A 144,179-nucleotide genomic window follows, 5' to 3' on the forward strand; every position below is an offset into this window, starting at 1 on the left:
AAACCAATTGAAACTATGGACTCCGAGAAACAAACTGAGGGTTTTAGAGGGAAAAGGGGTGGAGGGATGGGTTAGCCTGGTGATGGGTATTAAGGAGGGCATATTTTGCATGGAACATTGGGGTTTAGATGCAATGAATCATGGAACACTACACTAAAAACTAATAATGTACAGTATGGTGACTAACAACATAATTAAAAAAAAAAAAGAAATCTAACAAGTTTGAGTACCTGGTTTCCATAGCAGATTAGAAACTTTGACAAAAAGGATTATTATAAGCAGGTACTAAATAAGAGGGTTAATATGGCTATTATATAAAGACCACACACATCTAAAGAAAGGAAAAAAATCAGAATGCAATATGAGATTTCAAAAGAGAAATATTTGGGTTATTTAGTGTAGTGACAACTGATTCTATGGCAATAGCTATAATAAAATTCAGAATAATATTTTATTTCATACTGATGAACATATTCTCAACAAAAGTTAAAAGTAAATAGCTTTTAAGGTAATAACAAAACATAGATTTTAGTCTGGAGAAAATCAATAATATCCAAAGGTTATTTATTTACTGACTTATTAAAGTTGATGGCTGAAAGTTGTAATGTTCAGTCATCCAGAAATTCTGTTCTTTACATTGATTTATCACCCAAAGATTCTAGATCACTGAATTTCTGTTTAATTATTAACTTGCCCAGTGTGAGCTTAATAAATGCCATTTATTATCAGCTAAATGACTAATGTAAAATAAACTTCCATTATATCTTGCTAGTCTAACCTCTGGGGAAGCATGTAAAATATGAGAAATTTTATTTTTAATTGTGACAGGGTTATAGGTTGCATAGATAAAGGAGAACCCAGTGACATACTTTCACCCGGTTTTTTAAAGTCTCTCAATTTCTCTTTCTACTTGTAGTCATAATGACAAGCTGCAAGTATGATACCCTGAAGAGTGAATGAGAAACTTTAAGCCCGTAGTTCACCAAAGAACATCCACTCAGACCATATAGTTGTGGGGATGAAGTTGTTAAATAATAAACCCCACAGAGGTACGTCCATGATCATGTGCAGGATGCCTGTCCCACTGTGTTTCTGGGCAGTAAAGGAGCCCTTCTAGCTCCATCTGGCAGCTACTGTCCTTGTAGGGCCACTACCCGCCATGACCTTAGGCAGCAGAGTTGAAGCAAATGGGAAGCAAGGCTCTAGCATGGCCCAACCACCCAGAGAAGTCATCTCCACCAATACATAACTGGTGGTGGACCCTCCTTTTCTCAAAGGCAGAGAAGGTTGCTCTTAAAAATCTGGCCTTAGTTCCATCCATGTTGTCGCAAATGGCAAGATTTCATTTCTTTTGATGGCTGCATAGTATTCCATTGTGAATAAAAAAAAATTTAAAAAAATCTGGCCTTAGAATTACCATTTGCAACAGCCTGTGATACAAAGCAGTAACAGCCCCAGGGTGTTTCCACACAAGACAAGAAGAGTTTATGACAGAGAGGCATGGATGGGATCCGGGAAACATAGCCAAGGTGAACAGATGCATTGAAGTATCCCTTGGTTATGGGCTGAACTGTGCCCACCATTCTTCCCCTAAAACTTGTATGTTGACATCCTGACCTCCAGGACCTCAGAATGTGGCCTTATTTGGAAATAGGCTCATTGCAGATATGATTGGTTAAGGTGAGGTCATACTGGAGTAGAGGGGCCCCTAATTCAGTGACTGGTGCCCTGATGAAAAGGGGAAGTTTGGAGCCAGAGGGAGCAGACAGAGATAATGCCATATGATGAGGTAGGCAGAGACGGGGGTGAGACACCTATAACAAGGAACACCGAAGACTGCCAGCAAACCACCAGGACCCAAGAATGAGGCATGGGCCAGATTCTCCCTCACAGCCTTGGGAGGGAGCCAACCCTGCTGACAGCTTGATCGTAGACATCTAGCCTCTACAACTGTGAGGCAATCAATGTTTGTCATTTAAGTCACCCTGTCTGTGGCAGCCCTAGCAAATGACTTCAATCATTTACCAGTTCCTTAGTAAGTGCTAAACACTAATTACTAGAATACCTCTGTATAGAATTAGTAATAATCACATTCATATAACAGATGGAAGAAGCAAAAAGAATTAGAGGAATAGGTTTGGATTAATTCTAGTTGTTTTATTTCTACATTTATATGTCTATCCATCTACCTATTCTCCCTCCATAATTCAGTTAACCACATGGAAAACTGTCTGCCAATCTTTTTTTTTTTAAGATTTTATTTATTTATTTATTTGATACAGAGAGAGAGAGAGAGAGAGAGAGGTCGCAAGTAGGCAGAGAGGCAGGCAGAGAGAGATGGGGGTCAGGAAAGCAGGCTCCCCGCTGAGCAGAGAGCCCAATATGGGGCTTGATCCCAGAACCCTGAGATCATGACCTGAGATGAAGGCAGAGGCTTAACCCACCGAGCCACCCAGGTGCCCCCTGTCCACCGATCTTGTCCCACATAGAGGCGTGAGTCCTTCTCAACTTCCTCTCCCTGCTGCTGTGCATCTAAGCCTGTTAGAGGTAACTGTGCTTCAGATTCTGCTGACCAAGGGGCCAGACCAATTAAATAGTGCCTCTCACCAAGTGGTGCTTCAACAACACTCCTGTTGGGTGTGCCACAGGTCACATCCAGGAAATTAAACTATCTTTTGTGCAACTACTGTGTACAGGGCTCAAGGTGAGGCACTTGGGGGCAAGACATACATTAATAATTAACTATTAAGCTGAACATTAACAAGAATACAGAGGTCATTTTTGCAGCTTTTTATTAATAATACCCTGGACAGAAAAAAATACTGTGGATTGTAGAGATAAATCACAGGACTTCTTTGGGGCACCTGGGTGGCTCAGTGGGTTAAAGCCTCTGCCTTCAGCTCAGGTCATGATCCCAGGGTCCTGGGATAGAGCCCCACATCGGGCTCTCTGCTCAGCAGGGAGCCCGCTTCCTCCTCTCTCTCTCTCTGCCTGCCTCTCTGCCTACTTGTGATCTCTGTCAAATAAATAAAATCTTAAAAAAAATCACAGGACTTCTTTGAATTTATGATCGGTTTTATGCTTCCAAGGTCTAAAAAAGCCTAATTATAGCATTTCCCTCCTCTTTATGAAGAGGTACATTCTCTAAGGATCCCTACTTCCTGGACATTTGCCAAGTGAAGCCCTGTCACCTAGAAACATAATTACCAAAAAGTCATAGATAATTTATTATTGTATGATTATAGTAAATCATTTTGCATATACCTCTTCCATTTTATTTATTTATTTTTTAAGATTTTATTTATTTATTTGACAGAGAGAAAGATCACAAGTAGGCAGAGAGACAGGCAGAGAGAAGGGGAAGCAGGCTCCCCACTGAGCAGAGAGCCCGATGTGGAGCTCGATCCCAGGACCCTGAGATCACGACCCGAGCCGAAGGCAGAGGCTTAACCCACTGAGCCACCCAGGAGCCCCATACCTTTTCCATTTTAAAAGGCAACTTTCTCCTAACCTCTAAGGTGTGTACTACTTACCTTCATGTGAAAAAATATGTAGTTAGGAATAATTTTATCTTGAAATATTCAATACATTTTTTCTACTTATTTGCATCTTTTTTTTTTCAGTGACTTTATGGAAGATGTTTTATGAAATGCTTTGAATCCCCACATCCCCTCTCCTGCGTTCTAGAAGCACATAGGTAATAAAAGCTTCCCGCATAGGCTAATTGGAACTTACTGGATAAAAAGGGACTTAATCTCTGCTCCAGGATGACCCTCTGAAGAGAGGCTTTTTAAACAGCATCATTTAACCACAATCAGAAGTAGTTTCCTGACTTATACACCAGTGAAACTACTTCGGAAAACAATTTGCTTTATTGATGGAATGGGAAGAAATGCCAAATAGCAATCACAGAATCAGTGAGCAAACATTATTAAGCTTGTGATGGAAAGAACATTATTTAATCTGAATCCTTTCATTAGAATCCAGTATTTTGTTATAAATGGGTTACCATAGAATGTTTTCAAATTAACGTGAACCTCTTATTTAGATGTATCTAGAATTAGCTTCTATATATTGAAATCATGACTTGTGACTCCTGTACTTAAAATTCTGCATTTCCTTAACAGGATCAGTCTAGTTTAGTATATATCTATGAAGCATATTTTAAATGAACATGGAGTGGCTCATATAAACACAGTGACCACTCTGGCTTTAGAGAAAGGTAGAGAACCATTTGGAGACATCTGAAACCATGAAAATGAGTAACTCCAATTGGTACATAATAACTAGAATCTTAAAAATCTGCCCCAATCCACTCTCTTCCTATAAAAGGTGTATATACAACTGAACACCAAAAGACCCCCAAACAATCCAATTAAAAATTGGGCAGAAAATGTGAATAGACACTTTCCAAAGATGACATCCAGATGGCCAATAGACATGTGAAAAGATGCTCAACATCACCAACCATCAGAGAAATGCAAACAAAAACCAGAATGAGATATCATCTCAACTGGCCAGAATGGCTAACATAAGAAAGATAAGAAATAACAAATGTTGAAGAGGCTGTGGAGAAAAAGAAACCCTCATCCACTATTGGTGGAAGTGTACATTGGTGCAACCACTGTGGAAAACAGTACGGAAGTTCCTCCAAAAATTAAAAATAGAAATGCCACATGGTCCAGTAATTTCACTACTGGGTATTTACCCAAAGAAAACAAAAACACTAATTCCAAAATATATACACACCTCTATGTTTACTGCAGCATTATTTATAATAGCCAAGATATGGAAGCAACCTAAGTGTCCATCCATTGATAGATGAATGGATAAAGATATTATATATATATTATATATATATATAATATATATATATATATATACATGTATATAAGCCTGTTAGAGGTACACACACACACATACACACACACACACACACACACACACACACATATATATATATATATATACACACACACACACACACACACACACACACACAATGGAGTGTTACTCAGCCCTAAAATGAACGAACTCTTGCCATTTGTGAAAATATGGATGGATCTAAAGGGTATGATGCTAAGTGAAATAAGTCAGAGAAAGACAAATACCATATGATTTCATTTACATGTGTAATCTAAAACAAATGAACAAACAAAAAAAATCCCAAACAGACTTAAGTACAGAAAACAAACAGGAGGTTGCCAGATGGGAGCTGGGGGGATGGGTGAAGCAGTTGAAGGGTATTATGAGGTACAAACTTCTAGTTACAAAATAAATGAGTTACAGGTATTAAAATACAGCATGAAGAATATAATCAATAATACTGTAACAAGGTTCAATGGTGACAGATGGTGACTACATTTACCATGGTGAGCACTGAGTAATGCACAGAATTTTCAAATCAATAAGTCATATACCCAAAATGAATATTTTATTTTATTTTTTAAAAGATTCTCTTATTTGACAGAGAGAGACACAGCAAGAGAGGAAACACAAGCAGGGGGAGTAGGGGAGGGAGAAGCAGGGTTCCCACAGAGCAGGGAGCCAGATGTAGAACTCAATCCCAGGACCCTGGGATCATGACCCAAGCGGAAGGCAAATGCTTAGCCACTGAGCCACCCAGGCGCCCCCCAAAACTAATATTTTTTAAAAAGCATATGTTCTCTCCTCTTTTGAAAAGCCTTCTCTTGCTGTTCTTTAATCTATACATGTCTTAATTCTTTCCAGAAACATTGATTTCTCAATTAGCATGGATTCAAAGTCAAATGCTCATAGTAGCCAGGAAATCATACACTGGGGAGAGGTGGTGAGCAAGTTAAAGCAATGTGGCAAGTGACAGTAAGTGTTGGGAGCAACAGGGAGAAGAGGCAACTGTAGTGAATGGAGATTCTCTAAAGCTGCCTTTGGCTCTCTGGGTCATTCCAAGCAGGAATGTGGGCTCAGGTGAATATCCTAATTTTAATGTCAGATTTTTAACACACTTGTGGAAGTTGAACAAAACACTTCTGTGTTTTCCACAATGAGATTATTTCTTGCCCTCAAGGATGTTAAAATCATTGAATAAAGTGTGATAACAGAGGTAGACATGATTCTGTGGAAAAAGATTCTTCATCTATTCTGAACAGGCTCGGAGGGCAGTGGGGGATGGGTGGAGGTAGCTTGGTAAAAGAATGCTTCTGGAGGATGATCAGCCTTATCTTGAATGATGACTGGGGGTGGCCGGATGTGAAAGCAGGCATAGAGACACTCTAGGTAGAGGACAGAATAGAAGCCACACAGTTGTGTGAACCAGAGCAGGGAAAAAGCTGCTGAGGTTCTTGTTGCCTGGGGTATAGGTGAGGTGGTGAGAGAAGGAAGCTGTGGGTGAAATTTATGGAATTTGAGTTGAGCTGAAAGATTTAAATATTTCCATTCTAGGTCATTTATTTTTTATTTAAGGTCAAAACAATGATTCTTTAATTTTGGAATTTCATGGACCAGTAATTTGGGACATGTATTTTAAAAAATTAATATTGAAGATAAACTTGATTTATCATAATTATGGTATAACACATCTCTATAGTTTTATCAAGTTTTAAATTGACATAAACCTCACATTTGATTAAAATATGATTAAAAATCATAAACATTATTAACATCTGTGTAAAACTGTCACCTCATTAAAGATAATTAATATCTTCCACAAAAGTGTCCTCATGTGCCTTTGTAATTACTTCTTACTCCACCCTGCCCCACCCTTGTTCACAGTCAACCATTGATCCGTCTCCTATTAATATAGATTAGTTTGTGCTTAATAGAGTATTATATCAATGGAACCATATATGTACCTTTTATCGTCTGGCTTCTAGCATTATTTTGAGATTTGTCAATGATGTCAAAGCATCAAATAGTTCCCAAATCAAGAATATATGAAAGTTTCAGCCTTTAAAAATTTTATCAGTTCTCATGGATGTAGTGGCATATTACTGTGGATTTACTTAGCCTTTGACTAATGACTAATGATGTTGAAGAGCTTTTCACGTGCTTATATGCCGTCCATATATCTTCTTTGGTGGGATAGAACCATTTGCGGTCATAGACCCTTTCAAGCCAAAACCACTTTGTAAGAAAAGAAAGATTCTTTGGCCACAAACTGATTCTGAGTCTAACAACTATAAGCTTAAGATACAGTTAATGGATGAAACTTCAAAGTGGAGCACTGTGACTCTTTGGCACTGATGTATGTTTAAATTATGTGTTGTGATTGATTTTGCACATGCTGTTTTAAAGAATTTGTGTTATTTTTACATGGATTGTTCCAGACCTTAATTGTCTGGTCTCCTTTTGTTATTGTTGGGTAGCCCTTCCCTAAAACCTGGTCCTACCCTTGGAGGCCTGGCACTGCCAGTAGGAGGCAGGGCAGTGGCCTGGCAGGTCTACAGAAAGGCCACTTTCTGTCTAGAGAAAGGTGGGCCACTCACCACAATGGCAGGAGGCGACAGGACACACGGCCAGCTCATGCTGTCACTGCCCCTGCCAGGAACCTCTATTGGAATTCTGTCCTTCTCCTAGCCAGGTAAAAATAACCAGACCCTCTGAGAACCTATAGTTGTTGGGGAAATCTGCTTCCCTATTCTACCACTATTCTTTCCTCTCAATGCATGAAACAGGCTTAACATCCATTTCTTCCTTTCTCCCTATGGATTCTTCCCCTTCCTATAATTGAGTCTTGGGAGGCTAGAAGCCAAATGAAAGCTTGCCTATCATTTTATACATAAATTGTATCTGTGTAAATTGTATCTCTGTATGGTCATTTGACACACCGCCTGGGGAAAATGAACATGCTGTATTTTAAAATTAGTCTTTCATCAAACCCCTGGTCAGTCAACTAATAGCTTTAGTTTTTAAAAATTTTTCTATGATGGTTTTATACTAGGTAGTACCTTACTCCTCCCAGCTCTAAACTCTCCATATTTGTAAACATCAATTTACGGAGGCATTAAATGTGTCACTCTTCACAAGGCTTAGCTGTTAGTTCTTTCTTCCTCTTCTCCCTTCCTATGTAACAAAAACATCTGGCACAGAAGTTAAACAATATTAGGAGTGTTGATTGATTTTTTTTTTTAATTTGTCAAGACATGATCTGTAATGTATGTTCTTAGATGTTTAATTTTCTCAGGAAATTTCAGTTGGCACTGCCATACTACCACTGTTACATATAGATTATTACATTACTCATATTTTGAATTACTCACATTTACTATTTCCTGTCTTGTCATGTAAAGAAAATTTGCTGTGAGGAGGGACAGAGTACTTCGAAGTCAACTGGATGGCAATATTCATTAGAATTGGTGAACATGTTTTTCTTCTAAAATAAAAAGTAAGAATCACTGTAATTACTGGAAGAGAGCTATCATGTTGGCAGAGATCAACTGTACCATAAATATTCTAATATTTTAAAAACTATTATTTTTTTATCGAAGTTGTACATGTTTTAAACAATCAAATAGCTCTATAACACTTAACAAAAAACTGCACAGGCCACCACCACTTTCAACCCCACAAAGGCAATAATTTTCCACTTTTTATCTAATTATTTTTTTAATCTAATTTTTAAAATCTAATTAATAATTTTGTTATTTATCTCCATATCACAACATAATATGCTTCTGGATTGTGCATATCTTGATTTTTCACTTTTCATCCTTTATTGACTGTTGAAAATGGAAAATGAGGCACAAGCTCTTTTTCAGTTTTTCACAATACCCCACACACTTCCTAAAACTTTAGTTTGTCATAATTCTACCGTAATATCACTGTAAATGCTCTTGAAAGATGCATTTTAAAAGGATACAGTGATTCATTCTCCTTTTCTGTATATTTTATTTTCACTAGAATTAATTGTGCACATTTATTTGCTAACTCTTCTATATATTTATTACTTATTTAACTTCCAACTCTCCTTCAGTTATATACATCTCTCAGCATGTCCAAATGTTTTAGATATTCCAGCGATTTTGTCTTATTGAGCTCATCTCTCTCAGAGCTTTCAGACTTGCTTCAGTCTGGAATGGTTTTTTCTTAGTTCCCTGGCTCAGGGTCATGGCAAGCTCTCCTCTCACCAGCCTCCTGGTGACTACTCTACTCTCCCCTCCCCTTCCCTCCCCTCCCATCCCGTCATCAATCTCCTTTCCTGGATTCCACATCTTCTTTTGCTCTCTACTCCCTTGGTATGATGTGGCGCATTCTCTTTTAGCTTCTTTTAATTTTTTTTTTTTAAGATTTTATTTATTTATCAGAGGGAGAGAGAGCAAGCACAGGCAGACAGAATGGCAGGCAGAGGCAGAGGGAGAAGCAGGCTCCCCACCGAGCAAGACCCCGATGTGGGACTCGATCCCAGGACGCTGGGATCATGACCTGAGCCGAAGGCAGCTGCTTAACCAACTGAGCCACCCAGGCGTCCCTAGCTTCTTTTAATTTTTAAAAAAAATTTTAAAAGATTTTACCTATTTACTTACTTGACAGAGCCCGCGCGAGAGAAATCATAAGTAGGTAGAGAGGCAGCGGGGAGTGGGGGGAGCAAGTTCCCTGCCGAGCAAAGATCCCGATGTAGGGCTCGATCCCAGGACCCTCAGAGGCTTAAAACCCACTGAGCCACCCAGGTGCCCCTCTTTCAGCTTCTTTTAGAAAGCATAGGAGATAACATGTTCAGCTTGCTATTTATTCCACCTGAACACTTAATCAGGGTTTAAAATTTCAGTTTGGAGGTTAACTTTTAAAAAAAATTTGAAAACATGAATTATCTCCAGTCTTCCAGTGTGGCTATTAAGTCTTTTCTCATTCTTTAAAATCTTTTTTCTTTTTTATAAAACCCTTTTTCTTTTCTCTTTGAAAGCTGTAATTTTTTCTGCAGTTTTGCCCCACTTTCATATACTGTGCAGAGCACTTTGTAGTTCCTTCTATCAACAAACTCCAAATTCTCTGTTCTTAGAAATTTTCTTCTATTTCTGTAACTATTTTCCTCCCTGCCCCCCAATCCTAGTTCAATTTTCTTTTTTTCTTTTTTCTAGAAGTCCAAATATCTGAATGTGCTCTAGTTATCTTATTTTCTTGCTATTTTTCATCTGTTTCTCTGATGGCTGACTTCCTATAAATTTTCTTCATCTTATTTTCTAAACTTTCTATTGAATTTTTAAAAATTTCTGAAATGATCTATTACATATTATCCCAGAAATTTTTCTCTCTGAATATTCATGCTTCATGGACATGGTATCTTCCCTTCTTTTATGATATTTATCTTAGTTTTCTTCTTTTTAAAATCCTTTCTCCCCTCTATCTTATCTCTATGCCACACTTACTTGTTTCTATTTGTTCACTTTGGCTTCTAACTTTTTTGTGATTGGAATATTCCATTTTGCATAATGTCTTCAAGGTTCACCCCTGTTATAGCATGTGTCAGGATTCTTCTGCTTTTTAAAGTGGAATAACATTTCATTGCATGCACATGTCACACTTTGTTTATGCATTCATCTGTCGACGGAACCTAGATTGCTTCCACCTTTTGGCTATTATGAATACTGCTGCTGTGAACATGAACATGGGTATACAATACAATCCTTAATGTTGCCTTTGTTCAGACCCTTTCTCAAAGATCTCCAAATTTCTTCCCTTTGGTGTTTCATCAAAATTTTCTTTCTTCTTTGTTCTCTTCTCACAATTTCTCTGTAGCCCTTTACTGAACTTACAGGCTCAAGAAGGATAGTAAAGCCATGAAGGCTCAGTAGGCAGCACAGTATAGCTAAGCCTCAGAGGGACTTGTCTTCAGAGTAACCCAGGCCTCTGACATTAAGGGATCTGGACCATTTAGATAAATTAATACAGTTAATTAATATGGTTAATTATTAATTAATTAATTAATTAATTGGTTAATTAATACAGTTTCGGCTATGGTGATATAGTTTTATATGGCCTATCTTAGAAACTTAACCACAATTTGTATTTAATTTTTTGTATGAATGTACTGAATAAACATTTGGGATATAATTTGTATTGATCTGTATATTATGGCTACAACTTGTAACTGATTTGTAACCTAGTGGTTACTTGTAGAAACAAAATATTTTAGAAATAGTTTTAGCTATATAGAAACAAAATAATATGGATGTGCATAGAATTGAATGCTACCTAAAAGACTACATGCAATTCAAATCCATAAACATTTTAAAATAAGTACATTTTAGGCACTGAATGTAATGAGAGTAGCTACCTATTAATACATGTTTTAAATATTCTGCCATGCTCTATTCAATTAAACTATACGCTCACTAATTCACGTGAGCATGATCACGTGAAGCCCCGTGCTGGAGAGATCTAGACTTAAAGCAATTACATAGCCTACCAAATCACACAGATGGTCTGTATGGTCCATACAGATGTCATACATTGATGTCTGTATGGTCCAACTCATACGTTGGTGCTCTTAATGCTATGGTACAGAAACAGAATGCACGAAAAAGGCAGGACAATTCTAGGTGAAAAAGGAAGGGAAGTCTTGGCATTATAAGATGGACAGGGAACCCTCTCATAAAGTTTTTTTTTTTTTAATTTTAACCTTTGATTACATTAACTAATATTTAAAAAATAACATCTTTCAAAAAGAATCTTAAAATTCTCTATGTGTGTTAGACTCACCACAGTAGAAGTTAGTGGGGTGCATTTTCCAAGGACAACAGAAGACCTTCCTGGTCTGTTTCATATATAATACATCATCCCACAGCTAATAATCATGACAATATGGCCTCTACACAGGAGTAGCATAATATATGAATATGAAAGACCAATGAAATCACAAAATATTTAATTCAGGTTTTGTAAAGATCTTTAATCTTTAAAGCATACACCTATTTCTATCATCATGATATTCTTAAATTCCATGTCCTAAAAAGATAGTTTTAAGTTCTGCCAAAAAAAAAAAAAAACCCTTTTATATTCAATACTCCCAAATAGAACCCATTGTGTGACTGCATGTCTAGATGAGGTGCCTCTCTAAAATTCAATAGAATTGTAACTGAGAAAAACTTAGATTGAGATTTCTGTAAAGTTCACCTGAGATCAAGAAGGTCTTAGAAAATAATCTTTCTAATGGGCTTCATTTCAGGAACTCATTTACCGATTCCCTTGTTACTGGTGCCACTCCCTGAAGAACACAGTGTGAAAGTAATCTGAATCCAAGGAAGAAGGGGGAATGCTCTTGGAAAGCTAATGGGTTTTAAAAGCCTCATGATCTTCATCTCTGAGTACCCTGACGGGCAGCATTAAGCATCTGAAGATGGAAAGTGTTCCATGAGAGCACATTTTTAACATTATTAAGCTTCTCACAGCAAATTGGGGTTTCTTATTCAGAAAAGTGCTGAAGAAAACCTCAACCTTGTTGAGTAGTAATAATGAAGGAATCTGGGACAGCAACCGTAATTGCTGTCAGTAATAATTAGTTTCAAGTGTAAAATTTAGTGATCATCAGTTCCATACAACCCCTGGTGCTCATCACAAGTGCTCTCCTGAATGCCCATCACCTATTTAACCCTTCCACCCCTCCCCCCTCCACCTCTCCTCCGGTAATCATCAATTTGTTCTCTATAGTTAAGAGTCTGTTTCTTAGATTCCTTCTTACTAAAACACTGATTGTCAGAATTCTCTTTGGGAAAGAAGTCATAATAATCAATCTCTATTATTAAAGCTTAAAAGCTTTATGGACTTAACCTTCTACAAAATAGTAAATTGTAAGTAAAATTATAAAGCCAGAAAGTACTTAACCTAGTTGAAATTCGTTATGATACAGGCTTTGGTATGAAATCGTTATTTCTAAGTTTAAATGGATGTGTAGCATAATGAGAAAGATATATTTGGGTTTCTGTCCCTGGTCTCTAATAGAGCTCCCAAAATTCTTATAAATTCCTGAGTGATAGGGACGATAAGAACATCTTTTATTCTAATATTTGGTCTTTCTCCTGATTCCTGACCTAGGCTCTTAATTCCTCTGGAATTTCCTGGGAGAGATCAAAATATCTTTTGTTTCAATGGGGCGACTTTTATAGCCTCCTAAGAAGCTATAGGATAGGAACTAATCACCAGGCAGACCGAGACAGTGTTTCAGTAGTACAAAAGTAGACAAAGTGAACAGAAGGACTAAATAAACATGCCAGAAATAAACCTACCTGTATCTAGATACATACATCATGACAAAATGACCTAGAAGTACAACAGACAAAGACAGCTTTTTAATAATGGTGCTGGATTAATAAGATGTTCATATGAGAGACAAGTGTACTTTGACTCCCACCTCAAACCACATATAAAAATCAATTCTATATAAATTGGAGATCAATTCTGTATAAGTTGTAGACCTCTATGTGACAGATAAAATATCAAAGCTTTTGGAAAGATAAGATATTTCATGACTTGGAGTAGGCAGATTATTTAAAATAATACACAAAGAGGCAAAAGATTTGTATTAACTGATGAGAAACCAGAGTATTGCCATTTGCAACAATGTGGATGGAACTAGAGAGTATTACACTAAGCAAAATAATCAGAGAAAGACAATTATAATATGATCTCCCTCATTTGAGGAATTTGAGAAACAAGGCAGAGGATCATAGCGGAAGGGAGAGAAAAATGAAACAAGACAAAACCAAAGAGGAAGACAAACCTTAAGAGACTCCTGGTCTAAGGAAACAAACTGAGGATTGCTGGAGGGGAAGGAGGGGTAAGGGATGGAGTGGTAGGGTAGTGGACATTGGGGTGGGCATGTGGTATGGTTAGTGCTATGAATTATGTAAGACTGATGAACTACAGACCTGTACCCTTGAAACAAACAATATATTATATGTTAATTTAAAAAATAATACACAAAAAGGACTGAAAGATAAAAGATAAAAAAGCACTAAAGATAAAAGGAAAAATTGGGAAAGTTGACTATGTTAAAATCAAGACGTCTGAATACCAGAAGATACCACTGAAAGAGTCTAAGACCAATTCACAGAGTGGGAGAAGATACCTTCTTACATACATCTTAAAGAGGACTTTTTTCTAGGATATATTAAGAACTCTTACCAATCAGTAAGAAAAACACATATGTCCCAAAGATACTGAAAAAATACTTCAACATATACATCACAAAAGTGGATATTCAAATAGCTAGCGAACCTATAATAAAATGTTCAGTGTCATTATTATCAGGGAATTATACATTTAAACCACGTGATACCACAATACTGCCAGAGATAAAAAATGAAAAAGACGGAAAATATTTGGTGTTGGCAAAGATGTGGATAAGCTGGGTCACTTACCCAACACAAGTATGAAAAGAAATTGGTATAACTGCTTTGGAAAATGGGCATCTATGACAACCCAACAGACTCATACCCTAAGACTCAATAATTCTACATATACACTCAATAAAAACACCAGGAACATACATTTGCCAAAGGACATGAAAGAGAATTTTCACAGGGACACTATTTTTAAAAGCAAAGTTCTGAACATTTTAAATGCCAAATAGAATGGATCAGTAAATAGTGATATAGTGACACACTGGAATGTATGCAACAATGAAAATGAATGATTTACAGCCACATGAAACAATTTCAAAATATCTCAACCTAATATTGAGTGAGAAACCAAGCCATGAAAGAGTGTTTAATTTACATAAATTACATAATCGGACAAAGATAATGATGGTTAAAGTAGAATTATGGTGGTTAAAGTAGAATTATTACTGTCTGAGGTCCTAGTAATATTTTGTTTCTCTTCCTAGGTGCCAGTTACAAAGGTTCAATCTGTGCAATATTCCCTGAACATTATGTATATACACACAAACACACACACATTTAAACTCTATGTTTAAAATGTTCCTCTTTCCTATGGATCTCTATGCTAGAGTTTCCTAGTTTTCTTAATGTTTCTTAATGTTTTTTATACATTCTATTTTTGGAATGATGCATATGAATATATTTGACACAACTGCTTTTTAAAAATTAACATTTGAATGTAAAATTGTAAGAAGGTTCATAAAAATTCAAGTGGCAGAAAATGGAAATTTAGTTTTCTGTAGCAAATTATAGCTTTGTGGATTCAAGTGACACAGTAATACACTGCCATGTTTATCACTGTGGTTTGGATATTTATACAAAGGAATTACAATGATTCTTGAGTACAGGATGTTTAAAGCAATGATACCTTTTATGATGGTAGAAGGAATTTATATTATCTTGACCTAATTTTACTCAACATACCTTGATGTTAGGAGCCTGAGTCACCACTGACTAAGCCCTTGAAATACAATGGTGCTTTCCTAGTAATTTTTCAATTAATTGAAAATTAATTAATTAATTAATTGAAAAATTAATTTTCAATTAATAAACTTTTATGGTAAAAAAGCAGAGGAGTACACTGGCAAAGCTATCAATACTGATTTTGCCCTCACTGTAATTGGCTTCAGCAACAGAACATAAAACTAGCAATAGAACATGGAGAAAACTCCTGCTAGTTTATTTTGTCCCCCCCCCCTTTTTTTTAAGATTTTATTTATTTGTTTGAGAGAGAGAACACAAGTGGGGAGGGAGCTCAGAGAGAGAAGCAGACTTCCCACTGAGCAGGGAGGCTGATGTGGGGGCTCCATCCCAGGATCCTGGAATCCAAGGATCATGACCTGAGCCAAAGGCAGACCCTTAACCAACTGAGCCACCCAGGTGCCCCTAGTTTATTTTGTTCTTGAAAATACGAATAATGGGGTGCCTGGGTGGCTATATTGGTTAAGCATCTGCTTTTGGCTTAAGTCATGATCCCAGAGTCCTGGAACTGAGCCCGGCATGGGGCTCTCTTCTCAGTGAGGAGCCTGCTTCTTTCCCTCTATCTGCCTCTCTGCCTACTTACGCCGTTAAATAAATAAATAAAATCTTTAAAATAAAAAAAAAAGAAAATATGGGTAATAAGTCCTCCTTCCCACAATAAAATATAAAGCCAAAATTTGGGGGGCTAATCTCTGCTTGGTTTTGATTGGTTTCTTCTTCTTTGAGCACCCAAGAGACATCTCCCAAATTTGTGCCACATTTAATAAAGGGAAAAAAGTAATGATAAAGACTTTTTGTTGTTGCTGTTTTGTTCTCAGAATTAGTTACTAATAATTTTTCTGTGTCACCATTGGCATTTCAACGAGAAATTGGGAGAAGCTTTGTATAATTATATGCATTTGAAGGAATGTTTTTAAATACAAGTAAAAGAAAGTCTTTATTGTTTTATTAATAAAAAGTACAAAGAAATAGGTTTCCAGGATTGGTTCTGTAGCTCCATGATTGTGCTGCAGATGTAGAATCTGTTCGTTTTTCCTGTATCACCATTATGTGCCATCTTTCACTCAGGTAGTTTGCCTCATGCAAACATTGAATCCTTACATGACAATGTCCAAAGCTGAAGGGAGGTAAGTAGGAAGAAAAGGGCTTTTCATCCTATGGTTCTCTCCTTTAATCAAGGAGAAAAATTATTCTCACATGGCCACTGCTCCCTAGCCAACCTTCTTACGTCTCAAGTTCAGGGGCGATTACCATAATCAGTTTAGAACAATTATGGCTTAGTCCCTGAAACTCATTGAGCAAAACTCTCAGTATTTTCAAAGAAAAAAGTACAATGGACATCAAGTAGGCAAGGAATATCATCCATTCTAGGCTGTTTGCCATACACTTCTGTGAACAAAAGTCTTCACCTGAGTTTTCCAACATCTCATTCTCTTATGAGATGCCAAATGCAGGCTTTATATGCTGAATATACGTCATTAGAAATCAATATCAAAAGCAAGAAATAAAATAATTTATTTCTTAATATTCTTACTGCACAAACCCAATAGCTATATATATTTTAATAATAGGCTCACAAGTCAGGTCACACTGGAAGGAAAACTGACTCTAGCTAAATGAGTAAATTGGATTGAAGATAATATTTGAACAGATATTTTCAATCCTACAATAACACCACCAAGAGCCAGTAGAAAGAAATGCTAGTAGTGAATGCAATTCATCACCACCACGCAAAAATTATCACAAGCATAGGAACCTCTGATATTTCACCTTTTTACAGCAGATAACCAAGTTATTTCCATGAAATCAAAATAAAAGAACACTGGGAAATGTATCCAAGAACCCCAACAGATATCACAAAGTCCACTGGAGGAAAAATCAACAAATGAAGATGGAGATTATATAGTGGTTACTATTCCAGAACAAACACATCTGAGTTTATCTTCTCCCAAAATATTTATTTTACTTGTTAAGACAGTTTTCCTGATGTTTAAAATTTTTCATATGCCTAAACACCCTTGTGGATAGGCAACCACACTGTAAAGCTATGATGTGGCAACTTTACAGAAAGTCAGGCAACGTTTGGCAATATAAACACATGATGTAACAGAAGATGAACATCTGTGCAGAAGGAAAATTAGCTGTTCAAACGGCATCAAAGTCAGTGGTGTGCAGTGCACCCTTTGTATCTCTGGTTGGCCAACTGGGCCAGTATCTTGTGGGAACATGCTCTATGAGGAGAACAGATTTTCACTGTTTGAACAGATGGATGGAATTGCATCAGATTATTTCCCTGAATGGGATTAGAATCCTTATTAAAGGATGCTCACTCAAGAGAAAAAAAATATTACTCTGGAAGCACAGAGTGCAGGAGGAAAAAGCAGAAGGAAGACAGCACTGGGAAGCAACAGGAGGATGATAAGAAAAGACAGAGAATGATCTCCTTCTTGTGGAGATTCTTGGATGGTTTTAGGGGCTCCTCCTGAGACCAAGCTATGACTTTGTACCACATTCTGTCCTCTAACCCCGTGGAACCACTTGCAGAGGCAATGCATCATACCCACATGGTGGGGTGCAGGTGGCATTCCCGAGGACATCAGTCTTGGCTCTCCTCTCTCTTTATTCTAGATATGGCCCCAAAAGTTTTTGGTTCCACTTGCATAGTCTTTCTTCTTTCCCCACCTGTTTTCGTCCTGCTCAGTTGCCCTGGGAGGTGATTCTTGTCAGCTCCTTTAAGGCTTGGGAATGGGTGTGGACAAAAGACCCCAGCAGAACACTGAAGGACAGCAGGAGAGAGAAGTCAAGTTGTTCTTTTCTGCTTCCTCCCTCTTTCAATGCTATCTCTCTGGCAGTGGCCTTGTTCCTGCCAGCAGGTCCTCCTCTAGCACTCTGGGTCCCAGTGGGCTCTGGAAGCCCTAGTTCTTCTTCTCCTTCTGCCTTAGTAGCCCATCATGCTTCCCAGAGCATTCTTGGTAACTAGTGGAAGCCTCACCAGCCATTGTTGGTTCTCTCCATCCTAACCCACCTCTGTAAGAAGGCCTTTTATTTCTCTACATTTGAATCATCTGGAGTAATTCTGCTTCCATTTAGGACCTTGACCACACAGCTGCTGTCTCCTAAAATTGGGAAATCACCTCTTGAAAAATCAGACTTGACAATACCAGGCCCATATTTTCACATCAAACCAATTATTTAGACAGAAAACAAAACAAAACAAAACAAAACAATTTGACCTTTTAAATCAGTGCTTCCCAGGCTTTAGTGTGCCTGAGTATCATTTGGGACTCTTGTTAAAATGAGTATCTGGCTATAGTAGCTCTGGGGTTGGGCCTGGGATTCTGTATTTCTAACAAGATTTCAGGTAACGTCAATGTTGACAGTCAGTCCATGAACCACATTTTTGAGTTGCAGGACTTTAGACAGGATGTAGTTACCCACATTTGCCACTTTCATTTATGTTACTTTCATAGTACTTTAATTTCCTCCACCAATCCTCACTCATTGATGATACTGGTCTGGCTTATAATCTTTGCTCTCGATTCATTTTCGTTAATTTTCTTACTCTGATGATCTCAATTGTCTTTGAGTTCAGACGTCTCCCTTGATCTTCTGATGAGTGATACCACCCACCACCCAGAAATGGAGTAACCCCAGAAAAAAAAATCCCCTTTCCTCTACCCACATTTAACTGCTTAGAATTTTTGCTGTTTCTTTCTCCCATAAATCTTATCCATCCACTAGCATGTCTATTTGAATTTTTACTGCCCCCAACCAGACTCTTATTATTATCTGCCTGGTAGGACCTCTTAGCGTGCCCCCCTGTCTTTAGGTTTTGTGCCTTCAACCTATTCTTCAGACAGCACCAGACTGATTTTTCTTATCTCTTTTTTTTTTCTTTTAAGATTTTATTTATTTATTTATTTGACAGACAGAGATCACAAGTAGGCAGAGATGCAGGCAGGAGGGGTGGGGGGAGCTGGCTCCCCGCTGAGCAGAGCCCCCAATGTGGGGCTCGATCCCAGGACCCTGGGATCATGACCTGAGCCGAAGGCAGAGGCTTAACCCACTGGCCACCCAGGTGCCCCCAGACTGATTTTTCTAAAAAGCAATCTGAGTGTTGTCTCACTTTTTTTTTCCCCCCTTTGGTGTTTCATACAATCTATAGCATAAGAAAGCCTTAGCAATCCTGTTTCCAGCTTCTGATGCAGCCCCCCACCTATTAATTTTATGTTCTGAGAACATTGAAAAACTTACAGGAGACTTCCAGTCCCTCAAGCTTTGTCCATGCTGTTTCTTCTCCCTGAAATGCCTTTGCCACCACTTCTTGCAAACACATCTATGGGTTTTTGCTCCCAGGAGAAGGCCTTCAGGCCAGAAACCATGTCTCGTCTTCTTTTCCTTTCCCTTTCCCTTTCCCTTTCCGTTCTTTCTTATGTCCAGCATCTAGTCCAGAGTGTCTTCAGTAAATGTTAATAAATGTATCATTTAAAATGGTAGATTAATGTTTGACAATGTATTATAATATTCTATTTCAATTTATACACTAAGATTTATTTTAAATGTGGTTAGATATAAAACAAAACTGTTACTTCTCTTGATGTTCTCAATAGTAGGGAAGCAATTTTTAAAGAATGAGGTTTATAATCTTCACCCTGGTTGTCCATTTGGCCTTTATTAGAGATTAGTTATCTTCCTTGGATCTGCGCTTGGAATCTCCTGATGAGGGTGACAGATGATAGATCCAATGTAGACCCTAATCTGTATTAATTTTGTATCTTACTGAGGAAGTAAGCAATGGTAATTTGTTTCTTTTTCTTTAACCACAACACAGGAAATTTATATCTGGAAGGATTTCCTCTTGGGCAGGCAATCTGCCTGGAAATACTTATTGAGCACAGTCCAGATGAATCAGACTATTGGGTCTCAGTGTTTACAGATAAAAATAACTTACATTTATAGAGCAATAGAGGGGGTATTTGAGACTTGCTGCTGCATAGAGATCATTAAATGTTAGAACTGACAACCAAAGATGCTACAGAATCCCTATCCGTGGCAGTTCTTAAAAGCCACATACACTGACTTAGGAAAGTCACTCCACCATTCCATTCCATGCCCTACTTGCCTTATTTGTAAAATGGACAAAATAAAAGACCTACTTCATAAGTTGTCATGAGAATTCACTGAGGTAATAAATGGGAAGCACTTAAACGAGATAATAAGTATAAACTTGCCTCACTGTGTTCATTAATAAATGTTACTATCAATTTAGTAAACAGTGTGTAGTAATGACTGTGAGTATCTTGGTGACTTTGGAATAAAGAATCAGAAAACATTATTTCCCTTTTATTACAATGGTTCAATTAAAAACTTAGTCTTTAGTCATTGCCCCAAAGGCTCATCTTATTCCCAAGAACCTCAATAAAGCACCTTTGACTTTAGTAAAGTCCAAGATTAAATGTTTTTCCACCTGAAAGTTCCATAAATGCTGTGTCTTATATTGTATTCCTAATGTATTCTCCTGTCACTGATCATCAGCATAATAAATAAGCATTTTGTAATGGTGCTCATAAAACCCAGATGATTATGCTGCACTTTACAGTTTAATCAACATTTTCTCATGCACTAATTTGCTTGTAACAACCCCAGGGAGGCTTGTTGTACTATTTCCATTTTGTGCATAAGAGATGAGAAAATCAGAGAAATTACAAGACCAACCTAAGGTCATGAAATTACCAGATTGCAAGTTGGGACTCAAACATTGGTCCTTTTACTTCACATTTCATGTCATTGCACAAACTTGTGTCTCTTGGCCTGGAGAAGACTGGTTTAGCAGACCATTTGCGGAATCTTCTGTGAGTAGATGGTACTTTGGGTGTGGGTTTGCTAATTTCCTACTGGGATGACAGACCAACATTTGCAGTGGTCCTCTGTATTAGTCCATAGCTGTTTTACATTCTACTATGGAATTATTGAATTTATTTATCCCTGAAGAGTGAGAAAAATAAAACTAAACATAACCAAATGTAAAAGGTAGTTTTTATTTATTTGTTTTTGTAAGAACTCATCATATTATAAGTTTAAAATAAATGCAGGTCATTCACCACTTAAGTTTTTGAGCTTCTCATAGAATATATAGAGAAAAAGTTGCTCCATTTCAGTTTTTATAAGTATGCGATTATATAAACAAATGTATTTTACAGGCCAATTTCCATGTCACTTTTATTTCTTTGAGATTTTGTTATTCTAGATAATGCAGTATTGCATTTTGTTTTTTGTTTTAAGATTTTATTTATTTATTTGACACAGAGAGAGAGAGAGAGATCACAAGTAGGTAGAGAGGCAGGCAGAGAGAGAGAGGGGGAAGCAGGTTCTCTGCAGAGCAGAAAGCCCAATGTGGGGCTCAATCCCAGGACCCTAAGATCATGACCTGAGCCGAAGGCAGAGGTTTTACCTACTGAGCCATCCAGGTGCCCCTGCATTTTCAGTCTTGAGAGATTTTCCATTCTACCAATTACAGTTTTGCTAATTTTTACAAGCTATTTTTTATCCTTCAGAGATCTGGAATTACATTGAAATGTCTGTTATTAAAATGTTTATCTTTTATAATAATAACTAAAGCATATCATTGGGTATAAGGATTTGAAAAAAATAATTTTTGATTCTTCATACCTTGAAATTTTGTTGTTATAAATTCCAGAAGTCATCATTCTTGCTAATAGCATGATCTTATATCATTTTTATACTGAACTTTAAAAAAGATTATTGTAAATTACAATACTTAGCATGATGTTTTAGTAATAATAATATGCATTATCATCATCAAATTTCCCAACAATTTAGGCAGAGATGGAAGTCTTCCATATGGAGACATGCCAGCATTGGAACTCCAGTAATTCTGTATAGAAATAATCTTTTTTATATTCAAAACATAATCATTAATTTTAAAATTCGCCCAATATCATTGTGATAAACATCATAGCCCCTTCCTATCTATAACTGAATCACTTAAACACTAAACTAAGCTGTACCATTTTTTATCCTAACAAATGTGATATTATTTCCAATGCTATTTAAGTGCTTAGTATTAATAAATTTAAATGCTCATACTGCTGTTAGCAAGATCACCGGTGATACTCTGGTTTCCACATTGAAAAACTACCTTTTGGTTCTCATTTTTTTACCAACTGAAGGTTTTACCATATTAAATATTTCTAACATTTTGAAATATCTCATCTCATGGCCTTCTGGATGGCAGGATTTTTTTCTCCCTCTTCTCTGAACACCTCTCACTTTTCCCTTCCTCCCCTCTCCATCTCAAGGAAACCAGAAACCCTGCAGCCATTCTACATTCTACTTTCACTCATCTCACCTTCAGATTGTCCTCCGATGTCTGTAATGTCTATGTCCTAGACATCTAATAAATCCTGCCTCCTCTTTGTTTCCATTGTCATGATTCAGGACTGGACTTCTTCCTTCTCAACTTTATGACCACTATGCCTTCCTTATTGATTTTAGTGACTCTACTCTTACCCTGCTTACTTCATTCCCACAATATTGTTAGAGAGACATGCGAAATATAGAGTTTTATACCCTACAAAGTGGACTACCATATTACAAAACCCATCCATGTCCCTTCATGCTCTGTTTTCCTCCTATTCTTTCACAGGAACCCATGTTCTTGAAACACCTTAATTTTACCATCTTCTCTCACTCCTATGATTTGCACATGGCTCCTTCTTCTACACAATGACCTTGCTCACATACCTCTTCCTTCACCACTCCAGTTTAGCTCCTACTCATCAAATCAGATGGGCTTTTTCTCCTTCACAGAGCCATCTTGAACAACCTCCCACACAAGCTGCAGTCCCAGAGCACGTGCAGAAGGGACTATCAAGAAACACGCTCCTCCTCTTCCTCCTCAGCACCACCTTTCCCAGCCTTCTTTGCTGTTATTACGGTCATGTCACCACAAAGGACCTGGCCCAAAATGCTTCCCCTGGAGTTAATACATGCTTTTTTGTCTTTCATGGCTGGGTACAAATAAACAAGGCATCATGGGAAGCCCTGAGAGGAAGATGGCAGAGTCACTATATGGGCATATCCTTGGTTTCTGAACTATCACTTGAACAAAATTTCTGGCTGATTAGGAATACTTATTTTGGACTCTGTATGATTAAAGTACCAACTTTTATTACCACAATTAGTTTATGCTAATACACTCTGTACACTCTAGCAAAAATGTCTACTTTCTTGTCGAATCAAGCTGGCAGCTCTCTGGGAGATCCCAATACACTAACTATTATAGTGCCTACTCAATCAGTGTTTCTAAATAATAATTAAAAGAGTGAATTAAAAATGTTTTAGGGAAAGAAAACAGAGAATACATCAGATGGGACATCTTTTTTTTATTTTTTGTTTTATTTATTTATTTATTTATTTTAAAATATTTTATTTATTTATTTGACAGAGAGAGAGAGAGATTGCAAGTAGGCAGAGAGGCAGGCAGAGAGAGAGAGAGAGAGGAGGAAGCAGGCTCCCTGCTGAGCAGAGAGCCAGATGCGGGACTTGATCCCAGGACCCTGAGATCATGACCTGAGCCGAAGGCAGCGGCTTACCCCACTGAGCCACCCAGGTGCCCGGGACATCTTTTTTTTTTTTAAGATTTTATTTATTTATTTATTTGTCTGAAAGAGAGAGAGAGAGAGGGCAAGTGCAGGCAGAGGGAGAAACAGGTTACCCACTGAGCAAGAAGCCTGATGAGGGACTCAAGTCCAGGACACTGGGATCATGACTGGGGACAAAGACAGATGCTCAACTGACTGAGCCACCCTGGCATCCCCAGATATTTAATCAAGTTGTCATAGCTGATGTGAAAAGTTAAGTTAATTTTTAAATATTACAGCTTTCATAAGGTAACTTGATAGTTAACCACTTTAGCAATACATTTTTCTTTAAATCATATCCATGATAGACACAGATATATGTTTTTGGCATGAGGCATCTATCATATTTTATTTTAGATAATTCTCCTTGGATAGGCCAGTTTTATCCCCAATATACTGATATATAGTATATTTTAACAAATGATAATGCTATGGTCCTTTATTTACTTTTATTAGTAATCTTTTATTCAGTAGAAAGATGATAATTAGTTCCAAAAAAGCCAGATAATTCTCCTAAGCCTGCCATTGTTAATTATTTTGATTTCTGGTACTGCATTATAAAGGGATCATGGCAGGTGAGATAAACCTGCAAGCAATAATTATATTAGGTGATTTTTTTTCAGTTGCCAATAATCAAATTTTAAAGCTGGCATTATGCAATCTTAGTGTTTACCCATCTTTTATGTAAGATAGTCTAATAAAAAGGTATAATATTGACTCTTAGAATGAACCACTCCTTGTATAATCATATGGAACTATAAAAGTAGATGTAACATATTGACTCTGTCAGGAAAAGAACAGTTCTCTACTTGGACATTTATACTTGTGTAACATCAGAAACAGGATGTCAATTTTTATGAATGAAGGTAAGCATAATTTTTATTACCTTGTAACTTTCACTTTTTAAAAAAGATTTTATTTATTTATTCGACAGACAGAGATCACAAGTAGGCAGAGAAGCAGGCATAGAGAGAGGGAGGGAGAAGCAGGCTTCCCGTTGAGCTGAGAGCCGGATGCGGGGCTCGATCCCAGGACACTGAGATTGTGACCTGAGCTGAAGGCAGAGGCTTAACCCACTGAGCCACCCAGGCACCCCAGTAACTTTTCATATTTTTAAAGGATAATGCATAGATTTAGATGTTAGAAAAGTTTTCTCATATAAGAAATTAGTATAATTTAATACTAATTATATAGCTGAAATGCCATTTTGGGTTTCAACTGAAAAGAATGCAGGCTCTCATTTTACATTTGACATTATTTAGTTTTAACCTGACCTCCTTACCATAATGCATTGGATAAAATAAAAACTTTATTTTACAACTAATTCAATTCAAATTGTTTAAGCTATTGTCCAGAATTCGCTATAAAACTTAAGAATTGGGATCCTAAAAAGTTTTTCTCTTCACAGACTGAGATAAGTTAATATATCCTTGAAACAGTAAACAGTATCTCTAAATACCAAAGACAGATTTTGAACTACAGACATTTATTAGTATGAGCTACTTAGGACAAATTTGATAAAGTGTTTTCATATTTTAAATACTTTAAAATGTTTTAAAATTTAAATAATTTAAAATATCCTTGGACTAAAATCATTCCATATGTAATAAATTTGTTAAGGTAAATAACAGAGGAGCTAAAGAGAAAAGAGCTTTCTTTTGTATTCTCACTGACCCAGTCTAAAATGATCTATGTATAAATTAGTTTAGTATCTATCAAGTAAAGTTGTATCCTACATGCCTTTTATAATCAGTAGGAAGTTTCAATTATACTTTCAAATCCTATAAAGGAGTTCTATTATGAGGAATCTGCCATTATCTCTCATTCACTGGCAGATAGCATGGCAACTTTTAAAATTTTGTCTGTTGCTTCTGGTTAAATAGTTAGACATAAAAATTTACAATGTCAAGATTAATCCCATCATAAAATTTTGCCTATCACTTTAGGTTAAACAGAACAAAAATTCACAACATAAAGACTAATTCTATCATCTGATTAAGTTATATAATAAAAGTTTATAGGAATACGAATCAATTTATTATACCTAGCTTTATTCTAAATTTCAAAATATTATTTAGTATGACATAATTAACTTTTAGGAAGGTTTTCCTTGTCTAGAAAGAAGGCCAACTTAATTAGCTTTCTAAATATCTCACATTTTAAATAATTTTATCAGGTTTGCATTTTTATTAATTTTTCTAATAATTTCCCTAGACTATGGTTGCTAACAGCCCTGAGAATGGTGCTGGTTTGGATCATCTACGTACAGCAATTAGTCCTCTGGGTAGTAAACAGAGCAGAATTTCCTTCAGGTTTCTCTGTAACAAAGTACACTGAGTTGCTCTGACTCCCTGGCAGAAAAGAGCATTTCGTAAGTGCCCACAGTAGCGTGTGTGTATGTGTATGTGTAATTTATCTCACTATTTATCAAGATGAAGCAGAATTTTCCATGTGAGACTCAACGGTCACAAGACTAATGACTCACCCTGTGAATAGGAGAATCTCATGAACATTAGTTTCTTCCCTTCCTCCCTGACCCAATCCTTTTCTCATGTAATTTCAATGTTCAAGACATGCTATATGAAAAATTTCTCCTTTCCATACAATTTGGCAGGAACGAGGTAGAATTTTTGAAAGTTACATAACAAATAAGAAAAAGCAATTAAATTAAGATAGTTAATGTGATAGTTATGTGTCTGAGTATACATATTTATTTTCCTTTCCATCTGAAAACCTATGAAATGTCAAAAAATTTAATAAAGAGTAAATACAAACAAAGGTAGGAAAACAAAAAAGCAAGCAATGCCACCTACCATCTAGAAATGTTAAAAAGAATTCTGGGAAGATGGAAGGTGAGTGGGATCACATCTACAGAGATATAAATAAAGGAAAACACAAGCATAGGCAAAAGTATACTGTGATGGAAAAAATGACAGGGAGCCAGGAGCCAAAGGATAAAAGAGGTAGGCTTTAATCATTCCTCAGAACAGTTGTTAATGGATGAGAAATGGTCAGAGTAAGGCTAGTCAATACCTCTCTCCTCTCCAATTTGTAGTAAGCAGTAGACAGCAATGGTGTTTGCCCATGGCCTAAAGTGGAGTGTGGGCAGTGGGGGCCTGGAAGCAGAGCAATGTTCCAGAGAGGACAGGAACTGCTCAACTCAGAAGGGAAGCTGATGCACACTGCATGATCTTCCAACAGCCTATCTGGCCTCTCCCACACAATCCCCAGAGACTGAGCTTGAACAGTAAAGTCAAGTGCATAGAGATACCAAACACAGAAATGAACTAACAGCAATTACTGAGCATGTGAAGGAAATGACCACTACTATAAAGAGGAAAGGCGATCAGGACTTTAAAACAACCATGTGAGCATATACTGCATTTAAGGATACTCAAGCAGAAATTTTGAAATAAAAATTTCTTCGTGAAATTAAAAAAAAAATACTTGAATGATAAACCTAACTGGAGAGAAAAACAGTGAATTGGAAGATCAAGTTGAAGAATTTTCCCATGATACAGTGTAAAAAGAAAAATAAGTTATATGTATATGCTTATACATACACACACACACACAGACACCCATATATATGTATGGGTATGCATTCTTACGTATAAATGAGTGACAAGAAGCTTAAGATGCAAGGAAAGATGGATCAGGAAATGTTAATATGTAACCAGAAAAATCAAACAGAGAGAAGGTATATAAACATCCACACAACCAGCTGGAAACAGACACTTAGCATCAATTCCTCCTTCTTCTGCCAGTGTACTCCAAGTGATCTCAGGGTGATAGAAATGATCGTTCCCCCATTCTCAGTCCATGCAATTCAGGCAAAGTTGATATCAAGTATGACATTGGCAAAGAGCATGTAACTCAGATCTGAATAATCAGATCACTCTTTTTCTGGCTGTGGCGATTAAGATATTGAATTTATAACCCAATTAGAGCCAGTGGTACATCATGAAATTTTGTAGAGCTGGTAGAAAATTCAGTGATCACACCCATAGATGTACACTTGAACAATTTCAGCCAGGTGCTGCTGTAGGTGAAACTTCAAAGAAGTGGAGACATTTCTTTCTTTCTTTCTTTCTTTCTTTCTTTCTTTCTTTCTTTCTTTTAGGATTTTATTTATTTTTTTTTTGGACAGAGAGCACAAGCAGGGGAAGCAGCAAACGGAGGGAGAGGGAGAACAATGTGGGGCTCAATCCCAGGATTCTGGGATCATGACCTGAGTTGAAGGCAGCCACTTAATGGACTGAGCCACCCAGGTTCCCCAAATGGAGAAATTTCTTGCTCTTGATATAAAAAAGTAGAAACAGGTTTTTTATTTTTAAGATTTTATTGATTTATTCGAGAGGGAGAAGGACAGAGGGAAAAGGAGAAGCAGAATTCCCACTGAAGAGGAAGCCCGACTTAGAGCTTGATCCCAGGACCCCGGGATCATGACCTGAGCCAAAGGCAGACATGTAACTGAGTCACACAGGTTTCCCAAGAAACAGCTTCAATGACATGGGGTCCTGGATCCATCTGGGTACTAAGCTAGTTCTGCCACAGGCCTTTTTAGTTTTGGAGCCAATTAATTCTAGTTTGGGTTAAGCCAGTTCTGGTTGTGTTTTTCTATTATTTGCCATGAAAAGATGCCTAACTTATGTAGAAATAAATAATGACACTAAACAAAATAGAAGAAAATTTCCCAGAACCCTAGAAAGATAATCACTAGATTAGAAGAGACCACAGAGTACAAAACAAGACAAACAACAGAAAATCCCCACTGAGTTACAGGATGGTGAAATTTCAGAACACCAAGAATATAATAAAAGTCCTAAAGTTTTCAGAGAAATAAATAAAATAAGTACCAAGAAATGAATGAAATATAGCTTGACATTAGACACTGTAACTGCAAATATTGGAAGGTAAAAGTAAACAAGAAAGTCTTAAAATTTCTGAGGGAAAATGACTTTGAAAGAGTTTTGTACACTATCTACTAGGAAGGCAAAATAAGGAGAGTTTTGTAAGGTAAGTCGCAAGGAGCGAGGCATCTTACCACCAACATACTTTTCCTGGAAGAATTATTTATATATAGAATCTAAAAAAATTAATATGAATTCAAGAAATAGAATTACAAAGATTGTGAGAAACAATGCAATTTGCGATTGTCTGAATATTTTATAAAGTTTAATTTCTTAAAAATCAGAAATTAGAATACTGGATGTATTAATAGGGACGGAAGAGAAACTCAGAGAGGAGAGAAATGCAAGCATGGTAAGCTTAGACAATCATTAACTTTTGAGGTCAGCAAAAATCTTAAGTCATTTAAGTAACAACAATATGATATGATATTTTGATGACTTCTCATCAGAAACAATGGAGGACAGAATAACATTTGAGTTGCTCAAAAAAAAAAAAAAAAAAAAAAAAAAAAAAAAAAACAACAACAACACAAAAACCAAACCAAAACAAAAGAAAACAAAAAACTCCCAAAAAACCCTGTTAAGCAGAAGTTCTCCATCCAGCAAAAGTATGCCTTAACATATTTTTCAAACAGAACTGCCTTACAAAAAATTCCAAAGAAAGCCCTCCAGATTGAAAAGAGAGAACACCAGAAAGTAAGTCAGATCTACAGGAAGAAATGAGTAGTGGATATGGTAAATATAGCACCGTATTTTAGAGTGCATAACATTAAGAAAATAAATTTAAAAACTTACAAATAAATGAGAATTGTTTTCCAAAAAAATTGTTGGACACAAAAGAAGGCATTAAAGAACAGATGGCAGAAAATGATATAAGATATAGAAAACAAATATCAAAATAGAAGTATCATAGCAACAATTACATTAAATGTCAATGACTAAACATTAATTAAAAAGCAGAGACTATCAAGCTGGATAAAATAGCAACATCTAACGCTATGCTATTTACAGGAAACACACTTTAAAAATACAAATAGGTTAAAAGTAAAAGGATAGGAAAAGATTTACCAAAGAAACAATAAATATAGGATATGTGGAATAGCTATCTCAGACAAAATTGACTTCAACTGGAAATATTACTAAAGACAAAAAAAATCTCATAATGATAAAGAAAAATGCAATAGAAACCCAACAATTACAAATATGCATACATTTAAGAACAGAGAATCCCCAAAATGAAGTAAATCTTGAACAGAATGAAGAGACTAGATAATTTAACAGTTATAACGAAATGTTAACACTCCTTGCTCAGTAGTTGATAGAAGAATAGACAGAAAGTTACTAAGAATACAAAAGGCTTGAATAGCACTATTAACCAACTGGACCTAATAACATATTGAGAAACTTGACCAAACCACAGCATAATACACTTTCTTTTCAAGTAACAATCTCCAGGATAGACCACATGCCAGCCATAAAAACATGTTTCAACAAGTCTACATTTGAATGTAGACAGACTAAAATCATACAAAGTATGTTCCCTGACCACAACCAGATTGGATTAGAATTCAACAACTGAAAGAAATTTGGGGAAACCCCACATATATAGAAATTAAACAATACACTTCTAAAAAACAACTTGTGAATAAAAAAAGAAGCCATAAATGAAAACAACAGCAAATCAGAGTTTATGGGATGTCACTAATACAATGTTTAGAAAGTATCTTATAGCTTTAAACACTTACACTAGAGTGATGAAAGATCTAAAATCAATAACCTAGCTTTAAACACTTACACTAGAGTGATGAAAGATCTAAAATCAATAACCTACATATCAAGGAAGTAGAGAAAGAAGAACAAATCAAACCCAAAGTAATTAGAAAGAAAAATCAAAGAAGAAAAAAAAAACAAACAAGGAAACCTAAAGTAGATTTTAGAGAAAAACCAGTAACATTAAAAACTGGATCTTTGCAAAGATCAAGAAATTTGATAAGCAATAGCTTATAATAACTAATAAGCTAAAAAAGAGAGATGACACAAATTATCAAAATCAGGAATGAAAGAGCCGGCATATTGCAAATCCTATAAGAATTAAAAGGATTATAAGGGAATTTTATGAATAAACTCATACCAAAAATAGATGACTTAGATGAACAGATATATTTCTTGAAAGATACAAATTACCAAAATCTACTCAAGCAAATTATAAATTCAGAAAAGACCTATAAAAGAAAAGGCAATTGGCAATTAAAAATATTTCCAGAAAGAAAACAAAGAGCCCAGACAACCCAATTCACCAGGCTGCACTGGTGACTTGTATCAGAAATTTTAGAAAGAAATAATACCAATATTATATGTTCTACTTCAGGAAATAGAAGGGGACATTTCTTAGCTCTATCAGTGAGGCCACTATTACACTGACACCAAAGTCATACAGAGACATTACACAAAAGAAAAGCCACAGACCAATATTCTTCATGAATATAAACACCAAAATCCTTGATATTAACAAATTGAATTCAGCAACATATAAAAGGCTAAATATTATAAAATCAATTAATGTAAAATAATAGAATAAATGAGAAAAAGCACACAATCACCTCAACTGTAGAGAAAGCATCAGATAAAATTAATGCCTCCTCATGATTAAAAACTCTTAACAAAGTCATTATAGAAGTTATGTCCCTCAACATGATAATAGGCAATTATGAAAATTCTAATATTAGCATCATACTCCAAAAGACTGAGAAAGAGGCAAGATGTCAGCTCTTTTCAACTGACTGTCTGTTCAACAATGTCCTGGAGCTTCTAACTAGTGCATTATGGAGGGGAAAAAAAAGTTAAAGATGTAGAATTGGGAAAGAAAGAAGCAAACTGTCCTTATAGTGAAAGGCACAATCTTATTAGTTCATAAGAAATCCAGGAAAAAAAAAACTATTAAAGTTAATGAGCAAGATTAACAAGGTTGTAGAATATACAAGAAATATAAAAATTCAAATTTTATTTTTATACTTTAAAACAGATAGTCGGAAAGTGAAATTAAGAAAATAATTCTGTTCAAAATATCTTAAAACTAATAAAATTCTTAGGAATACATTTAACAACAACAACAAAGTGTATGGCCTGTCCATGGAAAATTGTAAAACGCTGCTTAGAAATCAAGAAGTATCTATATGATGGAGAAAATGCCACATTTCTGGATTAGGAGATTTGATATTGTTAAGATGGCACATCTGCCAAATTGCTCTATAGACTAAATGTCAATTCATCAAATCCCAGCAAGCTTTTCCAAGGAAATTGACAAACTGATTCTAAAATTTATAGTGCAAAGAACTTAGAAGAGCCAAACCAATTTGGAAAAAGAAGAAGTTTGGAGGATTTATACTTACTGTTTTCAAAATTTGCCATCAAGTGCAAAATCAAGATTGTGATATTGACTTACTTAGGCACAGCCTTATCAATCAATGGAATAGAGTATGAAGTCTAGGAACAAACCCAAATATTTATGGTCATTTGATATTTTTTTAAATTTATTTTTTATTTTCAGCATAACAGTATTCATTATTTTTGCACCACACCCAGTGCTCCATGCAATCCATGCCCTCTATAATACTCACCACCTGGTACCCCGACCTCCCACCCCCCGCCCCTTCAAAACCCTCAGATTGGTCATTTGATTTTTGACTATGGTCCCAAGGCAATTCTATGAAGAAAACACAAGCTCTATTTAACAAATGGTAACAACTGAATATCCATATGCAATAAAAATGAACTTATACCTCTCCTCTACCTCATACCCTAGATAAAAATTAACTCAAAATGAATCTAAAAGAATAGAATAATAAGCCTTTTTAACGTGAACTTAAGCAAAAATTGCTATACACGACACTCAAAGCACAATCCATAAAAATAATAAATTAGACATTTTTCAAAATTAAAAGTTTTACCTTTCACAAGACACCATTAAGGGGCATGTGGGTGGCTCAGTCATTAAGCATCTGCCTTCAGCTCAGGTCATGATCGCAGGGTCCTAGGATCGAGCCCCACATGGGGCTCCTTGCTCAGCAGGAAGCCTGCTTCTCCCTCTTCCACTCCTCCTGCTTGTGTTCTCTCTGTCAAATGAATAAATAAAATCTTAAACAACAACAACAACAAAAGACACGATTAAGAAAATAAAAAGAGATTCCAGACTCTGCAAAAATATTTGTGAAACATTTATCTGATACAAGACCTGTATCCAGAATAAATAACTCCTACAACCTAATATTAAGAAGACGACTCGACTTAAAAAAGACAAAATAATTTAGTAAGCATTTTGTTAAGATGTATGAATGGCTAATAAATGAAAAACGTGGACAATATCATTAGCCATTAGGGAAATGCCAATTAAAACCAAAATGAGATACAACTATATACACAATAGAATGATTATAATCAAAAAGATTGTTGACACCAAGTTTTGTGAGGATACGGAGAAACTTGGAAGCCTCATACAGTGTTGGTGGGCATGTAAAACGACCCAGACACGTTGGAAAATGGTTCAGCAGTTTCAACAAAGCCAAGCACATACTTATTATATAATCAAACAGTTTGCTACTAGGTATGCACCCAAGAGAAATGAAGACAGGTGTCCATGGAAAGACTTGTATGAAAAATTTCATAGCAGCATTACTTTTGATAAACTAAAAATTAGAAATAATCCAAATGCCCATCACCTGGTAAACAGGAATAACCTTAATATATCCTTCTAGGGAATTCTAAGGAATTCTATTCTATGGGTGGTACAGATGGCAACCTGCAAAATCTATTGATAGCTTTGGGGGGGGCCTTCCATAGTCCCCAAATAACATCATGCCACATTACCTGCCCATACGTTCAGCCCAGCGTAGCCCCTAGGTCAAGAAGTCCACAAACCTCTATTTATTTAGCACAGGATCTACGCCAGGTCCTGGAACCATGAGGGTCTTGTGACACATACTGGAGATTGCCATGTGATTAGGACAACCCACAGCCTTGAAAAAGCGCACAGATTGTCCAAACAAGAAGCTGATAAAGTTTTGGCCTGTGCAAAGTATAGTCACTTTTTGAAAGAAATTTTTTCCTTTCTAATCTTGTAGCCTAAACATAACTGCTACAGTTTCAAAGGCTCCAGTGTATGAACAGAGAGAAAAGCAGCCTGGTCAGCGGAGAGGAAAACACCTTCCTCTCCACAACTTAGACACAGGCTGTCGATTAATAGATGTAGGGCAGGCCCGTGAAGATAAGCTTTTCACAAACAAAGTTGAGGGTATACAAGCCCAGAGCAGTCAATGTGATTTACCTTTACCCTAACAGTCATTTTTTTTAGCCATTCTGAAACACCAGATCGTGAGATTAGTATTGCCATCCACAGGAGATGGGACCTGTGTTTCAAAGGGACCTGATCTAGTTACTCAAATCGGTGCCAGGGTTTAATCTCTCTCCCTATTCTCCTGGAAAGAGAAGTGTTCATAAAAATCTTGTTTCCGACTCAAAGAGTCTAAAACGCAACGGGCACCCAAACTCAGAAGCGTTGGGGGAGGGGAGGGAGGGAGGGAATCCTAAAAGAGAAAAATCTTCCAAGGGACTCGGTTATCCTCTCATTCCCCACTTCCATCCTCCGCCATCCTCCGCCATCCTCCACCCCCACCCCCGCGCCCCACTCCAGTGGGGCGGTTCTTACTGCTTTTATTATAAAAGATTCCAGGTTCCTTGGATCCACCCAGACCTGACACCTTGAGTCTAAGTGAGCGCAGCCGGGACAGGCAAGTCGCGCGTGCTCTGGGCGCGAAGCGGCGAGCGGGGGACAGTCTCGGGGCGGCCACGAGGTCTGTGCCCCTGCCTCCTCCCCGTGCCCCTCCTCTTTCCTGCACTGCTAGCACCCCGGGACGCGGAAAGCCCTTCCAGAAGTTCTCTCCGCCGGGGGGAGAGCGAGGCGCCGGCAGCTCTCCGCGCTCCCTCGCCGCGGGTGCCCGCGCACGTGGGGAGCAGCTGGCGCAGGTGGCGCCGGGGTGCGGTCGATGAGGCGCAGCCTGAGGAAGATGCTGAGTCCTGGGAAGCAGGAGGAGCCCCAGGGCGCAGTCTACCAGGGTGTGGAGAACGACATGGACGACTCCAAGGACTCGCTTAAGGTACGCCGGGCGATGGGCGGGCGGGGGCGGCAGTGCTTAACTCTGCGCTCCTGCATTCGGGGTTTCCCAGCCGGCAACCCCGCGACGGGAGGACGCCGGGCACTGGGGACCTTCTGAGAATGGGGGCGGGGGGCGAAGGGCCGCGTTTGCGAGGCGCCCCGGGAGCGTCTGCTGGGTCCAGTTTGCCTGCCGCTTTGCTCAACCTGCCCTTACCCCGGCGCGGGCACCTGCAGTCTGGGGAGACTTACCCCCAAGTACGGGGAATGGCGGGACTGGCGGGCTCCTCCGGGGAGTGGGGGCGTCAGGAAGGACTGTAGAAGAAGAGGCCTCTTGACGTGGGATGGGTGGTCTTCTGGAGGCGCTCAGGGCTGGGATGGGCTGGGTCGCTTGCATGGTTCCCGGGACACCCTGGCGTCCGTCCCAAGAGGCAGCACTAGCTGCAGACGGCCGGGTCGGGGGACCAAGGCTGTTGAGGGCTCAGCAAACCCGCCCCTGGCTTTCCGCCCGTTGTCAGCAGGAGGAATGATCTTTTTTGTTTGTTTGTTTGTTTGTTTGTTTTGTTTTGTTTTGTTTAACGTTAATATTACGAGTCTTTTCGACCCCACCCCCTACCTCAAATCCATTTCCTGAATTGGAACCGTGTTATCAGTGCCTCCAGTATTTTCCAGAGCGCGGGGGAGGAGGAGTTTGAACAAATACATACACGTGACACGAAATTATATTTTAGAGTACTTTAAAATTCACTTACAGATGTACCTCACTGTGTTTTTGGAGCTTTATAGTATTCCCTTACGTGAATGTATCATGATTTACTTCACTAGTTCACCATGAGTGAACTCTCAGGTTGTGTTTATTTTGTTGTGTTTTGCTATCACACATGTGCTTGTGTAGTGAGTGTGGATATAGCTTATTCTGTTAGTATATTAGTGAATATGCATGCATATCAAAGTCTTAGCAGAACTAAGATGTGTGTGCAGCTTTAATTTTGATAGAAATCACCAGCTTGACCTCTAAATAGGTTGCACAGATTGTTACTGAGACAAGTGCGTGTAGTGAATCACATAAACTGACAAACCAGCCTTCCCCTATTTGCACATCCAGATCAAACACTTTTTTTCTTCCCTCCTCCTTAATATAAACATATTAACTAGGGTCTTTTGGCTTAATCCAAAGGATTGAGGTTCTGAGTTCCAGGGCTAGGATAGTGTTTTTGGAATTAATATTACAGACTGGAAGAAAATTGTACATTTCACAAATCTCAGAAATACTTCACTTACCAACGTGGTTTTGTTTTCAAGAGATATTTGCCAAAGGATTTCTACAGCACAGAGTCTCAAACTTCATATTTTTGTTTGTAGTTCATGTAGTTTTATTGCCTAAGTCAAGTAGAGCCATTTATGTGACTTAAGGCTTTTAGAGGCTACAATAGAGCTTGTAGTTTGAAGGGTTTATGTATTTTATTAACTAAAGTAATTCCAGATCATTCTGTAGGAATGTCAGCGGTGAGACTAATTACAAATCGGTACCTATAATACTGTAGAGAGTTCTGACTCTAAAGGTTTTCTGATTAAAAAGATGTGGTGTATAGTATTTTCTCCAGCATCTCCACACCATCTCAGGAATACTTAAAAAAAATCAAAGGATGGAAGAAACCTTACAAGATAAGAAATGTGGACAGAGAACCATCTGATTGAGGCCTTTACCTTTTTCCATGACACTCTAAGCATTTGACCCTTCATTTGTCAAAATCTTTCACCTGCTTCCCTCTTTTTTACCCCATTACTGCTTGTATTTCATTAAAGCAACCTAGAACAAATGCATTTAATACCTCTGTGTTTTTTTTTTAAGATTTTTATCTATCCATTTGACAGATCAGAAGTAGGCAGAGAGGCAGACACAGAGAGAGAGATGCCTCTGCTTTAAAGTGCTTAGAATTAGTTTCTTTAAAAGTGATTATGTTCTGTATCTAGTCATGTAGTTTGGAATCCAAAAGAATCTGAAGTAACCCTGTGACAAAAAACAAAACAAAAAAATAAAACTATATTGAGTGAATATAAAATAATTTTGTCTAAATGACATTCCCGAATTACTTTCAGAACTTTAAAAAGTCTCTTCAAAACCCAACTTAACATATGCTGTACTAAATCCAGACTGTTTAGCACATCTGATGAGCTTATATAAAGTACTTAGATGCTCTTTTGTCATTTTGAATTCAGCAGTACCTTATGAGCGTCTGAGCCTAGTATTTGTCCTCTAGAGCATGTAATTGGGTTTGTGTTGACAGCACGTCACTGATCAGACCTGTAGACTGTTCTCTCCAGCCCTGCAGGGTGGGCAGTGTAATCCCTTTATTACTGGGAGAACATCAAATTCAAGTGTTAAAATACTAACAAATGTAATTAGACACTTTCTTTGGTAGAGTGAGACATTGAGAAACAGTGTATTTCTGAAAGAACCTCATTTTTAATTTTATTACTGAATCTGTTTAAGTTTAGAAATGGTTCCATGCTCCTTGTTCTATCATTCATTCACCAAAATTATGGGTTGTTACATAGAGTTTTGTAGTTGAAAAGTGATACATGTGTATTTAAAAGACTATCATATTTTAGTATATGTGCTGCCGAAGCGAGCACTAAAAGACTATCATAGAAAAATGATTTCTTCGATACTATTCTGTGATAACAGAGCAAAAACCAAAGTTCAAACTTTTAAGGGATTTCGTTTTATTTATTTCAACCTGGCATTTGTTGAATGAATCCTTTGAGTTGTTGAGTAAATCATAATATGCTCCATCTTTATTAACTATATTAAAAAACATTAAGTAGTTTAACAATTTTATCTCAATGCATGTCAAACATGACCAGTCACAGCCAAAGGTAGAATTAAAGCAAGTATCTGGATTATTTGTTTGGAGGATGTTGCTGCATTTTCAGGAAGTAGTTATTTTATGGTGGTTTCTATGAAAAGCTACTGTCTTGTAAAATGTTTGGTTTTCATTTCACTTGATGAAATATTTGATAAGAAATACCTTCAGAAAAAAGTCAGATTATTACTTGGTCTCATATTTGCAAAGCTGGGAGGAACATTGAGAAATAATTTTAGCCTATATATTAGTATAGCATTGGAATGAGGTTCCATTAATTTTTCCCACTGATTTTTAAAAAGGTAGTCTGGGGAAATTCTGAGGTGTATACGGGTCCATATGACACCACCTGCTGCTCTGTAAGAGCTCTGGATCTGCCTTATTTCTCTCCTTCCTTCACTTTCTTTTTCTGGAAAACCTATTTACATATATAAACTACCATGCAAAATAAGTATCCACATGTGTAGAGCACATTTAGCATAGACAGTCTGAGGAATGAACTAGAGAATGTTTCTCAAACTTTTTTGGGTGTGTCTTAGAACACCTTTAAACTTAAAATTGATGATTCCAAAAAATGCTTGTTTATGAGGTTAAAGCTACCAATAGTTACCATATTAGAAATTAAAGTGGAGAAAACACTTAAGACATGGGAATCCATGGCACGCATTCTAGTAACTGTCAGTGCTATAATGTCACCATACCTTCTGTGGCCTGTCTCTCACTGCGCAGTCATGAGAGACAGAAAGAAAGGCTAGGCTAGAGAATGGCATCCTGTAGCTCTCCCGAAAGCCTCAAGGAGGAGGGAGAATTTAGGAGGGCATTTAGAAGGTGGATTGGAAAGGAAAGAGAACAGGGCACACTTCATTCAGGTGGACAGACTGGTATAGTTTGAGCTAAGCACAACATGGACACGGTGCAGCATGGTGCTAGAAGAGACTGGCTTCTGGAGTAGAGCACTTGTGTGCAGTTCAGGGACATGTCAGAGTTTGGCGACAGCCTCAGTTTTGGCCCACACTCTGCAATTTGGCTTTGGCTTTGGCAATCAAATATGAAAATACCTTATTCAGTGCCATTTCTGGTGTCTTCTGGCTGGTGTGTTATCAGTGATACCATCATATCTAAACACTATAAAAATGTTAGCAATAGAATATGGCATGTTGTTCGTATTTGTTAATACCTAAACACTTTCAAATATAAGGAATTCTAGAAGCAACTTAGACTAACACTCTTGTCAGTCAGTTGAAGTGTAATTAATAAACATGATTATATTTAATTATTTTGAAAATTCCTTTTTTTTCTTTCTAAAGATTTTATTCATTTGAGAAGGTGCGAGAAAGCACAAGAGTTGGGCGAGCAGAGAGTGCAATGCGAGACTCGATCCCTGGACCCTGGAATCATGACCTGAGCCAAAGGCAGATGCTTAATTGACTGAGCCACCCAGGTGCCCCAAATTTGAAAATTCTTAATTTTTTGTATAAAACAGATAGTAAGAATTTTCAAGTAGGGAAGTAGAATATGGAACTAGACTGTCAGTTAATACAGATATTATAAAAGGATACATTACTTAATTTTTGAAAAAAACAACATACTTTTGATCTAAAGTATTCATGAAAATTTAAATAATGCAAGGCAAGGTAATAGAAGTAAGTTCATCACATTAAGGTTTTAATAAACTTTTCTTTGCTATAGTAACATTAATAACATCAAATGAAATTATTTTTAAAGATTTACTTAATTTTTAGTAAATTTATTCTGTTTAGGCCATGAGGTTTTCTAGAAAAAGTTCGGCTTGGGAATTTTTCATATCTTGTGAGAATGAGTCAAAAGCGGAATATCAACATTGTCACCACAAAATTTCATAAGGAAGAGATACAGTGTCATTTATGATAAATTATCCTCAGTCCAGTCACGATAAAGAATATAAAAAGCAAGAGGAAGAAAAAAGAGTATTAGAGAAAAATAAGGTATTCAAAAAAAGCTCTCACTTTTCCCCTGACATCAGTGGAAATGAGCATATGTTTGGAGTTACACTTTCACAGGCCAGTGACAACAGCCAACTATGCCAAAAACTTACTGAACTTGCTCTCCAAGATCTGTTCTTATGGTTCAAAATATTTCAGTCTATCACACACTTCGTTCTTTTTTCTTTCCTTTTTTTTTTTTAACTATTAGCCAAATCTCTTTTTTTAAAATTAACATATAAGGTATTATTTGACTCAGGGGTACAGGTCTGTGAAACATCAGTCTTACACAATTCACAGTGCTCACCATAGCACATACCCTCCCCAATGTCCATATCCTAGCCACCCCATCCCCCCATCCCCCTCCCCTCCAGCAACCCTCAGTTTGTTTCCTGAGATTAAGAGTCTCTTATGGTTTGTCTCCCTCTCTGGTTTCATCTTTTTTCATTTTCCCCTCCCTTCCCCTATGGTCCTCTGTCTTATTTCTCAAATTCCTCATATCAGTGAGATCATATGATAGTTGTCTTTCTCTGATTGACTTATTTTGCTTAGCATAACAACCTCAAGTTCCATCCACATGGCAAATGGGAAGATTTTGAGGGTTTTTTTTTTAATGGAGATAGATAGATATACAGATATATATAGATATATAGATATATATCACATCTTCTTTATCCATTCATCTGTTGATGGACATCTAGGCTCCTTCCATAGTTTGGCTGTTGTGGACATGCTTCTAAACATTGGCATACACGTGTCCCTTCGGATCACTACATTTGTATCTTTAGTGTAAATACCCATTAGTAGGATTGCTGGGTCATAGGGTAGCTCTATTTTCAACTTTTTGAGGAACCTCCATGCTGTTTTACAGAGTGGCTGCACCAGCTTGCATTCCCACCAACAGTGTAGGAGGGTTCCCCTTTCTCCGCATCCTCGCCAGCATCTGTCATTTCTTGACTTGTTAACTTTAGCCATTCTGACTGGTGTGAGGTGGTATCTCACTGTGGTTTTGATTTGTATTTCCCTGATGCCGAGTGATGTAGAGCACTTTTTCATGTGTCTTTGGCCGTTTAGATGTCTTCTTTGCAGAAATATTTGTTTATTTCTTCTCCCCATTTCTTGACTGGATTATTTGTTCTTTGGGTGTTGAGTTTGATAAGTTCTTTATAGATTTGGATACTAGCCCTTTATCTGCTATGTTGTTTGCAAATATCTTCTCCCATTCTCTTGGTTGTCTTTTGGTTTTGGTGACTGTTTCCTTTGCTGTGCAAAAGCTTTTGATCTTGATGAAGTCCCAATAATTCATTTTTGCCCTTCTTTCCCTTGCCTTTGGTGATGTTCCAGAAGAAGTTGCTGTGGCTGAGGTCGAAGAGGTTGCTGCCTGTTTTCTCTTCAAGGATTTTGATGGATTCCTTTCTCACATTGAGGTCTTTCATCCATTTTGAGTCTATTTCCATGTGTGGTGTAAGGAAATGGTCCAGTTTCATTCTTCTGCATGTGGCTGTCCAATTTTCCCAACACCATTTGTTGAAGAGACTGTCTTTTTTCCGTTGGACATTCCTTCCTGCTTTGTCAAAGATTAGACCATAGAATTGAGGGTCTATTCTGGGCTCCCTATTTTGTTCCATTGATCTGTGTGTCTGTTTTTGTGCCAGTACCATACTGTCTTGATGATGACAGCTTTGTAATAGAGCTTGAAGTCTGGAATTGAGATGCCGCCAAATTTGATTTTTTATTTTTAACATTCCTCTGGCTATTTGGGGTCTTTTCTGGTTCCATATAAATTTTAGGGTTATTTGTTCCATTTCTTTGAAAGAACTGGACAGTATTTTGATAGGGATTGCATTAAATGTATAGATTGTTTTAGGTAGCATAGACATTTTCACAATATTTGTTATTCCAATCCATGAGCATGGAACATTTTTCCATTTCTTTGTGTCTTCCTCAATTTCTTTCATGAGTACTTTATAGTTTTTTGAATACAGATTCTTTGTGTCTTTGGTTAGATTTATTCCTAGGTATCTTATGGTTTTGAGTGTAATTGTAAATGGGATCGACTCCTTAATTTCTCTTTCTTCTGTCTTGTTGTTGATATATAGAAATGCAACTGATTTCTGAGCATTGATTTTATATCCTGACACATTACTGAATTCCTGTATGAGTTCTAGCAGATTTGGAGTGGAGTCTTTTGGGTTTTCCACATGAAGTAACATATCATCTGCAAAGAGTGATAGTTTGGCTTCTTTGCCAATTTGGATGTCTTTTATTTCTTTTTGTTGTCTGATTGCTGAGGCTAGGACTTCTAGTACTATGTTGAATAGAGTGGTGAAAGTGGGTATCCCTGCCGTGTTCCTGATCTTAACAGAAAAGCTCTCACTTTTTCCCCATTGAGAATGATATTGGCTATCATACAGCTCATTCTATGATGATGGTTTTTTACCTCAACTTCAGTTTCTCTTGTATGTTGGTTTTTCCATCATTGACCAATCAGCCAAAATACATATTCCATGCATCTCCTGTTCAAGTTGTGACTTTGCCATTTACTGAGTCCCTTTGGGTAAATTGTGCAACCTCTCCATGTCCTCGAGTATAGCCCTACGTAAGTCCACAGTATAGCTAGGATTTCCAATGTGCAGAGAACAATGTGGTTGGACTGACTTGGCCTGGTGCAGGATCCCACTAATCAAAAGAGGAGGAATAATGTAATCCCAGGGCGTGAGTGGATAGCCATCTAGACTACTAACCAAGTAAGTTACATAACACTGTTTTGGTATAAATCTAGCTCTGCTACTTAAGGAAACATTGGATGGGAATTAACTGTCAGCAGGAAGGTCAAAGATGAGACAATAATTTAGATTCCTGGACTTAATCCTTGTATCATGAAAATATTTTTATTTAACAAAAATCCAACATGCTCTGATATAAGTACATATTCATCTGAAAAAATTTCTCTATGTTTCTGGGCACCTGGGTGTCTCAGTTGGCTAAACTCCTGCCTTTGGCTCAGGTCATGATCTCAGGGTCCTGGGTTCAAGTCCCCCGCTGAGCAGGGAGTCTGTTTCTCTCTCTCCCTCTGCTCCTCACCCCCTGCTCATTCTCTTTCTCAAAGAAATTCTTAAAAATTTTTCTCTATATTTTCACTATACTTGCTATTTTTTAGATCACATCCCTTATAATTACTTCAATAAAAGTTTTCTCAAGGCCTTTATTTCTACAGCATATACAAGTTTATGATCATTTATTTAATGCATTTATTAATGTTCAAGCATCTACTTGTACCTTCTATATATCTGTACTCATTTTGTGTTCTTCAAAAAATATTTACTTTATCATAAGCATGATGAATAATTTTGGGTGATAGTAACCTTTTAACAAACAGATTGTAGTGAGGTGCCTGGGCAGATCACTGGTTTAAGCATCTGACTCTTGATTTTAGCTCAGGTCCTGATCTCAGGATTGTGAGATTGAGCCCTGCATGGCCTCCACCTTCAGCAGATTCTCTCCCTCCTTCTCCCTCTGCCCCTCCTCCCTTAAAAAATTAACTTGTATTAATACGTTTTATGTATGCTTGTTGGAGGTAACAATTTTTTATATACTTCCAGGTGGTTTTTGAAGGAAGTACATGTAGACTTAAAAACCTTCTGAAGAAACGAAAGAAATTAAGCAAATATGATGATATGAATGCATCCCCTTTGCACCATGCTGCAGCAGAAGGTCATGTGGAGCTGATGGAGATGATCATCAATGACTCCTCTTTTGAAGGTCACGGGATGTTACAATGAGTGCTGTATAAGTCCATCATCCCATTAGATTCATTGGGAAGAGTGGTATGAAGTAATTTTGAAGGGCAGATGAGTTCCAGATTATAAAGGGCTTGAATATCTCACTCAGGAGTGTGGTTTTCCCTTAGAGCTAGTTTCCACTGAAATAATGCAAAGGGTGATGCAGGGATCTGGCACATTGCATACCATGCAGAGATTTTCTTTATACACATTTGTTGTGTTCTTTACTATTTTAATTGAGGTCATTCTGCACTTAAATTGCATATCATTGAATAAAATCAAGGCTCTAAGAAGACGGAACATCCTCTCCTATCCAGCCTCATGCACACACAACCTTGTTTGATAAACTCAACTGTAATCCCATAAGGAAGGGAGATGCTACAGATTTAAGCCATGAGATACTGTGATAAGACCTTTGTTACTTGAGCTGATTCCATCAATATTGTGGAAGATGGATTGGAGGAGGAAGCACAAATGAAAAGCTATTTTAGTAGCAAAGAGAAGATGAGAGTCCATGAGGGTTTTGAGATTGCAATAGGGAGAAAGGGAAAGAAGCAAGAGCTGTTTTGCATGTAGAATGGACAAGGCTTGATAAGAGATTGAGTGTGAGGAGTAAGTAGCAAGCAGTTGAACCAACTTTGAGTTTCCTAATTTAGGAGATTAGCTAATAGTAAAGCTATCCAGAAAAGAAGGCATATAAAAAGAAGAGAAGAATAGTGAGAGTGAGATGTGAAGAATAATGAATTTGGTTTGGTCATACTAAGTCTGAAAGGTCCAGAGGACATCTACTATTGGAAATATCCAGTAGACTAGAACTCTAGAAGGAAGGGGGCTGCCCCCACAAGGCCTTTGTTCATAAAAAGTATCAGAGGCTATGGAATTGCATGGAAGTCCTTTAGGAGACCGTGAAATTGACGGCAAAGGTAGCTTAAGGTTAGAGCACTGTCATTAAGGATCAGATGGCAGAGGAAAAGCTAGCAAGAGGATCTTTGAAAAGGGTGGTGGAATAGGGATGGATGGTACAGAAGCCCAGGGAAGAGTTCTCAGATGTGTAATAAGAGCAATTGCACCCAAGAACTAAAATAGGAAGAAGAACACAATAACCCATGGGCAAAAGGGTCTCAATGACCTTTATAAAAATGGTTTCTGAAAACTGATAGAGATAAAGGTCAAATTCATTAGTTAGTTAGTAAATGGGATTTTATCATTGTAGGCCCCTGTTTAAGTTTGGTGCTGAATGAAAATCTTGAAAGGAGTGATTTAATCAGACAGATTGGTCCAAAGATGTAGATGAGTATGAGAGAGTAGGAGTATATGCATGTGTGTGTGTGTGTATGTGTGTATGGGTGTGTTGCTGAGAATGAGGTATTGGATGAATGAAAGGAGAGAGGAAAGATAAATTTTTAAAAGGAGAAACATGGGCATTGTCGCTGCAGTGTGGTTGCACATGGTCCCAAATCATTTTCATGATTGAGTACTTTCCCATCTCCTCAGACATAATAATATCCTGCCACTAATTAAAAAGGCTGATAAAGCAGACAGACATGTCTATTTTAGAATAGATATAAGATACTGTTGTATAAAAGGTCTTACTCTTATGTTGAGCTCACAAGGTAAGTAGTGTAATATGTTGCATTGTAGCGGAATTGTAAGTGGAAACCACATGTGACATTAGGGGCACAAACTCTAGTTCTAGCTTTATGGTTTATTAGTGGTGTGTCTTTTTTCTCATTAACACTTTTTTGAACCATTGCTATGGGCCATTCTACTAGAATCATTGAGGACATGATTTGATATTATCCCCCCTCAAACATTTTAAACTTCCTCTTTCCTCCCTCTCCCCCACCCTTTCCTACCAAATTTGACTATAATAACACTGAGGTTCAAAGAGTAAGGCAGTTTACAGAACTCCATACTGGTTGGGTAACATTGGCAAGATTTTGAACCTCTGGTCTCATCTTTTTTATCTTTCTGAAAAAAATGGCCATGGTTCCTTGTGGGGTATTGGAGGTTGAATGTGGTAAAGGTTATATGGAACTTCGTTGTGTTTCTGACATATAGTTACTACTTTTATATAAACTCAATATTTTATAACTCTTCTCAAATTAATACTTAAGATAAAAACATATAGCAACAGGAGAATCTGTTTCTTGAGGATGCTGTAGACGGACATCTGACTCATTTGACAGTGCTGGTGCTGTACTTCAGCATATCCCTATTAGGTGTCAGTCAGATGTTTCCTGAGAACTGAAGCTATATTGTATTGTTTTTATAGAGAAGGTGAAGCCTGTGTCAGCAGTACTTGGCTTTCAAGTCATGCAATAGGTGTTGAATATAGTCCAAGCAAAATCTAACTGTTATTTCGGTGTATTTTTCTAGTGCTGAATGTCATGGATGATTATGGAAATACCCCTCTGCATTGGGCTGCAGAAAAAAACCAGGTTGAAAGTGTCAAGTTTCTTCTTAGCAAAGGAGCTAACCCAAACCTCCGGAACAGCAGCATGATGGCGCCCCTTCACATAGCTGTGCAGAACTTGCACAACGAGGTGATGAAGGTAAGGCTGCTACCCACACCCCATCATAGCATGAGCCAGGACCCCAGTCTGGTGGTCTCTGCCTGAGCCAGAGTGGTCAACATAGCCAACCAGGATGAAGGAAATATGGTGATGAGAACATTGGTTTTGCTTTTGACCAATTGGTGATGATCTTGTCTTTATCAAAGCATTCTTATGTATCAGCATTTTTATTTTTTAAAGATTTTATTTATTTACTTGACAGTGAGAGATCACAAGTAGGTAGAGAGGCAGGCAGAGAGGGGTGGAAGCAGGCTCCCTGCTGAGTGGAGAGCCTGATGCGGGGCTTGATCCCACAACCCCGAGATCATGACCTGAGCCGAAGGCAGAGGATTAACCTGTTGGGTCCATGGTCAGAGGAGCAAGACTGATACAAAGCGAAGGTCAATCAAAGCTTTATTTAGCGCCAAGCATCGAGAATCAAACTGACCCGCCAGGGCCGTTTCTTGCAAAGAGGCGACCCCTCCCAGCTTCCCAGATTAACTTTTATAGAGTAAAGGCCATGTAGTTAAGCCTGGCCACACACAGGTGGCCAATTGAATTACAATTCACCCTATAGTAGTTATTTGAACTAGCCTATCACTCTGGTCAGAATTGACACCCAAAAAAAGGCAGGGCCCACATTCTTGGGTGGTTAGGGAGGTTCTCTCCTGATTGGATGTCTCCACCTGGCATGGCTCATCCTTGTATTCTGGGCTCTGTTACCTCTCCCTGACCTGATACGTTCTGGTATATGGGCTCTGTTATCAGGGGCTGGTCAGTCAGATTTTACTGGTTTCCCAGACTTGTTTCTAAGTAAGTTCCTCTGTGGGGGCAGGATCAATCTAAGTTTACTGCATAAACAACAAAATGGCTCACTCTGGCTAAGCAGGCCCTTACAAACCCACTGAGCCACAAAGGCGCCCCTGTATCGGCATTTTTATTTTTTTTATTTTTATTTATTTTTTTTTTAAAGATTTTATTTATTTATTTGACAGAGAGATTACAAGTAGGCAGAGAGGCAGGCAGAGAGAGAGAGGAGGAAGCAGGCTTCCTGCTGAGCAGAGAGCCCGATGCGGGACTCGATCCCAGGACCCTGAGATCATGACCTGAGCCAAGGCAGCAGCTTAACCCACTGAGCCACCTAGGCGCCCTGTATCGGCATTTTTAAAAAAAAGTTTTATATGTTTCAACTTTTTAATCCTCATTCAAAGAAACAGAACTGTGTACCAAGACTATTATTATCCCTATATCAGAGCTGAGGGAACTGAGGCACAGAGAGAATGAAATAATTTGCCTAATGTCATATAACTGGTTGAAAGTAAAAATAAGGAATTTTGTTCTCATTTTTGTGAGTTCATGCTTTGCTATTTTTTTTTCCCTGACTGATTAAATGATAAAAAGGAAGACAGTGATGAATGCCTCAGGAAGACAGAAAACATAATTGCGACTATTTTTGTTACAGCAGACAACATGCCTTGGTGGATGGCATGATTTGGCAGAAGACATAATGACACTTTTGGGGGGATTTCTTACTTTTTCCAAGACCTCAGAGTGAGTGAGTTTTGTCAAATAAAGAAAATGCTGGGAAATGCCAAAAGGGTAAGGTTTAGCCCAAGGCTTTTAAACTGCATCGCAGAGTCTCACAGACACACCAGAAGACACATGTGGTTACTGACTTAAAGAGCCATGAAATTTACGAAGGGATCATGTTTTGCATATTCATTTCTAAGAGAGGCAATTTGGAACTTATAATAAGTTTTTCTGAGTAATTATATTGCAAATAATGACTTGGCTATGAGGCTAAGCCACCTATCTTAATTAGTTCTAGTTACTGTAACAAAATACCATGGACAGTGGGCCTAAGCAGAAACATTTCTTTTTCACAGTTCTGGAGGCTGGGGAGTCCAAAATCAAGGCACTAGCCAGTTTGGTGTCTGCTGGGGGCCTTCTTAAGGCTTGTCTTTCACAGATGGCTGTCGTCTCCCTGTGTCCTTATAAAGCAGAAGGGCCGAGAGAGCGTACGGGGTTTCTTTTATAAGGGCACAACTGTCATTCTTAATCACCTTTTGAAGGCCCCACCGCCCAATACTATCACATTGGGGATTAAGTTTTTACATAAATATCAGGTCCATCCCACCATCCCCAAACCGACTTTGTGTATAAATCACCCCCCAAATCCCAGGGGTGTTCTTGCGCTCCATGCTCCCTGTAGCCCAGAACACCTTCCTTTCCGCCCCCTGGGTCCTTGGTACCTTGAAGCTGAGCATAGAGGGTGTGAGAGGAGCCTGCTTTCTGCTTTCTCACTGTAAGGTGTGTATAGCTCTATCACAGTACTTGGCACATGGTATTGTAATCAAAGTTCATGTGCTCCGGGAAACAAATGGAGGGTTTTAGAGGGGAGGGTGGGATGGGGTAGCCAGCTGATGGGTATTAAGGAGGGCATGTGTTGTGATGAGCACTGGGTGTTATCTGCAACTAATGAATCGTTGAACACTACATCAAAAACTGAGGTTGCACTATATGCTGGATAACTGAACATAATAAAAAAATGAAAAAAATATTAAAATCAAAAGACTTAAAAAAAAAGTTCATGTGGTTTCTCTGGCTCTGGCTGGTTAACCTTGAAGAAGGGACTATGTGCAACTAATCTAAATATCTCTAGTCCTCATCAGGATGGCTCTTGAATAAGTAAATGAATGAATGAGTGAATGGGCATTTTTGCCTGAAGGAGAAGGAATGAGTTTAAGTTTCAGCCCCTAGGAAGATGGTTCAGAACAGCCCTTTGATGAGGTTACTGAAAAGGCCTTTGGCAAGGGTCTATTTGTTTTTAAATGTCTGCATTGTTTGTGAGCCAGATGCTTTATTCTATGCCTTCTGCACTGGACCCCCTAGTGACTGTGGGGACCTCTCTCTACCTAAAGAAGCCACATATTTCCTCAAGGAACTCTTGTGTTTCCTCTGAAGGCTCTCTTCAGATACAAACGCCCACTGACTTAATTAACCTTGACTCTGAAAGTGTGATTTGGGAATTCAAAGGCAGGTAACAGTGGAAGGGCTATCTTTAATTAGGAATCAGAAACCTTAAGACTGGCAAATACAGAAAGATACCACATAGAAATAGAAAAGAAAGTTTAGAAATAAGTCCTTAGCTGGTTTATAAACTAGTAGGTGGGGGGGGGGGTGGTTGGGGTATAACAAAGAATTTCCTAGTGACACCAGAACAAGAAAAAAAAAAAAGAAAGAAAGAAAGAAAAAAAGCAGGATTATAAAAGAAGTGAAAATAGTTGTCTCTCCTGTGCTTGATTTTACCAGCCATAACTTCATCTAAAAATATTTCCAAAACCTCTACTTCACCAGAGATGATAAAAGTGGAAGGAGGAGGAATTTGGGGTTATTTCTCGTGTGCTTGTAAGCTCTTTTAGGGCTGCCTCTCCCACTTACACCCATGGGTCCAGCCTGTACCCCACCAGCCTTTGCTGAATGTGGAATGCTTCTCCATTGTCTGTTTGGCCAACCTCCCCCAAACCTTCTACCCCTCCTATATGCTTGTAAAGTAAAAAACTTCAGTGTCCCCTCAAGTTCTTGTGCAGCTATCAGCTGTGTTTCCTGGGACACAGTGGCCTAGAGGTTAGTGGGTGGGCTCATTTCTCAATAGCCTCTAAGCTTTACTACTCAGGGCTTACCCCTTCAGCATCCAGTGGTTGACCCTCCGGTGAGGCTTCCTGGATTTCTATCAAAGGGACCTCTGGAGGCCACACCTACAAATGGTCCAGGCTTGCCTGCTAATGTTTGTGTGAATCTGAAGTGGGCACAGTTCAGTTGCTCTCTCTGGGATCTCTGCCACATACAATTTTACACAGCTTTAGGAAAAATTGTGCTTATGGTAGTAAGCAAAAGCACCCTCCTAAGTGCTGTAACTCTGTGATCTCTAATTCTAAGAGGACAAAGAGAGAAAAATCTCTTACAGACTCAGTAGGAATGCAGAGTTTGCTGAGAACAGAATGTGAAAGTGCCTGACGTTGGAAATGAACTTGTGCTCTCACTTTCTTTCACCCATCAATAATCTCCATTGTGTTCTTACATACTAAAATCTCCATTTAATTTTGTTTTATGACCAGAGCTAATTAGTAAGCCTAATTCATTTACTTACCTATCTGGGCTTTTTTTTTTTTTTTTCATTTTATTTTATTTCTTTGCAGTGTTCCAGCATTCATTGTTTATGCACCACACCCAGTGTTCCATGCAATATGTTCCCTTTATAATACCCACCACCAGGTTCACCCAACCCCCCACCCCCTCCCCTCCAAAACCCTCAGTTTGTTTCTCAGAGTCCATAGTCTCTCATGGTTTGTTTCCCCTATCAGGGCATATTCTATTAACAAGGGGCTCTGTGCACTTTTTTCTTTTTTTTTAAGTCAAGGTTTTTAGGAAATAGCTTGTTTAATAAATTCTTAAGAAATTTAATTGTAAGTACATATCATAGTTTTATCATAGTTTTGCTCTAAGAGAAAAGGCCTCTAGTAGGCTAATTCAAAAATTCTTTCTTGGGGGACACATTTATAGGAGCTAATTATTAGATTTGATATAAAATGAAGACTGGTTAGATTCTTTTTATTAATTTAAAGATTTTATTTATTTATTTGACAGAGAGACAGCAAGAGAGGGAACACAACAGAGGGTGAGTGGGAGAGGGAGAAGCAGGCTTCCCACTGAACAGGGAGCCCGATATGGGGCTTGGTCCCAGGACTCTGGGACCATGACCTGAGCTAAAGGCAGACATTTAATGACTGAGCCACCCAGGTACCCAAGATCTATAGATTCTTGGCCCATAATCAGCTGGAAGCCACCAGCTGAAGGGATGTCATGGGCATGCTATGAAGGCACATATAGGAGTTGTGTCTTTTCACAGTGTCAGCTTTATTCAGTCATAAAGCCAAGTTAATCACAATTATAAAGCAGGTTCAGGACCCCAAACTCCATGACAGTTTGCCATGTGATTAAACTTGGCTTCTTAGGTGGCACACAGAGCAGGACAGAAGACAAGCCAAACAACAAACAAGATAACAGAGGGGGCAGGACATGAAGGAACCAAATGCAAAGTCAGTCTATGGGTGCCCAGTTGAGAAAGGTCTGGTCAGGGTCTGCTCTCAGCCCTCACTGCTTCAGATCAATCATACAGAGCCTTCTGAGGCAGCTGCTTGTTTTAATCGATCAGACACAGAGGGGTCACATCTGAAGAGTCTGCCCGTTTGCTGTCCAAATCTTCTCTTTTCTAAAAAGATTGAATTGGTCCTGGGTCCTTGCAGACCTCCACTGGTTGCTTGTTATCAGTTCGGGGGTGTCAGCTAGCCGATGCTGGTCCCGGCGAGATCTCCTAACTGCAGTACCTTAACTGCTTGCATCACTGTTTGACAGGAGAGACTGCGTTGTGTTCTCTACAAGGGAACAGTTCTTAAGTTAAATTCCATCAGAAAAACTGCTTAACCATTTTATCAGGAACGGTAAGTTATTACATCACAGAAAAAGTTTCTATTCTGGACTAAGTCTGAATTAATTGAGGTAAGCCATATCAGTGTTACATGAACTCTCTTTTTTCTGCTAAAGAGAATGGAGTTTTTTTTTTTTTAAAGATTTTTTTATTTATTTGACAGAGGGAAATCACAAGTAGACAGAGAGGCAGGCAGAGAGAGAAAGAGAGAGAGGGAAGCAGGCTCCCTGCTGAGCAGAAAGCCCGATGCGGGACTCGAGCCCAGGACCCTGAGATCATGACCTGAGCTGAAGGCAGCAGCTTAACCCACTGAGCCACCCAGGCGCCCCAAGAGAATGGAGTTTTTAACTGACATTTCCCAGAATACTTAGAATAGAGGTACAAGAAAAATGACTGGAGGGGAGAAAGCAGCTCTCCCCCATCCACCCCTTCTCCCTCTCTCCTTTCCCACCTTCCTTCTTTGTCTCTCCCTTCTCCCCCTCCCTTCCTCCTCCACACTCACACATTCTGAATGGCTCTGCAAATTTATTTTCTTGAAGCTGTTAATTTGTTAATTAACATAGTTCATTTAATACAAGAGAGAAGTATTAAGTGAGCTGTTTATTAGTATCTGTATTTCTTCTTGTTTCATAACTCCATATTGCCTTAATTGATGTGAAACAGAAACCTCCCGCTCTCCCTTCCCTTATTCCTTGAGAGAGAACATGCATGGGCACATGAAGGGTGGGGAAGGGCAGAGGGAGAGAGAGAATCTTTTTTTTTTTTAAGATTTTATTTATTTATTTGACAGAAAACGCAAGTAGGCAGGCAGGCAGAGAGAGAGGAGGAAGCAGACTCCCTGCTGAGCAGAGTGCCCAATGTGGGGCTCGATCTCAGGACCCTGAGACCATGACCTGAGCCGAAGGCAGTGGCTTAACCCACTGAGCCACCCAGGTGCCCTGGGAGAGAGAGAATCTTAAGTAGACTCCATGCCCACTGTGAAGCTTGACACAGTGCTTGATCTCTTGACCCTGAGATCATGACCTGAACCAAAATCAAGAGTTGATTGCTTAACCAACTGAGCCACTGAGGTGCCCCCAATCACCATTATTTAATCTTTTTGAGAAATGTAAACAGTACCTACTAAGTAGATGTTTATGCCTGATTCCATGGGAGAGGGATGAAAAAAGATGAGTAAAGACATGGTCCCTAACATCCAGGAGCTTATAATCTAATGGAAGGCAAATATTCTCATTGGCAACTTGAAAGCTAACGTTTGACCGTTATCCCCCTCTTGTGTAGGTCTTGACTGAGCACAGCAGTACAGATATTAATTTGGAAGGAGAAAATGGAAACACAGCTGTGATAATTGCATGTTCCAAAGACAACAGTGAAGCGCTGCGAATCTTGGTTTGTGTTTTAACCATTTCCCCCCATTTTCTTTCCTTTCATTAGGGATTGTTGTTATTTATAGCAGATTTGTTGTTATTTATAGAAGATCTTCTCAGCAAAATATAAAATGCAGAAAATGTCAGGAAAAATAGTTCTCTGTGTTTCTGTATTTGTGCACACTCCTTAAATCAATCTGAGATTGTTTACAGAAGATTCACAAGAAAACTTTGGAGAAAATGTGAGGAGAACCAAGTGACAAGAAAGTATAGACAGCAAAAATGAAGATGAAGCTGCTGGTCAGGCTAGACTGCAAAATACAAAGTATAGTAGATTGGATGTTAGTAAAGGTGGACCATAGTTTTGACTCTGAGTTTCTGAATAGTCTGAGGAGAGATAAACATAGTTGACTGCAAACTTCCTTTGGGGCTCATGAAATAAAAGCCAAGAGACATGGACTTTCATGTTCCTAGGACTAGAAGTTGCCGCCATGGATTCTCAGAAAGGGAGCCCTATCTGACATAATGACTGAGGTCCTTGGCCACAGCCCTAAAAGTAGGGCCAGTCCTCTCTCTGGTGGGATTTCCTGGGGTGGTCCACTGAAACTCTGGAGATGCCCATCTGAAATGACTGACTCCTACCCTACATAATGTCCCTTCTGAGTGTGGTATTAGAATTCCCAAAAAGCTTTCTTTCAACTATCGCTTAAAAACTTGTATGCTAGGGACGCCTGGGTGGCTCAGTTGGTTAAGCAGCTGCCTTCGGCTCAGGTCATGATCCCAGCGTCCTGGGATCGAGTCCCACATCGGGCTCCTTGCTCGGCAGGGAGCCTGCTTCTCCCTCTGCCTCTGCCTGCCATTCTGTCTGCCTGTGCTTACTTGCTTTCCCTCACCCTCTCTCTGACAAATAAATAAAATATTTAAAAAAAAAAAAAACTTGTATGCTATTCAGACGAGGGTATATATTTTTGCCGCTTGATTTTTTTTTCTCTTCGCTATCCCAGAGAGTAAGAAAATAAAAATAATTTTAGAATATCTTCCTGAATATTTAAATTTACAAATAAGTTCTAAAAACTTAATTACATGTTTTGGAGAAAAAATACATATTCCTATAAACTGTTATGATTGGACCAAAAAGAGGACAAAAAGTAAATGAATTAACACTTAAATCAAGAATTTAGAAAGAGAGCCTCAAATAAAATAAAAGAAAATTGTAATAAAGGAACAGCACATTTGAAAACAAATATTAATGATTTTTAGAATTATTTGACAAGTTGATTTGTTTCTTTGAAAAAGATGATACAATAGAGTTGGTATGGGGCAAATCTAAATAAAAGAGAAAAAGATGAATTGCAAATCATGGAGGACTTTATCTGGATATGATAGGAAATATTAAGATGACAAAAGATCAGTATGAATAATCCTATTCTAAAAAATTAGAAATTCATTTTTAAAATGTGTAAATAGTTAAAAGTAGTTGAAATTTAGTAATTAGCCAAAAGTTAACTCTAATTTATATAAAGAACTATAAAAATATTTAAAATGCATTATTAAGCTCTGTAGTCAGCTAATTTTACAAGCTTTTATAGATTCTATAAGTTCTTTCAAACTTGTAAGGAAAAGGTTTTCATTTCAGGTAACTATTTTATAACACAAGAAAAGAGTGAAAATATCCAGTTTAATATTAAGAAGCAAATGTAACAATTCTAAAATTTGCCAGTTTTCCTGGCAACTTAGACCAATTTTACATATAAACATATAGATACAAAAATCTTAAAAATACTAGCAAAATTGATTTTATTCATTAAAAGAGTACTTCATTGGCTTTATCCAGGGAATGTACAAATAGTTTAGTATCTGATTATAGCACACCAGTTGATGTGAACAGACTAAGCATATGATTATCCATTTCTTTATCTTTAAATGGATAATAATGTATCTTTAAGGTATTCTTACAAATCTGTAAGGAAAAGGCTACAGAAATTTGGCCAGGAACACATGAAGTTTAATTAGTTTATCTAATACAGAGAAACCTATTGAAATAATGAGGTTGTTTTTTTTTTAATCTCTTAAATTGGAGGAAACAAAGTTATTGATTTGATATTCAGGGTTAGAGAAATTTTGATGAATCAAAGAATTTCATTCACTGTGAGTGTGAATACTTTTTGATTCACCAATTTCAATTCTTGGAATATATTCCAAGGAGATAATTAAACCTATTATTGATATTAATGCTAGTGGTATATAAATCAGAGGGAGAAAACTTGAAAAAAAGCAGAAGTTCAGTAATAGGGATTTTTTGTATAAAGTTTTGTGTATCCAAAAATGCAATATGTACTTAAAAAATCATATTTTTAAAGAATGTAGAACTTTTTGAACAAAATGATCACACAGTGTACACAAAATTACTTTTGAAAAGAAATAAGACAAAAACAGTTTCCTAAAATGTAAACCAACACTGTTCCTCAGAAGTGAGAGTGTAGGTAATATTTGCTTCTTCACAGCTTCCTGCTTGTATAAAAAATAATAGTTGAAAATAATGGACTCAGAGATCAAGGTAACATTTTTTTAGTAGAGAATTTCTACTAATGAAAATACCTGAATTTCATTCTTTTAGTAGAGAATTTCCATTAATGAAAATACCTGATTTTCATAGTTTAACAAGAGTGCTGGTCTTATCATTTATTAATTTTATATAAATGAGAGGAAAGGAATTTGGGAAATATCACTTTATTTATGTATTGAACGTAGATATAGGAGAGGTCATGGTAATGTTTTAAAACACGTCATTAATTTCATTGAAAAATATGTTGACTTTAGTTGGAGTATCAAGATTGATATTTTTGTGTCTACATTGTTACTTCATCTTTGGAAAATACAAAGTATCTCTAGTTCATAATCCTAGCCTCCTTCCACAATTACCTTCTTCCCCAGATTTCCTATCCTATGAACCTTTTCTCTATAGTGTTACTTAGGCACAGAATAATGTAATGACCTAAGAGTGGCAATTAATTCTTGTTTATCCTTGTGATTTGGGTTTTTGCTTGGATCAGTTGACCTTTTTTTTTTCTCCTTTCTTTTCTTCCAGTTAAATAAAGGAGCTCAGCCATGTAAATCAAATAAATGGGGATGTTTCCCTATTCACCAGGCTGCATTCTCAGGTGCCAAAAAATGCATGGAAATAATATTAAAGTTTGGTGAGTAGAAGTTTTCATACATTATGTACTATAAAGAAACCTGTTGTACTCGATGCTATTAATTTGAAAAAATATTTAATAGAGTTTACATAGAGGCTTTTATATAAGTCTAAATATCCTTTTTTTAAAAAAAAAATCCTTGTATTTATAATGTTTGTTCTTTTGAATTCTATTTTCCTCTGAAGGTGAAGAACATGGATATAGTAGACAGTCTCACATTAACTTTGTGAATAATGGGAAATCTAGCCCCCTGCACATGGCTGTTCAAAGTGGTGACTTGGAGATGATTAAAATGTGCTTGGACAACGGTGCACAGTTGGAACTGATGGAAGTAATTGCTCATGTTCTACATGCTGCTTTTATTTAGGGTTGTCGTAAATTTGTCTCCAAAATGCTTTATTGCTCTTTTACAGTTAACTTAGGTTGCAGCAGGCATCATTTTTTGCTGTTCAGGTAGAAGCAGAACAAGAGAATATCACATTTCAACCTAGCCAAAGAATTCTGAGAGCTACCCACAACACTTTCAAACACAAATATGGGCGGATAATGATACTGATCATGATAGTAGAGGACTGTCAGAGCTGTCAAAAGCTCTCAGATTTCAAGGAAGCAGAATTGTTCACTGTGAATCTTATATTAATGCTTGATTTTGTGGATCTAGGAAGAAAAAACTCACAGCTGAATTTAAGTTATATCCTTAAATTTGGACTTAAATATTGGTTCTGATATTAAAACTCTTTGCAGAATGGGAAGTGCACACCCCTTCATTTTGCTGCCACCCAGGGAGCCACTGAGATTGTTAAGCTGATGATATCCTCTTATTCTGGTAGCAGCGATATCGTCAACGCAGTGGATGGAAATCATGAGACACTCCTTCACAGGCAAGTTTCCTGTCTATCATTGGGTGTACAAGTTTTTAGTCTGCATGTGTTAAAGTGTACCCTCCAAGAAAAAGTTAGCACTCATAGTAGCGGAAATTCTACCAGTTAAAAGAAAAGAACAGAACAGAGATACAGATCCTATGTTTCAAATGGAATCTCTATGTTCCTCTGGAATTAGAGTGTTAAATAGATTTTCTAAGAATAAAGTCTCCAGTGGCATGTTCTGGATTGTTTCTTAGGCCAGTGAATATAGGCTCAAGATTAATCTTTTATATGCTCCGGATAGCAACATACATGCTTTTCTAAACCTTTTCTTATTTGTTTCAATTCCTTATGTGTGTCTTTTCCTTATTTTTAGTGGAGATAATGGAGCAGATACATCTGGATGTTTCACTGTTCCTTACCCTTTCCACTCACCCTCATAGTTATAAATATTTTCAAAACAGTTTTTAGGAGATGGTGGCCAAGCTCCAAATAAGATGAGAGTTTAACAGAAATACACATCAAAGAAAAAAAGCATCTGAAACTGTAAGCTTGCTAGATGCAAAGGCAGAAAGCAGGCAGTATGGACTGAGAAGGAAAAACAAGGAGTAAATACTTCCTGTGTGAGTGAAAGAAGTAGCTGAGACAAGCCTTCCCTCTCTCTGTCCCTGACTCTCTCTCTCTCACACACACAAACTGGCATTTGTGAATAAAAGGTTGGTGATATGAAAATGGCTATTAAATCAGAACAAAAACAATTGATTAACCTCCAGACTGGAGATTCTCAAACACCCGTGTATTAGTATCAGGGCAGTAATTTATAAACTCCCAGCTTCTTTGGGATGGTCTCGGGAACTTTTTAAAATGTTATAAACTATTTCCAGGTTTAAGCCAATTTAGAAACCCAGTGATCAGGATGTAAATAAAATGTGTCCATTTGGGTCACAGCTTTAATGTACAAGTATGCAAAAGAAGGAATTATTTTAGAAAAATAAATCATTCACCTGACCTGTAAGTGTCCTCAACCTGGTGAGTACTCTAGCTGGACATACTCAACTTGGATTGGCTGTAGATTTCTTGCATCCATTCAGTCCAATTCCGATTAACCTAATACTGATCTATAATCCTGGGATGTCCTTTTAATAGCCAGTGACATTTGGAGTTTATGTTGAGCTTCAAAGTGAAGTTTGCTCTTTGGGCTAGAATTCTTTTAGTTTTCATAGTGCAAAGACCCCAGTTCCTTGTTATGACTGAAACAGTGAACTTTGGAGGAAGGGGAATAGGGTGCCAGCCCTACGTGGCTGTGTAATATTTGGAAAGTCATTAACCTCTCCCAGCCTCAATGTTAAGATCTCCTGAGAATCTGCATTTTTAATGGACCTCTCCCAGGTGGTGCCAGCGCTGGTCTGCGGTCCACAGTTTAAGTAGCAAAACTCTAGACTGGGGAGAGAGAAGAACAAGTCAAATGGGGCCTTAATGTTGTTATTCATTTTCTACAGTTGCTAAACATATTTAATGTAATTTAAATGTAATACAATCTCTTGTGAATTTGGGGTGAAAATTGACAAGCCAGTTCTAAAATTTATATACAAAGGCTAAATAGCTGAGATCATCTTAAGTAGGAACAAAAAAAGAAGATTTGCAATAGGAAACAAAATTTTCAGTCATTAGTATTAATATTTATTACAGAGTTGCTGTAATGTAGATTGAAAGTTTTTACTTGCTTTATTAATATTATCCTTATGACTGGTTGTGAGATAATACCAAAGTGACTTCAGTGTTACCCACAATTTGTTTTTGGCTTCATAAAATCTTAGGAAAGTAATGCTTCCTTTTAACTTTTGGCAAAGAGGGCATTTTGAACACTGCCAGTGAATTTTAGGTGCACCTTGTATGCAGCTGTTTTTATTCCCCATGATCATGGTGATAACAACCAGTTCCTCTGTCTTTTGTTTTCAGCTCTTAGGACAGCTGTTACTATTCACTTCACATCTTCATGGTGATTTTACAAGGAGAAAATAATTTTACTAAAAGATGAGGAGGGAAATCTTGTGATGTATTTGAACTTTCTCTGTTCTTTGAAAATATATCCTCCTCACAGTCAGTTACACATTTTGGAAGGTTATTGATTGCCTAGCATTTCATTATGTTGTTAAATGATCATTTTAATTGACCTTTTAAGTGCAGTATAGTAGCTTTATTTTCTCTATCAGTAGTCCCTTAATATGTGTGTCACTCTCTTTGCAGAGCCTCACTATTTGATCACCATGAACTGGCAGGCTACTTAATTTCAGTGGTAACTATTCCATGGACAGTTTTTTATTTTATTACTATTTTCAGTTGAACAATCATATAATTAAATAATACAAATGTTCAAATAAGCTGAACTTTAATTTGTTGCTTTTAAGCAAAAAAGTTTACAAAAAGATGACTGACACATTTACAAATAGGCTGTATTGTGTATGAATACATTCCTGGCCAGATGTCATTGCCGTGTAGTTGGTCAGAAGTACCAAAGTGTACTTTTGATACCTGGATCCATGTTTTTAGTGTTGGGGGTTGGTGAGTACATGGCAAGGACAGTTCTGTGAACCAGTCCTGGAAGAGGGTTAGGCTTCGCAACTCTGATGACTCTTCCATGCACAACAAGCTTTCCTGGTGGAAGCAGGATAGGTAGCACGAGTCGCCCCCACCATTCACTGTAAGCTTCTACCCCAGCTGCCTCAGTGCCATCTTTCAAACAAGGAAAAACTGAGAAGTTAAAAATACTGTCTAAAGTCTGCCACAAGTGAAAGCACACAGTCTTTTTCATTCTGAGAAGGGTACTTACTCAGTTGGCTTTTGAGTTAAATTTTAACAAGTTTACACAAACGAATATATGATGTATTTATTGAAGCCCCACTGTATCAGCAAAAGTGTAATTCTATTGTAGTGTTTGTTGTGAATAGCTACTATTGAAATTGTGATATTTACATAGAGGAATCCTGGAAAGATTCATTATATGCCGTAGTTTTGTCATGCATGGTTTCCTATAAATGCAGCCATGTCACCTGGCAACCTCACTAACCAACATGAGATTTTCAAAGGGGCTGCTGGTGCTATCATTCGTCTGTACTTGCTGCCCCCCCCCCCAAACAGGGAACTAGCCACAGCTGGAGCTTAAGTTATTTTTATTATCCTGTCCAAAAGATAGAATTCTTTCCATGAACTTTTTAAAGCCCTGTTTCTGGTCATGTAAAGTATTATAATTAACACATCATGGTAAATACTGACTTAGTCATTTAAAATATCTGTGACTTTTAAATATAAATTGTCTCAAATATTTGGCTAAAATTTCACTGTAGGATCTGAATTAGTTCAGTTTAGTTGTTTCAGTTCATCTATTTCATATGAAATGGATTTTTTTTTTAAAAAGTGAACAACTACTTATGAATGTTTTAAAAATCACATATGCAATAAATTTGGAAGATTTATCATGGATATATCATGGATATCTATTTATTTATTTATTTATTAAAGATTTTATTTATTTATTTGACAGAGATAGATCACAAGCAGGCAGAGAGGCAGTCAGAGAGAGAGGAGGAAGCAGGCTCCCTGCTGAGCAGAGGGCCCGATGCGGGGCTCGATCCTAGGACCCCGAGATCATGATCTGAGCCGAAGGCAGCGGCTTAACCCACTGAGCCACGCAGGCTCCCCTATCATGGATATTTAGAAGTATTTTCTTACATTGAGAACTAAACTGTTGCTATAGGTCGGAGGGTTTTATTTTTATGATTTAGGAACATTTTTACTAACATAAACATTGATGTTACATACAGTAACATTGATCTGTTGCCAGATGTCAATCAAAAGGTTGACATGTGAGGATAATTTTTGTTGTTAAAAACTGTAAAAGAACGTCTTGATTTCTGATGTTACAACATAAGAATTAGAGGGAAATTCTAAGTAGTTCTGTAGTTAGTCATGTACTTGAGTGCTAGCCCTATAATGGCTACTCTATTTTAATGAATTAACATCACTTACTGATTGTAGTGTAAGCTAATTTGTTCATAAACTCTTTGTTGAATAACTTGTTTTATTTTAGGGAGCAGATATTAATAGCACCGATTCGGAAGGACGTTCTCCACTTATATTAGCAACTGCCTCTGCATCTTGGAATATTGTAAATTTGCTACTCTCTAAAGGTACCATGAGGGGCCAAGCCAAGCTTTTAGAACTACTACTCAATTTAATATTAAACATTTATTGGTCATTTATTGTGCACCATGTTTTGGGCCAGGTGTTGTGAATACAAAGATAAATAGAATACTTTCCCTGGCTGGAATAATTTTCAGTCCAGTAAAGGTGTGATATTTTTTAAAAGAAAATTTCGGAATAGCAATAGACAACATTTATAAAGTAAGAATTTTATTGCAGGCACACTGATGAACATTTTAACTACATTCTCTCAATTATTAATCCTTTGACTGTCCCCATTGTAGGTACTAACCCGATGTGAAGATTACAGAGTGGAGAGCTACTGTCCTTTTTTCTTGATATCTAATCTCTCCATCTTTATATTTTATGCTTTAAAAGCTAAGCTATCATATATTAATTGACATAACAAATCATCTAGTCTCTATTGCCCCTACACACACACTCACACACACAAACACCTAGATAAACCAATTTTAAATACAGTTTTGTTATTTAAATAAAGTTTCCTGTAAGTTAATGTTTGACAAAGTTTTAAGTAAATAAAAAACTTTTATTTTATTAAATTGAAAATCTACCATAGGTCATGCTTTAAATAAATAAGTATTATATTTATATTGTGTTTTCTTAGGTGCCCGTGTAGACATAAAAGATCATCTTGGACGTAATTTTTTGCATTTGACGGTACAGCAGCCTCATGGATTAAAAAATCTGCAGCCTGAGTTTATGCAGGTAATATATGTATATGTGAATTTCCATAACTGAGTTGGGTTCGATGGAGAATACAATAATTTTGCTTATTATGATTTTTATTGTTATGAAGTCTGACTCTGGAATTTAAAAATTATTTTAAAATAAAGATGCCGTATTTGAACACATGATGATTATGATAATACATTTCATTGGTATTGAATTTTCCAAGTTACAAGTGGTTCCCATATATCCCCATCTATAATGAGTCAGCTTTCCTTCATTCTTTTAACCATTATGAATTGCTTATCAGTGGAAAAGCCAGGTGCATGAGTCAATTAGCAGTATTTCATCATCAGTTAAGAAAGATTTATATGTATTTGATTTGACAGATTGAAATGTTATCTCCATATTTATATTCACCAGCACATACTGAGTGACTATGAGGGATATCTGAAGTTCATCATATTTTTGTAATAAGTAGATTTTCATATTGTCAAAGTCTTTAACAAAGAATAAAAATACTTTTATTTGAACATTTTAACAAAAATAATTTATTGATTGGATGAAGTGCTCATTTTGTATTCACTTTTTATTTCATAGTCGTATAAAAATAAAGTAAATCTAGTTTCAGCATCTTATCCTTTTTGCCGAACAGAACACATTAGCATTAAGCTCTTAAGTGTTATTTGGGGGGGAAGAATGTAAAAGGAGGGCTGAAAGGGGTGGCCTTTAGCAAACACATTTAGAAAATACTCAGTTGAACAGTTAAGTACATTTCTTATCCTTAGGATTTTTCAGAGCCCTTAATATAGTAATATACATTTTAGGGAGGCAGAGCATATACCCTTATCCATATTTATTTTACTCTAGTACCTTTAAGTTACTATATTTTTGTCCTAAGGTACACATATTGATCCTTATTAGGAAATACTGTCCTATAGAATAATTTGAAAAATAGTATATTAGCATGAAAACAAAACTATATGTAGAATATTTGTTTTTTTCCATAGATGCAGCATATTAAACAACTGGTAATGGATGAAGATGATGATGGGTGTACCCCTCTACATTATGCGTGTAGACATGGGATTCCTGTCTCTGTAAATAACCTACTTGACTTTAATGTGTCCATTCATTCCAAAAGTAAAGATAAGAAATCACCCTTACATTTTGCAGCCAGGTAAGGGTCAGTTTATACAATATATGAGCATGTTTTCTCTCTGTTTAATATTTGCTTTGAGAACATGAAACCTAATTTTTTCAAGTTATGGGCGAATCAACACTTGTCAGAGGCTTCTGCAAGACATGAGTGACACGAGGCTTTTGAATGAAGGTGACCTTCATGGAATGACACCTCTGCACCTAGCCGCAAAAAATGGGCATGATAAAGTAGTTCAACTTCTTCTGAAAAAAGGTGCATTATTTCTCAGGTAAGGATATGTCATCAAAATATTTATATATTCTTTTTAATTGGCCATATTCTGTCTGTTTTTCTATGTTATTTTTTAATTATGATAGTTGATTTTCTCACAAAATACTTTTATCCATCTTACTTAATCCTCAAAACATATATGACTTCTCATATATGAAATATATTCATATATGAAATATTGAAAGGCACATCGGTATTATTTCTGATTGACAGACAAAGATGTCATAATTTATAAAGTTGAAGACTTCATTTGAGGTCACAGAATAAGTGGCTTTGTGGAAAGTAGTTCTCAGAACTTTTGAAATACAGCTCTTGATATTTGGCTTTATCATGCTACCATCCCTTTATACAGATACATGTGCACACACACCCCATACAGATTCAGACTTTTTCATTCAGTCTGATGGATGATGAACATGAAAAGCTCCTTTTGTGTTGCAACACCAGATGTCAAGAATTCCCAAATTTCATTATACTTATAGGAAGTCTAACAAAAAGAGCAAAGACAAAATAATTAAGCATTAAAAAATGTAGTATAATTAAATGACATCTTTGTAAAAAGAAAAGTCTTATAGAAGTTTGGTGAGCTATTTTCTAATTTTACCAGCAGGGAGGCAAAGAGCTTATTAGGCTAAGTTCAAAAGCGCATTTATTATTATTTTTTTAATCAGAGCACTGGTCATGTAAAGTAGGGTTGCAGCTCCAAAAAGAATGCTCTGCTCAGTTCCCTCCTACCTCCAAGGGGCCACCAGGCAGTGGACATGCAAAGGGGATACAAAATGGATCTAGACCAGAGATTTGTTGCTTAATGACATCATAATAACTGAAATGGCAATGTGGACTTTGTACCTTAAAATAATTGCTCACCAGCACTGAAATTAAATTCTGTCAGGATCTCATTTTTTTTTTCATTCTAATTTGGAAAAATGACAGGCCTTCATTGTATTTATATCTTGAACTTCTGTTAGAAACAACAAACATTTTCTAAAGGGATTAAAAAAGCATCTTTGAGAGCACATGAGGAATGCTCTCTTCAGACCTGAACAGTTAGAAGAATAATAAGGAGCATTAAGCTAAGCATCTTAAGGTGATATTATTATTATGATTATTAGCAATACCTAGTGGCCATGAAGACTAATACTACCATCATGGAATTTTTTTAAATAATTTATTTTTAAGTAATCTGTACAACCACCATGGGGCTTGAATTCACAACCCCGAAATCAGGAGACATGTGCTCTACTGACTGAGCCAGCCAGGGATCAACCACCCCCATCATGGAAAATTTTTGATGTGATATTTGATGACAGAATAAAACCAGATTCAAGATAGTGTGTATAAGTACATTACAGCCTTGAAAAAATATGCACAGCACAGACATGCTAACTCTAGTTGTACCTACCTCCAGATGTTTATGTGCTTTTATATGTTAATCTGCTAAATTAAAAAAGTGTGTATGAATCACATTCTAGAAAGGTTATTTAAGACCATTAAGCTTGAAATTAGCTCATTTGTTAGAAATATGTAATATTTAGATGCTAGAACTCAGACAGCTTTTTTGTTGTCACCTTTCCAGTGGGTAGCATCGTTTCCCACGATTCACCTGTGAAGTGAATGCACAGTCTTTTCTTAACTCTTTCACAGTGACCACAATGGCTGGACTGCTTTGCATCATGCTTCCTTAGGCGGGTACACCCAGACCATGAAGGTCATTCTTGACACTAACTTGAAGTGCACAGATCAGCTAGATGAAGAAGGGGTAGGTATTGTGCTCCTCATACCTGCCCAATGTCTTGGCGTAGGAGAAACTTCCAAAATTACAAGAAAGCCGCCTTCTTAGCCTCTCTCTTTCTTTCCTTGCTGCATTCGTACTCTTTTTTGGGTTCTTACTCTGCAGGGGGAAAAGAATAAGAATGCCAATGGGGTGGATGCATGTTGAGAACACCTCTTAAGTCTCACAGAGACTCCACAGGCCCATGTAGATCGATGAAAGAATTTTCACTACTCCCCAGTGAACCAAGAAAAATGAAGTCAGGGATAGGTCTTCATAAAACTAAGTGTATTGGATTTGAAGGACTATCGTTTATACTGCTATGAAGTTCTCCCTCTTTTTATGGAGTGTATTAAATAAGTGCACATTCTTTCATGAAATGATAGAGAGTTTTCACTGCGTTTTAAAATGTCTCTATGGGGCAAAATTAAAGACTGGCAACCTTCTAGCTGTATCTCATTTTTTTTTTTAATTTCACAAGCCAGTGAACCCCAAATCTGGAAATTATTGCTCTAAGATCATAAATCTCTTGGAAGTATACTGTGGTCACTCCAGTATCCTTACCCTGAAAATTTGTCATTTATCCTTCTGGAATCATCCCACTGCACAAAGAGAGTATGGAATTCCATATATACACACACACAGCACCCCTTCCCTACCACACACACACACACACACACACACACACACAAAATGTTCAAACTATAAACTCATGATGCGAAGCCTGATTCTGAACACTGGCTTTAAATTTTGGTATTAAATAGTTAAGTTTTTTAATAATTTATTTTAAGCAGTTCAAGAATGAAAGCAGAAAAATAGCCAGAGGATGACCAGCCATCGTTATTGGATTTTCTTTGTTCTATTTTTCCTTTTTTAAAGATTTTATTTATTTGACAGAGAGAGCGAGAGAGGGATTATAAGCATGGGGAGTGGGAGAAGGAGAAGGAAGCCTGATGCAGGACTCGATCTCAGGACCCTGGGATCATGACCTGAACTGAAGGCAGATGCTTAACAACTGAATCACCCGGGCACCCCAATTGTGTTCTATTTTTTCTAAAAGAACACTGCACTTCACTTTGCTGCAAGGGAAGGCCATGCGAAAGCCGTTGCACTTCTTCTGAGCTACGATGCTGACGTCGTCCTGAACAAGCAGCAGGCCTCCTTTTTGCATGTTGCAATTCACAATAAGAGGAAGGAGGTGGTTCTTACGACCATCAAGAACAAAAGGTATGCTGTCTTCCTATCCCATTGTCATTTAGTGTCCTCTGGGCACATGGGATGATACACAACCTGAGAGGAAATAGGAAAAGAATAAGTTTCAGCTGTTACCATTCCTTACACAGCAATTGTTTACATAAAATTTTTAATTAACTCTTTGGGTAGCAACAGACATGTTACTTAACCTCTCTGGCTTTTGGTTTTCATCTGTAAATTCTGGGAGCATAGATCACCTTCCTAACACCCATGTAAGACACATGGGGTTCAGGCATGTGTAGTTTTGTCTTTGTCTACCACACTCTGCCCTGATCTCCATGAATCTGCCCAACACTCTTTTACCAAAAGAAATGTCGAAACTGAATGTTGGTGAAAATAATCTCCAGGGCAATTATCATATGGTTTAACTTATTTGTGGAGCATAAGAAATAACATGGAGGACATGGGGAGATGGAGAGAAGAGAGTTGGGGGAAATTGGAGGGGGAGACGAACCATGAGAGACTATGGACTCTGAAAATCAATCTGAGAGTTTTGGATCGGCTGAGGGTGAGAGGTTGGGTGAGGCTGGTGGTGGGTATTGTGGAGGGCACGTTTTGCATGGAGCACTGGATGTGGTACATAAACAATGAATTCTGGAACACTGAAAAGAAATTTAAAAAATAAATAAAAATTAAAATAATAATCTCCAGGGCATACCCATACTGTTGCAAGGCCATCTACTGGAATTTCCCTTAACACAGGATCTTTTGTGGTTGTGGATTTTTAAACCATACTCTATGAAGTTTTAATGATGAAGTTGGAGGGTCGTTTGTTCTACTTTTCATACATAAACTTTTTGTATAATCACAGGTATGCTCAAGGGCCCAGTATCACCTAGTCACGGACACAGAGATGAACCTTGTCCTATTCAAGACAGATCAAGCCTGTGTTTTGATCTCAAGTTCCTCCTGCTGATCACTTCTTTGAAACACTAGTCACTGCAAATGTAAAACTGGAAGTTTTCTACTGATTATATAGATATTCTAGATGGATTTTACTGATAAGGTTAACAGAAAATTTGGGTACTTTTTAAAAGTAGTCTCTTAAGACCTAGATCAGATCTCAGAGGAAAATGTCTCTTCTTTACTTCCTGTTGGGGATTTATTTCCCCCTTGTGATCATAAGTATCTTCTTATTCTGTCCAGCTGGATGGTGTTGAAGAAAGGAGCAGGCTATGCAATTTCCTGGCAGAATCCGTGCTTATTAATGTACTTGACACATGTTTTGTAGTTTAATGCAACACATGATTATGTACATGGATTGAATGTTAACTATCATGTGCCCACTGTGTTGCTATTGTATTTACATGACTATGAATCTCTCTACCCAACAAGACGAGGATGATTTCAGGATGAGAAGAAGATAAAAGCTTACCTTCTGTAGAAGGCATTTAGAGAACGAGAACAGTGATTATAACTGCCATCCCGGAGTCTGTGCACATTTCTAATTTCCATTAATGGACAAAGATCCTATTAATGGATTGATCTTGATTCACATATTGGTTTCACTAGAACAAATTCAGATTTCTTCTAAAGTTATAATCTTGAATATCAGCTGGTAGCTTTGCTGTATCAAACAGAAAGATTAAGACTTGTGTTTGTATTATTATTTTCACTACTGTTATTTTTTACAGATGGGAAGAATGCCTTAAGGTTTTTAGTCATTATTCTCCAAGCAATAAATGTCCAGTCATGGAAATGGTAGAATACCTCCCTGAATGCATGAAAGTAAGCTGTCTAGAAAGAACTGCTTCTGGGTAGATGCTTGACATAATATAATATAATATATAAGGATTTATTATTGTGATTATTGTTGTAATCACAATGTAAATAATAGTAATTTTCATTTTTAAAGTAGTTTGTTGTTTCCCATAGGCTATCAACCAAGGAAGTTAGCCAACAATTACTTAATAAGGACCTACTCAGATTAAAGGATGCTGTTAGTTGTTGTGTGGAATCTAGCAAAATATAGTCAGGAGATTTTTTTTATTCAAATAATCCAAATCTAGAACAAAGACCACTAATTGTCGTTGCTGGATGAATAAAGTCTCTAGCTGGTTTTTCTGGGGGCATGCATGTTGTTGTCTCAAAGCTACAGTAGTTGGTAACATTTAAAACCAGGCTACTTAAGGATCCAGATATCTGGCTTCCTGTAAAAATCAGAAGGTCTGGTGACTGGGCCTCCTCCCCATGAGGAAGGAACTGCTGGGCTAGTAGCAGCTGCTTCCTTTAGATGGGGCAAACACTGCTCCCATTGCAAACACTTTTCCTTTTGTATACTCTGTCTAATGCCTCCTATTTGTTGCCATATGTTGTCATTCTGGTGAAACTGCTCTCCTAGCAGTAGAGAGAGATTTCTCTGTATTTGCCTCTACCTAAACTGTGAAGACAAAAGCCAGCTCAGGGAGAGCCAACATTTCAGAAACAGTGGGAAAGAAGCACTTAAGGCTGGTACAGTTTATTCATTTACACTACCTGCCTGGTCTCTAAGGACCTCCAAATGTGTGTTTCTCTGCTGGATTACAACAAGACAAACACTCATGAACTATGGAGGATGTGAGTGTTTAAGGAACTAGAAGGGAGACCTCCTTGGGAAGGTAGAGGTTTGAAGATTGGGATAGATATAGAATAATCAAAAAAAGAGGAAGGATGTCGAGTGTCATTCATAGGGAAAAATATATTAAAATCCTGGAGGAGGCAATGAGACATTGAGACACAGGAGACATAGGGCCCGGTTCAGAGCCTGATGGTCCTGGGATTTAGTCCTGGCTCTGCCTCTTGCTGTGCTGCTTTAGGCAAGTCATTTCATCTCTCTGAAATTCATTTTTGCTTGCTTGCTTGCTTTTTTTAATTTTTAGAATATTTTATTTATTTATCTGAGAGACAGAGTAGGAGCAGGTAGAGAGGCAAACAGACAGGGAGAAGCTGACTCCCTGTAGAGCGGAGAGCCTGAGCCCAATGATGCAATGATGCAGAAGCCAGGAGCCCTGGATCCTGACCTGAGCTGAAGGCAGTTGCTTAACTGACTGAGCCACCCAGGCACCCCATTTTCTGCTTTCTTTACCTCTAAAAAAGTGTTGCTGATACTGATGTTGCAAAGTGATTTTAAAAATTAGAGGTAAAATATACGAAGTATTCAGAATGGTGCTTGGTATATATTTTACATTCTACTATTTTTATACTGCTTCTGTGGTTGTTAGTACTACAGCTACTCAAGCTTATTGTTTTTATTTATTCAGTAAGCCTGTGGTATGTGCTAAGTGCTTCAGATGTATTTTTTTCTTACCTAATAAGAAACTGGAACCAGTCCAGTCTATAAATTATCATTTCAGGTGCTTAAATTTCATCAAAGGGAACATAAAAATTCAGAATTTAAAATGGTCTTGGAACTTAGTAATTCCAGTTGTTGTAATCTGTCCTAATGAATAATCATAGGTACAGACAGATTTATATACAGTAATGTTTTCTGCTATGTTACTAAAAATAGTTAAAAAAATATAAGAAATAGTCACATGTGGAAAACATAGGATAGAACTGAAGAAATTATACTAAAATGTTAAGAATTATCACAATTGTAGATTATTAGTTTTTTCTTTTTTACACTACTGTATATTTTCTTTAAAGTTTTTAAAATTTTTTAAAAGATTTTTATTTATTTATTTGACAGAGAGAGATCACAAGTAGGCAGAGAGGCAGGCAGAGAGAGAGAGGAGGAAGCAGGCTCCCTGCTGAGCAGAGAGCCTGATGTGGGACTCTATCCCAGAACCCTGAGATCATGACCTGAGCTGAAGGCAGAGGCTTAACCCACTGAGCTACCCAGGTGCCCCACACTACTGTATATTTTCTAGTTAGTTTTCTATAATTTCCTTGTATTTTAGTATTGTGAATTTTTCCTTAAATAGGGAAACTTGAAGGTCTTTCAGTTTAGCCTCAGATGACACATTTGAATAATTTACATAATCCCTCCCCATTTATCTGCAACCCCCACCCCCCCACCTCAGTCTATCTTTATTTTGTTTGTGCTGGTGGTTATAAAATTCTCAGTCTCAGATCTGCTTCTTTGGTTTTGCTTTACACAGCACTACTGACTAGCTTTGTCTTCATTATTATTTTTTTTTATGATGCCTTTTATGACCCTTAGTATCACTGCTGGGTCACCAACAGAGATTGAACTTTTTAAAGTCCCTATGGTGCTTGAGACCAGCCAGGACAGCAGTGCCCTCCCAGTGGGGCCTGGGTCCCTATTTCTCCCCTGCAGTTGCAAGTGGGGTTGACCCGATGCCCCATGAGTTTTGGGGGACACAATGGTGAGGTCATCTGGGGCTTTGTGTCCAGACTCTATTTCAGGAGGGCAAACTGGGCAGTATTTTTTTTTCCCCTCAGGATGATGAATTTGGGGTGCCAGAAAAGTGCCAACACACAGATTGGGGGTGACTGAAATTGTTTATGTTAATAGACACCCCATAAAAATATTTGTTCCTACACACCCTAGAGGTATGGCTCTAATAATCTCTTAAACATTCTCTCCTTTTCTTAAGCATGTAGAGGGCTGTCAGTATTGCTGTGTATAACATTTATTCCCTGCTATGCTGTCACGCAGCTCTGGATGAATACTTTGTCAGTGTTGCTCAGCAAGTGAGGTACAGAAGCCAATCCAGTACTCCATGCTTGAGCAATATGGAAGATGACACAGAAACCAAAGAAAGACCCTAGTGCTCAGCTGTGAGATCACAATTAGAGACAATAAACTGTCACTATAAGATGCTGAGCAAAGGAATCCTTTATATATTCTCTGGAAGCCCAGGACATCAAATCTTAGGCAAAACTAATGAAATATTTTTTACTCCAAATTTTAGTAAATGTAATTTCATTCTTAACCACGTGGTACATTTTCTGAATCATGTGGTGTTTCTGAAGCATGCAATGGTAGTTGAAACACTTTACATTTTAAACTTTGTTCCTTGATGACATGGATTATAGTTTATCTTTGAGGCACCAGAAATGAAGGGAGGGGAAAGGACTATCTTCGGTATAATTTTAGAAGGGGAATCAAATCCTGTCTCTTATGTAAGTCTTCTGACTAATATCTTTGCCATTTTTTCTTTCTTAAAGGTCCTTTTAGATTGTTGCATAATCCCCTCCACAGGAGACAAGTCTTGCAAAGACTACCATGTAAGTTTATTTTATCATGATAATTTAAAGTTTATTCTAATTCTTTAATGAATATTTAAAATGTTACTAGAGTTCCACAATCTCAGAAGTTGGTAATTATTATCTTCATTTGTCATACTATTGTATCATCTACTTGTGAGAGAATTTTTCCTCCATTTTCTCCCAATATTTTAATTGTTTCTAACAGCATTATTTAGGGTTGTTTCTAGTCTTTATATTTTCTTCAGTAGTACCACCTAAAGAATGAAGTTCCAAAGATCTAAGTGATCTTTTGAGAATTCATCTTTGAGAGAGAGAGAGAACTTCAGAACATGAGTGGGGCAGGGAGGGGCAGAGGGTGAAGAAGTAGTGGACTTCCTGCTGAGCAGGGAGCCTCACCTCAGGGCTTGATCCCAGGACCCTGAGACCATGACCTGAGTCCAAGGCAGAGGCATAACCAACTGAGCCACCCAGGTGCCTCTAAGATACTTACTTTTTGAAATAACTTAATCTACATTCTTCAGACAAAATGACTTAATTTTATTTGAACTACTTAATTTTCAGCAGAATGATAGTCTTGCATATTTGATTTGTCAAGACCTATTTTGGAGGTATAAACTAGATTGTTAATTTTTTCAAAATTTTATCTTATACAGATCGAGTATAATTTCACGTATCTTCAGTGTCCATTAGAATTTACCAAGAAATTAACACCTGCACAGGATGTTACATATGAGCCTCTTACAACCCTCAATGTAAGTCCGGTGTCTTCATTAACCAGGTAGTTTTTGCATGGGTTCTATAATGTTTTGGTACAATAGTTTCAGGAAGGGGCCTGGAAAGAATTTAACATTAATAGTTTTAGATCTCTGTCCTTCATGTGTCCTAACCCCTTATTTTTTAGGAAAGAAAGCAGTCATTTTCTATAGTAGCTATAATTTGATCTGCCTTAAAGTTCCACATTCTTGATCACTTTAATCCTAATGGTCATATTATTAACCTGCCCCAACCTACAATCCAATAAGCCATGGACAATATAGGCTGACAGTTGGCACTTGCTCCCCACCTCTGTCCACCTAAATATAAACATATATATTTAAGAGTTTCCTCCATGCAAAACCATGGGAAAATTGAAGGTTGATAACTTACAGTCATAGCTTCCAAGTCAGCTAACCACTGGGGTCCATGGTAAACTCTGACCTTTCAGAACCACTTAGATCATTCTGGAAGAATGATCCCAATCTGAAAGCAGGTCCAGCATATACAGTATAGACCCAAATTGCCCAAGAGACCTAACATCAAACCAGCTCTTATTCCAAAGAGGACTTTTATATTTCCAGCAGATGGGACAATAAAAACCATGCCAATATGATCCACTGCATCTAAATCAGGGGTCTCAAACACAACTACAGAGGAAACAGGTTACTGGATGGTTTAAAAAGAGATCAACTATTGGCATCAACAAATTAGTGCCATGTGGGAAGGGCAGCCTAGCTTATAAACACTGGCAACAAATTAACACTGTGTGTTAGCAAAAGAAAACCTACTTGAGGGTTAGATTTCCAAATGGGGTCTAGGGTCTAGATCTGTGCTAATAGATAACCACTGACCACATGTGACTACTTAAAACTAATTAAAATTAAGTAAAGTTAAAAGTTCATTTCTTCATTTGCAGTAGCCACATTTCTTTTTTTTTTTTTTAAGATTTTATTTATTTATTTGACAGAGAGAAATCACAAGTAGATGGTGAGGCAGGCAGAGAGAGAGAGAGAGGGAAGCAGGCTCCCTGCTGAGCAGAGAGCCGGATGCGGGACTCGATCCCAGGACCCTGAGATCACGACCCGAGCCGAAGGCAGCGGCTCAACCCACTGAGCCACCCAGGCGCCCCTGCAGTAGCCACATTTCAAGTGCTCAGTAGACTATGTGTCTTGGGGCTCTCTATTGAACAGCACAAATATAGGACATTTCCATCATTACAGTAAGTTCTATGGGACAGCCCTGGTCTAGACCAATTGGGAATTTTCATTCACTTTAAATGAATTAATGTTTCTGCATGAAAGACTTTGGTACAGACCATCGTATCAACCATCACCTAAGTAGTTATCTAGAAGGCTTAGTGAGTATTTGGAAGAGGAAAGATTCAGAGTCACATGGACTTTATGCCCACAGGGCTGGCAGTGGAAACTGACTCGCATACTAGCTTTATGCAAAGAGTTTTAGTTCTGCTGGAGTATGTTATGTTTTGTAGTTGTTACTATAGTTCAGACTCAATAGCCAAATGACCTAAAAGTAACTATACTTAACAGCTATACTTAGGAGAATTTTTGTGTATGTATGTGGAGGTTTTTAAATTGTAATTTAAAGAATAGGCAATACCTCTATCAGAGTGTATTGTTTTCACCACAAGAGTGACAATAGGAGAAAATAAAATCTTTGTAGGCTTTAAAAAGTAATATGCTTAATAAGATACGGACTAGGAATAATCTATATGAACCCAGCTTGCTTGAATAAATACACTGCACTTAGTGGACTTTTGGCAAGATTGAATAGTGCCTTAAAACATGACAAACCTGAGCCAAGAGGGGTTCTTCGGAAAGGATAGCTGATCCATCATAGGGAAGTACTGTGCACAGAAGTCTGAAAGTCTAGATGGACCTGTCAGTGCTTAGATTCAGGCAAGGCAGAAACCTGTCCCTTGGAAAGTTCCCCACAAAGTTACAACATTCCACACCTCTCTTTCCTCCTCAGGGAGAAGCTAGAAGTTAGGAATTTTCTCTTAATCTCACTACTCCGTGCTGGGAGAGGGACTGTGGCGATAAATGCCATGAATTTCCTGCTGTCTTTGATTGTGCTTCTTCTTGTCTACAGGCTCACTCAGGGTGCCCGAACCTCTTAACTGGTTTCTGTATTTCTCACAAAGATAGTTTTCCGGGTATTGCTATTAAGTTGATATCTCTTCTTTCCATGGGTGTAGGAGGGTCTAGGATTTCTGTTTCATCTTGCTGACATCACTTCTTCTATGTATTTCTTGAATAATTGAAAATTAATTTGGAGACACCTGGGTGGCTCTGTCAGTTAACTGTCTGCTCTTGATTTGGGCTCAGGTGATGATCTCAGGGATGTGAGATCAGACCCTGCATCAGGCTTCACACTGGACGTGGAGCCCGCTTAAGATTCTTTCTTTCCCTCTTCTTCCCCCCGACCCCAACTAAGAAAAAAAAAATTTGAAATGGATACTAGTAGTTCCCAATAATTCATGAAAACTTAATAATCTACAAGCTAATTTAATGACTATGTGTACTATACTATTTAAAATTCTTCTAGAGGGACACCTGGGTGGCTCAGTTGGTTGAACAGCTGCCTTCGGCTCAGGTCATGATCCCAGCATCCTGGGATCAAGTCCCACATCAGGCTCCTTGCTTGGCAGGGGGCCTGCTTCTCCCTCTGCCTCTGCCTGCCATTCTGTTTGCCTGTGCTTGCTCTCTCTCCCTATCTCTCTCTGACAAATAAATAAAATCTTAAAAAAAAATTCTTCTAGAAAGATAATCCTGAGTTTCTTCAAGGAAAGAAACAGGGTGTAGAGCTTCCTTCTTTATCTATAATATCCTTTCCAGTTGTAATTTTGTATGAGATTAAAATGCTTAGTCTATCTCAACTAATGAGAAATTGAAAGAGACAAAGTGAATCAAATAACCACATGTACAAAATGGTTCTCTCTAGATTGTTTTTCAAAATATACATTCTTGCTATAATTTTGATATTTCAGACTTTCATTAAAAAGTGTTACTTTTATAATATTAAAATAAAATTATAAAACAATCAAAGAAAAAGCTTAACTTGTTTTAATAGTTTAATAGGATTTATTTTGATTGATCTTTTCTTATTTCTCAGGTAATGGTACAACATAACCGCATAGAACTTCTCAACCATCCTGTATGTAAAGAATACTTACTTATGAAATGGTAGGTAGTAAGTAGTATTTCTTTCTAAAAATGCCCCATTGTTTGTTTAAAATCTTCTTATTAATTGTTTAGATTTTATTATCTTAATGCTTTATACTTTGAAAAAGAAATGTGTTGAAGGCAAATTTTGGTATTAAAAATGTTGTTTGGGAGAGGAATCAAGATGGCGGAGAAGTAGCAGGCTGAGACAACATCAAGTAGCAGGAGATTAGCTAGATAGTTTATCAAACCATTCTGAATACCTACAAATCCAACAGGAGATCGAAGAGAAGAAGACCAACAATTCTAGAAACAGAAAAATCAACCACTTTCTGAAAGGTAGGACCAGCAGAGAAGTGAATCCAAAGCGACAGGAAGATCCGGGCAAGCAACAGAGCAATGGAGCACAAAATCAGAACTTTAAAAAGTGTGCTCCACTGAGGGATATCGCTGCAGAGGTCATCCCGGGGTGAAGCCCCCATGGGGACAGACTGGTCTCAGGTCCTGTGGGGTCATAGAAGGATCGGGGGTGTCTGAGTATCATCGCAGAGCTTGCAGGTATTAGAACAGGGAAGCCGGCTACAGAGACAGAGCAGAGGAGTGAGCTCTCAGCTCAGGGTTACCTTGAACCATAATCCGTGGCACAGGCCACTGCTCTCTGAGTGGGGTCCCTACAAAATTTGGGGAGACCCCCCCTGGAAGAACTCAGGGATCTGCGGGGTTTGGAGACTCTAGGCAGAACTGTGTGCCAGAGACAGAAAATCTTGGTCACAGGCTATATGAGCTTGGAGCACAGCCAGAGGCCAGGGAGACAGGAGTGCTTGAGCGCTTTTCTCTGAGGGCGCACTGAGGAGTGGGGCCCGAGCTCTTGGCTCCTCCGGGCCGGAGACTGGGAGGCCGCCATTGTCATTCCCGTCCTCCGGAACTCTACTGAAAGCACTTAGGGAACAAAAGCTCCCGAAGGCAAACCCGAGCGGATTACTTAGCCTGGCCCCTGGTAAGGGCTGTGCAATTGTGCCTGGGGCAAAGACACTTGAGAATCACTACAACAGGCCACTCCCACAGAAGATCAACAAGAAATCCAGCCAAGACCAAGTTCACTTACCAAGGAGAACAGTGGAATTCCAGAGGAGGAGGAAGCAAAGCATGGAATTTATGGCTTTCCCCCATAAATCTTTAGTCTTGCAAAGTTAATTTTTAAATTTTTTTTTGCTGCTGCTAATTTTTTTTTAACTTTTACCCTTTCTTCTTTTAACGTTTTTTAACTAGTTTATCTTAATACCTTTCATAAAAAAATTTTTTTGAAGCTTCATTATTATAATCATATGTTATCCTTTGTTGTACTAACTTTATATTTTGTATACAGATAGGGTTTTTTCTTCTAAAAAATTTGGGGTACAGCTTCTTATAATAGATCAAAATACACACTAAATCTAACACCAGGCTTGTTCTAGTCTCCAGCTCGAGCAAATTCTGTCCACTTTTTTATTCTTTATTCTCCCAACCAACTTATCAACGCCTTTTTTAGAAGTTAAAAAAAAAAAATTTATCTTTATAGTCATATTCCATCCCTTCATTGTGGTTACCCTTATATATGTTTTTCATTCTTTAAAATTTGGGGAGGTAGTTTCTTCTAAGAAACCAAAATACTCCCCAAATTAAGTGGGTAACTCTGCTCTATACACCAGTCCAACATATATATATATATAATATATATATATATATATATATTACAAAAAGAAACCAAATAAAGAAAACAAATATATATATTTTATTTGGTTTCTTTTTGTAATTTTTTCCCTGAACTTCTTTTTTTACCCCCTTTCTCCCCACCCCCACAATTTGGGGTCTTTTCTGATTTGTTTAAAGCACATTTTCTTAGAGTCTTTACCACCGTTTTAGTATTTTATTCTCTCCTTCATATATTCTTATCTGGATAAAATGACATGCAAAAAAACTCACCACAAAAGAAAGAACAAGAGGCAGTACCAAAGGCTAGGGATCAAATCAATATGGACATTGATAATATGTCAGATCTAGAGTTCAGAATGACGATTCTCAAAGTGCTAGCCAGGGTTGAAAAAGGCATGGAAGATATTAGAGAAACTAATATTTTATTTCCAGAGAAATAAAAGCCCTTTCTGGAGAAATAAAAGAACTAAAATCTAACCAAGTTGAAATCAAAAAAGCCATTAATGAGGTGTAATAAAAAATGGAGGCTCTTACTGCTAGGATAAATGAGGCAGAAGAAGGAATTAGCGATATATAAGACCAAATGACAGAGAATAAAGAAGCTGAGCAAAAGAGAGACAAACAACTACTGGACCATGAGAGGAGAATTCAAGAGATAAGTGATACCATAAGATGAAACAACGTTAGAATAATTGGATTCCAGAAGAAGAAAGAGAGAGGGGAGCAGAAGGTATATTGGAGAGAATTATTGTAGAGAATTTCCCTAATATGGCATAGAGAGCAAGCATCAAAATTCAGGAGGTTCGGAGAATCCCCCTCAAAATCAATAAGAATAGGTCCATACCCCATCATCTAATAGTAAAATTTACAAGTCTTTGCGACAAAGAGGAAATCCTGAAAGCAGCCTGGGACAAGAAGTCTGTAACAGACAACAGTAAAAATATTAGATTGGCAGTGGACTTATCCACAGAGACCTGGCAGGCCAGAAAGAACTGGCATGATATATTCAGAGCACTAAATGAGAAAAACACTCAACCAAGAGTACTATATCCAGCTAGGCTATCACTGAAAATAGAAGAAGAGATAAAAAGCTTCCAGAACAACAACAAAAAAAAAAAAACAAAAAACAAAAAACTGAAAGAATATGCCAACACCAAACCAGCTCTACAGGAAATATTGAAAGGGGTCCTCTAAGCTAATAGAGACTCTAAAAGTAGTAGATCAGTAAGGAATAGAGACAATATACAGTAAAAGTCACCTTGCAGGCAATACAATGGCACTAAATTCATATATCTCAATAGTTACCCTGAATGTAAATGGACTAAATGCCCCAATCAAAAGACACAGGGTATCAGAATGGATAAAAAAGCAAAACCCATCAATATGCTGTCTACAAGAAACTCATTTTAGACCCAAAGACACCTCCAGATTTAAAGTGAGGGGGTGGAAAACAATTTACCATGCTAATGGACATAAAAAGAAAGCTGGTGTGGCAATCCTTATATCAGATCAATTAGATTTTATGCCAAATAGTATAATGGGAGCTGAGGAAGGACACTATATCATACTTAAAGGGTCTGTCCAACAAGAAGATCTAACCATTTTAAATATCCATGCCCCCAACATGGGAGCAGCCAACTATATAAACCAATTAATAACAAAATCAAAGAAACACATTGACAATAATACAATAATAGTAGGGGACTTTAACACTCCCCTCACTGAAATGGACAGATCATCCAAGCAAAAGATCAACAAGAAAATAAAGGCCTTAAATGACACACTGGACCAGATGGACATCACAGATATATTCAGAACATTCCATCCCAAAGCAACAGAACACACATTATTCTCTAGTGCACATGGAACATTCACCAGAATAGATCACATCCTGGGACATAAATCAGGTATCAACCAGTATCAAAAGATTGGGATCATTCCCTGCATATTTTTATCCCACAATGCTCTAAAGCTAGAATTCAATCACAAGACGAAATTGGAAAGAACCCAAATACATGGAGACTAAACAGCATCCTTCTAAAGAATGAATGGGTCAATCAGGAAATTAAGGAAGAATTGAAAAAATTCATGGAAACAAATGATAATGAAAACACAACAGTTCAAAATCTGTGGGACACAGCAAAGGCAGTCCTGAGAGGAAAATATATAGCGGTAGAAGCCTTTCTCAAGAAACAAGAAAGATCCCAAATACACAACCTAACCCTACACCTAAAAGAGCTGGAGAAAGAACAACAAAGAAAGCCTAAACCCAGCAGGAGAAGAGAAATAATAAAGATCAGAGCAGAAATCAATGACATAGAAACAAACAAACAAACAAAAAATAGAACAAATCAGTGAACCTAGGATCTGATTCTTTGAAAGAATTAATAAGATTTATAAACTCCTGACCAGAGTTATCAAAAAGAAAAGAGAAAGGACCCAAATTAATAAAATCATGAATGAAAGAGGAGAGATCACAATCAACACCAAAGAAATACAAACAATTATAAGAACATATTATGAGCAACTCTACACCAACGAATTTGATAATCTGGAAGAAATGGATGCATTCCTAGAGACATATAAACTATCACAACTGAGCCAGGAAGAATTAGAAAACCTGAACAGACCAATAACCAGTAAGGAGATTGAAGCAGTCATCAAAAATCTCCCAACTAAAAGAGCCCAGGGCCAGACAGCTTCCCAGGGGAATTCTACCAAACATTTACAGAAGAATTATTTCCTATTCCCCTGAAACTGTTCCAAAAAATAGAAATGAAAGGAAAACTTCCAAACTCATTTTATGAGGCCAACATTACCTTGATCCCAAAACCAGACAAGGATCCCATTAAAAAAGAATTACAGACCAATATCCTTGATGAACACAGATGCAAAAATTCTCACCAAAATACTAACCAGTAGGCTCCAACAGTACATTAAAAGGATTATTCAGCACGACCAAGTTGGATTTATTCCAGGGCTGCAAGGTTGGTTCAACATCCGCAGATCAATCAGTATGATACAATACATTAATAAAAGAAAGAACAAGAAACATATGATACTCTCAGTAGATGCTGAAAAAGCATTTGAGAAAGTACAGCATCCCTTCCTGATCAAAACTCTTCAAAGAGTAGGGATAGAGGGCACATACCACAATATTATCAAAAGGATCTATGAAAAACCCACCGTAAATATTATTCTTAATGGAGAAAAACATAGAGCTTTTCCACTAAGGTCAGGAACATGGCATGGATGTCCATTATCACCACTGCTATTCAAAATAGTACTAGAAGTCCTAGCCTCAGCAATCAGACAACAAAAATAAATTAAAGGCATCCAAATTGGCAAAGAAGAAGTCAAACTATCGCTCTTTGCAGATGATGTGATACTATATGTGGAAAACCCAAAAGACTCCACTCCAAATCTTCTAGAATTCATACAGGAATTCAGTAAAGTGTCAGAATATAAAATCAATGCTCAGAAATAAGTTGTATTTCTATACACCAACAGCAAGACAGAAGAAAGAGAAATTAAGATGTCGATCCCATTTACAAGTGCACCCAAACCATAAGATACCTAGGAATAAACCTAACCAAAGAGGCGAAGAATCTATACTCAGAAAACTATAAAGTGCTCATGAAAGAAATTGAGGAAGACACAAATGGAAAAATGTTCCATGCTCCTGGATTGGAAGAATAAATATTGTGAAAATGTCTATGCTACCTAAAGCAATCTACACACTTAATGCAATCCCTATCAAAATACCATCCATTTTTCAAAGAAATGGAACAAATAACCCTGAAATTTATATGGAACCATAAAAGACCCCAAATAGACAAAGGAATATTGAAAAAGAAAGCCAAAGTTGGTGGCATCACAATTCCAGACTTCAAGCTCTATTACAAAGCTGTCATCATCAAGACAGTATGGTACTGGCACAAAAACAGACACACAGATCAATGGAACAGAATAGAGAGCCCAGAAATAGACCCTCAACTCTATGGTCAACTAATCTTCCACAAAGCAGGAAAGAATGTCCAGTGGAAAAAAGACAGCCTTTTCAATAAATGGTGTTGGGAAAGTTGGACAGCCACATGCAGAAAAATGATACTGGACCATTTCCTTATACCACATATGAAAATAGACTCAAAATGGATGAAGGACCTCAATGTGAGAAAGGAATGCATCAGAATTCTTGAGAACACAGGCAGCAACCTCTTCGACCTCAGCTGCAGCAACTTCTTCCTATGAACATCACCAAAGGCAAGGGAAGCAAAGGCCAAAATGAAATATTGGGATTTCATCAAGATCAAAAGCTTTTGAACAGCAAAGGAAATAGTTAACAAAACCAAAAGACAACTGACAGAATGGGAGAAGATATTTGCAAACGACATATCAGATAAAGGGCTAGTACCCAAAATCTATAAAGAGCTTATCAAACTCAACATCCAAAGAACAAAGAATCTAATCAAGAAATGGGCAGAGGACATGAACAGACATTTCTGCAAGGAAGACATCCAGATGACCATCAGACACATGAAAAAGTGCTTCACATCACTCAGCATTGGGGAAATACAAATCAAAACCACACTGAGATACCACCTCATACCAGTCAGAATGGCTAAAATTAAGTCAGGAAATGACAGATCCTGGTGAGGATGCAGAGAAAGGGAACTCTCCTACTGTTGGTAGGAATGCAATCTGGTGCAACCACTCTGTAAAACAGCATGGAGGTTCCTCAAAAAGTTTAAAATAGAGCTACATTATGACCCAGCAATTGCACTACTGGGTATTTACCCTAAAGATACAAACATAGTGATCTGAAGGGGCACATGCACCCGAATGTTTATAGCAGCAATGTTCACAATAGCCAAACTATGGAAAGAACCTAGATGTCCATAAACAGATGAATGGATAAAGAAGAGGTAGTGTGTGTATATATACATATATATATATGTATATATACACAATGGAATACTATGCAGCCATCAAAAGAAAGAAATTTTGCCATTTGCAATGACGTGAATGGAAGTAGAGGGTATTATGCTGAGTGAAATAAGTCAGTCAGAGAAAGACAACTATCATATGGTCTCCCTGATATGAGGAAGTAGAGATGCAACGTGGGGGTTTAGGAGGTAGGAAAAGAATAAATGAAACAAGATGGGATTGGGAGGGAGACAAGCCATAAGAGACTCTTAATGTCACAAAACAAACTGAGGGCTGCTGGGGGAAAGGGGGTAGGGAGAGGGTGGTGGGGTTATATACATTGGGGAGGGTATGTGTTATGGTGAGTGCTGTGAAGTCTTGTAAACCTGGTGATTCACAGACCTGTACCCCTGGGGCTAATAATACATTATATGTTTATTAAAAAAAATAAAAAATTATTAAAAAATGTTTATCTTTGACATTAAATGAGACATTTCAGGGGTGGAAATCCTTATAGAAGACATAAAGAAGCACTCCTGGGCCTTGCATTTTAATGGACAGTGAAGTGAGAGGGGTACCTGAGTAGAGCAATCAGTGTGGAAGTCAGAAAATATGAGCTAAATTCTCTGTTTTTCCATTAATTGGTGAGAGATTTTAAATAACTCAGGATTTTCTGGGAAGTTGAGATTGAGATTCCTTTTCTGAAAATGAAAAATGGTGAATTTGAAGACCTTGTTTGTGAAGTTCAATGAATTTACCAAATAGATTTCTGAGAGGGATTATAACTACTTCTTCCATGGGTTATCTTATATATTTTTGTTAAAATTGTGTTTTTTTTTAATTTTTGTAGGCTGGCTTATGGGTTTAGAGCCCATGTTATGAACTTGGGATCTTACTGTATTGGTCTCCTACCTATGACATTTCTTGTTACCAGTATAAAGCCAGGTATGGCTTTCAACTCAACTGGAATCATCAATGAAACTCATGATCATTCAGAAATATTAGACACTAAGGTATTTTTGATTGGTCTTCATATTTCAACTTTTTAAAATAAAATATTATCAAAAGTGTTGTTTTTTCTTAGAAATACTAACCTCATAATCTGAACTATCAAGACTTTATTAAAAGTAGACTGTAGAATTAATATATGAACAGTTTCTACTAAAATCTTTTGTGGAATGAGAGGGACTATAAATAAATAGATCAATAAATGAGTTTGTAAATTAAAAAGAATTGACATGTATGAGATGCTAACTTTAATGCTGAAGTATAAAACTTTAAAATAGGTCCAGGAATGTAGATGTGTGGCTGTCAGGGATTTTGAGGGAGAGGAAGTGGTTCTTAGTGGATACAGTTTGTGTTTGAAGGTGGTGAAATGTTACGGAGCTAAATGCTGATGGATGCTGGTGGTTGCCTTAATGTCACAGAATTACACATTTTGAAATATAAATGTACCTGTAAAATATGAAATTTGAAAATGATAAATTTTATGTTTATGTGTATTTTACCATAGTAAAAAAAATTTTTTACATAGGTCTACAGATTAGTATTCTTTTAGAATTTGTTTGGTGATTTTTTAATCTCTCTTAAAAAGGACATTACGAAATGAGGATGAGTTATCTTTATATTTGTATCAGTAATTTTTTGTTTAGAGCAAATATGAACAATGTGTATGAATAAAGCAGAAGAAAAACAAATATTTAGTAGTAGAAATTATGAAGATGCTTAAGTGTTGTTTTACTTGATATCCTTCATAACTTTTGTACTTTTCTGTTTCAGAATTCATATTTTATAAAAGTTTGCATGATTTTAGTTTTTTTGTCAAGTATATTTGGATATTGCAAAGAAGTGGTCCAAATTTTCCAACAGGTACACAATACATTTTATATCTCTAAAGTTGCAAATATTTTATTTTATTTTTCATTTATTTATTTTCAGCATAAAAGTATCATTATTTTTTCATCACACCCAGTGCTTCATGCAATCCGTGCCCTCTATAATACCCACCAGCTGGTACCCCAACCTCCCACTCCCCACCCCTTCAAAACCCTCAGATTGTTTTTCAGAGTCCATAGTCTCTCATGATTCACCTCCCTTTCCAATTTATCCCAACCCCCTTCTCTGTAATTCCCCATGTCCTCCATGCTTTTTGTTATGCTCCAAAAATAAGTGAAACCATATGATAATTGACTCTCTCTGCTTGACTTATTTCACTCAGCAGAATCTCTTCCAGTCCCGTCCATGTTGCTACAAAAGTTGGGTATTCGTCCTTTCTGATGGAGGCATAATACTCCATAGTGTATATGGACCACGTCTTCCTTATCCATTCATCCCTTGAAGAGCATCTTGGTTCTTTCCACAGTTTGGCTACCGTGGCCATTGCTGCTATAAACATTGGGGTACAGATGGCCCTTCTTTTCACTACATCTGTATCTTTGGGGTAAATATCCAGGAGTGCAATGGCAGGGTCATAGGGAAGTTCTATTTTTAATTTCTTGAGGAATCTCCAGACTATTCTCCAAAGAGGCTGCACCAACTTGCATTCTCACCAACCATGTAAGAGGGTTCCCCTTTCTCCACATCCTCTCCAACAAATGTTGTTTCCTGTCTTGCTAATTTTGGCCATTCTAACTGGTGTAAGGTGATATCTCAATGTAGTTTTAATTTGAATCTCCCTGATGGCTAGTGATGATGAACATTTTTTCATGTGTCTGATAGCCATTTGTATGTCTTTATTGGAGAAGTGTCTGTCCATATCTTCTGCAAATATTTTAATACACAGAACATAAATTGCTAAACTATTATTTTTTAAACTATTGTTGGAGCAATGTATGTCAGAATAAAATTGCTTATCTTGACAAATGTGTAGATTAGAAATACCAAGCATAAGCTTTTCAAACTGTAGAAATCACATGATTTTAGATAAGACTCCTGCATCAAATGGTGTCTATTTGACAGAATTGAAGTAAAGATGTTCTAGTTGTACTAGTTAGTCCATATGGGTCTGCTTGGCTACAAATGAACTTATGAATGCCTTCTCTGTATTTTCTCTCATATCAGTTAGATATTTTGCTGACATCACAGATTTTGAATTTGATATTTTTGAATGTAGCATTTATAAAGAACTTACTTGATCCATGACTCTATTTCAACTGGGTTTTTCTTTGAATTCCTTTCTTTTTTTTTTTTAAGAATTCTTTTTTTTTTCTTTTTTAAGATTTTATTTATTTATTTGACAGAGAGAGATCACAAGTAGGCAGAGAGGCAGGCAGAGAGAGAGGGGGAAGCAGGATCCCTGCTGAGCAGAGAGCCCGATGTGGAGCTCAATCCCAGGACCCTGGGGTCATGACCTGAGCCAAATTAGAGGCTTTAACCCACTGAGCCACCCATGCGCCCCTTGAATTCCTTTCTTAATAAGAATGCTTTTCAGGGGCATCTGGGTGGCTCAGTTGATTAGGTGACTGCCTTTGGCTCAGGTCATGATCCCAGGGCCCTGGGATTGAGGCCAGGGTACTGCGATCCAGCCCCGTGTTGGGCTCCTTGCTCAGGAGGGAGCCTGCTTCTCCCTCTCCCTCTGCTTGCTGCTCTGCCTGCTTGTGCTGTCAAATAAATAAATAAAATTTAAAAAAAAAGAATGCTTTTCTTTATTGGATAAACTTTCAAGTTATAATAAAATTTGGAGCTCTTTATAGCATAATTTTTGCTTCATAACTTTTTTTTAAATGGGTGAACCAAATTCAGATCAGACTCAAGAACTATGTAAATTATCTACAGGTCCTTACTTTGACTAATAAATGGCATCAATCTTTTATTTCTCAGTGTGGAGGTTTAAAGTCTTTCATTCATTTTGGGTTTTTTTGTGCATCTTTTTATAAGATGTGTCTCTTTTATACAATACCTCATTTTATGTGAAAATTTACCTTGTTATATGTTAATGATAGTTACAGTGCTTCACATTTGTTTGATACACTATACATTGCAAAAACATATATGTGTGTATATGTATGTGTATGTAGGTGTGTGTGTATATCTATCTATAGTTGTAGTAAATTGTCACAATTTGGAGAATTAGACTATATTGTTTCATTGTAACTTTAATTATTGTGGGCACATTATTTAATCTTGTCATAATTTTCATTTTTTACAGATTATAGTTTAAAGTAAACTATCAAGTTACATGATTTCTGTAACAGAGTTGGTCTCCACCTTTTTTTATTGATAGTAAAATCATTACCTCTACAGGAAATTCGATGTCCAAAACATGAAATCTTTAAGAGTAGGACATGACTTCAAATTGTCGTGGTCATTAAGTCTTAGCACAGGCCTCAAATCCCTTTAGAAGCAGCTTCAGTTTATTTGTATCCTGAGAAATCCACATATATGTCCTTACATAGGGAGAAAAGAATTATCTAAACCAACTTGCAGCTACCAAGGAATTTCCTTGAGAAGGAATGAACTCTACAGAGAAAGTCAGAAACTTGTTGAATTTCCTTAGGTATCAGATTTCCAAAGCGTGCCAGGTCAACAGAAGAGGCTGGGCCATCTCCAGTACTGGTCCATACCTGGGCTCTGAGTTCAGTCAAGGGTGGCAGGAGCAGGGTCCTTGGTCCTAAACCTCTCCCAACTGCAGTGTCACAAAAATGTTGCTGCTGGTCAACGTGTGTGTGTGTGAGTGTAAGATGCCAGGACTCTAAGATGCTTGGACTCTACATGTGGTAATTCTGAATTCTTTTCAACCTCAGAAAAGGAACTATATTTTGGATAACGCCAATGCAGTTGAATGGATTATCTACACAACAAGCATCATTTTTGTGTCCCCCTTATTCGTTGGTATACCAGCTTCTGTGCAGTGGCAGTGTGGGGCAATTGCTATATACTTCTACTGGATGAACTTCTTACTGTATCTTCAGAGGTAAAGCCAGCCTGAATGCTTTCTGTATCCCTTAGGTATTTTTAACATTAAAGGAACAACTATTTGAAGTACCATAGATTTATAATTGTCTTATTCCTTTTCCAATTGTTTTTAGACTATGAAGATACCTTTTATATACTATTAAGGAAAAAGTGAGGAAGGTTTGGAGCTCAGAGTGTAGACCAAGATTGCCTAACCTTGGCACTACTGAAATTTGTGGCTAGATAATTTTTTGATGTGGGGGGTGGGGGAACTGCCGCCCTGTGCATTGAAGAATGTTTAGCAGCATCTCTGGCCTCTACCCATTAGATAAACAGTAGCAACACCCCTACTATGTGACAACAAAAGAGTATGCAGATATTATCCAGTTCTTCTGAATGGCAAAATCACCTGGGGTCGAGAAACACTGGTCTAAACAAATCTAGGTTAAATGTGGGGAGTAAATGGAAATAAAAGTATTAGCTATTCTTGGCTTTACTTCATATTATTTGGTAAGAATTTGCTTTAGATTAAAACAATCAAAATGAAGTGATAAGTATAGGGAATAATAATGATATACAAGAAAAAATAAGTTAGAAAACTAATTACAGAGAGGGGAAAAGGACTAAGCTCCCTTACCTCCGGATAGTGTTATTTCATATAATCTTTACAATAACAGAGGGTAAATGTTATTACTCACAGTATATAAAAGAAGAAAATGAAGGTGTGAGTTAAGTAACTTTCCCAGGATCTCAGCCAGTAAGAGGACATTTTGCCTACACCTTTCTAACCCCAGGGACCACGCTTTTCCTACTCTATCATCTGCATCACTGTTCACAAGCACAAGGCAGTGGGGCTGAGCCCAGCCCCTTGGAAAGGACAAGGTATGGTGGGACGAACAGTGGTCTGAAAGTCAAGAGGCTTCAAGGCAAGTCTGGGTGCTGCCACTCCCTTGGCTTTGCTATTATCAGTGACCTTAGCGAGTTCTTGGACAGCTTTGGGAACTTAGTTTCTGAGGCCTCGAAAGTCCCTTTCATCTTTAAAAGTGTCATGACTCCCCCTTTAACAAGTTGTCTTTGCCAAAGGAAATGTCCAGGTTGGTGGATAGAGGACACATCCATCCTCTCTCTAAACATTTCACAATTTTGGTTTGTAGGAGAGAAAGGAAACCTCAGGAGGTCAGGAGGTCCTGTAAATCATGTGGGTGCGCCCTTCAGGTGTGTGAGCTCATTTAGAGTCCCCACTGGATGCATCTCCTAACTCAGCTCTAGGATCCCTTTATCAGGCTTTGCTAGCACTTCCTATGATCCTGAGGAGATTTTTCTCTCCTGCTTTGTTTGAAGTGATTCCTAGTGGTCAAGTAGTAAAACAAAGATAAACATGAACAAGAAGGAAAAATAAAACCCTTTGACAGTTTGAAAATGAGACAACGATGCTTGATTTCTCATGTCTCCTTTTTGAAAGTAACTGGTCTCCATTACTCATCTGTGGAATGCAGTTACTAATGCATGATAAATATTGACGCTGAGTGAAATACAATTTGACCAGAAAAGTAAATACATACTTTAATTTTTACATTTTCTTAGATTTGAAAATTGTGGAATTTTCATTGTTATGTTGGAGGTAATTGTGAAAACTTTGTTAAGGTCTACGGTCGTGTTTGTCTTCCTTCTTCTGGCTTTTGGTCTCAGCTTTTACGTCCTCCTGAGCTTGCAGGTGAGGCAGCTACCTTAGTTGATTTTGTTGATGCGAATGTTACGAATATATATTTATACTTAAATCTGAACAGCCTAGAATATTAATAGTAATGTTTTTTTTTAATCTGATAAAATTGCCTTCAAATGATTTTTACCACAGGAAAAAATGTCATCTAACTCAATGACTTTTTCCCACTGTCAAAATGTTTATATAGGGGTGCCTGGGTGGCTCAGTGGGTTAAAGCCTCTGTCTTTGGCTCGGGTCATGGTCTCAGGGTCCTGGAATCGAGCTATGCATCAGGCTCTCTGCTCGGAGGCGAGCCTGCTTCCCCCTCTCTCTCTGCCTAATTGTGATCCCCCCCCCTCTCTCTGCCTACTTGTGATCTAAATTTAAATAAATAAAAATTTATCTAAAACATTAAAAAAAAAGTTTATATGTAATGCATGATGATTTGTTATAGATGCAGAAAAGATCTTTTTGATGACTTTATTGTCAGCTTATTAGTAGTTCTTATCACTTTCAGTAGTTATAGTCCTGTGACTTAAAAACATATTCTAAATATGATTTTTATTTTACTCTTCGGGAAGTGTTTTTTCCTTATATGCATTTTGCATTTCACTTTTACCATCTTTTCTCAGGATGCTTTCAGCACTCCATTGCTTTCTATAATCCAGACCTTCAGCATGATGCTAGGAGACATTAATTACCGTGATGCCTTCTTAGAACCGTTTTTGAGAAACGAATTGGCATATCCAGTTCTGTCCTTTATACAGATTATTGCCTTTACCATGTTTGTTCCAATTGTGCTCATGAATTTACTTGTAAGTAATTTTTCCTTATATTTTCTGTTGATCATGTGGGGGCATTTAGCAATGACCATTATTCTTTGCCTCCTTTAACTCCCTACATGAAAGGAAAAAGGGACTATTATAAAATCTATTCATTCAACATTCATTTAGTGCCTGGGTGTGCCAGGCACAGCATGAGGCCCAGAGGATGCCAGCCAAGATGCATTCACTTGGCAGATACTTATGAAGAATCTAGACAGTGATCCAGGTGCTGGGAAACAGTGGTGAATAGACCAATACCCAGCCCTTACATTATAAGCTAGTCATGAAGTGAAATAGTAGATAAATATGTGATATAACGTCATGGGGATGAAAAAATGCTATGAGGAACTACAAAGCAGAATAAGGAAATAAAGATGAATGGTGTTTGTGCTGGTCTGGGTTTGGGTGGGAGGTCAGAGCATCGCAGAGATCTTGGTGGAATGAAGGATTAAAACCTCATCTCTGCCTTTAAATTTCTCATTGATCAGAGATTCAAGTGGGGAAGAGAGTCTCAGGCATGAGGGCATCTGTGGCATTCAGGTGCCATTTCTAAACCAGTTACAGGCTGAACGTCCTCAAAAGACACAGACGTGCCCTTCACAGAGAACCTGCTCCAGCCATGGGTGTCTTAGCCAGTGCAGGCAGAAGTACATCCCAGGTCCATGAAATGCCTGAGCTGACGTTGCAGTGCATTTTTTCCCTTATCCATTTATGCATACATTCGGTACACTTACTGAGTCTGACTATACACCAGAGATTGTGCTCTACGGTATTTCCGGAAAGAAAAGAAAATATCAACTACTTAATATTTTGATTCACTTACTTGATGCAACTCCAGTGTTTTATGTTGTTGACCTAGAAAAATAAAGGATAGCACTAAGAATAATAAAGAATGACATAAAGCCCACGTTCTTCCCTTAGAATCACTTATGTTTTAGAAGATAATCATCTAGAAGAGGATTTGGTCTAGCAGTAGTACACACATGGGTGCCATCTCTACCTGCACATCCCAGAAGAAAATTAAACCCAACAGAGCCAAGACTGTCAATGTTTTCTTTCCTTCAAGCCCTTCTGTTCCTCTCAGTAGAACCTTCCTGGTTATCTGACTCAGATCACTGGAAAATACTCTAGATTCAGCTCTGCCCTTCCCTCACTTCTCCCAGTAAATACTTGCCTCAAATGCCTACTTCCAGTTGGCTTACATCCTTATGGTTCCTCCTCCATAAAGTTGCAGTAGCCCGAAGAGGCTCTCTTGTCTCACTTCTCTGTCTAATCCTTCCTGCCAATTGTCATCACATAGATGTTCTAAGGAAAAGCTGAAATTGCTTTTTTCATCATTTTTAATCTTTTTTAATCCCCAGGACTCTTCAATTCAGTTTAAATCCATCAGCAGGCCACACAAGGGTTCTCATGATCTGATTCTTACCCAGATCTCACTCAGCTCCCCGCTGTTGGCAGGATTTACCCAGACATGTACCGTGAATGTTCACTGAGTGTGCCAGATTTTTCTGTGGGCTTTCTGGGCTCTGTTCAAGCTGCTCCTTTTCCTGGAAGGCCCCCCACTTTGGGTTAACTCTTTCTAAGCTCCCAACACTCCGCTCAAGCATCATCTCTCCTAGGTAGATTATCTTAACCAACACCTCCCTGCCATCACCCTGGTCTGAATCAGATGCCCCTTCCTTGTGTTTTCATAGTTTTGGGGACACAAATCAGAAAAATGTCATAAAACCTACTTTCTAGCTTATGCAGAGAAAATGAGCTAATACAAAGCACTTGAAATGATGCTTGGCACATGATAAGCATTAAACAAATGTTAGCTATAATTAAATAGTAAGTTATCTACTCTCTGACTCACAAGATCAGACGTCTTCAGATCCTAGGCAAGTATCTTCAGTATGAGACAGCTGGGTTTTGATGGAGGCTGATATAAACTAGAGAGAATGCCCACTGAAAGGCTTCCAAATTAAAAATAAAAAAACATTATCCTGCCAAATAAAGCCCACTTGCTGACTACATGTGGTTCCAGTGCTAGTTTGCACGCTCTGGAGTATACTCTCGCTGCTCATTCACTCAGTAGCTGTCTTGTGTTCCTGCTCTGTCCCCGCTGTGGTTCTAAGAACTGGGCATACAGTGGTGACCTGGACAGACCGAGCCCTTCCCTTATGCAGTTTACTTGACTTTCTGAGAACATCAACATCCAGGAGGCTGGTTCAGCATAGGCGGGTACTGATTGTCTAACAGATACATGTCAGCTCATGTAAGTAAGTGGATTTCATTGGGATTGAGTAGAACTAAGCTGACAGGTTCCCTTCACCTAATTCTACGAAGCCACGGATTTCTAGACGCAGTTCCTGTTTGTTTTTGTTTGTTACCAAAGCCACACCCATCCTTGAAGTGTACCTCTTCCTGCCAAACCTATGTAAGATATATATTTCTGCATCACCTCGGTTTGCCATTTAATTTTTCCATTTGTCAAGTCACTCTTGTTTACCTTAGAGAGGCCCAGCTCCTAGAGTTTGCAACTGTGTTGCGTGGTTACCCCAGTGGCATTTGATACTCTAGCACCCCGTCCTCTCCAAAAATAACAAATTTTTATTTTAAATTAAAATGAATTTCAGATGGGTGTCCTAGTGTTTTATGATAACACTTAAAATCAGTGAACCCATGTGGCTACCATTGTGACCAAGGTGTATAGGCTTTATGGTGTGCTGCAAGAGGTGTTAGCCCTGTTGGGGTCACTACTAGGCAGTTACATGCTCACTCCCCCACTGTAGCCAAAGAGATCTTAGTGCATTTTTAGGTGTCACTAAACTGGTGATGACTCAGTGCTGTATTGTATTGTAGATTGGTTTGGCTGTTGGCGACATTGCAGAGGTCCAGAAGCATGCATTGTTGAAGAGGATTGCTATGCAGGTAGGTACTGCATTTATTTAAAACTTCTTGAAATTAACACCATCTTTTTTTTTTTTTTTTTTTTTTTTTTTTTTTTTAAAGATTTTATTTATTTATTTGACAGAGATCACAAGCAGGCAGAGAGGCAGGCAGAGAGAGAGGAGGAAGCAGGCCCCCCGCTGAGCAGAGAGCCCGATGCGGGGCTCGATCCCAGGACTCTGAGATCATGACCTGAGCCGAAGGCAGCGGCCCAACCCACTGAGCCACCCAGGCGCCCCGAAATTAACACCATCTTAATTATTCATGTATGAGCATAGCTGATTTCTGTGAACAGTATTTAAAACAGATATTTTGTTAGTGCTGAGAAGTATCACACTGTATAGTGCTTGTTGGGCCCATTCTTTGTAGTACCTGCTGTAGTCAAAGACTCAGAAATGAGGAAAAATTTTTCAGAAAAAATTCAGCAGAGAAACTGAGAAATTATCTGGGCCTCTTTTAATGTCAGCATGTGGCCAAACAGGTAGCTAGCTGCTAAATAAGGATGTGACAGGTGTGAGGTGTTCTGTCTTGTCACAGCCCCACTGTTCCAAGGATCCTGGTATTCTGGCCCTAGTCTTGCAAGGTTCCCACATCACATGTTATATTGAAGTGACGTTCACTGCATCCAGGAGATTTTGTTCCTTTGTCACATCCCTGACATCTTTCTAAATAATTCGATGTAAAATCTGCTCAAGCCAGAGGCTTCTGGGTGGGTCCTTGGCTGCTGAATCCTGTGAGGTGGTTTCCTGTTACACAATGCAAAATTATTTTGCATTTGTAATATTTGCCTTGTAATTATTTGCCTTGTCTTTAAATTTCAAATTTGAATGGGAATATTTGATGCTTCAAAAATATCTGATGACCAGTTGAACGTACACATTCAGAAACTTAGGCCAGTTCAAGAGAAAGACAAATTCATGGTAAGATTTAACTTTATTCTCTTCACTTTTCTTTGACACACTGCTTTCTTCTGTGTCACTCACTCAGCTATCCATGAGCACATGTTTATTTCTGAATAGTGTTCCAGTACATGACACGTGTGGAGTACAGTACAGTTTAGCATGAGTGAACACAGAACCCCAGCCCAAAGTCATCCAGTTATTTGCTAACTATAATACGTAAAAGAAGTCTAATTAGAGAGCACATCAACAGAACATTCAGAGTGTAAAATGTCGAAGTCAACTTAGAACCGTGCTTCAAGTCTCTGTTCTGTGACTAAGTTGTACATTTTACAGAGGGCTTGGCACATTTAAAGAACAAAAATATATAAATTAACTGATTAAAGTGTTAGGTCCAGAAAATGAATGGGAACGCAGTTAAGGAAATGCTACATGGAAGATTTGGCATGTGAGCCAGACCTTGAAAGATAGGATTCAGAAGAGCAGTGAGGCCGGTCCTGAAGGGCGGGATCCGGCAGGAGCAAAGGGCTGAAGGCAGAATGAGAAGTGGCTAAGGAGGGGTGAAGGGCTGCCTGGCCTAGAAGGATGGCTCTTAAAGGGCACTAAGGCTGCTCAGGATTATAGAGGGCTTTATTAAAAAATAGCAAAGGAAAACCTCAGCTTTGTTTTTTTTTTTTTTTTTTTTTTAAGATTTTATTTTTGAGTAGTATCTCACTGCCAACCTGGGGTTTTAACTCACAATCCTGAGATCTATAGTCCGAGCAAGCCAGGCACCTCAGAAAACCTTAACTTTGAAAGAAAGGGCAGTAAATGATGGAAGTGCTTCAAGTTATTTCGTTAGTGCGTGGGACGCTTTTAGCTCTTCCGAAGAATGAGAACAAAATGAAAGTGGCGTTTAAGATGATCAGTTATTATCTCTATTTGGTGGTGGAGAAAGATTAAAGGAAAAGCTAACTGACCAGTTCCTACTATAACAAAGATGGGGTGTGGGACTTGAGGGAGGTAGGGAAGAAAAGGAAAAGAGATGCAGAAACCTCCTCGCAGGCATGCCAGCAGTACCTCATAACTGACGACTCTTGAAAAGGTCAAGGAAAGTAAATAAAAAGAACAATACAAGCAATAGCACTACATAAGATGTCTGCAGAAGTCCACGAAACAACATGGTTAATACAGCTAACCAGTTCATACGGTTAATAGGAAAAGCACAATTCTGTATTAGGTTTGACCTCTTCCCTGAAACACAGCAACAAAAGGGCTTATAAAGGAAACGGGCACAGCAAGTGCTCCTATGTTATCTGCCTTGTTTTGGATCACGAAGAGCATTGGCTAGAAAACCAGGAAGCCATTCTCTTACTTCCCCTAAATTGTTTTTTTAAGCAAATTTCTATAATCCATGTACAACTCTGTGAGGTCCAACCTGAGTGTGAGGCCACATCAGAACCAGAGCGTAAGGGGATGGCAGCAGCCCTCTCACAGAGGGACATTTGGTCTTTTCACAGAGTCCTCTCAGACCTAAGTGGGGGACAGAGAGGTCCCTGGGGAAGTGCATGCTGGGAGATGGAACAGTTACTCAAAGACAGGAGTTGTATTGTGAGGAGCTTGGAGCTCTGTAGTTTTCCACATTAGTATCCCATTTCCAGTACAGGCTGGCAGCTGTCAACACTGCACACGGACAGGCACATCACGAGGGATAGCCATGGAACTCACTTACCTCCAGCGTGGGAAAGCCACCAGGTGGAGGAGGTGCAGATCAGTCCTAAGCCCACAGGAGCCATGCTCGGTGGGTGCCAGCGGACCCACCAAGGTTGGACTTGAAGCTCTGCTTGCCATCCTCCCTAGGACCATATTTAAGGAAGGAAATCTGGCAGGTCCTATGTAGAAAATGAACAGGGTTATGATACATCATGTGCTTTGTCTGTTGGCAGGCACTAGACTTGAATAAATCTTTTTCAATTAAATAAGTGAATGATAACATGTGACTTCTGAAATAAATGTATATTGTAAGTGGAAAGGAATATTGCTCTTAAGACCCAAGGGGAAAAGGAACCTTGAAAACTATTTATTATAGAAACCCAAAGAAAATTTTTAATTGGTGTTGTGAATAAAATACAAGAAAACATAGCTGATCTTGAAACTAGAACCAATATAGAGCATGTTAAGTGGTGGTAAGTGCTATAAAAATGGGAAACAAGATAGAGTGTGTTATGTGGGAGAGGGGCTAGTGTTTTAAACAGGTGGCCAGGGAAGTTCTGTTATGTGGGAGAGGGGCTAGTGTTTTAAACAGGTGGCCAGGGAAGTTCTTAGCATCTCACCATTTGTGGATGTGAGCCACTGAAGTGCCCATATATAAAAAAATTATTTCGTTAGTGCGTGGGACGCTATGAGCTCTTCCGAAGAATGAGAACAAAACTCTTAGCTTAGAGAGCAAACTCTCACCTACATGGTAATTACAATAAACATATCTAAACAGACACAAAGGACTACAAAAAATGAGTAGAAGATAAAATTTGGCAAATAAAAAGTAAAATGTCAACTCAAGGTAAACCCATTAAATGACACAAATGATTGTATCTCTGAAAATAGAAATTATTAGACTCAAGATGGGACACGGATAAATCATTTTGCACCCGATAGCACATCGTGAAAAGTCAGTGGAGTATTAGTCTTCGATGCACCAGCTGTATTCCTTCCTCTGGCTCCGGTCGTGGTCCTCCATCTAAGCACGAGTTTCTCCCCTGTCACAGGTGTGCATTTTGGACGACACCCCAGAGGACAGGCCAAGTTATCTTCTTCTGTGGGTGGTGTCAGTCACCGTCCCTGAAGAGTTACCATCTGCTCACTTCCATTGAATTCCTTCTTTAAGCAGTCTGCCTCAGCTGCAGACTGCTTGGCCCCCATCTTGTCAGAGTGGAGAGGCGGCGAACCTGGCCAGCCCGGCTGCTTGTGCGTTAAGCAGGGCACCGGAGTCAGTTTTCAGTTCACTGTGCTAATGGTTGCTTTCCTGTGGTGTAAAAATTCCAGATGCTTATTAATGATTCCTCTCAATCAATCCAAACTGCACTTTAGGTGGAACTTCATACCAGCTTAGAGAAGAAGCTGCCCCTCTGGTTCCTACGCAGAGTAGACCAGAAATCCATCATTGTGTATCCCAACAGACCCAGATGTTCAGGGTTATTGGTAAGTACATGTGAAACATATCGGCATCAGTAACACGATACTCTTTGACCTTCATTCATGGTGTTATCCTTAAGGGTACCCTTAGGAAAAGAAGTAATTGTGATTTAAAAAAAAAAATTAAGTGCCTGATTAACCCATAGTGAGAAAGTGAAGGGCCCTGGGAAGGAGGCATTTGTCTTACTTGCTCATTCACAACATCTGTGTTAAATGTGTACCACATCCCTGTGAGGGCAGAGGCTTGGGTGGGTGATTGGCTGTGCTCTGTATCTTTCCTACAGGGTACGCTTCATTTTTCCTAGTCACATGCCACTTACATAATTTGCGCAAAGAATAGGTCTATCTGCAAATATAGAGCACATATGTACCTATGCTCAGATATATATACACACACATACACGTGCATGGGGAGTGTACATTATAGACAATATACTAAGTGTCCAAGACTAAGCAAGCCACTGCATTGTAATGGAAAAAGGACTGTATTAAGGATCAGAAGTACTAGATGCTAATCCTGGCCATGCCTGGGCTTCCTCCTCTATGAATATTTTTTTCTCAATTCTTTGCTTATTACTTTTCCATTGTGTGGTCATGAAATGATAAAGTCAATTTGAGTATTGGCCTAGGTTTTATTCTATCTACATTATTTCCCTGTTTAATTGCATTCATATCCATGGTTGTGACTACTCCTAAAACACAGAAGGCTCTCAGCAATTGATCCCCTAGCCTAAAACTCTCTTTGAGTTCCAGGCTCCTATGTCCAGCTGTCTACCGTGACTCTTTACTGGTATGTCTCAAGGTACCTCAATTCTGCATATTCAGAACAAACTCATGCAAAAGAAACTCACATTTTTCACTTCTCCCATGTTTATTCCCCCTGCAGGGAAAGAATGAAAAAGCCTCTTTCCTCTTCAAAGTTTCTTTCAATTCATGTCCACACCATTCACTTGCTTGTGCAAGGTGTCATCCTTGATGTTTCTTTTCCCCCTGCTGACTGCTCACACCCAGGGACTCCCATGTTTGGTTTATTAGGCTTCCCGGATCACCTGTGTGCACTGTCCTCTTGTCTTGCCGGGATTCCTAGAATTGCCTCATTTCTGGTCATTTCATTTCTGTCCTTGACCCATTCCAGTCTATCAATGGTTTAAAAGACACTAAATTTTAAAAATTTATATTAAAATAGAATTTCAGAAACATCCGTATGGGAAATTCAGTTGTGTTAGATAATGGTGTGGTTTTAGAGAACAATTAATCTTGTATGGAATACCACCACTTATGATGAGTTTTTTTCATAATAAAATATAAGATAATTTGGTTATACTTTTTCACAAGCAGTCTTCCACTCTTATTTTCTCCTTCTAATCTGTATAGCTTGTACTTTATTATAATATGCATGACTTGTTTTAGCTTTTTATATGCCTGTTTCTTTTTTTAATGTATTTTATTTTATTTTATTTTATTTTTTTTAAATTTTTTATTTTTTATAAACATATATTTTTACCCCCGGGGGTACAGGTCTGTGAATCGCCAGGTTTACACACTTCACAGCACTCACCAAAGCACATACCCTCCCCAATGTCCATAACCCTACTCCCCTTCTCCCAAACCCCCTCCCCCCAGCAACCCTCAGTTTGTTTTGTGAGATTAAGAGTCACTTATGGTTTGTCTCCCTCCCAATCCCATCTTGTTTCATTGATTCTTCTCCTACCCACTTAAGCCCCCATGTTGCATCACCACTTCCTCATATCAGGGAGATCATATGATAGTTGTCTTTCTCTGCTTGACTTATTTCGCTAAGCATGATACGCTCTAGTTCCATCCATGTTGTCGCAAATGGCAAGATTTCATTTCTTTTGATGGCTGCATAGTATTCCATTGTGTATATATACCGCATCTTCTTGATCCATTCATCTGTTGATGGACATCTAGGTTCTTTCCATAGTTTGGCTATTGTGGACATTGCTGCTATAAACATTCAGGTGCACGTGCCCCTTTGGATCACTACGTTTGTATCTTTAGGGTAAATACCCAGTAGTGATCCAGCAATTGCCTGTTTCTTTTTTTATTTTATTTTTTAAATTTCTTTTCAGTGTACCAGAATTGTTTATGCACCACACCCAGTGCTCCCTGCAATACATGTCCTCCATAATACCCACCACCAGGCTCACCCAGCCTCCCACCCCCACCCCTCCAAAACTCTCAGATTGTTTTTCAGAGTCCATAGTCTCTCATGGTTTGTCTCCCCTTCCAATTTCCCCCAACTCCCTTCTCCCCCGCATCTCCCCATGTCCTCTGTATTATTTCTTATGCTCCACAAATAAGTGAAACCATATGATAATTGACTCTCTCTGCTTGACTTACTTCACTCAGCATAATCTCTCCCAGTTTCTCTTAAACTGTGAGCTCCTTAAGGGCCATAGCCATGTCTTAGCTATTTGTCGTGCTAGCATACCTGATGCAGTGCTGAATCATGGCACACGTTCAAGAAATAGTTCCTGAATTGAGTTCAACCCGAGTAACTATTCATCGTTTATCCCACAGCGTATATTTCATTTTCTTTTTCACACCAAAGAAACAAGACAGGAAATTCCAAATGTTGACACATCTCTAGAAATAGAAATATTGAAGCAAAAGTATCGGTATGTGTTTTTCTTTATTTCTGTATTTGAGAAACTTAAAACATTTAAATAATGATGTCTAGTGTAAGGTTATATTGTATATTTGTGTTTATCTCATATATTAAGTCATACTTTAGGTGACTGATGTCGTAGTGTTTTGAGAATCATGAGAAATTTTTGAGACCCAACAATTTATTAGCTGCAGTTCAACAATCAGTTTTCTAGTCAGTATCTTAAACTGCATTCCCATGAGCCATCTGAATTCATACATCAAAGTTTTGAAAGATTTTGAAGATTCCTAGAGAAGCAATTTAGTGTACAGTGGCTAAGCATTAGGGCATTAGAGTTTATTCACCTGAGTTTAAAGCCCTATTCAACTGCTTACTAACTGTGACCTTGGGTAAGCTGCTTATTCTTTCTGTGCAACAGCATTTTAATCTTTAGAATGGGAACAAAAGTAAACTGGCCAAGAACTAACAGCCCGACCTTAAGAAGAACACCTAACCTTAAAAAATGTGTATTGCTTAGAAGGGTTAGGACTACCACAAAGCTATGACCTGACAGAGCCCATTGGATATAGAACACCTCTCGTAACCTAGGCTTCTCTACACTCAAGGACTGAAAGGATCATTGATAGTAAATTCACGAGACATGCATATCCTTTTAGGCTGAAGGATCTCACTTCTCTTCTGGAAAAACAGCATGAGCTTATCAAACTCATCATTCAGAAGATGGAAATCATCTCTGAGACAGAGGATGAAGATAACCATAGTTCTTTTCAAGATAGGTTTAAAAAAGAACAGTTAGAACAAAGGAATAGCAAGTGGAATTCTGTATTGAAAGCTGTAAAGACAAAGACCCACAGCCCTTTGCCTTAGGCTGCAGTGGGGCTTCCTGTCGGGGGCGGGGGGGGGGGGGGGAGTTTGCATGACCCTGTTGGGTCCAATTTCCAGGTTAGCAAAAGTGAGAAAAAAGCAGAACTAGGACTCTGATTTCACTACATATGAAAGGATGGTTCCTGTATTCTTTGTAAAATAAACCTTCTCTCTATTCATATTTTATGCCAGTTAGAATATAGAGAGAATATCCTTGCTAATGAGTTCAAGTTGTACTTCACTTCTCATTATTTGAGTAGAAAACTGACTTGTTAGAACATACATTTTAATGAGGACTAGTAAATGTAACTCTTAAGCTAGAATACAAATGTCAATACTGGATTCCTGCTTGATAATTATGTAATATGTAATGTATTAGACAATAAAGTATTATATTAGGTTATACCATTGGGTATGCTTTTTGTGTGTGTGTTGTAAGAACCTGTGGGTGGAACACTGTGTACTCCGTTCCAACTATAATAAACGATCACACCCTTCTTGCTGCTCCTAACACACCTGATGTCACTTTGAGTTGAGATCCAAATTAATAGACATTATATGCATGAATTTTACTATAGGTATAGATAGTATGTGCTGTTTCTATATTTTTGGTTTTCTAATAATCATAATAAATGTAAAATCTATATAGTCACCCCACTGATTATTGTGTGAACTTTTTACTACACTTAGTTTTTTGAGATTTGTAAAAATACTTCCATCATACATGGAACTAGAGAAAGATACTACAAAAAAGAGAACTATAAGCCAGTATTTCTAATGACCTAGGTCCTCAGCAAAATATTAGCAAACTGAATCTAATAATACATTTTAAAAAAATCATACACCACAGTCAAGTGGAATCCATTGCCAGGATGCAAGGGTGGTCCAATATTTGGCAAACAATCAGCATGATAAGTCACATCAGTAAGAGAAAGAATAAAAGCCGTATGATCATTTCAATAGGTGCCAAGAAAGCATTTCACCAAGTACAACATCCATTCATAATAAAAATTCTCTGCAATGTAGCTGTAGAGGGAACATACCTCAGCATAATAAAAGCCTTATACGAAAAATCCACAGTCAACATCAGAGTCCATGGTAAAAAACTGAGAGCTTTTCCCCCGAGGATCAGGAAGAAAACAAAGATATCCACTCTTACCACTTGTATTCAGTGTGGTACTGGAAGTTCTAGCCACAGCATTTAGACTATATAGAGAAATAAAAGGCATCCAAATTGGTACAGAAGAAATATAACTTTATTTGCAGATTATATGATGCTATATATAGAAAACCCTAAGGGCCCACAAAAAATTTACTAGAACTGATAATTGAATTCAGTGAAGTTGCATGGTACAAAATCAGTGTACAGAAATCTGTTCCATTCCTATACATTAATAATGAAGCAACAGAAAATGAAATTAAGAAAACAATCTCATTTACAATTGCACCTAAAACAAATTTTCTAGGAATAAATTTAACGAAAGAGGTGAAAGACCTATACTCTGAGGACTATAAAACATTGATGAAAGAAATTAAAAATGATGCAAACAAAACAAAACAACAAAAAAAGACATCTCAATGCTCATGGGTTGGAAGAACAAATATTGTTACAATGTCCATACTATCCAAAGCCATTTATAGATTTAATGCAATCCCTATCAAAATACCAAGAGCATTTTTCATAGAACTAGAACATACAATTCTAAAATTTGTAAGGAGCCACAAAAGACCTCAGATAGTCAAAGCAATCTTGAAAAACAAAATGAAGTATCATATTTCCAGATTTCAAGTTATATTTCAAAGCAGTAGTAATTACAACAGTATGTTATGGTCACAAAAATAGACACATTGATCAGTGGGCTAGAATGGAAAACCCGGAAACAAACCCACAACTATATAGTCAATCTTCAACACAGGAGAAATGAACATACAGTGGTATTGGGAAAACTGGACAGGAACATGCAAAAGAATGAAACCAGACCCCTTTCTCCCATCATACACAAAAATAAACTCAAAATGGATTAAAAATTTAAATGTGAGACCTGACGCCATAAAAATCCTAGATGAGAGCAGAGGCAGTAATTTCTCTGACATTGGGCACAGCAACATTTTCTGAGCTCCATCTCCTGAGGCAAGCAAAATACAGCAAAAATAAACTGTTGGGACTTCATCAAAATAAAGAAGTTTCTGTACAATGAAGGAAACAAGAAAACTAAAAGGCAACCTACAGTATGGGAGAAGATATTTGCAAACGACATATCCAATAAATTGTTAGTGTCCAAAATATGTAAAGAACTGATACAACTCAACACCCAAAAAGGAAATAATCCAGTTTAAAAATAGTCTGAAGATATGAACAGATATTTCTTAGACATACAAATGGTCAACAGACACATGCAAAGATGCTCAACGTCACAAATCATCAGGGAAATGCAAATCAAAACCGCAATCAGATATTATACCTTACACCTGTCAGAATTACTAAAATCAAAAACAAAATAAACAGTAAGTGTTGGCAAGGGTTTGGAGAAAACAGAACCCTTATGCACTACTGGTGGGAATGTAGATCAGTACAAACACTGTGAAAAGCAGTATGGAGATTCCTCCGAAGATTAAAAATAGAAATACCATATGATCCAGTAATTTCACAACTGGGTATTTACCCAAAGAATACGAAAACACTCATTCAAAAAGATATATATGTACTGTATGTTTATTGCAGCATTATTTATAATAGCCAAACTGTAGAGGAAGACCAGGTGTCCATCAATAGAATGGATAAAGAAGTGCGTAGGGGACGCCTGGGTGGTTCAGGGGGTTAAAGCCTCTGCCTTCGGCTCAGGTCATGATCTCAGGGTCTTTGGATCAAGCCCCGCATTGGGCTCTCTGCTTAGCAGGGAGTCTGCTTCCTCCTCTCTCTGCCTGCCTCTCTGCCTACTTGTGATCTCTGTCTGTCAAATAAATAAATAAAATCTTAAAAAAAAAAGATGTGTATACACACACACACACACACACTCACACACATGTACATACCTGCAATGGACTATTATTCAGCCATAAAAAAGAAAGAAATCTTGCCATTTGCAACGACACAGATAGGGTTAAGTATAAAGCTAAGCAAAATAAGCCAGAGAAAGACAAATACATGATCTCACTCATGTGTGGAATTTAAGAAACAAATGAGTAAAGGAAAAAGACAAACCAAGAAGCCGACTCTTAACTATAGAGAACAAAAAACAGTGGGGAGGGGGGTGGGAGGATGGGTGAAATACGGGGTGGGGAATAAAGAGTACACTTATCTGATGGAAAAAGTGCTTCCATCACATACACCCTTTTTTTTCTTTTGATGTCCACCACAATGTATGCATCGGTCACATATGTCATTGTTGATCTTTTTCAAGGTCCTTGTTTTTATTTTCCTCTTCACCCTAATTCTGATGTTTTTTTCCCTCACTTGCCCAGGACATGCCCGCTCTAATGAATGTCTTTGGCTAAATGTGTACCCTTGTATTACACTGACAGTGTTGGTTCATGTGTGCTATGATGCCAAGGTTCTTGTTCTCCTTACTTCTTTCCATTTAATGTATTGATGAGATAGAACTATGGAACCCTCTGTCCATCTAGCACAAGGGTTCTGACAGATGTTACTGTAATTTTTTGGGCCCCATTGCATGGACTCCTCTCTTTTCCACAGATGGACATCTTGGTGGCCTCCATCTCCTGCTGTCATATGCATTCTCAGCCACACACTCACCCAATCAGGCAGAGTGCTAAGTGACAATATATAATATGAGGAAACCAGTCATTTATGGTCCAACAGAATACATGCCCTAGAGACAATATTGTATGTTCCTTAGTCTTTGATTCAGACAAGATCTTTGTCCCCTTTATTTTCCTTAAAACATAAAGGCTGAAATTCACAGTATAGGATCATCAGGATGTCCTAATCATGAAAACAAATGGTCTTCTCACAGTCTTCCCACTCCTCAAACTTCGCAGAGCATTGACACCATTCATTTAATATTAATTGAACACCAAGAATATAAGAATATGTGCCATATTGTACTACACCTGTTGTGGGGGGGGGGTATGGATATGGGCTATCCAACCTTCTCTCGAGGAGATGACAGTTGAAAAAATCACTTAGCTTTCTGAAATTCTTCCTTCCTTTTACCCCCAAATACTGAATTCTGTTTTTTCCACTATTTTTGTTACTGCTACTCCTCTACATCCCATCGACTTCTCTCTATGGCTACTACTACTACTAGCTGATATTAACACCCCTGAGGTCTGTCCTTGACCCTTTTCTCTTGCATACTCATCTCTTTGCCAGCTGTCTTGACATACCACAACTTTGCTTAGATTTGTAACCGACTACTTGATACAATCTCTCCTGCCCCTCCCCACAAATTCTAGCTCTGCATTTCCATAGTTCTTCCAATTGAATACCCATGAATATGAACAGGGGAGTGCATACCAGTTCCTCCAGGGTTCCTATTTCCTATCAATGGTATCATTCTCTCAGAGTCCTAGACTTGACACTGATGTATTGCATTGCTTAATCTTTCTGAAGTAGAGCTCTTGGCCTTCACACCCATGCTGTAAGGCTTTAAAGACTTTGCTTTTCTTTCATAAGCAACCTTATTTTCGGAACTTGACTCTTGAGTCCAATTTAGTCTTATCTGCAGTTCATCCAAACCAGAACACTATTTCATCCAAACACACCATGGCTTCCCACTTCCTGCCTCTTACTAGGCTCTCCCACCCCAGATGTCCTTCCTCCAGCTCTTCTCAAGCTCAGTATAAATGGAACCTGCATCTTGAAGTCTTCCTTAACGGCCCAACTGATGATGCTCCCCACATCCTCAGAACTGGTGACACTGTATTTCTCCTCTGCCACTTGTGCCTGTTTGGTTGACCATGACTCTTGTTCCACTAGGGTCCATCTAGTGGGAAAGAGAGTCAGTCCATCTCAAGTTCATCTTTGAGATTACCATCATCAGTCCCAAGTATCCAAAGACTGACACCTTATTTCTTTATGTTTCCTTTTTTCATCCTTTGTAGCTCCTGGCCCAGGCTCTTGCACATAACAGATGTCAATGAATACACATATATAAAGTAAATAATAAAAATCAGTGAAAACAACAAATATCACAGGTCTAAAAGATACTCCATGAAAACCAGTTCAATCTGCCTCAGAAAAGAAGTTTAGTGTCCCAAATTCTGTTGACCATTTGCCCTACAAAAGTTGAATAACACACCTCTAACTGGTGGAAGAGACATTCGAATGCCACTTTTCTGTCGTTTCTACTGCTTCTGTCTTCTGTGGTTGTTGAGTATGGTTTTTGACTATGGTTTGTGTGGATGACGTCTGTACTTTGCAATAACACAACTGAACATTGATACTGACCCTAATTCCTATTGACTGAATGACTCTGAGTATGTTTCCACATTTCTAAAATGGTAATCTGAATATAAATTGCTATGGTGTTGGTAGGATTGGAAAATATCATGCATGCAAAGTGCCTACCTCAATAAATGCTATTGCAGTGTATTTGGGAGAACTGACTTAGCTGAGGTAAAGGGGATTATATCCTAGTGATTACAGGGAATTTCCTCAGAATCAAGCTGGTGCTCCCAGGTGCTTCTGAGTCTCATCAGCCAAACAAATCTTGGAGTGTGTACCACCAAAAAACCTCAGATTTAGAGAAAATAATTAAAATATGCATTACAGCACTTTTTCTTATTTTTGTTTTTGCCCCAGATTCAAATCACCAAATATCAACAGAGCACCACCTCTCTGCTGTCAGGATAAGCCATTGCCACTGTGTATTTCTAAACCATTTTCAACATTTTGATATGAGCACATTAAAAGACAGTAATAAGACTATGGAGTATTATGCCTCCATCAGAAAGGATGAATACCCAACTTTTGTAGTAACATGGACAGGACTGGAAGAGATTATGCTGAGTGAAATAAGTCAAGCAGAGAGAGTCAATTATCATATGGTTTCATTTATTTGTGGAGCATAACAAATAGCATGGAGGACAAGGGGAGTTAGAGAGGAGAAGGGAATTGAGGGAACTTGGAAGGGGAGGTGAACCATGAGAGACTATGGACTCTGAAAAACAATCTGAGGGTTTTGAAGGGGCGAGGGGTGGGACGTTGGGGTATCAGGTGGTGGGTATTATAGAGGGCACGGATTGCATGGAGCACTGGGTGTGGTGCAAAAACAATAAATACTGTTATGCTGAAAAGAAATTAAAAAAAAAAAAAAAGGAAAGACAGTAACAAGGGTCACCTGGGTAGCTCAGTCGTTAAGCCTCTGCCTTCGCCTCAGGTCATGATCCCAGAGTCCTGGGATCAAGCCCCGCATTGGGCTCCCTGGTAGGCAGGAAGCCTACTTCTCCCTATCCCACCCCACTGCTTGTGTTCCCTTTCTCTCTGTGTCTCTCTCTGTCAAATAAATAAAATCTTAAAAAAATAAATAAAAGACAGTAACAAGAAGGTGGCTTATGAAATATTTACTATGTTTCAGTTACTGCTCCAAGCACTGTTAACTCACTTGATTCTCAAAACAACCACATGAGGTTGGTCCTATTATTCATCATCCTTGCTTTATGAAAGAAATCATGACACTTTTAGATAGAGTAGCTTGTCCAAAGTCACGGTGCTGAGATGTGACCTCAGAGGTCTACTTGTGCATGCTGTGACCTTACATTGAAGCCTTCCTAGCTCTTGAATAAAAATCAGGAAAAAGGTAATTTTTTTTTCCCCTGGGGACACTGTACCTGAAAGGTCACTGAGTGGATATTGGCAATGTCACATTCACAGGTACAGGGATTTGAAGGTTAGGAGACGTGGGGCATGGCAGACTGAGTGAAATTGGGTGTGCAACCTCTAAAGTCAAGCTGCCTGAGTTTCTCCAAGTCAAATAACTTTCTAGCTGTGTGACTTTGAACAACATACTTAACCTCTTAGTTGGGGGGTCTAATAAGAGTACATACCTCACAGAGTAGTGCTGAAGATTCAGTGAGTTCATGCAAGTAAAATGCTTGGAGTAGTGAACTGGCACTATTCTAAGTATTAGCACTCAAAAAATACTAGCCACTACAGAAGAGTGAATAATTTGTAAAGTTCCGGAAGAACAACTATTTATTTAAAGCATTTTTTTTTTCATTTTCATCCAAGCTGAAAAATATAAGAACCGTACAAGGACGATGTTACAAATTCAGCTGTCATACCCTTGTACAGACTTTTCCCCCCAGTTTGATCCCCAAATCTTTCAAATCTAATTTCACCCATGTGCTTGATATGTAAGACCTCACTATCTTCCCAGATTATGAGTGACATTTTGTAAGTTGTAAAAATTCAAATGGGCATTTTGGGTTTTTGTTTTTGTTTTTGTTTTTTTACTATGACTAACATAGAGGGGTACAAGGCACCTAGACAGCCCTTCTATGGGTCTAATATCTGTTTCAAATAATGGTGATTTATAAGAAGATGGTGAAAATAAAACATATCATTTGAAGATTAGATATGAATGTGAGCACATATAGGAATTGTCCAGGTTCTCTGTCTGCCAAATGTGTTTAGTCCACAGAGTAATTTTAAAGACTGTTTTTTAGGGGCAATGAGATTTAAAAAGACAGCCTGGAAATGTCCTGAATCCTTCCAAAAGAAATAATCAGTAGAGAGTGATTTTTTACAAACCTATCAAGTACATCTAAGAAATGTTTAACTTTAGACATTCCTTAGTGTGTGCAGCATCTGTAGACCTAGGGTCTGACAGAGGGGCCAGTAACCCTGTAATCCAGGGATCCCAGGTGCCAAGACGGCCACAGAGAATTCCAGAGCAGCACCTGCTTGGCTGCACAATCCCAAGTACAGTTGCTGGGAAATTGCAGGAACCAGGAGCTAGAACATCTCCTGACAGCATTATGGAAATGGTGTCAAGAAAGCAGTCAAAGCCCAGTGACAGAGAACCTGTCTCTGATTCTAGGATGGTAACAGTTCTGTTCACTGCGTAGCTTCATGCTGGGTTAAAGTTCACTGTTAACAACGGAGCCTTCTACTGTAGCATCTCCAGCACCAACGTCTTTGCCATTAACATGCTTTCAAGGAAGAGCAGTTTCAGTGGGAGACAAGACAGGAAGCTGCAGGCCACCCTTTGCAATTTCCAACTAGAAACCATCCCCAACCCCTCGAAAGGCATTCAGAAATTTCCACAGTTTCTCAGACTTAAGACAACGCAGCTGCCATTCCAGTAATGGCAACAGTAAAACTAGCACCCCCTTGAGGTGCGATTCATACTGAGCCCAAATGGAAAGGCAGAGGTGGATGGTGGCGCTGATTCACAGAGGCTTTAGCTGTTGAAGCCTGCATTACTGAGGCCACCAAGAAGCAGTACACAGAATAAGCAGGTGTAGAATCAGAAGTATTTAGCTGCTTAAAGGAGATCTCGTTCCTGTCTAGAACCAAATCTGAAAAAAAGGGAGGACCAGTCTCAGACGAGATAGTTCTCAGGGGTAACCTCAACCGTTTGGTTGTTTTTAAAAATTGATGGAGAAAAAAGAAGGAAAGCAGGGAGAAAGAGGGTTATTATGGTGCATGCACAGAAACGGTCTCGGTAGTACCAGCAAAACCTGAAAGACAGTTTCACTTGCACCTTCCAAACCAGCTTCCAAGCATCTAATTTTGAAGCAATACCGAAGCTCCGGAACCTGTTAGAGTAACAACCAACTCTTCCACAGCCGGCCACAGAGATAGTTGCTCTCAAAACGTGAATTTCTCAGGGGCGCCTGGGTGGCTCAGAGGGTTAAGCGTCTGCTTTCAGCTCAGGTCATGGTCCCAGGGTCCTGGGATCAAGCCCCACATCGGATTCCCTGCTCAGTAGGGAGCCTGCTTCTCCCTCTCTCTCTGCCTGGCTTTCTGCCTGCTTGTGATCTCTCTCTGCCAAATAAATAAATAAAATCTTTTTAAAAAAACCAACATGAATTTCTCATCAACACCTGCTGCAGGTATGGCTTCAGGCAAAGCAGGACCCTCAATTTAAGCCCCCGCTTAAGGACTTCCACAAAGAGAGGGGATGTGTGCGTGGTGGATGGTTGGGGGGAGCTGGATATCAAGTGACTTAACAAAGGTAATTGTTTTCCTGTCTCCAAAGTGACTCAATAAAGGCAAAAACACTACAGGTTGATTGAGAGCCACATACTGTAAAGAGCACTGATTCTGAAGAAGCCAAAGGACCTGGGTATGGAGAGGACAGACAGCTCTACTTTCCAGATATCTCAGGCAGACTCAAAATCTTTCACAACCAGATACACCTCCCAAATTTACAGTGATGCTGGGAGGTGTCCCCAGCCCTGGAGACTTAGGATAGGTCCCGTGAAGGAATGGAACCAGTAAGCCACACTGTAGTCTTCTAAAGGGGACTGAAAGCCATCTCCCCAACACCATAGTGACTCAGTTTTGCCTTTCAAGTCCAGGGTGCTTTACAGGAACCAGAAAAGTACCAGAGAACTGCAATATTGGACTCCCTATAAAAATGTATGCAATTACTACCATTCAGTGTCACTTTGAAACCTTCCCCATTACAAACTTGCTAAAAAATGCGTTCACCCAAATTTAAATGGCCAGGGCAATGTGAAGCCCAACTGTCATTCTCAGTCAAGCAGAGCCCTACAGCTTTGGGGCCGTCTGAGCACTGCCATCTAGTGGTCGGCTCCGCCATTCCCTCTCCACTTGCAAGACAAACGGCTTTTCCTCATCTGAATCTCCGCAGACCTTATCACTCTCCGAGAGCTAGTGGCCACTGCCTGACTTGAAATGGATTCCACCCAAGCTGGTCACAGAGACACGGCCAGCCAACGACCAGCCTGAAGATCAGGGATTTTCCAAGTTTCTATAAATTGGTGAATGACACTCCACAGAATTGATATAACCCTTGAAATGTGGATTATATTAATTTCATAATGTGAAGTGTGCTACCTGTGTGGCAGATCAAATTTTTCAAAATGTTAAGTTTTTAAAGTAGGTGTGTGTGTGTGTGTGTGTGTGTGTGTGTGTGTGTGTTTTAGCTATGAAAAAAGCCAGTGAGAGAAAAAGCTAAATGCTATGGAATACATCAAAATGAGGTGTTTGATACTGCCATTTTAAGTCCTAGAATTTATAATAAGAATCAACAAAATACAGCGATTTCCTTGTTATTAAGATAATACCATGTTCAAAAAAACAAAGAGGCAACCCACGGAATGGGAGAAGGTATTTGCAAATGACAGTACAGACAAAAGGTTGATATCCAGGATCTGTAATGAACTCCTCAAACTCAACACACACGAAACAGGCAAACATATCAAAAAATGGGCAGAATATATGAACAGACACTTCTCCAATGAAGACATACAAATGGCTATCAGACACATGAAAAAGTGTTCATCATCACTAGCCCTCAGAGAGATTCAAATTAAAACCACATTGAGATATCACCTTACAACAGTTAGAATGGCCAAAATTAACAAAACAGGAAACAACATGTGTTGGAGAGGATGTGGAGAAAGGGGAACCCCCTTCCACTGTTGGTGGGAATGCAAGTTGGTGCAGCCTCTTTGGAGAACAGTGTGGAGATTCCTCAAGAAATTAAAAATAGAACTTCCCTATGACCCTGCCATTGCACTCCTGGATATTTACCCCAAAGATACAGATGTCGTGAAAAGAAGAGCCATCTGTACCCCAATGTTCACAGCAGCAATGGCCACAGTTGCCAAACTATGGAAAGAACCAAGATGCCCTTCAGCGGACGAATGGATAAGGAAGACGTGGTCCATATACACTATGGAGTATTATGCCTCCATCAGAAAGGATGAATACCCAACTTTTGTAGCAACATGGACGGGACTGGAAGAGATTCTGCTGAGTGAAATAAGTCAAGCAGAGAGAGTCAACTATCATATGGTTTCTCTTATTTGTGGAGCATAACAAATATCATGGAGGACATGGGGTGTTAGAGAGGAGAAGGGAGTTGAGGTAAATTGGAAGGGGAGGTGAATCATGAGAGACTATGGACTCTGAAAAACAATCTGAGGGTTTGAAGGGGCGGGGGTGGGAGGTTGGGGTAGCAGGTGGTGGGTATTATAGAGGGCACAGATTGCATGGAGCACTGGGTGTGGTAAAAAAATAATGAATACTGTTTTTCTGAAAATAAACAAATTAATTTTATTTTAAAAAAAGATAATACCATGTTGAGAGCACCTGGCCGGCTCAGTTGGTAGAACATGGGCCTCTTGATCTTGGGGTTGTGAGTTCAAGCCCCACCCTGGGTGTAGGGATTACTTAAGAAAAATAAAATCTTAAAAACAAAACACAATACCATGTTAGATTTACTGGATGTTCTTTGCACATGGAGATTCAGCAAACTGCTGCTTTTAGTCTTCCTCAAGATTGGTATGCAATTACCATAACCCACTTTGAAAACATAATAAAATAGAGCCAAAAAAGTGCTGAGCTGCTTAAAGTAGTCATTCTATTCTATTTTTAATTTTTAAGGTTGTTTACCTTGAGAAGGTACTGGAGCAGAAACGTGGGGTACATCTTTCAATCTGGGCACAATTTTGCTGGTTGGGTAAAATGTTTCTTAAGATTTAGGTCCTTACCTGCTTGGAAAGGATGAAAAAGAAAAAGTCAGGATGAGTGTTTTGATTTAACTATTTAGAATGGCAATTGCAGGGGCGCCTGGGTGGCTCAGTGGTTCATGCCTCTACCTTCGGCTTAGGTCATGGTCTCAGGGTCCTGGGGTCAAGCCTGCATTGGGCTTTCTGCTCAAAGGGGAGTCTGCTTCTCCCTCTCTCTCTGTCTGCCTCTCTGCCTACTTGTAATCTCTCTCTGTCAAATAAATAAATAAAATCTTAAAAAAAAAAAAGAGTGGTAGTTGCAAAAGTAAGTATAATTTTAAATGTTTCCATTTATTGTTAATATTTACTTCTAAAGAAATGTTCTAAGAAATCATTATCATAGAAAACTATTACATATATATATATATATATATATATATATATATATATACAAAATCTCAGAAAACTGTAATTAGCTGAAGCTTTAGGTTCCCAAGGATATACACATCTATCTTCATGTTCTGAAAAATGACATCCTAAAAATGATTTATAAGTGAAAATATTGAGAGTTACCACTGAAGATAACTTTTAAAACGTAAACTTTGTTTTCCACAATATATTTCAGATGACACAAATCACAGGGGTAAATAGAAAATTGGGACAAATAAATCTGGGCTATTGTATTAATATACAGAGTATTGTGTGTAGGACTTAAGAATTTGTATTAAGGTAAGAAGGATCAGATGCTTTTGAATTACACAAAAGAATGCATCACTGGTAAAACATAACCACTCCAGTGTTAAGTGGCTTCATAACCTTCAAAGGAGAAGATGTGAGGCAGCACAAAAACCTTGCCATGTGAATATTCTAGAGTCCGCTCTAGACAGGGGCTTCAACTCTGCGCTGCTAATGACACTTGTGACCCACAGCAATCCCAGATGGATTTAACCTGTCCACACTGCACTTGTAAAACAAGTTAGAAAAAGGCAAACTCTCTGTTCTTCTGGTGCCATGTGTATATATTTTGGCTATTTCAGGATATAAGGTAATGGGGGAAAAGCACCTTTTGTTTCATTTTTCACCATAATGAGGAACACCATTTGACATGTGCTCCAATTCACTAGATAAGAGAAGAGCAATAAAACACAGGGCTGAAACATGAAAAAAGGAATGTTTCCTAAGGTTCTCTTGGGCACTGAACCATTATGATATTTTGAAGCTTGGTTTTAACTGACCATGCCTGAGTCCAAACTTTGGAACAGAAATACCTAGGAATTCTCACTAATCAACAAATGTTCCAGGAGATCAGACACACCAGAGCATGGATGCCTATGGCACAGGGCACAGATGTTTGTGGGGAAGTGGCTAACCCATTTGTAAATTTCCACTGTATACATTTCAAAGACAGCCAGTGCTATGTAACTGAGGATTATGCCTTCAGTATTGATCAATGACACTTCTGACAACTATAAAAAAAATCATACAGCATTTCACAATTATGGGTGGTGAATGAAGGATGGTAAATGTGCTTAATCATTTTTCTTCGCAAGGAGTCATTTCTATTCAAATCAAATAAAGGTATTGCTTCATACCTGATTCTTGCAACTTAAGAAAGAGAGGTTTGACAATTTCTTTTAAAAATTAAGGAACTAGAAACATACTTTAAACAGAATAAATACCTATGAATGCACTAAAGGTAGAAGAAAATGAAAGAAGCAGTATCAGAAAAGCTTTCTTTAAAAGACAGAAAAATCGAAACACACAAAAATCCTAAAACATAAACAAGACTACCCAAATAAAATAACACCCATCAACTCTGACAAATAAATACAAACATCAGCAAAAAGCAAATATTCTCCATTTGAGCCCAGAAATGTAATTACTAGAGAATGATATAAACTGGTGTTACAGAAAGATAAAGAGAAATCTTAAAATGTAAACAACATTTTGTGATCAAATGAATCTAACACAAAGAGCTGAAGGGAGGAATTATGAAATTAAGCAAAAATAGTGCTTTACACTGATAAAGGTTTTGATCCATCAGGAAGTCATGAGTTATTAGCCTTTTTTGTTTCAAATAAGTTACCAAAATATGTCAAGCCATAACTGGTAGAAATGAATCACTGGTAGAAATATTATGGGAGAACCTTATCACACCTCCATTAGACTAATCCCTAGCTCTACATTTATGAACTGTGTGACCCACAAAGGTTATTAAAACACAGTTGTCAAGGGACCAGGAGAGAAGAGGCTGCTGGCCAAGGCTGCCGGCAGAGACTAGCAGTTGCTAGAGTAACACAGGTGCCAAAACCAGGTTCCCAGACGAGACCAGGGCCTCAGTGGAAAGGTGGGTTTTTGAAGATAAGAGGGTCTCTGAACCCCTTAGCATCTGACTCATTTTGTAGTGTTAACTCCTCACTTTTCATCTCAGTCCATTTTTTCTCCTCCAATTTCTGCCATTAATACTCCATTTTGAATAATGAATTCATTTTAAAAAATTCACAACCCACAGAACTTGAGTTTATAGATAAAGAAAGTGATAATGAACCAATACCAGGTCTGACTTTCTTCCCTCCTTACCTGGGTTTTAATGACAAAATGAACCTTATTGGTCCATATGCACTTTAAGGGGCTATTTAACCATCCTTATGCCCCTTCCCCCAATTAATTCACCTCCCAGACATTAGCTGAATGAAACCTGCCCACTTAAGCTACCTAAATTTAGTCTTGCTTGCTGCTTCCTCCAGAATTGCTCTGCATATGGGTTTATCCCCTCTTCCCTCATCCCGGCTCAACGGCATTCTTGTTTAAACAGTTGGTCCCTATGGTGAGTAGGGTATGCTTCAATGGTGTTATTAGCTCCTTCTCCGCAATACCAAATATTTTTTCTTGACTCTTCATATGTTCTAGCACCGTCCTCCTCCAATGTGGCCTGTGGGCCAGCAGCAGGAGCATCTCCTGGGAGCTCATTAGAAACACAGACTCTCAGACCCTACCTTAAACCCACACAAGCAGAGCCTTCATTTTAACAAGATTACCTGGTGATTCAGGTGCATGCGACAGTCTGAAAAGCACTGCTTTAGTGATTCTTTCCCACAAATACTGCCGGATACATCCAATAATGTGTTGAACCATCCTCACTCCAGGTTCTCAATGTCCACTGACTTAATAAAGTCTCTGCTAAAACTGTATTGAATAAACCAATTTTTTTTAACTTTAGTATTTTTGCAGCAACTTACTCTTCCATGGATCCCACTGTCCCATGATAACTATTATCATCCTCCAGAATTCACAGTCTGTGGAACACATTTTGAAAAATGCTGGACTAATGGACATAATACGATGAATGAAAATAAATCACTAATTAGGCACATCTCTGGTTTTCAGTTTCCTCAAAAACTCAATAGGGATAAAACAGACCTACTAATGTCAAAGGGTAGTTTGGAGAAAAAGATGAAATGTATCTCAAAGCCCTCTGAAAATATGAATGGTAAGAAAAATTTCATTCATTTATTTGTCCACTGAGCAAATATTTATGAGTGTCTACTCTGTCTGTCCTGGGTATGGGGGTTACAGCAATGAGAAAAGCAGAAATGTTTCCTATTTTCATGGAGCCAAAAATCAGTTCAAGTGAATTAAGGATTAAGATCTATAGACAATCCCATCAGTGTTATTTCAACTCAGAATTTATTTAATTAGCAGAATGGCTTCTCAAAAACCACAAAGGAGTTGGAATACCTACTGAGTGATAATTGTAATGATTTAACATTTATAGAGAATTTACGGCATACAGCCAAGCCAAGCCAGAACTTGATGTGTAATGTTTGACAGTTTCCGTGGTATATATCCTCTCACAAGACCAATTCATTTCAAGCTACTGATAAGAGGTTACTGGATTGGGGGATGGGAGGCTTTGGAGAATCAGAAAAGTTATACACACTATCAGTCCTCGTGAGCCACCGCAAACCAGCTTCGGCCCATTGTGATAAAGATCATGCATAAAATAAAATATAACTACCTCATAATATAGTAACTATTATATTCCTCATTTTACAGATGAGGAAATGGAGGCATAGAAAAGATTACAGAATTTCCAAGATCATGCAACTAGTAAATGGTAAGTTGGGATTTGAATGTAGAGACACGTGGTTGTAGAGGCCCTACCTCTAGACACCCTAGCTCAGTACTTTGTGGAAAGCTCTGATGTAATTCCTTGGGTTAGTGTCAGCCAAATCCCCCTCATTCATTCATTTACTCAGTAACACTCCAGGAGTAGCCAGTGATGGGGATACACTATGGCTGAGATGCAGCTGCTTCACTGGAGTGAAAATCTTCTAGTGGGGACTAAAACAAGTCAACATTTAGATGTGGCTGGTATACTCTTGTGTGATAGAAACACACTATCACAGGATAGCCAGAAGATTTCCTTGCTTGGGCTTTCCAGATGAACCAAGATATGGCCCAAACAACTGATCAGGGATTGCGGTGAGAAATTTTGACAGAAGTCCAGGTAGGCACGTGGATATGTGTATAGTTCCTGTTAACTGAATGGTAAGAATACTGCTCTGGATTAGGCTAAGTTTAATCCATATTTTAATATAGCCAGACTTTAATTGGCTAGGACGTAACAAGAAGGATTTACCTCAGAATCGAGAAATTGCCTCAGCAATTGCCACAGCAGCCTTACAAATACATCCAAAGAATGAGGACTAGCTTCAGGCATTCAGGTGTGGAGGCAACCATAAAAGAGGGTTTGGATGAAAAATCTCCATCTTCAGGAAAGCATAAAACCTGCCTTATCAGGAAACTGCAATAGGAAGGAAAAGAGTGAATGAACTGAGTGAACAGAATGGAGATTTTCCTCTCTGACACACCTGTTGGCATAGTGAAAGGACTCTGCCATATACTGAACTTGTTCCCATATCCCTATATCCTGAGAGCAGAGGCTAATTCAAGCTTCAGATAAGCCTACTTCTGAAGATCTAGGAAGAACAGCAATAATTTTTCTCTCCCATAAAATGTGATTTTTAATTTTCTGTATTTTGGCTTCACTGCTGTAAAGGATTGTGCAAATGGCTTAAAATGAATCTTGATAGAGTTCTAATTCTTCAAGATAGTGTTTCAAAAACATAGATGATTTAAATTCGAATATATGAATAAGTTATATTCTTTTTATTCCCATTCTAAATAGTTTAAGTTTAGTATTTTATTTTTTAACAAGTTCACAAAAATAGGACAGGAATTTTATATCAGCAATTGGAGACATGTGAGACAAACTGAAGACACTTGCACGAAGAAATTAGAGACATTTGAAACAAAGGCCATGTCTGTACATGCCCAGGGATGTAATTACTATGCAACTTAAAGTTTACCTGAATAACTTAGTTGGTTTTCAGAAACTATTTCAGAGCCTTTGGAACTCAAGTGTTTAATATAAAGTTCAGAGGCTTCTCTTGGAGTTTTATTCAAGTAAACGTTGAAGCTCACTTACAAAAGTAGAGAAATCCGTTTCTTGATTATCTCCCTGATTCACTGATGAGTTACAGACTTTCTCTTTCTGTTACAAACTTTCTCTCCCAGCAAGGAATTCATCTAGTCCTATGAGGTTATGAAACCTAAAGGAGAAGTCTGCGCAAGGAGGGCTGGTACCAGTGCCGGAGGTCTGGGGAGCAGAAACACAGTGAGAGGAGACCGAGCCGTGGGGTACGCCTGCGGAGACAGGAAACACAGTTTTTCAGGACACAGACAGCACAAGACTAGATGTTCGGAAGAGATGGTCTGCAAGCTCTGCTTTAATCTGAACACAGAGGGCTGCTGGCTGGGAAAAGAATTTAGGGAGACATGAAAAAATTTCATTTATCTGGTTAACACTAGATGGCAGTGAATGATAGTATTTATTAGGAAATAGGAATTGGTTGTCATTAATAATGCCATCATGGGCATATTTGGACTATCTTAGGGCTTGACACAGAACAACAACACCACCACAATAAAAGTCACCTGATCACTCTTGCCTTGGTTCATTGTTTTGCTATAATCCAAGTGAAATATTCAATGCATTAGTTTTTCCCTTCCCTAAACGTAACTATAGTTTTGTCTCAATGTTCTGTGTTACATTCAGCTTCTCTATTCTTTGTTTCAGTGTGGTGATCTTTCACATTTATGTGCCTTAATGTAAATTTCTTTTTTTTTTTAAGTTTTATTTATTTGAGCCAGACAGTGAGCAAGCACGAGTGGGGTTGGAAGGGGCAGAGAGAGGGAAAAACAGACTCCCCACTGAAGGTGAGGCGGAGCTCCATCCCAGGACCCTGAGATCATGACCTGAGCCCAAGGCAGATGCTTAACTGACTGAGCCACCAAGGCACCTCATAGTTTTGTTTTGTTTTAACATATATAGACTCTTTAGAGACAGTAAGCATACTTCATTCTTAAAGGAAGAAGTTATGTAGAATTTTTGCATCTTGGACCATCAGAGCTAAAAGGGACCTTAATAATCATGTGGTCCACGTTTTCAAATGAAATAACTAAGGTTCACAGAAGTTTAGTAGCTTGCCTGAGGTCACACAGCCCATCAGTGATACAGTTAAAAATAGAACCAAGGTATCTTGGCCTGCATAGTTTTTTCATTACTTTTGAAGCTCCCAGGCCAAAGGCTGTGAATGGAAGAAGTAGGTTTTCTCCAAGCTGAGGTACCGGGTTGGGGTGATGTCCCACCTGCAGTCATTTATTTTCAGCTAGCTTCTATGACCTTGAAGCCCAGCCAAGCAGGCCAGAAGTCCCATGCGTGCTCTGTAACATCAGTTAGGGGCAGGACAAACAGGTAGGATATGAAGGACAGGCTCCCTTTAAGACACTGAAGCAATCCCCCTGCTGTCAGGAGGAAAGGAGTGTCACCAATCCTACATTTAAAGGAGGATGGCAGCCAGGGCTCTGTCTGTGAAGCTGTGTCATCTGGGACAACCAGTGGCCACGCAGCTGACCCGGAACACCGTGCAGGGAACCTTGGCCGGTGCCCCGCTGGCCACAGCGCCTCCACCGTCACCACCTCCTGGTCCCCGCATGACGCCCACACAGCAGTCCTTTCCAAGCCAGATGCCGGCCTCACCTCCTCCGGCCCCTACCGCAGGGTAGGTGGGGCAGGCATGAGTGCTCCCCTGGGGTCGGTGGGGCAGGGCGGGCCAGTACTGGCTCTCCTGATTCTTCTGATTCCCAGAGGTTAACTTGTCAGGCTGCAGGGTCCACAGGCCACTGGCAGGAGGGGCGGCAGGCTTGGGGTTGCTCTCTGGGGCGGTGGGGCAGGTGGCGGGAGGCAGGAGCGCTTGAAGCAGCCCAGCTCTCCTTCCTTCCAGCTCCAGTTCCTCTCGGGCTTACATAAATATACACTTGCTCTTTGAAATGGTGGAGCCATGCTGGTCTGCTGCTCAAAGAAAAAGAATACAAACAAAATAAAACAAAACAAAAAGCCCTCCAACTTGACTGAGCTTAAGAAAACTGCACAATTGAAGAGACTGGACCCATGTGGAAACTCCTTATAACCTCAGATCATCTGCCAGTAAGTATTAGCCAATAAGTACTTGGGGGACATCTGCTAAGTGTCAAGACTGTGCTAGGCATGGGAGTTCCCATGGTGAATAAGACAGATGTCATTTCTTCTCTCCTGGAGCATGAAGTGTAGAGGAAAAGACTGGCATGGAGGAAATAAGTAGTTACATGCTCACATGCTTACACTGGGGATCACTGACACCTGTGTGTTGAACCCCACTGTTACTGGCTCCCCAGAGGCAACTGTTCAATATTCAGGGATGTTGTCAGCCAGCTGTTAAACACGGCCATGAATGGGATGAGCTGAGGTGGGAGAGCTGAGACCACTGAAATCAGTAAATGTCACAAACTGGTCCTTTCCCCCAAACCCCTGCTGTTAGCCGCTGACCTGCCCAGCATTGGAGGAAGTTCATGTCTCTTGTGAGGGCTCCTTCTTGCTACTAACCAGGATCCAGTGAGTATTTCCAACTACTGGCCCCGGTGGGGGGAACTGGGCAGGGGGTCAAGGCATCTGACTCGAGGGTAGTATTGTTTCCTTCTCTCCGTTAGTAGACTGAGGAGGAAGGATTACTTTCTAGGCCACCTGTGCCAATCAAGTGGCCAAGGAGTGTAGATGGGGCACCTAAAGATAGCCTCCTTCGTGGGCAGAAACATTTGGATTATGAAGGTTTGATGAAGTCAAGTAAATGCCCCCCAAACCCTCTCCCAGAGTTTAGACACAAGCCTTCCCCCATCAAGATTTTACCTGATCTGGGGATACCCAGGTGGCTCAGTGGGTGAAGCATCTGCCTTTGGCTCAGGTCATGATCTCAGGGTCCTGGACCGAGCCCCGCCCTGGAGGTCACAGCCCTGTGTCGGTCCCATGTCAGGTTTCCCGCTCAGCAGGGAGCCTGCTTCTTCCACTTCCTCTCCCTCTGTTTGCTCTCTCTCTCAAGTAAATAAAATCTTTAAAAAAGAAAAAAGGTTTTGCCTGAGCTGTATTCCTCCTCTCCTATCAGTAACTTCACATTTTCTTTAAATTGGCTTGCTTTATCCCCCAAAACACATATCTTAAAGGACACTGTGGTCACCACCATTAATAAGTCGATATTGTTTGTAATAAAGTAATCATTAAATAAAGTGCAATGATAACAAAACAATGGTAGTCAGTTCCAGCTCTGAGCTTGAGGTCGGCTCAGAGATTAAACGGCAATCTGTGTACGAGACACACTGGTGCCACTTGGCCACCTTCTTCTGCGGGTCATCAGAAAAATAAAAATGAAATAACTTCATCAATGCGTGATTTGACATTATCACGTCTTACCTGAACATTATTTAAAATTACCTTGTTATTACAAGGATGACGATGATGATGATGTCATCATATCCTACGGACATTTACTGAGTGCCTGATGTGCACCAGGCGCCCTTGGAAGTGACTCCACTCTTCTGTGGGGGTTGGATATTGATGGAACCCTCCTTTATTCAGTCTCTGCCAGTTCTGTCGTGATTCTGCTTTGGGCTTTTTCTACCTGTAATGTTTCAGTTGATTCTATTTCTCTAGTACCTAAAGGCAAACACAATTCACTACTGTGATAGTTATCGTCTAATGAGCACAACATTAATCCTTCTAATTAACTGGTGGACATTACTTTAAAACAGGCTTTCATGTTGTCATGGTTATAAGTGCAGAAAAAAATTAATTTCCTAGAATGAAAAATAAAATTAAGCTTTTTTAAAAAAAGATTTTATTTATGTATTTGAAAGAGAGAGAGCACGAGAGGGGAGAAGGTCAGAGGGCGAAGCGGACTCCTCATGGAGCTGGGAGCCCAATGTGGGACTCGATCCCGGGACTCCCGGATCATGACGGAAGCCAAAGGCAGTTGCTTAACCAACTGAGCCACCCAGGTGCCCCAAATTAAGCTTTCTTGATTGACTAAGTGATTCATTCAACAGATAGTTGTTGAGTTCCTCTTACAAGGAATGGCAGGGGGACAAAGAAGATTAGCTTCCCTGGCTAATGGTACAGTCAGAGTCCCAGAAGTCACCATCTCTCCCAGGATGTGGATACAAGAATGATCATGTTGATGTCATCAGTTATTGGAAAAAGTTTACTTAAGAGCAGAGGAGAGCCAGGGGCTAAAGTGCGTGATTGAGAGAGGAGACTTCCAAAAGGGAATGATAAATTAAAAAACAAAAGTGCAGCATGATGATTATAGTTAATACTAATGTATCATACACTTGGCTACTGCTAACAGAGTAGAACTTAAATGTTCTCACCACAAAAAAGAAATCTTAACTATGTGAAGAGATAGGAGAAGGTAGCTAATATAGCTAAGAGTATAGCAGTAACTATTTTTGCAATTTATAATTGCATCAAATCAATGTCCTAAACTTAATACACTTAAGCCTTAGAAAGATAATCCATATATTTTTTTAAGATTTTATTTATTTGACAGAGAGAGAGAGATCACGAGTAGACAGAGAGGCAGGGAGGCAGGCAGAGAGAGTGGGGAAGCAGGCTCCCCACCAAGCAGAGAGCCCTATGAAGGGCTCGATCCCAAGACCCTGAGACCATGACCCAAGCCGAAGGCAGAGGCCCAACCCACTGAGCCACCCAGGTGCCCTGATAGTCCATATTTTAACTTCAGACCTGCTAGCCCTAGCTCGCCTGGCTGATTAGCACCGACGTTTTCCTTTATAATTTAATAAATTGAAAGACTGTTAGTGTATATTCTATTATTTCATTCTTTCCCTCTCTCTCTATACAAGCTCATTTCTCCCAGTATTTTTAATGAAATATTCGATCTAGATCTCTCCACCCCTTTGCTGTCTTCCTATGATTACAGTCCCATTTACTAATGTGCCCTTTAAAAGGCTTGGGTGCAGCCAGATCTTTGAGGTAAGTCCCCCACCACATCTAGAGGAGAGTGGGAAGCAAAGTATTTCATCTCTATGAGATACAGGATACAGACATTAAAAAAAAACTAAGAAGCAAGAACATAATACCCAGGAAAGTCGACCATTTACAAGAGGGGAAGCCAAAACAGGGTGGAGTTGGGATGACCTTCAGGCCACCTGTGAACAGAAGCCAGTATTTTTCTTCTTCAGTGCATTTTATCTTCCTCTTGAACATCTGGCCCATTTCCTAATGGAAGTGGAAATGCCAAATGGGTGTTGTTTTCATTCAGTTTGAAGAATGCAGCACAGGGTCGTTTTGGTTGTCACAATTGGGGTGCAGGAAATGCCGTTTGTGTCTAATGAGTATGATGCTAAATGTTCTACAACGTATAGGCCAGTTCCCAGAGCAAACACTTATTCCCTTAATGTCCATAGCCCGAGGTTGCCAAACACAGGATTAGAGGAGCAATATTCGGATGCTGTAACATGAAGTCTGTAATACCCTACGAGAGTTCAAACAATCAGAACAGAAACTGAGAAGGGCCATCATTTAACCGGTTGTTCTCTGGAGTTTCCAGAAGACTTGCTCTATTTACCCCCTGTCACTGTGCCTGGATTCATTCGCAGATGGAGTTATAAAATTTTAAGATACTTTCAAAATGGGTTCTTGCTCCCCACATGGATGTCCCTTGATGCTAGCTCAATTTCTCATTAAGAGACTCCTGCTAATTCTTAAACCAGCTCCTTACTTTGCATTTCTGCAACTCCACTCTACATCATATCTAAAAATGCTCAGATTAGTCAGCACTGCATCTGAAAATAGGAAGATTAGTCAAAACCCCCCAAGAAGTACATTTTCTTGGTGTTTGCCTCAAAGGCAAAGGCCTCAACCACCAATCCCAGCTGCATGCCAAAAGACATTGCAGCACAAAGTAGGGCACGAATGCACTCGCAGGTAGTGGCCCTCACCACGCTGGTGATGGTGACCGCGCCAAGGGCGTGCAAGGCTCGGCCTCACTGGTCAGGTTGCTCACACTTCGGCTGGTAAGACTGACACTTCTTTCAGTTTAACTAAACAGGTATGGTGGAATGAATAGCATTTCATAAAGTTGGGGCTTCAGAGAACTGTCCTCTTTCTTGAATCATTGTCAACTTCACATTTTCTTCCCCAAGTTACTCAGTGATGGACAAGCGAATGGCAGAAGAGAATGGGTTTGGCAGGGTTGTCGGGTAGCAGCATGTAATACAGGAGGGAAATTTATATTAGAGTGATAAGTATATATTATATATAATTATATATTGTATATTTATAGCATATTTCAATATTATTCATGTAATTATTATTTATTTTTTAAAAGATTTTATTTATTTATGACAGAGATCACAAGTAGGCAGAGAGGCAGGCAGAGAGAGGAGGAAGCCGACTCCCTGCTGAGCAGAGAGCCCGATGTGGGGCTCGATCCCAGGACCCTGGGATCATGACCTGAGCCAAAGGCAGAGGCCTTAACCCACTGAGCCACCCAGGTGCTCCCAGGTGTGTAACTATTATATACAATTCTTTACGATATATGTTTCCATTATAGGGGAAGGAAATCACAATTGTGCAACTGCCATGATAGGGTTTTGGAAGAAATATGTAAATAGAGCAATGGGACATAAACATGAGGAGGAAATGGGCAGGGCTAAGCCCCATGGAGAGTAAACACGGCTTGTTTAAAAAACAGAAATGATCCTTGTAACTTCAGCTCTCGCGGGTGCAAACAGGGTCCATCTGATTCCACTCTGTGGTAGCAAGATGCTCTGTTACCTCGGGTAAACAGGAAATTACAACTAGAGACTGCCCTATAATCAGAGTAACCTGCTCTGAATCACCCTGCACACTAAGCTTTGCAGTGCTCCTGGATTGATATAGAAATATTTCAGAGCTTGAAATAGTAAAAGCCTAGATCTGTTTGTGTCTGCACTGTATACTTGGGGATTAAGAAAAATTTAAGGAAATAATTTACTGTTACTGTTAAAAGCTCTGAGTGCAATATTTAGGACACAGAATTCCCTCCCTTAAAAAATGCGGGAAACTCTGTTGCAGGAACTTTTTAACAATAACATACAGAACAAAATGATCATTTTGCTGATGAAAAGCTAAGTGCACCCTGTCCTTCCCCAACACCAATATAAAGCTAATTGGTACGAACCGAAGACGAGACCCTTCTCTCAGTCAGGTTCTCCCTGCCTGGATTTTATCAGAGATTCATTTTTTTTTTATCTCTCACGAAGGATTTACCGCATCAAATGACTGACTGCACCTCTGTTCTGAATCTTTGTTTAGGGAAGCAGTAGCCCTCCTCAGGACAGAATGCTTGGGTATGGTCCTTCACTGAAATGCCAGAGACAAGAGCGAGCTAGAAGAGCTCCCAAAGACATCAGAAGGTTTGCTCGGAGCTGAGCAGATAGGAAGTGACTGCGACAGCCTGGGCTTCTGATTCTGGGTGCAGGGTTAGGTCTGCTCCCAAAATGCTGATGGCCCCAGACATCCTTACATCCCTGCATAGACCCACACCAGCCTGAAAGCTTCTCTCCAGGCAATCTAATAATCGAAATCCATTCACATGTATAAACCAAACCTAAGGATATTTGATCTAAAGAATGAAAGTTTAGGGGTGCCTGGGTGACTCAGTTCATTACACAACTGCCTTCAGCACAGGTCATGATCCCGGAATCCTGGGATCGAGTCCCATGCCAGGCTCCCCACTCGGCTGGGAATCTGCTTCTCCCTCTGACCCTCTCATACTCCGCTCACTCTTTCTCTCAAATAGATAAATAAAATCTTAAAAACAAAAGAAAAAAGAAAGTCTGTATGTACTCATTATTCTAGAAACTTCAGAGGTGGCCCAAGTGCCTCAAATGTACCCTTCAGGGCAGCCCAATATCACTTTAGCTTTAAGCAGTGGAGTACTTTGTAGAAAGAAAATACATAGTTTCTTATAGAAACACAAACAGTCCTAAAACCACCTGCATTTCAATTTCACTATTTACCTACTTGCTACCAGTGTAAATTTCTGGCTGTTAAGTGTTATGAGACTCTGTTAACTCTTTGGTGAAAGGAAGAAAGATATCACCTTCCCTACTGGAAATGCAGATTTTTGAGTTCCGCTCTTAAAAAAGATTCGGCAGTTGGGGGGCCCAGGAACCATCATTTTGGGGAAGGTCCTCCTGTCATTCTGATGTACAGCCAGACAGAGGAACCCTTGACTGATTACAATAATTCCAAGACAATAAAACTATTATTTTGGGAAAAACAAAAGGCATGTTGACATTTCATGTTCACCCAAACCAGGCATGAATCTGGAGGACAGTATCCTACATCAAGAAAGGGTTAAATTTAGCATGTGTAATCTTATAGGCTGAGATTAAGAGGGAAAAAAAGCAGGAAGCCATTGATTGTTGGCAGGATTTCCTCAGCTAATCTGTGTAAAGGGCTTAACTGGTATGGGTATATGGTAAATGTTCAATAAATGTTAACAATTATTTTTAGAATTGCATAGAAACTATTGGTTCACCTAGGAAAACTGTAAGTGATCATTAAAGCAAGGAATGATCAACTCTTTATGCGAGCAAAATGCCTTTTAGAAATTATATATAAATACCAAAACACATTAAAACCACAGATGTGTTAACTTCTTACATTTTCCCACCAAGCAATATTGGAGAGACCTCTTCTTCCTCTTGCCTTACTTCTTCCTCTTTACAGCTGATATCAATCCCTTTCTTTCTGAAAAACAAATACTAAAATTTACGTAGAAAAGAGATCTGTTCTCCTTCTAAGAAGTTGGAGCTGGACACGCCCTTCAGGTTCTCTCATTGATCCTTGGGACCAACACTCAAAGGGTATATTGTAACACACACTAAACACACACTTATGAGAAAATTCCACAAACCTTCTCCTTCCTTGTACTTTATTATCATACAAAACGTATCTGAAACAGCCGTGATGGTTTGAAGGTATAAAATGTTTGGTTTTAGTTGCTGCATTTCCCCAGCTGAGTTTCGGGGGAGTTCTTGGTCTTCTTCATAAGCTTTCTGCCCGACGCCGGCAGCAGCCCACTTCTTGCCTGTTCTTCACTGGGGCTGGGTGATACTTCTTAGCAGGTACAAAATGACTAAGTAACTTTTGGTAATGTCAGTCCCTTGCTGGGTTCTTAATATGAGAACACTCCGTGACCCTGCTCAATTATTTTAACCCTTTCTTCTCCCCAAGGTGTCCCTTAACCAAAGCACTAGCCACTATTAAAACAGGATTATAAATCATGGTTATTCGCCCACTGACCTTACTTACGCCATCAAAAAAAGAAAAAGAAAAAGAAAAAAAGAAGCTGTGAGCTCTGAAGGCTCAGGCCTGACTTTGACAGTGTCTCTGCTGTTGATGAATCTTTATGGAAGTCTTATCTTATATTTTTAACAGCAAAGCTTGGGCTCTGTTTTACTGAAGCTGTTTATATACCTAATCAGAGTAGATCAGGAAATGTGGCTGACAGCGTCGGGCTGCATGAGAAACATAATATTTGCCGGCCAGCTTTAAGGCCACCTCTCAGCTAAGAGCCATGATCAATGAAGTGTGCCTGAGGCCCTGTTTAGATTAAGGGAAATAAGCACATCGGTGGCCACATTCATCCCAAGCAAATCGTCTTCCCACACACAAAGCTGCAGCGAAAAGCTTTCCAATAAACTGCTGACAGGATTCAAGACAAGCAGCTCCTCATGCACCCCTCATGTAGCTGTGGGCCGCAGGCAGGGAGGGGCACAGGCTCTCTAGGTGGACTAGAAGGAGGATGGCCTTGCAGGAAAGGGCAGCGCACCCTCTACCCTGCCGCTAACCACCTGCATGGCCTACGGTCAATTAATTTCTAACTCTTGTTTCATCATTTGCAAAAGAGATGCATTAGGGTTCTCCGGAGTTAAAATACACAAGCGCGCGCACACACGCACACGCACACACACACAATGAGAAAGACAGAGCTGTATTTTAAGGAATTGGGACATAGGACTGTGAGCGCAGACAAGGAAAATCTGCAGCTGGAGGCCCAGGCAAGAGCCCAGTGGCTTGGGTCCACAAGCATTCTTGAGGAAGTCTTCCCTCCTCCCCGGGGGAATTCAGCCTTTGTTCTTATGATCTTCAACGGACTAGATTATAGATGGTATATACACATTATAGATGGTAATCTGCTTTACTCAAAGGCTCCCTATTTATTTTAAAAGATTTTATTTATTTATTTTTGAGGGCAAACAAGTGCATGAGCAGGGGAAGGGGCAGAGGGAGAAGGAGAAGCAGACTCCCTGCTGGGCAGGGAACTGACAGGGGACTCCATCCCAGGACCCCAGAATCATGACCTGAGCTGAATGCAGATGCTTAAGCAACTGCACCACCCAGGCATCCCAAAGGCTACTGATTTAAATGTTAATTTCATCTGAAACTTACCTTCACAGCTACATCTAAATTGGTGTTCGACCAACAACTGGGAACCTTGGGTACCATGACACATAGCCAAGTTGACACATAAAATCAACCATCATCACAGGGCACCACGATAATGCTTCACTCAGGTAGGTTTGAGGAAAATTGAGTGCCGATGCCGACAAACATTTGGTGTGGGCCTCAACTGACCATTTTTCTCCCAAGATTTAAGGCAGATTGACTAATAATTGAAGGTTAAATTTTAAAACAGTAGAAAACCTGAGTTAGCACTAGGTATAATTCAGCATTACCCTCTAATGGTACCTGCTTCACCTGCACGGAGGAGTCCTTGGCGGTCAGCTTCAGTTGTTGTCCTTGGAGGCTGAAGGATGACACCTGAGCAAAGGCATGTTTATAGGCTCCTAGACTTTTTTTTTTTTTTTTTTTTTAAAGACTTACCTTCTAGACTTGAAAAACAGAGAAACTTTGTGGATACAGTCATCTTCTCATGGATGATTTCCTACCATGTGGCCCCAGCAATTTAGAACACAGAGGATTAAGTGAAGGGCTCATTAAAAGACTCAGAAAGCATGTACCCCATAGTTGGAAAGGGGTGCTTAGGAATGTGGTTCCAATGTACATCTCCGTAGTATGAAATCCGGCAGCAAAGAAAACTCATTGCTTCCATTTCAGTGTCCTCTCCTGAGGAGGAAACTGGGCAGTTACTGGTGGAATGCTACCTTTCTAAGATTTATTAGGAGCCATAGAGGGCTCTGCAACCTCAGAAGGTAACTTTGTATCCTACAGCACTCAAGCCTGATTTAATTTCATGTCAGTCCTAGAACTGCAACCACAATATGAACTGCAACTTTATAAATTGCTCCTTGGAGCAGCTGCCCTTGCAGGTGGGGAAGTCGGACGGGTGGAAGCGTGGAGGGAGCTGGACGATTGAGAATCTGCACCCCGAGTGAGCAGATATATTTCACCAAACTCTGCTGTTCTCAGCTGTCCCCCATTTCACCCCCACAGCTCCTTCTTCTTTCACTCGTGTTTGTCTCCTGCTTCAAATACTCATTTATTCCCCCAGAAGGATTTCAGATGAGACGCGAGGGAGAAACTGAATTATGCTATCATACTGCATAAGGCTTTTGGATTTCCAATGATTATTCACCAAAATTTCTGCTTGTGAGAAACTCAGAGTGAACAGAGTAAAGCCTAATTTACGTCTCCTCTCACAATAGAGTCCCTGATGAGAATATTAAAACAAACTGATGTCACTAAGAAAACAAAAGCTCATACTCAGAAGCACGGACTTCTCACAGGAGCTACAGAATGTGGTTTGGGTTCATAGCATCGATTAAGCCATGCCTTAAAACCAGCATGCAGCAGCCAACGTTACAGGAAGGAAACCACATACAGTGGATCAGGGCGAATCTCCTAACAGTCTGTCCATTCTGTTACAGTGGGACGTTTGTCTTATGCAGGCAGTGGCAGCCTGTTCTCAAAATTTCATCACTTGAAATTATTCTGGACCAAGCATTTGAGGATAATGTGAGGACAGGCTTACCTTGGTGATGGGATGTTATGACCATCCCATCATAGCTTGAGAGGTATTTCCATGAGTTAGAAAGAATACATGTGGTTAATTCTAAAAAATAGTGACTCTTAATCTCACAAAACAAACTGAGGGTTGCTGGGGGGAGGGGGTTTGGGAGAAGGGGGTGGGATTATGGACATTGGGGAGGGTATGTGCTTTGGTGAGTGCTGTGAAGTGTGTAAACCTGGTGATTCACAGACCTGTACCCCTGGGGATAAAAATATATGTTTATCAAAAATAAAAAATTAAGAAATTAAAAATAAAGAAGTTAAAAATAAATAAATAAAATTTTTAAAAAGAAAAAAAATAATAATATAATTTAGAGGAAATGTAGGTAATGCTTTCACATGATTCACTGTAGACATTATATAGATTCATCATATAAATATACATACATATAAATTCATCAGCTAACAGACCCACAGTCACATGATTCAATGCTTTATAGAGAAATATGTTCTTAGTGCCAATCACATTTCAGATATTTAGACATATTTCAAGAATGAAGTTTAAAGATTATTTATTTATTTATTTATTTGACAGACAGAGATCACAAGTAGGCAGAGAGGCAGGCAGAGACACAGAGAGAAGAGAAACCAGGTCCCTGCTGAGCAGACCGATTCAGGCTCGATCTCAAGACCCTGAGATCATGACCTGAGCCGAAGGCAGAGGCTTTAACTTGCTGAGCCACCCAGGTGCCCTTCAAGAATGAAGTTAAATGTTTATATTCGCTCTGGCCAAAACTGGCCTCTACATGGCACTGCATGGGGCCTTTTAAAAGTGAGAAAATGAAAATAAGAAAGACTCACACTACACATTTACAAATCTCAAGATTTACCTACATCTACCACCCTTATGAAGAGAGTAAGTGATATAGGTCTACACACATGTACACACACACCACACACACACACACCCCATCCCTAGGAGCCCAGGAGAAGCTCCATCTTGTACCATCTTCTACTACTCTCATGTTGCATGCTCACTGCTCTGCTCTTTAATCAGGGAATTTCCTTGTTACCTCTGATCTGCAACTGGACATAGAAGAGCCACGAGAAGCGTATTTCTTGTCCCAAACTCTAAAGCAGAAATGTAGGCTTGAGTCTGGGTCCAGCGTCTTCCACCTGATCTGCATTTCCAGCTCCTCGCTCAGCATCACGCAGTCACACCAGAATTGTAAGTGGGATTCACATTTCCCAGGCATCAGACACATTTCTCGTACTTAAGCTGGACATTACCTTCAAGGCTGAGAGGGAGGAGAGCTGCAGAGTGTATCCACGTGCTGAAGGGATATTGTGTGCAACAGTGGTAGGAGGGAAGGATGGAAAATATATATTTATCTGGTTCCAAACCATTTCCTTCACGGCTGGCGGCAGACTATCAGGAAGTTACTAAATGCCACAGTTTTTCACTTTAAAGTGGTTACTTTCATGTTATGTTAATTTCATCTCAATACATTATTGATCTCATTTCATCTCAATACATTATTGAAAGTTATTGATAACTTTTCAAAGTTATCCACGAAGCAATCACCTAAATGATCTAAGGGTTCAACAATATCGGACTCCACCTTCCATTCTCCCTTCCTGTTTCTTTAGGTTGTATTTTAAGCCTTCTAGTCTGGCCACATTGACCAGACCTGTCCCTGGCCCACTGTGAGGTAGGCGAAGTGTGGCTGGTGGCCTCCTGGGTCCCTGCTGATCTCTTATCTGCTCCATCACTGTCCCCAAAGCCCTGTGTCCTCTTACTACTCAGCACCTCCAAACCCAGAGAAATGCACCTAAAGAACCTATCTGGAGGTGGTAGGTTGATGTTTTACTCTCCAGTGTTGGAGTTTCATTCAGCCAGTTACTCACCAAACATATTTTGAGGACTATGGACTGGTAAGTAGTTTTTTCCTCGGCCAAGCAGAAGAAAAGCACAGCGGGGAAGAGAAAGTCATGGAGTTGTGAAAAGGCCAGAAATGTTCCAGGAAAGTCGAGACTTCAGTGTGCCTGAGCAAAGTCGTGTGATCAGTAGCTGAGGAGCTCTGGGAGAAAGCGAGCCTAGGAACAGGCTTCTAATCATTGGGGAGTGAAGACAGGATGCTCAGAGGCTCCAGGAAATGGTTGTGAGGGCAGAGAAGGACAGAATCCAGGAGGCATTTATGATCAGTTGAGTGCGGGGGCTGTTAGTGAGAAAGAGGGGTAAGGAGACCCAAGTTACTAGCTAGACAGGCCACACAGTGAGTCACCCTGTTGAACAAAGTCTGCTTAAAATAATGGGAAAGATCTGGAAAGGCAGATACCAAATGCACTGGCAACTTGAATCAGAGGTAGATTGGGAGCAGAAAGTCTCCCCTGAGATCTTTTCAAAGTCTCCTTTCAAATTTATGACTGCGCCGATTCAAGAAGCCAGTCCATCAATATGGAAAAGGAGAATTTGTGTCAAATTCCACAAGCTGAGTTCATCTTAAGGAGAATTTTAATAATAGTTACACACTATTCTCTACATTCAGTTATATAATTGCTTTTCAGTCCCAATATAAGCTTCAATCTTTGACACAACGTAAGTTCATCGTCAATTACACTTTAAAATACGCAATTTCATTTCAGTCTGATGGAGAATTATTTTATTTGATAAGGACCTAAGAAAAACAGCCTAGTTAAAGTCAAAATAGTACAAGACATTCATCTAAGAAATTCTTTATACAAGGTGCTACAATTTTTCCTCAAATACTTTCATGAGATTGAAAGGGTCAAATATGCAATAAATTACTTCTTTCAATATGAAATTCCATCCAGATCAAGTTACACTCATTGTGTGCACAGGTCTACCTGTGAAAACCCCCAGTCACTTTCACAGCCAATACCTGATACATTGCCAGCATCATAAACCTACAAGTTGCTAATATTATAAGGCAGGAGGCAAATTACATGTAATTTTTTTTATATCTTAATATCCTTTTTTGTTATATCTTAATAACCTTTCTATTATAAGCATCTGATTTTAAAAGTGGGGAGAAGTGGGGTTAGTAGTATTACATAAAACCATAAGTGAACCAAAACTAAAGGAGTGTTGATGTAAACTAATTTAAATGCATTTACTTGTGTGAGCCATGCTACAAATAATCCCATTCGAGGGTAAAATAATATTGGGGAAAAATCCTAGTAGTGAAAATAACCAAATAAGAACATTTACATTTTTTGACATTTAAAAAAAATCAGCCTGAATAATACAAAAGTTAGCAAATTCCTTAAAATAATGAGCTAAATCTTTCTTATTGTGAAAGAAATGGTAAATTTAAAACATTAAATCATACTGTTTGTAGTCATTAATAAAATAAATGTTGGGGCGCCTGGGTGGCTCAGTGTGTTAAACCACTGCCTTCGGCTCAGGTCATGATCTCAGGGTGCTGGGATGGAGTCCCGCATTGGGCTCTCTGCTCAGCAGGGAGCCTGCTTCCCTTCCTCTCTCTGCCTGCCTCTCTGCCTACTTGTGATCTCTCTCTGTCAAATAAATAAATAAATAAAAAACTTTAAAAATAAAATAAAATAAAATAAATGTTAAGTTGGTTCCTAAATAGCAACATTTAATTATAAACTAAGTTAAAGTCAGAATATGTGGACATTTGTAAATGGATTTGAAATTTTGTCCCCATTTTCCAGTTATGTACTGTTTTTACCTACATAGAACATAGTGAAAGGAAAAGACTAGCCAAATTCCAAGCTAACACAACAAGGATAGCTGGAAACTAAGCTTCAATTTTTAGGACATAAATACATCTAAATAAACATTCAATTTCATTACTACAAGCATTACTGAGTTCACCTTGCAAATGACAAGGAAGAATAGTTAAGTGTAGAATGCAAATAAAATGAAAGCTTTTCATAAACCCCTTAGAAATCTTGAAATTTCACTCATAAAATTTATGCAAAAAGTAGACAGAATAAAAGCAAATCATTGGAGAAAAATATATTTGGGAAGGATTTAAAGGCTTTTAGAGAAAGAGCTTTCATGTTTGCTTGCTTGTTTTTTCTTTTTGTAACAGTTTAGACTAATACTTTAACATGTTTCCAGGATTTAGTGAACAATTTACAATAATATACTTTTATAAAAGTGATATTAAAGATTTTACGGTTAATCTTGAATATGTGTTAATGTATTAATAAAGGATAAACACCTACTACCCTAATTTTGTAAATGTCTAACAAATCATTCATCAAATATATTTAAAGTGTCACTTTTTACATAATAAGACTTAATTGTGTAGTTTATTGTATAAACAGTTAGAAGCTAATATGAGGTGTCACTCACTGTTAGGTATCAATGAGAAATAAGGTTTCATTCTTACAGTAGTATATAAATTACGTGTGTGTGTGTATGTGTGTGTGTGTAAATAAACTTTAAAAACTCTGTGAATGTTGAGGTTTTCTGCCCTGTCTACCGAGATAGAGGGAAGGAAAAATTACTTTTAACTACTTTTAATTGAGCTTCTTTTACATTCCAGACTCTGTGATAGGACTTTGTATCTATTTTGTCATCTAACTTTTAAATTATGAGATAGCTGTTACTCCTTCAACATCATAGCTGGTAAATGGTGGTACTATTTTTAAAAATAAGGTGTGCTAAACATTTAAACAACAATTAGTACAAATCTTTTTCAAATTCTTCCAAAATACTGAAAAAAGGCATTTCCAAAGTCACTTTATAACCCAAAGTGTGTTTGCTAGGTCACAGGTTATAAACTCTTTTAGAAAAGTGATGACTTTAATCATTGCGATTGTGCTTAATTTGTGGAAGCATTGGAATTCTGAAGCTAGAGCACAGAGTGGTCAAACAAGCAAAGACACAGAGTAAATCAAGGGGCCAACTTTGCTTCCTTGGTATGCATATGAGAAAATTCAGTTGTTGTTTTCCAGGAGAGCAAGATGATAGTTTTTGGACACAGAGGTCAAACTCAAGAGAGGCCAGGAGGAAAAAGGCTGTGAATTAGGCAATGGTTTCAAAGGCTAGCTTGTCCATAATGGCCTGGAGGCTGGAGAGACTGAGAGGAGAGTAAAACAATTGAGAATGAGGTTGTCCTTGGTAGGGCAGAGGTAGTGGACTGGTGCGAGATTATCAGCCACAGAGGGCAGAAGGCAGAGAGGTTGACTCAGCAGGTGGGAAGTTTCTGGAATATGTTTCTATCTTTTCTTTTCAATTCCTAGCACCAACTCCCAGGTCAGCTTCTTATCATCTATTCCCAGATTAATGCAATGCTTCCTTTACAGTCACTGACCCCCTCCAAAGTGACAGTTTTCATTCATTAGGGTTAAAAATAACAAAGGTCATTAATATTCAGAATTAGCTAATATGTCGAGAAAGAGGTATACTTCCACTGTTGAGAGAATTACTTCCACGGTAAATCTTTGATAAAGAACATTTGCTTATTTTTAGCTGTTTAGTGTCTACTTTGCTCTTTTCACCATCTATACCAAGAGCTGTCTTAGAGGAGAATTCCCCATTGTATGGAGTCTTGGCAGCAACTCCTGTGAGTCTGTCGGTCTAGTGGTCAAGGGCATAGACTCTGATGTCAGACCATCCTGAGCTTGACACTGGACTCTGCCATTAATTCTGTCATCTTAGGAAAGTTGCCTAACTTTCCTGAAACTCAGTTTCATTAGTTTCTGATATCTATGTGTAGATCTTTGTTATATTTCTTCCAATGGGATAACCACCAGAGTTCAGCTTTGAGTTGAACCAGGGAAAATCAAACAGAAGAAATGGGTCCAGATATGGGGAACACAGAGGAACGGGTGTTTACTGAGTTCCTAGGTCATGCAAATATTTCCAGGTAATTCAAATACATTGTCTCATTTTAACCCCCAAATCACTTGAGAAGATAGTATGATCATTATGATGCCCATTTTACAGATGAAGAAATAGAGTTGTTTCCTATGTCATATAATATTTAAATAGGATGAAGATTTAAACTGAGGTCTGAAACCAGAGGCCATGCTTTTAACCCTTACCTAACACTGTTCCTGAAGGCTTAGGAAGCAATGAGGGGAAGTCATGGGAACACTAGGCCACTGAGGGCATGGAGACCTGTGTAGGCGAAGGGAGGCAGAAATCCAGCTGATCCTGATGGTTGGATCATTGACCCAACTGCTAGTCCCACAAAGGACCAAAGTTCCAGACAGCGTATCTGCAGATCCCATCTTTAAGGGCTGAATAGTTTCCTAGTACTCCTGAGGATAAATATAGTCAGTAATAAAAATCCTTTTAAGAAACAATGGAATTATCTAAAGTGGCCTCCTTTCTTTCTAAGAAAGAATCAGAGGGATAGGTCACTAATAAATCAATAAATAGATAAAAATGAAAACTACTCTCAGAAGGAATGGCTGGCCATTAGACAATATTACTAGTCCCCAAAAAAACGTTATTGCTTATATGACAATTATTTGAAATCAGACTTGAAGCACTTGGCTATACTTGAAAGAGATAAACAGAAATTATTCACAGTATGAATCTGTTTAATATTTAGAGTCTCTCTCCCAGGTCAGTTTTCTATTTGAAAACAAGAAAGAATAACCAAGGAGCAAAAACAGGACTTCAATCATCAAATCCATATCATATCAAGATAATAAGAGCATTTTTTAGTACCTTAAATTTTTATTCACTAAGGAAAAGACTAATTTATTAGGTAAACATAAAAGATCCACAAGTTCTAAAAATTCAACATTTTACAGAAATTCTTTTGATGTCTTCCTTGTCACCTGGACATTCCAGTTTTGAGGCTACCCATGTCTGGTAAGCTGTCAGCTATACAGTACAAGGACCTGAAGCATATACCTGAGAAGATTCAACTACAGTGAAACAGTTGATAAGTCTATGATCAATAAATAAAACAAATCTTAATAACATAAGAGAAAATTCAGTCACTATTTTAAAAAGGACTCATTCACTGGACTAAAATAATAAAATTCAGAATGCTGTTTCTATCTTGGCTTGGGCTGCTATAACAAAACATAATAGACCTGCTGGTTTAAATGAAACATATTTATTTCTCATAGTTATGGAGTCTGGGAAGTCTAAGATGATGATGCCGGCAGATACAGTTCCTGGTGAGAAACTTCATGTGTGTTCATAAGGTAGAGAGAGAGAGAGAAGCTCTGATGCCCCTTCCTCTTCTTATAGGGTCACTAATCCCATTATGAGGCTTTACCCCCATGACATTATCTAAACCTAATTAACCTTCCAAAGGTGCTACCTCCCAATACCATCATATTAGTGGTCAGGGCTTCAACCTATGAATTCTGTGGGAACACAAACATCAATAATATCTCCTAACTCTTGATTCTGGAGGTCTTACCCCTTAAAAAGCTAGCAAGATTAGTTTCCGATTTCAAACATCTCTCTGAATGTTGGCTGCTAAACATTTAAAATTCTTGCACTAAGTTTTCTCCCTCAGTTCTTGCTTCCCTAATTTATAAACTTACTGTTTCTTAATTAAAATTACGCAATTTTGCCTAACGAGAGCTGTCATTTATTTTTCATGCATTTACTACCGCTAGCATGCAAAATTGAGTCATTCTCTCTTAACAAATGAAAACCCATGAGCAGGCTATAGTCATGCTTTCTTTACAGAAATGTACATGAAGCATCTTTACATCTTTTTTTTTTCTTTTAAACAAATCACAACATATTTAACTAAACTTGGATTTCTCAACACAAGTCTATCAAAAGGTGAACCTGCCTTGCTAAGGTTGCACATGGTCTCCATGAGGACTGCTCAAACTTTCCTTGATGAAGAGGCACTTCCACCTGGTCTAACATCTGGTCAGAGCCCACAGAGTTGCAGGAGAGGCTAATAGGTAGGACAGGGCTTGGGGTGTTAGGGGCAGACCCATGGCTGCCAACTTGAAGGCCTCTCAGGTAAAGCTTGGGGATTGCCGCCTATGCCTTGGGACTCCAACTATGATATAAATATCTGTGTTCCTCCCAAATTCATGTTGAAATCCTAATCTCCAATGTGATGATATTTGGAGGTGGGGCCTTTGGGAAGCGATTGGGTCATGGGAGTGGAGACTTTGTGAATGGGATTAGTACCGTTATGAAAGGGACTCCAGGGAGCTCCCTTTTACCCCTTCCACTTTGTGAGGTTACTGCAAGAAGCGGGCTTGGACCCTCACTTGACACAGAATCTGTGGATGCCACGATTTTGGACTATCCAGCCTCCAGAACTGTTAGAAATAAATGTTTGCTGTTTATAAGTCACTGTCTATAGTAATTTTTTATAGCAACCTGAGCACACTAAGACAATCCTGCTCAATTTGCTAGGCTTTTACGTATTTTCAAGATTCTAGGTGAAAGAGCCACAGCTTTTGTGCCCAGAATTAAGTATAGGAGGAGAATGAAAAGTGTGTAGTTCCCGGAAATCTTACGAGACTCATTTCTGATCTCTTCAGTAAACTTAATTTTTTCACCTTTTTTTTTTTTTTATGCATTAGCCATCTTATACTCTTCAAGGACACCTATGTTTCTCATGCAAAGCTTCAATTTGCATGTACAAAAGGTCATTTGTGTGTACAGAGGTAAGAACACCCAAACCTCCAATATCCATGTGTGCACTGAAGAGCACACTTAAAATGTCACATTTCGTAGAACTTTCTCCCATCCAAAGACATAAAAATTTGGCTGGATGTATTTCTGAAACTAAAATTGCTATCCAAGAGGTTTACCTCACCTTCCCATGGCAACCAAAACAAATCTGGAAATGGAAAGGCTATGAAACCACAGCTATTCTTTTTTAAAATATCATTGTAATGCTGAAGGCGGCATTGGAAACCAGCACAGCCTCACAAACATTTCTTTTACCGCCTCTAAATTCAGTTGGGTGTCAAACCCTTCTGGTCTGGGCTCCTAGCAGACTGAATTGGTGGTGCAGATGTTAGCAACGTCTCTCCTCTTGGGGACCAAGTGGGCAAAGCAGTCAAATGTCCCATCACAGCACATGGGATCCGTCACGCTCTGTGATTGCCTTGGAGCAGAGGGAAAGGAGCCTTTGTCAGAGGATTTGGTTCTCCCAGTGCCTCAGTCCTGCTGCCATCACATCATCTGTGTCACATCTCATCTGGGAAGACTTTTGATGGAGACGGTGAGTTTGCAATGGCCTATGCCACAAACTCAGTGTGCGGTCAACTCTTCCCCTGCCCTTCCCACATCAGTGCGGCTGCGCGCTTAGCTTATGGTCCACACCATCGCGGTCCGTCCCTCCCACCCCAGGGTGCTGCTTGGGTTTCCCTGCGAATGCATTCCTGCAGTGCCTGCCTTTCATGTTCTGACTTCGATCAGAATAAAAATGGCTGGGCGTCCCCTGCTCTGCATGTTCTGAAACAAAAAAGAATCAATTAAAACCAGCCGTATTTCCATCAGGGGGGCTACTGCTGTTCCCCAAACAGCTTAGGCTGTCTTCTCATAGTTTATGATGTCAGCAGGATCTCCCGACTGAAATACAGCCTTGAAATCTCACCCCACCCCTCTCTGGCCCTCTGTCTGCGGTATATATTATTCTTGTAGTTTTCAGAGACAGCTGTGTGAATTAATGAACTGATGTGAGAATCAGAGTTGGCCTAGAGCCCCATTTAAAAGTCATGTCGATGACCTCATAAAAACAGCAAAGAATGCTTACAGCCCGCTTGTAAAAGAAAGCCATTTCTTCGTAACTTGGAATGCCCGCATAATTCAGCACATATTTTAACCCCAAATGATTATTTCATAAGAGAATGAAAATTTCCCATGAAAAAGACATTTAGCCAAGCCAGGCAACTCTAAACTTTAATTGACATTTCACAGTATGTAGCAGCGGGCTCTCCGGGGAGGGTAGAGTATCATTCCTGCACCTGCGCTTTACCTCCAGCCTTCTAGTCTTTCAACCATTAAACATTTTTCATTAAAGCACTTCATATAGAATTAGCCTAATCTGATTTTAACGAAAGTATTCTATATTTAGTTTTTCACACTGTATTAGTCCAAACCGTTAGAACTAGAAAGGCCGGGCTTTTGTTCACTGGCAAAAAACAGAAGGGCGGTCCGTGCCCACTCACTTCAAAGGTGGCCCTTCCTTTCACTGGCTGTCCTTGGAAACAAACACAGCATTTCTAAACTAAGTCATTCGTGGGTAAATTGTAGGCCTTCAAGAAACCAAGACATGTAGTAAGCTCGACTGGTCGCAGGATCTTCTTCCTTTCCCTGTGGACAGACATAAAGAGCCCCCCCCCCCCCCCCCCGCCCCAGAGCAAGAGCTCTTTGGAAGCAGAGAAAGAGGCAGAATATTTTTGCTAGGGCAGAACTGAGAAAATGTGCAAAAATTTGCATCTTACGGTTTGAGTTTTATAGCTGTTATCTTGCTGGCAATCTTGTGGGAACAGCTGCAGGATTTTAGGATGTGTGACTTGAACAACCAGAAAGGAGGCCTTTCTAAATGCTCCCAGTTACAATCCAAGAGGGCTGAGCAGCTTAGGAGCGCGCTCGGAATCTGATGCTGCAGCACATTTAAAGCGAACCAGCCCGCTCCGGAGACCTTGTTTTTCCTGAAAGGCTACACTCTATTCTCTCTCACTTAGAACACTAATTTCTCTGAATTGAGAACAGCCGAGGTGACAAAAAGTCACTCTTTTCAGGTAGTAGTGATAAGTCTGTTTCAAATAAACAAGTCCAGGAAATACTTTTTTGACTTAGCTTCTCTGGGTTTACCATTTACTTAAGACAGCTCAATAGACTTCATTTTATTGATGTTTCAACTTGACAAGCAATCAAACTGGATGTGCTATAGGAACATTTACCTATAGGACACTTGAATGATATAGGATCATCAACTCTGCTAAACGGTCACCGCTGTGCTTGATTTAGCCAAAACAAAACAATAAACACCTGTGTGGCAGACCGAGCTGGGCCGGGGTACTTATGTGATAAAAGGAAATGTGAAGTCATAAAAAGATTTTCACTGTGTAATTAAAATATTAAATCCTCCAATTTTTAAAAAAGATTTTACGTATTTGTCTGAGATAGAGAGAGACAGAGGACATAAGCAGGGGTAGCAGCAGGCAGAGGGAGAACCAGGCTCCTCGCTGAGCATGGAACCTGATGCAGGACTCGATCCAAGGACCCTGGGATCATGACCTAAGCCTAAGGCAGACGCTTAACCGACTGAGCCACCCAGGCATCCCAAAATATTAAATCTTCTAACACAAGTTCTGATAAAACATACAAGAGTTGACTTCACGCAACAGAAAGTCTCTGCTACACCTTGATTGTGTTTGATTAAGCATGAGGGGTGAGGTTAAAGCATACACACATAGTGCAGGTATTTGACTCTAAGACTTAAAAATATGGAGAGTTCAGATGATGTAGTATAGCATCTGTGTCACCCGAAGTGGGGACCAACCAGGAAGGCAAGCCACTGGGGAGAAGTGAGGCAGTGCACAGTGAAAGGTAGGAAGAAGAGACCTCATCAGAGGGGTCCTAGATTTGTAGAGGCAGGGAGCAAAAAGCCACCAAAATGGGAGACCTGTTGCCCACGCAGTAGGGAATCAGTCTTACCTGACTTTGAAGAAATCATCTGCTTGCTGCTATCATCAGAACAGCTTGCTGTTATGAACCACCGTACCTGGTTCTGGAGAACTACCTTCCTGTCTGACCCCGCCGCTGGAAAAGATGGCTCTGGCTTCCCAGGCGGGGTGTGGCTGGGAGGCCCCCTCGGTGGCCCCCAAGGATCCCAAGTTAGGAAAGGATATATTAGAGCTCCGACACTGGATGGGAGAGAGGTGGTCAAAGCCAGGGCCTCCACGTCCATCAGTGGGGCTGAGGAGACTGCGCTGCAGGGAGCCGGCCATGACCTAGAGCAGGTAAAGCACGTGCCATGTGGAGTGGCCATCCTAGCGGTCATTTGTCTACAGCCATTCTCAGGAGTGGCTGCAGCGGTAGGAATACAAGGTGAGTCCAGCTGTGGGGGTCAAGCCAAGCGGCTGGCTAGGCCCATGAGGGGTGGGCGTGAGCTACACTCACATGAGTCCCATGTTTCCAACAGGCCAGTGTGAGAGGCAAATGCTTCCTGTTTGCCTAGAATGAGCTGCTACAGCCTAGTGATGAGGACCTGAGACACTTAGGTCCTCCCATTGCAGGTGTGAAGATTTCCGAGGCACCTTTTAGGAGAATTGAAACAAGCAATTTTCCCTTTTTCCCCACCACACGCACCGGCTTGTGTGCGAGCGCGGGCACGTGTGCGTGCACACACACACGTGGAGGACTCAGTCTAGGGAAAGGAGCCTTATGAGGAACAAAGTGTGTGTAGCATTAATGATCTCTTCCTAAATGGATGCAGACACCTGGCTTCTCTTCCTACAAGATTGAAGGATGCCTGGTGAGATCATCTCTTACCTGGAAGTCACTGGTCCACAAAAGGAGCAAAGTCCTTGGGAGATGGGATGGGGTGGGGTGGGTGGAGACCGGTGAGAAAGGGATAGGTGGCGGGGAGTGTAGGGGAAGACCATGCTCTCATGATCAGTCAATGAAAGAGTCATCTGTTTTTCTCTTCTTCCTCCTCATCCCAAATCTCTTGTTTGGTTAAGTTGAGGAAGCTGGTTGAGGAAGCAGTTTCAGCTGGCTGGGAGCTCAGGCATTAAGTAGTTTTAGTTTTCCAGTATCTGCTCTCAACTGTGTTCTAACTGTGCATTCCAGCTGGCTTTCACGTTTCCTTAATGATACCGGACTGAGCGCCCATCTTTTTAAGTCACTTCAATTTATCAAATGTTTTATTTTAGTTCTTCAAATCTACTCCAGTTTTTTTTTTTTCCATCTTTTTTTAAACTTGAACCTCATATGTATTCAAGCTTTTCTATTCCACAAGCCAGCATAGGCGGGAGGGCCTGGAGTGGAGGTGGGATGAGGCTCCTTCTTCCTTACATCTACTCCTTTGCTGCTGAACGGCGAGGAGGACATAGGAGACCAGATGGTGTCACCCTGCTTGAAAACCCATGATGAGTTGCCATCTTTTTTTTTTTTTTAAAGGATTTTCATTTATTTCACAGAGAGAGATCACAAGTAGGCAGAGAGGCAGGCAGAGAGAGAGAGAGAGAGAGAGAGGAGGAAGCAGGCTCCCCACGGAGCAGAGAGCCCGATCTGGGGCTTGATTCCAGAACCCTGGGATCATGACCTGAGCTGAAGGCAGAGGCTTTAACCCACTAAGGCCCCTAGGCGCTCCATGAGTTGCCATCTTATTCATGCCTTCTCCGTAGCCCTGAGTGGCTCATTGTTCCTTCTGGGTATCAGGTGTCCCCTGTTGATTAGCTCAGGCACACTGCTGGTTCCTCAGTCTTGCTGATGATCTAGGACCAGTCCCAACACCTCAGGTCTTAGAGAGAAGTGGCTCGGAGCCCACTCTGGAGGAACTTAGTCCTGAGTCCTCCACCTCCACTAAAACCCTACTTGCTTTGGCTTGAGACAGGGGAACAGTGACTGACTTTGCTGGCCTCAGTCTGGCTGGTCAATGTAGTCAAGTACTGTCTACAAAGGCACTGGAGTCTCTGAACACCAGAGGCTAGATGGCACACAAGAAGAACACCTGCAGGGGTAAACATGTAATGAGACTGTCCTATATCAAATCAAGCTGATCCAAGGCAGTGGTCCCTGAAAAAAACTAAAAACAAAAACCAAAACCACTAGAATTGCTGCTCCTTTGTGTTGTTTCACTGTTGTGATCAAGAAAACGATAGATGAGGAAAAGAAGCAAAGACAGAGAGAGAAAGAAGGGAGATAAACTGGAGCATGAAAACCTGAAAAATAACATGGTGGCTTCTCTGACAAGGATTATATTATTGACAAATTTCCTTACTCATGACTAAAAGGAAAAACAAAGGTAAAAATCCCAGGAAAAGCACATAAATGAGTAGAGCTGACCCAGCTTCTTGGCAATCTCTTTACCTGGACTACAGATTCCATTTAAGATCTCATTATCTAAGAAGACAACACAAAGAAGGAAGATATGAGAATGAGCATTATTGCACCTGTTTCACAGTGAGGAGACATCTGTCCCATCCTTGGGTCTCTCTTTTCTATTCCACAGTTATCCTGGACACTACTTGTTTGAACTGCATGTGTAGATTTTTCCTTGGAGTACTAGTGAATTACCGAGCTCTTGCTACAACAATGTTGCATTACCATCCACCACAAACATCTCAGAGGAAGATGAGCGTGAAGGCCGGGCTCAGCTGGGCTCAGCTCTGCTGGACTCTGCTGGGTGACTGCTTTATCCTCCTCCTGGGACCAGCAGGCTAGCTTAGGTCAGTCTTCTCATGGGGCTGGCAGAGGTACCAGAGGGCAAGCCCAACCACAAAATCACTTTTCAGGCCTTTGCTCATGGCACGCACGCTAACATTCTGTTGACCAAAGCAAGTCACAAGTGCGAACTCAAATACAAGGGGTGGTGTGAATATCTTTTTTTATTGGGGGAGCTACAAAATTACATGAAGTGTGAGACTATAGGATGGACAAATAATTGAGGACATAAATACAATCTGGCAAAAACAGGAGTTGAAATTTTTTAAAAAGACAAACGAGCAAATAAGAAGTGAAAACTTATCCCCTCATCCAAGCATCCACAGAGGACCATGACTAATAATGACATTAGTGTTCCATTATTTTTTCTAGGGATGTAAAAAATTCTTTGACTTTTTTCAAACTTGAGAACAAACTTAAATACAGTTATGAAGGCTTAAAAAATCTGATCAAAGTATGTCCAACACCTCTTTTGATGTCATTAAATATTCTTAGACAATTTGTTTTTGCTGTCTACATATTAGTTGAGCACAGAGATATGCTATATATTTTTAATCATTTTACTGTTGTTGGGCATTTAGTTTGTGGACACTATTTGCTTAACAAGTAGTAGGTATGCTTCCTGATGATAAAAATGACACTTTGTACCATAGAAGCACATAGGGGGACATTCTGAAGAGAAAGGTTGCACGGTGGG

General features: G+C 38.8%; 1 protein-coding gene across 2 annotated transcripts; it reads left to right on the plus strand.

Annotated features, from left to right (window-relative positions):
* The first annotated feature begins 34,672 nt into the window (after positions 1-34,672).
* Positions 34,673-100,120, plus strand: TRPA1 (transient receptor potential cation channel subfamily A member 1). Of its 2 annotated transcripts, XM_082719356.1 has the most exons (28): positions 34,816-35,057; positions 43,484-43,643; positions 46,043-46,218; positions 52,988-53,095; positions 56,162-56,270; positions 56,456-56,601; positions 57,015-57,151; positions 59,381-59,429; positions 61,221-61,320; positions 61,962-62,062; positions 63,034-63,203; positions 63,289-63,453; positions 65,100-65,214; positions 66,287-66,453; positions 68,115-68,208; positions 71,593-71,652; positions 72,288-72,386; positions 75,523-75,593; positions 83,041-83,203; positions 83,970-84,059; positions 86,933-87,102; positions 88,668-88,797; positions 89,418-89,600; positions 92,454-92,522; positions 93,407-93,460; positions 96,506-96,616; positions 99,155-99,252; positions 99,899-100,120. In XM_082719356.1, the coding sequence occupies exons 1-28, from the start codon at positions 34,947-34,949 to the stop codon at positions 100,107-100,109; spliced, it is 3,417 nt and encodes a 1,138-aa protein (XP_082575482.1). In that variant the 5' UTR covers positions 34,816-34,946; the 3' UTR covers positions 100,110-100,120. The 2 variants fall into 2 exon arrangements, with proteins under 2 accessions (XP_082575481.1, XP_082575482.1); XM_082719355.1 differs by lacking the exon at positions 93,407-93,460 and having other exon boundaries at positions 34,673-35,057.
* The last annotated feature ends 44,059 nt before the right edge of the window (positions 100,121-144,179 follow it).

The sequence above is a fragment of the Mustela nivalis genome, assembly GCF_964662115.1.
Source record: "Mustela nivalis genome assembly, chromosome: 2".
NCBI lineage: Eukaryota > Metazoa > Chordata > Mammalia > Carnivora > Mustelidae > Mustela > Mustela nivalis.

Bases quoted from the DNA above. Each gene is read 5' to 3' on its own strand.
- TRPA1 (XM_082719356.1), top strand. From the start codon at position 34,947: ATGAGGCGCAGCCTGAGGAAGATGCTGAGTCCTGGGAAGCAGGAGGAG. The intron at 66,454-68,114 runs GTATGCTGTCTT...TATTTTTTACAG, and splicing joins ACGACCATCAAGAACAAAAG to ATGGGAAGAATGCCTTAAGG. The intron at 71,653-72,287 runs GTAAGTTTATTT...TATCTTATACAG, and splicing joins AGTCTTGCAAAGACTACCAT to ATCGAGTATAATTTCACGTA.